This window comes from Perca fluviatilis, chromosome 7, assembly GCF_010015445.1.
Source record: "Perca fluviatilis chromosome 7, GENO_Pfluv_1.0, whole genome shotgun sequence".
Classification (NCBI taxonomy): Eukaryota; Metazoa; Chordata; class Actinopteri; order Perciformes; family Percidae; genus Perca; species Perca fluviatilis.
This window is the reverse complement of record NC_053118.1, coordinates 34,831,074-34,969,388: the sequence shown is the minus strand read 5'-3', so window position 1 is coordinate 34,969,388 and position 138,315 is coordinate 34,831,074. Positions and strand designations below refer to the sequence as shown.

Genomic DNA, 138,315 nt, shown 5'->3' with positions numbered 1-138,315 from the left:
TTGACATTTGTCACATAAAGGAGACACTTCTGGAAAAATTTTGTTCAGTTTACACTTAGAATAATGAAGCCTATGAAGCACTTTAAACTGAATAAGACAATGTCTTGCATTAATGGAACACTTGTGAACCAGTTCAAGACTGCTTTCCCATATTTCGCTAGGGATTTTAAGCGCTAATTCCTCTTCCCAGGCAGATTTAATTTTTTCCATCGAAGGACTTTTCACCTGTTCTAAAGCCTTGTACAGAGAGGAGATACTATTACCATCTCTATGACGCTTTTCCAAGAATGTATCCAGATACATAGGTGTGGCATCTACATAATTAGGAATGTAAGATTTTACAAAGTCTCTAATTTGAAGGAACCTAAAGAAATTATTTGAAGGAATATTATATTCCTTACACAGCTGCTGAAAGGAAGCAAATTTTCCATTCACATATAAATCCCCTATATTTGTACCAAAATTTTTCCAAATATCAAATGTTGTTAAATTGAAGGGGAAGAGATTAGTGAAATAGAAAGACACATTGATGATTTAAAATGTGTTTAACTGCTTCAGATTGAATAGAATTATGTAAGGTTGTTTGTAAATGTAGTTATAGTGGGTATAGGATTAATAGAATATGGACATTCCTCCTGTTCAGCACATCGTCATGGTATCATGGTTTCAGGTTTCGAATAGTAATAAAATGGTAGGGGCCCACCCTACTTTGGGTTTAATAGGTGTTTGATTATGGGTTTGTAGCAAGGAATAATATTTTTTAAAAGATTTGGCAAAAATGGGATCTGTATGTGTGGGAAAAATTTAATTGTTTACACGAATAGTGTTAAATGGATAATTATGTTACAAATTTTTTTTTTATTTATGTAGGCAAGTTAAAAGAGGTGGTAGTATTATACATATTATGCAAAATTTTTGGTTTATAAATAATAGTTATTTATTTTGTTTTTTTGTGGATATTTTCTAGGGTTGTTAATGTTTTTAGTGTTTTATTAGTGTTTCGTAGTTGGAGGTTATTTGTATATAGTAGAGTATAGGTATGTTATGTTTATTTTTTTTATCTTATTTTTTGTATATTATCTATTTTGGGGTTTGTTGGTATATTTTTTGTTTTGAAAATATTCTAGTGTTTGTTATGAGTATATTTGGGGGAGGTGGATTTTTTGTTATAAATTGTTTTAGAAATATCTGTTGAATTTTTTTTTTAATATTGTTTAATTCATATCTTTCTTTTCGTCATTCTGCTTTTTCTTTGGATTATTTTTTTTTATATATTTTTTAAAATTATTTGTTAGTATTGTTTTATTTGTAAGTATGTGTTAATTTTTGTGGTATCTAATTTTTGGGTCGGATATAAGAATGTCTGAGATTATAATTAGGTTGGATGTAGATTTGGGATAGCCTAATTATTTTGTTATGTATTTTGGGTATTGAGGAGGAGGATTTATCAAATAAGGAAACATAATTTGATTTGTTTTGGGTTGAATTTGTTAATTAAAGTACAGATACAAATTACATACTCCTCTTTACTTTTTTTTATATGGATTTTTGTAAGTTCTTGGTAGGTCTGGTTATATACACGTTTTTAAATATATATTTTTCTTACTTTTTTTTCTTCTAAATACTGTTTTGTTGTGGACTTTGACCCTTAGTTTGGAAATATTAGGAGAAAAGTAAAAGCCTTTATTAAATTTTTATGGTGTTTGTTACTTTGCGTCTTCTTTTCACTCTTTGAGGAATACTTCACACGGTTTTCCCAGATCTGTTACTCTAGTAAGTGTCCCGTTACTGGATGCTTTTTTGTGTGACTGGCTGTGTTCTTTGACTGGATGCTGGGGCGGTTGCTGTCACAAGTGTCGCTCTGTGGAACTCTCTGTCCCCTGCGTCCACTTTGACGCTTTCCAACCTTCCGGACTCCCGATTCTTAGATTTTGCCTCTTAGACGCTTCATCGATGCATTTCTCCGTCAATTCTGACACCTCCCGGACAAACTTTTAACTTTGGCTTGTAGTTTGTAACAGACGTGAGGCGTGCGGTGTTCGAGGATGTGAGGTTATACGGTGGTGTTTATAATTAACTGCATTGCATCAACTTCACATCAATTTTCCTCTCCAGTCGCCATTTCTCCTTTCAAGCTCTCTGTAATATCACTTTAACCTTGCCCAGATCCACTCGAGTGATTCAATTGCCAGTAGCACTGGTCGTACTTTGCGGGTGGGCAGGCCTCTCGGCGAAGCGGTCCGCCGAGCTTTCTCCCTCAGCAACATCTTTCTTCCCTTGTTGTTTCTTCGCGGCATTTTACAAGTTGCAACTTATACTGAACTTATGCAACAATATAGAGGTTCGGTATACGACCTTTGTTGTCTTGTTTTACTGAAATTTGAGTGAAAGTCAGCGGAGCTTCAAAAAACACGTCTTACTCCATCCTTAACCCGGAAGTCCCCCCTCATGACTTCTTTTTTTAAACGCAAACTAAGTTCTTGGTCAAACTAACTAAAACCTCCAAATTTTGAAGGCTGTCGCCTCCACAGGAGTTTTCATTTGTTGTCATTTGGGTTCCAGGTATGGTTGGGTTTACATTTTAATCTCCTCTGATTCAGTTTCCGAATTCTGGTTCAAAGTCTTTGGCAATTTATTTGAAAAGTAAAGAAAGTCTATACCGAGTGTAGGGATTGACCGATACTAGCTTTTCATGGCTATACTGACTATTAGTAGTTAATGAAACCGACTTTTGGAACCGATATGCATTTACAGTGAAGAGGAAAGTCATAATTAATAATCTGCAAACTGCCCAATAATCGATAATCAGTCATTGACTGTCTACCAAACCAGGACATCAACGTTAATTGCAACATTTTGGTGACCTAAAAATTCAGCGTTGAGTTGTAATAAAACACCCAATCATACAGAGACCTGTTTGAAGGTTTCAAAACTCAAGGCACACTGTGGTGCTTTTTTTGTTTGAAGTCACCCAACACACCAGCTTTTTTGTCATTCTAGATAGCCGTGGAATCACTTGTGTTTAGCCAACCGTTAATTTGGCTGTGGAGTTAAATGGCCTTGGGTGTGTCCACGGTCCACGTAGAGTCTAAAGATACTATGTTACACAGGCTCTGTAGTCTGCAGACCACTCTACCTCTGTCTCCTTTTAAAAACTCACTTGCCAGTACAGCTGAGCTGATGGTGTGTACAAACTATATCCCAACATAGGGCATACTGCACAGCGAACTCCAAAAACCAGCGATGAAAAAAGTAGGCCTATCTAAATATCTGTGTGAATGCGTGCATATAAACTAAAATGTTATTTATATAGTGCAACCAATGTAAATTATATATTATTAGCAATACATGCATAATCAAAATGTACTTTTAAAAAGGTGTTTGTAGATGACAATGTAAGTTCATTTTAAAATAACCACAAGTAGATTAAGTGTTCATAAACCGCATAATGGCCCAAAAAAGGCCTAAGTGCCACAAAATAACAGACACTAACATCTTTCTTTTCCGACAGTATGTGACAAATTCTAAAAAGTCACAGACTATTTATTTCTTTATAATAGGCATACATAAATCACAATCATACTAGGCTAAATATAGGCTACCATCTGGGCCTGCACGACGGCAGGAAAAAGACGCAGAGATGTAAGACACCGTGTCTCTACCTTACGATGATTTCGGTACACCAAACAAAATAGATTTGCGCTCTGGAGTTCGGCTGATAAACTCTGCCATGAGACCCTGAATATCCAAATCATCCAAAAAGTCTTTGTGGACGTGAAGCAGTGCCATGTGTGAAAGTCTACTCTGAGTGATAGTGCCATTGAGCCAGGTTTTCAGGCTGTGAAGAGCTGAGAAAGACCTTTCGGAGCCAGCAGTAGACAATGGTAAACAGAGGCACAAGTAGATCAGCTTTAACCACCTCGGTGAAGAGCCCTCTTGTTTGTGGATGTAGAGCTGATACACATTGAAGATAAATTAAATCATTTTAAAATTACTAAAATGATCCCTCTCTTCATCCCACACCCCAAACGTGACACACAAAATGTAGTGGAACAGAAACAACAACTAGAGATATTTATAAGCGATCATTTTATTGTCATCGCAGTTTTAAAGCTTCGCCACCAGGCGGTGCTGCAGCCCACTTCCCGCGCCTATGGCTCTGTCTGATTGGGGCCTTTTTGCTGGCCAAAATTAGCATCCCAATTGACGTAATTAATGGATTCACCTTTATAACCAAGCTAAGCTAGCGCTAAAGTAAGCTGATGGCTCCATCCAAATATGGTCCCTTCTGGCGGCAAAAAAAAAACAAGATAACAATTGCCAAAATGTCAAACTCGAGGCTTCCCAAACCAATAAGTGACGTCACTTGGAATGACAAATATGGTGATAGCGAGGTTAACCTTTTCAGCGGCTAAATTAAGTGTTTGTGTCTGAGGTTTGTGATTGCTGCCACTTTAAATATTTCTGCTCAACAAAGATAACTAACTCCCTTCAACTCCCTTTACAACTAGATGTGAACCATTTACCCCCCCCCCCACCCCCTCCCAAACAAACTTAAAATATTGCACAAAAAATGGATAAATCAATACACTGATTTATGGACATATCTTTATTGAATAAATTAAAATACATGTAATTAATTTACAGATAAACCAGTGTATCCCCAACGTAACCAACAGTGTTATTTACAGTTCAGATTTTTAGCTTCTTTGTATAAGCTCGCAGGAAGCAGTTTGGTCTCGTGTTAAATGGACACGCCGGCGGTGCAGTGATTGACCCAGAATTAACCAAACATGTTTTACATGCTTATCTTTGTGAAGGAATTTAACACGTTATTACAGGTTTAGTGCAAGATTGATGATTGTGTGTATATATATATATAATTTTCTTTCATTTCCCTGTCTCTTTAAAATTACGTTTCCATTATACCAATTCTTATTCTCAAATATTTCGAGGGGAACGTATTTCTTTGACACATCACTAATCTGTTTCTATTCAAAATCCACATTCACAGAACTAAAGTTATGTAACAAACATTTTAGCGTTTCTCTCGAAACATAATTGAGAATGCAGTTTACTTGTATGGGAACGTCAATTTTTTTAAGAGACAGGGTTGGCGAATTTTTCCATTGGTCAAAGTGGTTTGTTGTTTCCAAAATAAACACACACACACACACACACTCACACTCTCTCTCTCTTAGCCTGAAGCTCGTAGACAAACTACAAGCATCCTGGAAAAAAAGTCTTTACATCCATGGCTGTCCAACCTATATTTGGGTCTCCAAAAACCCTAAGTTAGATGTAAGTAGGGCCTTTTGTTTAAGAATTAACTATTTCATTTTTAAATATAAACTTATAATTCTACAGTCCGTAATGGTCTGTAGCTTCAGATGTGAATTTTCTTGCTCATCGGTTGGCAGATCAAGCTGTATATGTTGTGCAGTAATTTCTGGGCCTCTGGTTTTCTTGCTTAGACTCACAGCTGTGTTGAGAAACGGATGTGAGAAGTGTATTTGTTCTTTATTTTGGGGCTACCTATAGCAAAAGGCGCCGTACAGATGCATCGTCTTGTTGAGGAATCCAAATGAGCGCACCCCTGGTTCCGGGATGCCCCCACAGTGCTCCCTGGGCTTGCTGATGGGAAACCGTACGCTGCCGTCCTTCAGCCATCCGCCGTCACACTGGTCGTAGTTTTGGAATCGCCAGGCAGAGTAAAGTTGGCCGACCGACGCCAACTCAGCTCCCCGACGTTGGCATGCGTGTTCTGCCTGCTCGAAGGAGAAAGAGCCTGATATGTAGGAGACAGAGCCTGTGAGAGGGGAAAAGATTTATGGAAAACACATCCAGAGAACTTCAGTTTTCGGCTTCTTATCATGTAGGGCGTACTCACACTTGGCCAAGTTGCTTTAAAGTGTGGCCAGGCACGATTGTCCCCCCCTCCCCCGCTGGTCTGCGCTCACACCGCAGTAAAACATTAAGGGCCAGAACACGCTTACGTCATTACATTGCGGGACTCGCTGACCACAATTCCCGTTCATCTGTAAGGTAAGAACCAGATGCGAGCACGTTTTGTGATCACACTGATGCATACCGTGCCTGAGACCAACCAAACCTCGTTTTAGCGTGCCAGGGCATGGTACGGAGTGATCGCACTAGTCAAACGAACTGGACTTTGGGGTCAAACATGCTCGGGAAAGGTTTAAAGGAACACACTGACTTATTGGGACTTTGTCTTATTCACTGTATCCCCCAGAGTTAGACAAGTCCATACATAACCTTCTCATCTCCGTGCGTGTTGTAACTCTGTCTGACGCCCCCACCACTAGCCTAGCTTAGCACAGATCCTGGAAGTAACCGGCTCCATCTAGCCTACTGCTCCCAATAAGTGACAAAATAACGCCAACATGTTCTTGTTTACATGCTGTGATTTGTATAGTCACAGGGTGTACAAATAACAAGGTCACATGAGACACAGCCATCTTCTAACCGTATACATACTGGGAACTATATTCTCAGAAAGGCGGAGTGATATTACTTCAACTCTGAGCGAACTCCAGGCGAACTCTCTGCTCCTCACCACGGGGCTTCTCAGGTGCTACTTCTGCTACTGCTCAAGTAGCAGTAGGCTAGATGGAGCCCGTTACCTCCAGGATCTGGGCTAAGCTAGGCTAGATGGAGCCGGTTACCTCCAGGATCTGGGCTAAGCTAGGCTAGCGATGGGTGTGTCAGACAGAGTTATGACACGCACAGCGATGAATATGTATGGACTTATCTAACTCTGGGGGTTACGGTGAATAAGACAAAGTCCCAATAAGTCGATGTGTTCCTTTGTCTACTGGGCCAAGTGTGAGTACGATCTTAAATGCTAACAAAGTTTTGTTCAAATGGGACAAGTCCAATTTCTTTTGACTGCAGTGGAAGTTTCAAGAGACGGCTAAGTATTTTTAAAGTATTTATAAAACTAACTAAAACACTAAATTCTTCCTCAAAATGTACCTTTGTTATTCATATTTTAATTCTTAGTTTGATTTTTCCTGAGCAACTCTGTCTTGGAAAAACTAAAAATCTCCAATTTGCCTCCAGCTTGTCATGGAACTCGATGGGGGTAGGGATCTTTAACAGGGGGTCCGGGACCCATAGGGGGTCCTCAGAGTCAATGCAGGGGGGCCTCCAAATTATTGTTAATGTAAAAGTCTTAACATGAATCCAACACATTATTAGCAAATATAAATCCCACAAGGCCATCCACAGATACAGATAATCCTAAGGATTCACTGTGCCACATGTACAGTATGTTTACCATTAAACATGATTTATAAAACCATGCCAATAATTATTAGACTATTTTAATAGCTTAATATTCTATGCAAAAAAGGTATGTATAAAGGTTTTAGGCCACCCTACACCTTATCGTAGACCTAGTTTATTATGCAAATTCATTTAATACAATATATGTAGTAGGGGGTCCCTGCTCCATCTCTCTTTCAGTTGAGGGGTCCTTGGCTTAAAAAACGTTGAAGACCCCTGAACTAGACCAAACTTTGATCCAAGCCACTGAAAAATTACCAGATGTCTGCGAGGTGAAGCAGAAAGCGTCAAACCGATCGTTGATTTTATCCTTCGGCCCATAACTGCGGATGCCGGGGAGCAGGTCACCTCCACAGGCCGGCCGCGGATGAATAATGGGGTAATGAACGGTCCCATCACGGAGCCAACCGGCATTGCACCAGTCCAGACCCTCCGTCCACGCTGCGGGAGGAGACATGCTGATTTAGGAGAGCTGATATACCTGCAGACAACATATCGATTGATTGGAAATGGACACTTTGCTTGGTATTTGTACCTCTGAACAGCTGGATGTATGAGGCTAATGTGCCGTCTTGCTCAGCACAAACCTCCTTAGCCTCATGGAAAGTGAATTTGTAGCGGCCATTTTTACTCTGATACGGAAACACCACTCCTGGAAGTAGAAGCCATTTGTCAGCTTTTATGTTTTTACATAACACGTTCTTACTCCCAACTCATCACAGACTGACGCTTGACCCCTTGGCGTCATTTATGGAAAAAATCACAATTGTTTGGTCAATATTGAAATTACAATTATTTAACACTTACTCATTGACTCTTGGAAAGATGTTGCATTTTTTAACTTGAAATACAGTGAAACAGTTAAACAAATCAACAGTGAACACACCTTGAACTGCGAAATTTTTCCTTAATTTCCTTAATTTAGTATTCCCCTTAAAATAAATAATATAAAAAATATATTCAAATGTTGGCTGAGTGAGATTAGCCTTCGGGAGGGGGGAAAGTGCGCATTTCATTAAGAACGCAAGACAAAATGAGAGTTTACTTGCAGAATGTCATGAGCAAAATAATATTTTTTCTTGATTACATTGTTAGGAGCCAAAAATTATCAAAATGTGATTAATTGCACAGCCCTAGCACAGGTAAAAGCACTTAGTTGGGGTTAGGAAAAGATTGTGGATTAAGGGTTAAAGGACGTACACTACTTGACACACGTGACACAAACTCCGGTCTCCTGGGTGAAAGTCCTGTGTTGTTCGACCCATGCACCACCCTAACCTGTCTCCGTATGCAGAGTTTTAGTCTTTAATACTACTCTCTACCGTTGTCGCTTCATGCTGCGTCCTCCTACAGCGCTGTGGTCGAGCTGCTGCTGTGCCCGGCGCGTCCCGTACCGACTCTAAAGGATACCTTTGTGCTTTGACGCTGAGAGCCAGTATGTTGACGAGTTGTGAGCAGTGGTGGAAGAAGTATTCAGATCCTTTACTTAACCCTCATGTTGTCCTGTTGTTCTCAAAACTTCTATATCAGAAATATGGGTTTCTTTTTAACCAAATTATTCAAGAAATTAAGTACAATTGCAAGTACTCGATTACTACTTTCATTGAATTGTGGGTATTGCATTTGTAAAAAATTTTAATGGTTTCAAAACCTGACTAAACTTTGACATACACACGTCTGTGATTCTCCACCAACATACGTTCCTCTAATATTAGTCAACATCAATCACCATTTCAAAATTAGGTATAATCTCCTATAAATGACGAACTAACTAACTAACTAACTAAATAGCATCGAAAATTGCAGAAAAAAATGACAAAAAAACATTGAAAAAAAGTGACAAAAAAAGTGACAAATGTCAGAAAATGTGTCAATACTATATATATATAAAAAAAGAAAACGTGTTAATTTTGACCCAGAAGGACAACAAGTGCATGGTCGACCGGAAGACAACACAAGGGTTAAGTAAAAGTGCTAATACCACATAGTAAAAATACTCTGTTACAAGTAAAAGTCCTGCATGGAAAATGTTACTTAAGTAAAAGTCTGTAAGTATGATCAGGAAAGAGGAATTTAAAGTATTAAAAGGAAAAGTACTCAATGCAGAAAACTCCTCACACAATGACAACAGTTCTGTCAATTAACTGTGTTTAATCAACCAATCATTTCAGCTGGACTTGAAGGCCGTTATATGGGTAATTTAATTTATAATGAAACATTGTATTTTATAAACTACATGTGTTTTGTGTGCAAAATCTTAATTTGTAAAGTAACTGGTCAATTAAGATGTCAGATTAATGCAGTGGAGTAAAAAGTACAATATTTCTCTCTGAAATGTAGCGGAGTAGAAGTAAAAAAGCGGCCTGAAAAGAAAAGACTCAAGTACAAGTACCTCAAATTTGTACTCAAGTACAGTACTTGAGTAAATGTCCTTAGTTACATTCCTCCACAGGTTGCGAGTGAGAACGACTTGTTAAATCCTGTGTACCCTCAGCCCTGATAACATCCATGCCCCTATGTAGGTGTGGGAATATCAAACACACGTTTGACTTTATTTATACCAGCAACACCGGGTGTCAGGAGTGTTTGCATCTGAGTGACTCCCCTCAGACTGAGGTCGCACTGCAAAAGATCACTATCAATATATCAATATACCTGTATCGGATTTAGAAAATTACAAATCAGAATTGCAAAGATCAGATCTGAGTCACATATGAGCAAAATAAATCTCATTTTATACTATCTCTCCCTGTCATTACAGATCCAGTAGTCTCGCATTGCCAGACCTTCCTCCACAGTGCTGCAGAGGAGGGTCTGGCTAGTCCACACAGCATTCCGGGATGGGAGAAAAATGTGCTCTGGTTTATTGGCATTTCTTTAAACCAATCGCAATCATCTTGGGCGGCGCTATGCGCCGGACAGAGCCACGGTGCCTCTGCAAAATAGCCTCGGGAAGGAACTTGTTTTGGTGGAACGTGTGTACGTTCAAACGTTGTTTTAGTCGTGCAAGAGAAAACTCAGATTGAACAGATAGTCTAGCTAGCTGTCTGGATTTACCCTGCAGAGATCTGAGGAGCCGTTAACTATAGTCCTCATAAAGCCACCGGAGTTTAGAACGCCAACATAAAGAAAGCGGAAGGTTACGGAGATCCGGCCGTATAGAAGGACATCTGGCGGAATTTCCAGCGGCACCAGAGCAATCCCAGAAGTGGACCATCGTGGATATAGACTACAGATCCAGCCACTCCCTCCTGCCCTGCAGTAACGTTAGATGCTAAATCGGATCCCATAGACATGACTCGCGGCCCGCCTTATTCTGCCTCTGATTGGCTTACCCTGGTAATCTTACCCTAACCCTAACCAATCCCCACTCCTCATGCCCAAACCTAACTACGTCGACCATTCTTGCAGATCCCATTTAGGATTTCCCTGCAGTGACCGCTTTCCCTTCACCTGACCATCTCCGCCCACTCACTCACCTGCTCCCCATTTCCCTGATTAGTCTCTCAGTATCTATACCAGTCCATCTCCACTTGTGCATTCCTTCAGTTTAACATTTGGAGTAGACATCGGGCTCCTTATTGCTTCAATTACCTTCAATCCTCAAAGTAATGGCAACACTCTCATCCTCGATGCCGTTGACGAGCTCGCAGCGGTACGTGCCGCCATCTTCCAGCTCAAGGCGGCTGAGCTGCAGGGAGGCGTCCATGGTGTGAGCCTTCCGAAGAGAAGCCCGCGGCCCAAGATGGCCGTATGGCTTGAAGGCATGTGCGTTTGATATCATGATAATGTTCTCCCGACCTATGTGTTCTGACTCCAGCTTGGTCCATTTCACTTTGTAATGGCTGGGTTTGGTTCTCAGGATACACGGCAAGGTGGCGTTTTCTCCCCTTCGGGCAACCACCTCGGCGTAAACAGGCGGCTCCAGGAGGTACTTCAGCTTCTTGGGTGCTGCGGGTGAAACAGGATCCATAAGGTGTCAATGCCACCCGATAACATTGTTAACTTACGTCATGCAGTTAATTATTGGGACTTTTCTGAACATGCTGATGCAATGCAATGTCATTATTATTAGGATAAATCTGATCGAGTATGTCAAAAACATGTCACTTTGAGAATTTTTATACACTTAGGCTACATTCACACTGCAAGCCTTAATGCTTAAAGGCAGGGTTGGTCATGTTGAAAAACTGGCAAGATTTGAAAGTAGCATCTCCTCAAGGCTCCGTCTAACGCCTCCCCCTGCCCTCTGTGCTCAGACCCACATACAGACGTGCACGAGCACCGCCATGTACGCAGCTTCAGTCTTTCTTTTCTTTGCCTTTTTAGCAGTGTGGCCGGCAGCAATGGCAATTTTGGCTGAGTTTTTTCCTCCATTCTCCAGTAGATTTGCAGTAACTCCAGCGGCAGCAACACGCTTTGAGCTCAGGCTCGTAAACGGGAGGGGTAGAGCACGCGCAGCCGGGCAAGGAGGCATTTAATTGGTACTTTCCAAGTGGACCGCGAGGTGATGACAGAACTTTTTTGCTCCTTTTTCAGAGCCCATAAGTTATTTATTGCTGTCAGGGTGTAAACACCATTTCACACAATATGTAAAAAAGTGTATACCAACCCTGCCTTTAATTGGTATTTATTGCTCGATAGGATTTCATTTTTTGGCTGTTCACTTGATTTTTTTAAACAATATCAGTTTCCAGTGTAAACTGGTCACATCCTGAATGTCGATCTAGAGTGACGTTAAAGTTGGATTCGGATTGGATATGACAGACGGTTTAGAAATGGGACGCCCCAACTCAGAGTCACTTCCTGTCTCTGTGTCACTTGTGTTTCCCCACTGCCACGCCTTTTTAGGCAATGGGTTCTTATGAACAGGTTCGTATGATATCGTACGAAAAGTTATGCACACTTAAACGTCAGATATCATACTAAAAGGAGACCGCCAGCTGATCACATGACATCAGCTTCAGAGCTCCGTGTTACAGAGCGGCACTTGTTATCTGTTTAAGCCGCTACAGAGCTTTGTGACGCCGGCTACAGACCTCCATCACAGCTCGGTTGTATCAGTGGCAGTTAGTAGTTGTGTTTAGCGTTTAGTGTTTACAGAGCTCTGTGACACCGGCTACGGTGCCCCGTCAGCTCAGCGGTAGTTGGTGGTTCAGTTACCCGAGAATAGGTGACTGTGAGCTGGGTACAGAGCACCGCAAGCTGCCGGTCATTTCGGCCAAGATTACGGTTAAGTTTAGGCAAGAAAAAGTGAGCGTTATGCGGTGACGAAAGTTAAGTTAAGGCACCAAAACGACTAGTTAAGTTTAGGAAAAAGATCGTGGTTTGTATTAAAACAATCCCAAGGAACACGCATTTCCTGGGTGAAAGTCTTTTGTTTTCTGCGGAAAGCGTACTCCACCCATCACCCCGACCAACTACCTATGCGGCCAGCCGCGTTCCTACACAGCAGCAGTCAATGTGGTGCGCACAGCAAAAAAACAAACAAACTTGGAAATCCTACGAATTACAGTGGTTATCTTTTCGTAGCTTTTCGAAACGTATGGGTCACGAGAACAGGCTGCTTTAGGAGACAGGTCCTGAGGTCCTGAGTGTTTTGATTCCAGGGAGAAGTGAACGTGAAACAGATTATGAGCGATTCTTTCGCCCCATAGTCACCAAAGTAAATATTAGAGCCATTTTTTTTAGAAGCCACATATCTCCAGATCATTCTGCCACAAACATTTTTCAGACGGACACATAAGGAGAATTAACTTAGTTTGAGACCTGTTTCTGTCTCAGGAACAAACTCTCACGAGATCTGGCAACACAGAGAAGCTAACGTTGGCTAACGTTCGTGAACGCCCTAACAAAACAGATTTTTCGTAATGGTGAATATGGCTTTTAGCTGTGTAAATATCTAATGTTAGCAAAAGAAAATATTAATAAGTGCAATGCAAATATAGGTTTTCATCCATCCACGCGACGTTCACTACAACTTTCAGACGAGGCTACGCCCATTTAGGAGACAGGAAGCGGGTACCCTTAGATACCATTGGCGCAGCTTGAAATGCGCTATCTTTAGTTATAGAGAATCTTTGGATATGACTGTTCAGACTGAGGTTGCACTGCAAAATATCAGACCTGTATATTAAAGTGGCCCAAATCAGAAATGAAAAGATCAGATCTGAGTAAGACAAAATCGGATTTAGGCCACTTTGGCCAGCAGTCTGAACATTACGTCATAGGCTGAATCCCAAGTCTCTTATTTGATCTCCTCGCTCCTCGGTTGTACCGAAAGTTGTTCTGGCCGTCCTTCGTGAATGCTGTCTCAAAGCTCTTATCCTTGCCCCGATGAGTGAGAAGTGAGGAAGGATCTCTGAGGAGCTATGAGCGAGGAGACACGAGAGCAGCCTTCCCGGAAGACGTGCAGCCGAAAGCCGTTGCTAACTCCGCCCATACAGCTGACAAATTCACGTGGTGCTTCCTCAAGTTCAAGTCTTTATTTTTGCCAAAGCGACGCAAATCGCCTGGAATTCATTTTGGTGTTTTGGATCACACAGGACAATACAAGACAGTATAGGACAAGAATGACAACACATCAGAGGACATATACAAAAAAAAAAAATGATTTAAAAAAAGAGACACATGGGTTCCTACCAATATGTAAATACAATAAATAAACAATAGATCAGACAAAGTGCTAGTGCATTTAGTGACCCTGAGGAGGAGGACGTAGCTGTGTTAGCAGAGCAGATAAGGATTGTCTGTGTGAATTGAGCAACCCGGTCTCATGGCAGTTTGTGATATGGTCACGTTATTGAATCTATTGAGTCGTGGACAGGACAGGAATTTTAAAGCAATGTATTTCAATGGGAAGCATATTTCGTTATCACAGAACGATGACGGTAGCGAGTAGTATTGATAAGGCGAGTGTTGCAGTTCCTTTCCTCGTTATTCTCTTCCTAACCACAACCGTCCCGCTGTGGGGTCATTTCATTTCCCCGTTGTTGTGTGCCCCTGCGCCCGGGGATGGCATACCGCGAGTGGCGGCCTGTCCCGTTGTATAATATACGTCAAAATCGTGACCTGTACATAAATTAATAAATCAAAATAACATGACTATTTCACAACCTGGCGTGAGACCGGGTTGGAATTGAGGGCCCTCACAGCCTGCGGGTAAGTGCTATCGGTGGGACGGACTAAGACACGAAGAAGGGAAGCAAGCAGTGGTGGAGTACATTTACTCAAGTACTGTACTTAAGTACAAATTTGAAGTACTTGTACTTTACTTTTCTTGTCATGCCACTTTCTACTTCTACTCTGCTACATTTCAGAGAGAAATATTGTACTTTTTACTCCACTACATTCATCTGACAGCTTTAGTCACTTTGCACATTAGGATTTTTGCACACAAAACACATGTAGTTTATAAAATGTGATGTTTTATCATAAATGAAACTAGCCAACAATGTAACGGCCTACAAGTCCAGCTGAAATGATTAGACCATTAAACACACAACTGTTTGGATCCTTTCCAGTTTCTTGAATGTGAGAATTGTTCTGCATTGAGTACTTACATACTTTTACTTAAGTAACATTTTCAATGCAGGACTTTTACTTGTAACAGAGTATTTTTTACAGTGTGGTATTAGTACTTTCACTTAAGTAAAGGATCTGAAAACTTCTTCCACCGCTGGAAGCAAGTGAAGGAAACGTGGATGCAATTCAAGAGGTGCTTCTCATGTCGCTTAAATTAGGTCCTCCACTTGCCTCCCTTCCTTGCGTCTTAGTCCCTAGTCCCGAGGAGGGACGGCAGAGACGGCGAGGAAATCATGGGAGGAGAGAAGAAACAAGCAAATGTGTTTTTAGAGGGATGAGACGTCCTTTCCTCTGAAGCGTCACATGAATTTGTCAGCTGTTAGCAACTCCTTCAGCTGCACGGCTCCCGGGAGGGCTGCTCTCGTGGCTCCTCGCCTATAGCTCCTCGATGCTCAGTCCTCGATGCTCACTCCTCGGTCCTCGGGGCAGAAATAAGAGCTCTGAGACGGCCTTCACCGAGGAGGGACTGAACAACTTCCGGTTAAGCAGAGGACCGAGGAGTCGAGGAGCTATCAGATAAGGGGCATGAGATGCAGCTCGGACAAGAGACGTACCGCCTGTAACTCTCCCTGCAGATCCACCCCTCCCTGCTACGGTTGGGCATCATTTGGATTTTAACAATTCTGATTCCAAGTGCGATTCCGGTTCTTATCGATTCTCGATTCCGATTCTTTGAGGGGTTGAGTTGAAACAGGTCACATGCTTATTCCACAAATAAGAGGAAAGTTGTATTTTGATTTAATGGTGGGTTGCAGTTTGACGGGGCTTTTTCAACATTAAATAAAGCCACACTAGAGCTACGCTTACTGTGCTCCAAGGCTGCAACACAACAAGAGCCTGGCCGCTACGGAAACCAAAACTTGCGCATATTAAATTGGGAACCCATGATCAGATTTGAAACCAAATCCTCCAAACGATTCCAATAAAGAAACGATTCAACTGGAATCGTTATTTTTTAAATGATTGCAAGTAGGAATCGGTTCTCGTAATGCCCAATCCTACTCCCTCCTGCCCTGCAGTAACCCCTTCCCCGTCACCTGACCATGTCCACCCACTCACCCACCTGCTCACCATTTCCCTGATTAGTCTCTGACTATACAGTACATACGAGTCCATCTCCACTCTTACCTCTTCATGCCTCCACACACATGGGCGTCAGTTTGGTTTGAAATGTGCTGGGGACAGAGACGCATTCGGAAGTGCATTTTCAGAAGTGCCCGGGTACAATGACGCGTTAATTTTTTTCTCCCTTTCGCACAGGTCATGTTTTAAAAGACGCTGTCTTACTTACTAATGTAAATGAATAAAAATGTATACAAAAATGTGATGATGTCCGACACATTTTATGAAGAAGAAAGCCTTAGGTTTAAAAAAAAAAAAAAGTTGTTGCAGTGCTGTGAACAGAGAAGCGTGTAGCCAGCGCAGCAGCAGAACGGCTGTGTCCGTGCCTGCCCTGTGGGGATTAGAGATTTTTGTGGATTTGTTGGCATCTGTCGCTCAAGAATAATCATTTTTTAAATGTTTTAAACTAAATTGAGCTCAAGGTTTTCAAAAAAGCGGTGGGTACAAAATGACTCACTACGAAATCTGATAGGTACGCGTACCCACCATCCCCACTGAAATCAACGCCTATGTCCACACACCTGGCCCATCGATGCGTGAAGCGTGCAGTTGTGTAGAGTGTCAGTGTCAGAAAAAAACAAGAATTGTCAAATACGAGAAGATTTGGGACCTGCAGACAAGAAGGAAAACCCAAGTGATCACATTCATTACTGTACCTGCCCTGTTGGGGGTATATATAGCTGAGGACCAGGTGAAGCAGCTCGATGTTAATAGAAGAATCACAGCACAGTTCATTATGAAGGGAGTCACTCCTCCAGCTCCTGCAGTTCATAAGAAAACAGAGCCGAGTTCTTACTAAGATTTATATTGGTGCACAAAATAGGGCTGCAACTAACAATTATTTTTATGGTCATATAATAATAATAATCGTTATTTGGTCTCAAAAATTTCAGAAAATGGTCAAAAATATTGATCAGTGTTGCTCAAACATAAAATAGATTTTTCGATTCATCTTTGCAGCTCTAACCAATCACACTTTGCCTTATTTCTCACATACTAGAACAGAAGGATAATGTGACAAACAATCCCAAATTGTACACATTTGTGTAAATTGTAAGTTGCACTTTACTGCAGATTGCATGTCAGCCTGCTGTAAACTGCGTTTACTCTAGGTCTGAAATCAGCAGGTGTTAAAGGAAGAAAAATATAGTTTCAACCTGTGAAGTTGAAAAGACGCAGATGTTCCCTCATCCTCCTCCGTTGTGCAACATGACGACGATGCCTTCAAAGAATTCCTGGGTTATTCCTAACTTTGGAAAGTGGAAGCAACTGTTCATCCCTGTTGGCTCCTCTGTCGGAGCCCTGAATGTTCAGCTGCCATACCCAGTTCATCTCTTTCTCATCCCCCCGCCTCTCCCCTCACTTGGGTCATATGGTCCAGTCGTTTGTCAACAGTGTGTAAACAGGACTCTTGTCCTCTCTTCTCCAGCTGTTGACGATCATTTGAAAGTCTGATGCGGATGCTGTCTTCGTCTCTGATCACTTGTAAACATGCTACATTCCATTTTTGTTGTTGAACAGAGCCTCTCCCGTCTCTTTCGATTGGTATCATACATTTGTATCATAAATTGTTACACTGTGTTTTCCCTCCTAAAGATGTGTGAACCTACCGTGAACCGATCCTTTTGAACAGAGCCTCTCCCATCTGTTTTCATTAGTATCATAAATTTGTATCATAAATTGTTAATTGTTTTCCCTCCTCAAGATTTATCTGCCTGGACCTACCGCGAACCGATCCTCCTTTCCTCTGGAGCATCTTCATCATCTTTCCATCTAATCTCACGTCATCGGGGTAAATGGAGCGATTGTTTGGAAATATAAATCCTTGTGTGTCACGTTAAACCTTTAGAACATTGTGAACTGAACTTTGCTTCGTGTCACTTTGTTCTCCCAGCTCCTTGCTGCTTCCTGAATTAACTCAGGCTATGTTTACATTGCTACTTTTTGGTATTTAAGCGGAGTTTTTTAGCCAAAAGCGAACTCCGTGTTTTTAGCTCCAGTAGAAGAACTAATGTCCGTTTAAACTAACACGCCTGAACCGCACATCTCATTACAATTCTCGTATACTGGGCTTAAACAGGAGGCAGCATGCATACTCCGCCCGTTGCTGGTAGTTGCCATGGTCACATTAGTAACTTAAGGTGTGTGTCCATTGTCAGCGTCATTTCCCCGCTTCCCATTCATTTCTATGGAAGCAGCTGTGCAATGCATTCTGGTAGCGTCACGGGGACTTCAGAGAAGCGGGGCGTCGAGTCGCCCGCTCCTCATTTGCATAAAGTTGAATTCAGCCAACTTTATGCAAATAAGGATAAGGATAAGGAAAGATATTAGGGGACCACTAAGGTCTATATAAAAGAGACTTCAGATACAGTATTAGGGGACCACTAAGGTCTATATAAAAGAGACTTCAGATACAGTATTAGGGGACCACTAAGGTCTATATAAAAGAGACTTCAGATACAGTATTAGGGGACCACTAAGGTCTATATAAAAGAGACTTCAGATACAGTATTAGGGGACCACTAAGGTCTATATAAAAGAGACTTCAGATACAGTATTAGGGGACCACTAAGGTCTATATAAAAGAGACTTCAGATACAGTATTAGGGGACCACTAAGGTCTATATAAAAGAGACTTCAGATACAGTATTAGGGGACCACTAAGGTCTATATAAAAGAGAGACTTCAGATACAGTATTAGGGGACCACTAAGGTCTATATAAAAGAGACTTCAGATACAGTATTAGGGGACCACTAAGGTCTATATAAAAGAGACTTCAGATACAGTAGGGGACCACTAAGGTCTATATAAAAGAGACTTCAGATACAGTATTAGGGGACCACTAAGGTCTATATAAAAGAGACTTCAGATACAGTATTAGGGGACCACTAAGGTCTATATAAAAGAGACTTCAGATACAGTATTAGGGGGCCACTAAGGTCTATATAAAAGAGACTTCAGATACAGTATTAGGGGACCACTAAGGCCTATATAAAAAAGACCTTCAGATACAGTATTAGGGGACCACTAAGGTCTATATAAAAGAGACTTCAGATACAGTATTAGGGGACACTAAAGTCTATAAAAAGAGACTTCAGATACAGTATTAGGGGACCACTAAGGTCTATATAAAAGAGACTTCAGATACAGTATTAGGGGACCACTAAGGTCTATATAAAAGAGACTTCAGATACCGTATTAGGGGACCACTAAGGTCCATATAAAAAGAGACTTCAGATACAGTATTAGGGGACCACTAAGGTCTATATAAAAGAGACTTCAGATACAGTATTAGGGGACCACTAAGGTCTATATAAAAGAGACTTCAGATACAGTATTAGGGGACCACTAAGGTCTATATAAAAGAGACTTCAGATACAGTATTAGGGGACCACTAAGGTCTATATAAAAGAGACTTCAGATACAGTATTAGGGGACCACTAAGGTCTATATAAAAGAGACTTCAGATACAGTATTAGGGGACCACTAAGGTCTATATAAAAGAGACTTCAGATACAGTATTAGGGGACCACTAAGGTCTATATAAAAGAGACTTCAGATACAGTATTAGGGGACCACTAAGGTCTATATAAAAGAGACTTCAGATACAGTATTAGGGGACCACTAAGGTCTATATAAAAGAGACTTCAGATACAGTATTAGGGGACCACTGAGGTCTATATAAAAGCATCCAAAGAGCACCATGTCATGGGACCTTTAAACTGACCGTTGTTGATCTGAAATGAAGACAGATTCCGCAACTGCTTAGCCTATTTCTCGCTTAAAATGTTTTCAAAAACACATTTTGTTGAACTATTTTCCTAAAATACGAGTATTTCGTATTCCGAACAAGCTTCCATTATGGTTGGTTTTGAAAATTGGGAGCAGCCAGCCTCACGTGACGCGATCATCCAATGAGCTGCAGCCGTCGCAGTTGCAGGAGGGTGTGGACTGCTTTTTTTGCTTGGCATTGGTCAGTGAACAGAAACTGGTGGCAAGCTCCTAAACCTAACTGTCCCGTTCTTGTGCCGCATGTCAGTGAAACTTACGTCCCGACCAAGCTCGTCTAAATAGGACGCCAAAGGGCTAGACGCTAAAAGAGACTTTTTGCGTCAGTAACAAATGCCAAAGGCATCTGAAAAGTGTGCCTTTGGTGACTCGACGCCCCGCTTCTCTAAAGTCCCTGTGACGCTACCTAATGTTACCATGGCAACTACCAGCAACAGGCGGACATTCTGCCTCCTGTTTAAGCCCTGTATACGAGAATGTTGATGAGATGTGCGTCGCTTTTTGAAGCGCTGGGAGTGAGAATGGGTTGTTCTGTGTTAACAAACCATCTAACAGTTACGAAAGTTTTAACCCTAGGGGAACAGTTCACAACACTTGATAACTTGTCTTTCCACTTGTCTAACCTTACAATATTTTGTACGGATCAACTTGCTTTAGAGGCTAAATCAAAGGCCATTCATTTGCAACAGATTCCTATTTTAAAATGTTTTTGTTTTGTTTTGTTTTTGACTAATAGAAATGTTAAATTTGCATGCTGGGTACTATATTGGCTCCTGCTGTCAAACAGCATATTGTAGCATGCAGTGCGTACGGTGATGAGCCATCACTGAGCACTGCGGACAACAAGCCTTCCTGTGTATTCTAACCTTTCCCAGAAGGCTGTTGCCAAAGAGGACTATAGTGTGCATTCAGCCATCTTTGTTTGTTGCCTACAGAGCCCTGGGGGCAGTGGGAGAGGAAGCTGTGTCGGCTCTGGTTTCCTCTGCCGCTGTGGCCCGTCGGGCACAAGGGCCGCATTGTTGACGGTCACGGCCTCCACACAGTGACAGCAGGCGGCGGTCACACAAACACCGTTCAATGTGGAAAAAAGATGAAATAATTGGATTGTTCTGTTTTTGCTTGGTTTGCTTCTCCATTGTGCTCTGTCATCAATGGGACTCTGTCTTTCTCACCAATTAGTATTCACCCAAACACCTCTAGGTGAAAACGGCCAACTGTGTCTGTCTATCTATCTATCTATCTATCTATCTATCTATCTATCTATCTATCTATCTATCTATCTATCTATCTATCTATCTATCTATCTATCTATCTATCTGTCTTTCTGTCTGTCTGTCTGTCCACTCTATCTATCTATTCCATCTATCTACCCTATCTATCCACTCTATCTACTCTATCTATCTATTCACTATCCACTCTAATGGTACCTGTCCACTGTGGCGTTTTTTTGACGGCAGGGATCGCCTTGCTTCCCAGCATTGGATGCTTGATGTGTCGCCATTAGCACTTATCAATTTATCTTCAATGACCACTGACAAGCAAAGAAAACAGGCTTCACCCTCCTACAACCGCGATGGCTGCACCTGATTGGATGGCCGCACCGGATTGGACGGCCGCTTCACTCGTGGGCCTGTCTGCTCCTGAATTTCAAAACAGAACAACATGGCGACTCGTTTGGAAACGTTTCCTTATTTTACGAAAAATAGTTTACCGAAATGTGTTTCTGAAAACATTTTATGTGAGAAATATACTGCAGCTGATGAATCTGTCGTCATTTTAGATCGACAACGGGCAGTTTAAAAGATTTTCATGAGTCGAGCTGGATGCCCCTTATTTGCAAGTGTGCAGAAGGTAACCGGGCAACTCGATGACCCGCTTCTTGAAATTTGCCGTGAAGCTATCCAGAATGCATTGCCCGGCTGCTTCCATTGACAATGAATGGGAAGCGTGGAAGATACACTCGCCAGTAGACACATACCATATGTAATCCAACCAGATCTTGCCACGATCTCTCACTGCAAATACAGAAAAAGCAAGCAAACACTGAAACCCTGCAAGGCAATGGCGGAATTTACAGGGGAGATGACAATAATCAATACTGGCTAACAACAACCCCCACAAAAACCTATAATAATTTCATTTACATAAATAAAGACATTTGCATCATAACTTGATGCAGGAAAGGCACACATTGTTGCAGAGAAATTCACCAAAATGCAGGAAATGAAGTATTTGATATGCTCAAAATTTCAATTTTGCTCAGTGTTTCAAGAACAAATTGCACATGTGGGCATGTGTTATCTGCTTGCATGTGTTTTCTTCAGTTGCGGTGTGCTGAGCTCATTGACACACTGTCAGCTTTAGACACTTAATGAACTTTTCTCTGGCACAATCACAGTGAAAGACTTTACATGAGGTGAAACTCAAAATGCAAAACCATCAGAATCTTGTTGCATTGTGAGGTGAACTGGAGACTACAGAGCTGTCGGTGGGGCTTCAGACTTTGTCTCTATAAAACTAAAAGTCTTTAGAATTTGAGAACAACTCCTTTTTAGTGTTCTTTCGGATAACTCGTTCTCTTGGGCTCCAATCTCTTTTTCATATTCTCAATTCTGAACGACAGCTGTTACATTTCCTAGTCGTTTATCAACACCTTTTACTTCATTCTTTTACTATAACTTTCCTCTCTCTTCTCTTTATATAATCAGCACCACACATGTTGGTGAATGAGCAGCACAAACATTGCCCTCTGCTGTATGCAGACTGTATAAGCACTTGTCTTCTAAAGGCTCATAGTTTGAACTGTGGTGTCCCGTTCCATCCTGATTAATCTTTACAAGTAAGGTCAGAAGACGAACATGAGGACGTTGTATCGTGATGCCATCGTCTTTTCTGCAAGAAAGAAAAACCTGTTCAGTAATTTGTGCATGAATATCATGAAGCCAAAGGCACACTGAGCATTTTTTTTAGTAAGATACATTATGTTCTCATCACTCCATCATGTGGAGCCTGTCTTCACCCAGAAAAACAACCATATGGGTCCATTGTTCAAGCAGCTCATAAAGACCGACAATTATTTTTCTTGTCAGGCGGCAAACTTTTGTGACTATAGTAAAAAAAAAATGCAGGACTTTCACTCAGGAGACGTGTCCTGTGTGAAACTTAAAGGTACAGTAGGTAAGACTTATAAAACTAACTTTCTGTCATATTTGCTGAAACTGACCCTATGTTCGAATAGAACTACATGAAACAGGTAATTTAAAAAAAATCCAGCTCCTCTGGCACCACCTACAGTCTATAGTGCGATTTGCAAAAATCCACAGCTCCCTGTTCAGATGCACCAATCAGGGTGGGGGGAGCGGGGAGGGTGTCTGACTGCGTGTCAATCACTGCTCATGCACACACATTCATTCTCCCTTGTGGGGGGAGGGGCTTAGGAGACAGTTTTGGGCTTTAGCAGAAAGGGGGGAGGGACTGAGAAGTTGTCGTTCAAATTGTCCTTGATCTTCGCAATCCTACCTACAGCACCTTTAAGTTAAATGTCATTTTGAAATGAACCACTGTTTTACGGACCTTAGTCTGTGAAACAAAGACATCCGTGACGTCATGTTACGTCCTCATTTTAATAGTTTTAAGTGACTCATTTTAAAGGTTTGGTGTGTAACTTTTTTATACTACTGTAATGAACATCCGTTACATCAGCTCCACACAACTCTCTCTGTATTTCTCAGTATGACTATGTTCAGAAGATTGTGGTGTCCGGTGTCCTCCTTGGCTACTAGCAAGTGTGTGGAGGAGGAGGGGATAGGGTGGTGTGCGATCACCAAAGGCTTGTGTCATGTGGATGCACTGACAGAATTGTTGTCATTACTTAGAATTCCTCATGGGGGAGACAGAAACTACGCACTATAGCTTTAAGCTAATCCATGATGGTGTTTTTGTTGCCTAAACTTAACTAGTTCTGTTTTGCAACTTTAATTACCTGTTTAAAACTGTTAAATAGAATGGTCACATAATCGAAATGCCACTGTGCGGCAGCAAATAGTTGTATGTGTCGTTTTGGGAGTCTTTGGTAATCTACCTGTAATATCTTTTAGGTATGAGGATGTGTTCTCATGTGATAGCTTCAATCCTATGATGCAAAATAGGGCGCCTGGGTAGCTCACCTGGTAGAGCATGCGCCCATATACAGAGGCCCAGTCCTTGACGCAGCGTCATTCCCCCCCTCTCTCTCCCCTCTTTCATGTCTAAAGCTGTCCTATCGAAGGAAGGCCTAAAAAATTCAACAACCATCAAGCCCTAACCTGAATGAGGGGAAAGCCTTGACAGATAATGCTTTTCTTTTAAAGAAACGAGTCATTCCTGAGCTTTTTGTCACTCAGTCTCTCTGTTTGAATGATTTCATCTCCCTCCTGCTTTCCCACTACCTCTGCAGCTGTCATAGGCTCTCAGTAACGTAAAGTATTACAGCCGGCAGGTGAACTCTGTTGGCTCTGCATCGCTCTCTGACACTTAATTTTCATTTGATTGATGGATTTGATGATGGAGGAGATTATTTTTCCACCCTGGCCTAGAAACGCCTCAGGATCCCCCAGTCAGACCTGGTTAATGTGGCGCGGGCAAGGGAAGGATGGGGTCCCTTGCCGGAGCTGTTGCCCCTGCGACCCAACCCTGGATAAACGGATGCCGATGGATGGTGGATTGATGGATTGATGGATGATGGATGATGGATGATGGATGATGGATGATGGATGATGGATGATGGATTTGTTCTTGGTTTTAGGTTACACTCCCGAAGAAGAGAGCGGGGCTAGGAATCACTTGTTGATTCGGATTATTCTTGTTTATCCTGTTGAGGTACTTAATCCAAAGATCTCTTCAAAGCCGCCTTCATTTTCAGCAAATCTATATTGCCATTACCAGCATTTGTCTTTTATTGAAGTGCGGAATGACCGGGCGTCCCTCCCATCCATGATGGCTGATAAGTCCCTCCCATCCATGATGGCTGATAAGTGCGCAGGTCGGGCCTGTCTGCAGCCCCTATCAGTATCAGTTTGCGTGGTGCACTGGTGCGTGACTCTGTTGACGCAAGGCATGACAAGCGGCAAGGTCATGAAGGCGGCCTCATGTGTAAAAGTACTTTCTGAGAACATTTCCACACCCAACGCGCTAACCCCTGGGACATTCTTGACCTTCGTACCGATGTCCCCTCTCCTGTCTTTTGTGCGTAGTGAAGGATTTACCCTCTTTACATTTTAGAAAGCTAAATGTTCTTGACAGCTCTGAGAGGCTCCCTGTGTGACCGAGGGTTACCTGTTATCCCCCCACTATTCATGCTGGTAAATGCGGGTACCTTTGTTAGCTTTGCATACCTCAAACATGTTAGGTTATGTAGTCTAAAAAGAACTGGATTTCACCTTTGACCCTTCGTTATGCATTTAAACAAGGTTCTGCATTTTCCTACAACAGTGGAGCAGATACAGGTATGATTAATTGATACGGTGCAGTTTTTTGTGTTTCCAGAAGAAAATGAAAGTAGCAATTCTGGAGAATTCATTTGTTACTTAATTATTCTCTCTGTTATGAGTCTTTCACCAGGGGCATTCAGGAGTCCTGTCACTTTATGAATGCACATGGCGCTTCCTTAAAGGACCCATATTGTAAAAAGTGAGGTTTCCATGTCTTTGGTGATTATAAAGCAGGTCAAGATGCTATACTGTAAAGATACTGTGAAAGTAAGCATTCCCGTACAATGTAGTTTCATTTTTCTACAACAGTGGAGCAGAGACGTTTTTGTTTTTTGTGCAGCAATTCTGCAGAACTCCTTCGCTATTTCATTATTCTTTCCTTTATGAGTCTTTCACCAGGTGCAACAGCGTGATGAATGCTGGGTAGATAAACTTTGACATTCCATAATGACATTGCGCTTCCTTAAAGGTCCTATATTATAAAAAGTAAAGTTTCCATGTCTTGTGAGTATTAAGCAGGTTGAGGTGCTACAGTATATAAAATAAAAACTGTGAAAGTATCCAAAGCGCTCAATCCACAGAAAAATGCATGCAGCGGGTACGGTTGTGATGTCACGACTAGACATATATAGGTAGAATGTGCGTTAACATTCCCCGGCTGCAATGACAGAGGCTCAGAAAGCGCAGATGCAGAATACCCAAAAATTCAGACTGTGCTTTTTCAGGAAGGGGGCATAAGTAGACATGTTCTGGTAAAAACCCAACTACACCCAACTACCTACTATAAACCATAAGGAATAGCAGAATATGTCCTCTTTAATTGTTTGTGTCTTGTGCGTTGTATGGCAGTTTTACGTCTGCAAAATAAATAAAGTGGGAATGTAGATCCAGGATTCAAATCCTGATCACCTGTGTAGACACACCATCCCCCCCCTTACAAATTCTGTGTGTAAGAGAAAACAGGAGAGCAAACATTTGACCTAATGTCCTTAACATTGAGTGATTTAATGATGAGCCTGAGGCTGTTTAACCACTCACCAGTTGAGTTAGTTTTGTCAACGGCCCATGTGATCGTCACGCAGGTAGATTTAGATCTGAGAGCAGAGACTGGAGAGAGATAAGTCAACACTGTGGTGGCGCCGGCAGGGTTCCGTTTCCTAGTATGCACAAGAAACCTTTCATATAGTCACTCATATTCGCAGAAGAGTCATAAAGAAGGCCAAATACACCACACACAGCAAGCCACACATATTCAATTCAATTTTATAGGAGTTATCTCAGGACACTTTACAGATAAAGTAGGTCTAAACCACAATCTATAATTTACAAAGACCCAACAATTCCAATAATTCCCCCAAGAGCAAGCATTCAGCGCGACAGTGGCGAGGAAAAACTCCCTCTCAGGAAAAAACCTTGTACAGACCCAGGCTCTTGGCAGGCGCTGTCTGACGGTGCCGGTTGGATGTGTGATGAACAGTGGCGATATTAGTCACAATAAAGATAATGGATCAGTGACTAGAAATAGTAGTACACACACATGCAGTACAAACACACATGCACAAAAAAGAAAGGTGGGTGCCATGCAACAAGGACAGGTAAGTTTAGGCACCAAAACGACTTGTCATAGTTCACTGCATTCTCACGAACGGGTGCGTATGATAGTGTACGAATACGTATGCATAACAAATCGTATGATATCCTACGTATTACGGCGACCGCCGACCAGTCACATGGCAGTGAAGTTTAGTGATCGTCACAGTTAAATTTAGCCGACAAAAGGGGACTGTGAGCCGTGTACAGAGCACCGCGAGTCTATGATGTATACTCGAGATCGGTCTTGGTCCGCTTTTTTAAGATCTCGTCTCTCTCTTTACTCTGCCTTGTCTCGGTCTCGGATAAAGAGGACTCTGGATTTTATTTCAAGACCGGTCAAGACAACGACTGCAGGGACATCACTAAACTGCCTGTGCATTATCTCATTTATGTTTTAAAACCTCATGCTTCAAATGCAACCAATAACTTGACTAATTTCTAATTTGAAATGTGTTAACTGTTAACCCCCTCTCCCCGCCACCCCTTAACATGCACTCCCAAGAAACTTCCCAAAAAAGTGAATGCGGCAGACAGGAGAAGAAGCTCTGGCGTTTAGGTTTGGTCTTGGTCTTGACTTGGTCTGAACCTCTCAAAGTCTTGTTCTCGTCTCGGTCTCGATACACTCTGGTCTTGGTGATGACAAAGTTGACCGTCATGCGGCGACAACATTTATGTTCAGGCACCAAAACTACTAGTTAATATCAGAAAAAAAGATTGTGGTTTGGGTTGAAACATTAGTCCCCTTAAGTAGTACTCCGGGAACACCCATTTTCTGGGTGAAAGTCTTGTGTTTTGACCTTGACTTCTTTTTGTGACCCGAACTCTGCGTGCTTGAAAGCCCTGTGTTTTAGGACTCGGCCATCCACCCCAACCTGCTCTCTCATTAGAACAGCTTGCAACAAAACCAGTTTATTAAACTAATTAAAACTGTACCAAGAAAACTAACAGATGTGTCACAATGTCTCACAGAAAACACAGCTCTCTCTCATTGGTAAAATCCAACCCTGGCAACACCAACAACAAGAGAAAACCAAAATTGACCCACAGTGTGTACAGTATTACGGCTGCCTAACACCACAACACAAAACCTCAAAAGGAATTTGTTAAAATGAGAAACTGACTTTTTTATAGTAAAATATGTGAAATGAAATCACTTGCTTTTAGAGAAAGTATCATGTACCTATGGATGAAATGACTTGCTAAGAAAGATGTTTTTGCGTTGCACACATACACATGTTTAAATTGAGCGTGCAGGCCCCCAAAAGGCCCCCATAGTATAGTATAATAGCTCCTCTGTGCATTAGCAAGTTAAGTGTGAAATACCTGTCTCACCTTCCGAATGTATGTTATCTCTGTGACATAACAGGCAGGCTTGGTCTTGCGTTTATCTCGTTTCATCTGGTGCCAAGCCCACTTGTAGCCTCCATGGTGTTACTACTGATGCCTTCCCGCCTCGCCTCTGATTGGGCGATTGTGTTATCAGTGAGGCCCTGGAGCCAGCCTGCACTGATCGAGTGACAAGAAGCAACCATTTCCACAGCCAAAAAAAAAATAAAAAAACTGTGGCACGCACACAAGAGCTTCCCAGATGAGACTCAGGTGACACAAACATGCTCAAACAAAATAAATCAGAGTTCCCATCGGAGTTTTGAAGCCTGGGAAACCAGACAATTCTACAAGCTCGTGTTTTTTTTGTTGTTGCTCTGGCAGATATGTCTGGTCCCCCTCCCGTTCAGACACATCTCCAGCCGAAACTGACCCGAATCACAACCGTTTATCTCAAATGGGGCAACAACTAACAACTTCCAGCAACTTCCAACTTCTAGCTTTTGGCGGGCCCTATGCAAGATGCTGTTTGGGGGCCCCTATTTTAGCTATCTTAGTTAAGAAGAGCGCCATTGAGGCATTTTTGAAAAAGATTTTCTGTTGAAGTACTATTTTCAAATTCTCTCTCTCGTTCAAAGATATGTTGATGCTACACCATCACCGCTCATCTCTGCACGCTGTGGTCTGTTTACATTTGTTCGTTGCTCAGCTCTCTGATTAGTTGTAGGTCTACCCAGTCGCGTCCAGAGGCATTTTGGGCTACGCCCGTTGATAACGCCCCGTGGAAATCAAAAATTAACTGTTCCACTTCCAGACTAACTGGCATTTGCCATTTGGTACATTATATTATATAATATACATATTACATTATTGTATTATTTTCACTGATGAACTAGGGTGTGAGAAGCACTTTAATGTAAATGTTAACGTAAAGAGCTAAACATTTAACTGCCTTAATCCGTAGCAATGTGTCATATTTCCTAAGATGATCCAAGATTGAAATATCGCAACGTTTGGATGGATCGCCGTGAAATTTTATGTTTTGTGTTTTCTTTTCATTTTCATCCCTGACTTAAGCTCTAGCGCCACCATCAAGCCACACTTTTAATTTATCCAATCCAAAACTTTGGTTTTTGACCACATACCCATCAGCCTTAGCTGCACTTTGTGTTTCATTCCAATAACCAAATGTTTAAATGCTAACAAGCTAAATTAAGACTGTTAGCAGCAGGCAAGCAGCTGTGTTTTGGCTTCGAGGTGCCTACAAATACTGAATGACCGCCATTAAATTATATCATTATCATAGCACAGTCATTATATTTGTGCCTGTTCCCCAACTCTTTTTTTCTACTGCTGTGATAATGAATGTTGTTTCTGTAATACTGTCAGGTAGCTGCTTAATCCAGTGGAAAATAAACAGATTTGGACATGGACAATTTAATCTAACTGAGCAGCTTGAATTTACAACAGTTTTGTTTTGATTTATGACAGAGATATGTGGATATATTTCAGTTTTGGCTTAACTATGACTGTTGTGTGCAACACTGTATAATCTTTATATAAAAATATGTTAAGCTGACTGGAATCCCTCATTGGTGCACATTAGTCGGATGTTTAGTGCATTGATCCATCTGCTCAAACATTCTGCTTTGCCCCCACATTTGATTTTGCATATTTTTTTGTTTAAAGTAATGCAAACCAACAAAATCATAATCATTTCTTAAAACTTTTAGAAAATGTAAGTCCCACGTTTTGAAAAATGGAAAGAGCAGAGTAATTGAAAACATTTTCTTGGTGAAAGAGATTTGAGCCTTTAGCTTGATGGAGCTGACTAACCACTAACACAAAGTACAAGGATATCATTGTTGCAACACTTACGGTGCAATTAAAAGTATTTGAGGAATTGTTAAGTAATATCTACAATCTGACATGAATGTCAAAATGACATTTCACATGACACTGAGAGACTTTGTGTTTTTACTAGCAAGAGACTCGACCACACTTCAGGCGCTGTCACGAGTATCTACCGCTGAGTAAACTCTGGAATGACAGCGAGTCTTGGCATCTCTCCGACAGCCAACAATAAAAACCTATCGCCTCTGGAATCACACCAGGGCATCACAAAGTCATCTGGCAGGGGAACGGAACGATCATTTCCAGTGAAGTTGCCAGACTGCACAGGGGAAAAAAGATTATAAAGCGAGCATGAGTCAGTGTATGGTTGCCAACATTTGGAAACAAAATAACTGACATTACAATCATCTTCTGTATCTATGTTTGGTTCAGATTAAATTCATTTACTAGGCTGTCCTACCTCCCCCCCCAAAAAAAACCACATGAATCGTTTATTTGAGCAGAAATTATGACTTATATTTACGTTTGTAGTGGTGGCATTTCTGCATAAAGTGGTAGGTTGGGGTGGTGGTCAAACAAACAGGACTCTCACCCAGGACCCCGGGCTTTGAGTCACGTTTGAAAAATTGAAAAAGTAAACGGTGAGTTTTTTTTTTAAACTTTACGGAACAAACAGAGCTACGTCACGTTCCGTGTCACATGCATAACCGGCAGGAAAATAGCATCTGATTTTAACCAAAACCACGTTCTTTTCCTAAACTTAACGAAGTAGTTGTGCCTAAACCTACTGTAACCAAACTGAGACTGTTTCAATAGGTTAACGGCGTCTTTAAAACTGCAACTGTTACGTTCTCTGGTTTAGATATGAGGAGGTATTTCCTGCCACCACTAGGGGCGCTAATTCAGGAAACGCTCCTGTGGGTCGTATTAAAGTGTAAGAACAAACGACCGGTATTGCCGTCTGGTTTGGAGGACTTGGTGTTATTTTCAACTCTGCCAGCTTCCCAGTGGACCTCCATGACAACCCGCTCTCCCTCCCAAGTCGTAAAATACAGACGCTTGGTCAGTGGCTCTTAGTGTCGGAGACCCACGCATAGATCATCCTTAAGCATCTGTAAAGGCCTTGACACGCCAATCCGACGGCCAGGAACTAGTGGCGACGAAGGCTGACTTTGGCGTCGCCTCACATCGGCCTTCGTCGCCTTTGTCTTGGTCAAAAATTAGCACTGGAACACACCACAGAGAGTACAGCTGACAGCCGGCGCCGACGGTCAAAAAAAAGGCTGACGCGTGGCGACGAAGGCTGATGCGTGGCGACGGTGCAGGACACACCGCATAAACTAAGGTGGCGCCCAACTTGGACCGACGGGCGAAGGTCGCCTTGGTGTGTCAGGGACTTTAGATAACGTAGTATTAAGTGCGACAACGGTAGAGAGTAGTATGAAAGAAGGGAAACCGGCGTAAGAAGGCAAGTTGGGGTGGTGGATGGGTCAAACAACCCAGGTCTCACCCAGGAGACCCGGGTTCGTGTCCCCCACCCATGATCTTTTCGTAAAGCCTAACTGTCGCGTTCTTGTGCCGCATGTCAGTTAAACGTACGTCCCGACCCAGAGCGTCAAAAAGTGACGCAAAGAGTCCCGACCAAGCGCGCCTAAATACGAAGCCAAAGGGCTGGACGCTAAAGGAGACTTTTTGCGTTAATAACAAACGCCAAAGGCACCTGACCAAGCTTCGCTTTTTGACGCGCTGGGAGTGAGAATGTGTTGTCCATGATGGCGACGCCCTGTTTGATTGCTAACATGATTGCGAGTCTTCAACCCTGTTTCCAAAATACTTTCTAACAAGGTTTTATAGTCAATCACTGATGCGAAACAAACTGAGGGGTCAAAGGTCATTGTCTTAATCTGTTTTCCCTGGGAGACTTTTGCCTGAGAAAAGTTCATGTGGTTCAGTGTGTGAACCTCAGGCTGTAACTCTAACTGCCGAGATAGCGACGAGGAACGACAGAAGTTCAGGAGAAAAGACAAGATGAGACTTGTCGGCGTCTATGAAGACGAGAGAGGTCCTTAAGGCTTGGAATTTTAGATTACTGTGAATTATCAATCTAAAAATGTGACATAAACTAATGGGCTTCTCCCAAAAACGACACTACACCTGCATGAATCATTCTCTCTCAGGATTAGAATTAAAGCCAAACCTGTTATTATACTTTATGTAGTACAAATAGACTATTGTATGGTTTATGACATGTCGACGCATGCACTGTAAGATTGACTGACGTTTTTAAGCTTCTGGTCCTGGTAATCTGTGATTGGATTCCTTCAAAGAAGATGATGTGGTAATATTTTCTTTTGTTACATCATTAGTCAACAGGATGACATGTTTAATGTACAATAAAACACATTCTGAAGAACTAAATGCCATTAAAATGATATCAAAATAGCAATGATAAGATTAAACTTAAAATACACCGTCTGGCATCATTTTAATATTTTTCTTATTGTGAACAAATACAAAACAAAGATATGTGTAAACATTCTCAATAGTCTCAGCCCAAAGCCTTTAAGTTCCTAATGTAATTTAAAAAATTAAAAACACACACACACATATATACATATATATATACATTCACTGTTGGTTTTGGTGTTTTCAAGGGAACAATTGGCAATTTGAACAATATAGAACATAGATTTATCCTTTATTAAAAGCGATATGCTCAGAGTTTGTCACATGACATAGTGAAGCAGGATGCTGAGAAGACAGACAGGCTCGTTTTCTGTCACTGCGGAGTTCATGACTTGTCTTCGACACCTGTGGTCTCAAGCATTAATAGTTTAAATTCCCCAAAATCATAACAACATTCCTGCTGCCAGTCAGTTCTTTCACCTTTCTAAAGAAAAGACTGTCTGCTGATGGAGGACTCAGATACAGGTGTAAGTGACATCTCTTTTCAAACTTTACAGAAGGAAAAGAAAGGAACACATATACAGTATCCCTTACTTTAACCCCAGCCCCAGCCTATACTCTAGTAAGCTTATAATATCTAAATCAGTCGTCTCCTAATCGCTAGAGGCTCATCCACACCCGCATCCTTTCTCTATTGTGACTGTAGAAGTCAGAGTAAATGGTCTATGCTATTATGGTTGAGTAAACAGCTTACTGAGGCCAGCAAGTAATTCATTTCATTTCATTTCATTTCATTTCATTTCATTTTATTTATATAGCACAAGTAAACACAACAGAAGTTGACCACTGTGCTTCACATAACAAGAGTCAGATAAGAAAATGGAATAAAACATCCGTCAGACAACAGAAAGACATAAATAAAAAATAAGAATTTAAAGAAATGCACGCTCCAAGAGATAAAACTTTAGTTTGAGTTTAAACTCATATAAGGAGGACAGTGATCTCAAGGAGACGGGGAGGCTATTCCACAGCTTAGGACCAACAACAGCGAAAGCACGGTCCCCTCTTGACTTTAGTCGCGAGCGTGGCTGGGACAGATTATAGTTGCTCGAGGTCCGTAGACACCTACCAGGTACATTCAGATCTAACAGTTCAGATAAATAAGCTGGTGCAAGACCAAGTAATGCGTAAAGGATACCGCAGCCGTTACTCTATCATTTTATTACAATCAATACATTCCCAGAAAAGACCGATAATAACCAACAATAAATGTATCTTCAGTCTTTGTAGTCTTATGTGCCGTAAAACTCTGCTGTTATCCAAAAAAATTATTAAAAGCGCATCAAAGAACCACAAGGTTGCATTAGGTGTCATATTTCTTGGCCAGTGTGTACTGTTTTCGTTGATGACGTTCTTTGTATGTTTAGCAATGACAGCTTATATCAAAGTGTGGCTGCAGCTCTTAGAAATATAAAAATAACTCACTCTCATACGAGAGAGATCTACATTGTGAGCTTGGAACAAGAAAATGTCAAACTTGTCTTCCGGACTTTGGCTCTCTGAAGCTCCTGCAGATTGTTTTTTGTACTAAAGTAAAAATGTCATCTGTGTCCTTGCAGTGTTCTTTTTATAAAAGCTTCATCAAGTCGGTATTTATGACCCGACCACGCTAGCGTTGTCAACAGTCTCCTGTGGTCTGGCTTATTACTGCTTTTGCGTTTATCGTGAAACACGTGCAGAAAGTGCTATATCATAGTGCGTTCCATTTGTACGCAGAGGTCGGAAACGCCCCCTAAACTAGGATTTCCGAGTTGGGAAGTCAGACAACCTCTGAGTACCCCAGGCTCGAAATCCAACATGGCTGCCCCGTGCATCAACAGTGGTGAAAGCTGTAGTAACATACAGTTATTAGCACTTCTGTCTCATTTGTGTCTCACTAAATCAGTTGTACACACAGTCCTGTCCAGCTTCTATCTGTGGACGTGTTGTTACGCTGTTTGTACGCACAAATAACAGTGTAATGCATTGCTAACAATGGCTAACCTGGCTAGAGCTATACCCCACACTGAAAAATCCAACTTGTAAATGGAACGCATTCAACTCGGGTGTGACGTCATTCCCAGCTCCGGCTTCCGAGTTCCGAGGTAAATGGCATCAGTGTCAACATTATCTCACTGCAGGTAATGAACAGTTGCCCGTTGCTCCACCTATACGTAACTTCTCTCTTAGGTTAGGGTGCCAATTCCACACTAAACGATACCTTAAAGGTCCAGTGAATAACGTGTTTAGTTGTTCATTATCAAAATCTGTGTTGCCCGTTCACAAACGTGTCCTTTTTCATGAATATTTACCACCACCATCAATTCCAATTATTCCTTTTGGCTTGAAATTTTACATTTGCATTCGCATGAACTGGGGGTAGACGCTCCATATTCTTGAAATACGTTAGCCGGTAAGGGACATACAGGACATACTGCTCCGGCTTTCGCGTTTCCTCTGTCACATGATAAACTCCCAGGTGCTGCTAACGCTGCTAATGGGTATCGTAGCTTCCCGGGCCCCTGGCAAGTTTGAAGAAGGAAACATGGAGGACCACACATATTCAAAATCCGAACAGGAGTCTTCTTCTTTGCCCAGAAAAACAAAAAGGAGATTGAAAAGAGCAAGAGACCGGCGTCAACAGAAAAAAAGTGTGAAGGCTACCGTAGCTGTAATATGTATTTTGAACTGCGTGGTGCGAGAGAGTTGATTGCGATATATGATCTCAATGCTAGATGGGGGAAATTCCTACACATTGGACCTTTAAAACTTGTTAGTTTGATAATAAAGCTGTGTCGATGTTTGGTTGCACCACGGAGACCTGAGGTTCATCTTACTCTGGTGTAAAGCTTTCAATAACAAAAATGTTGCAGAAAATGTTTTCACTTCCTGTGGCTAATCAGTGTCTTTGAACACTTTAGCTACATAACTGCAAAGAGGCAAAGGGCTAAAAGTAGCCAAAGTTAATCACCAGAAGACCAACCCTTATGTTAGTAGCACGTAAATTAACCATACAATTCCACGACAATCCAATGCTCTTTGAGTGAACCATACGTTCAAAAAGCTACGAAAAGTTAAGCACTGCAATATGTAATTCCTCGATTTTGTTGTTGCTGTATGCACCAATTTGACTGCTGTCTAAGAATGCAGCTGGCTGCTTAGGGAGGAGATCAGGGTGGATGCGTCATAAAACGGGGCGTTTTTAAGCCGCGGAGCAGAGTTCTCTTCCCGGGGAAAACAAATGACTTTAACCCAAGAAACGCATGTTCCTTGGTACTGTTTTAATCCAAACCAAGAACCTTTTTTCTAAACTTAACTAGTCAGTTTGGTGCCTAAACTTAACTTTCATCGCAGCATAATGCTCACATTTTGTCGCCTAACCTTAACCGTAATTTCTGCCGAAACGAAACGAACTCGTTCATGAGAATGGGTTGTACCTAAACAATTTTCCTATCACATTTTGAGGGACCAAGCAGGAAGGTACATGGAGTAACAGGTAGGTTTTGAAAAGGAGGGTTTTATTTAACCAAAAATAACTACATTAAACACCAAAAACAAAGTTCTGGACCCAAAAAAAGGCCAACTAAACAGAACTCAACTAAAGCAATTAACAGGGCCACGTTCAGCCCCGACTAAACGTAGCAACATGTTTTTCTTTTTAAACCGAAGCGGAGGTGCATTAAACACACTGTTTTGTGCGCAAGCACTCTGCCATTTTATTACCAAGAGTTTACATGCATGTCTCTGCTGATTGGGTATCACCTGGGACACATCCAATAAACGAGAGACACACACACACACACACACCAAACGAGAGAAAACACATCAAAGCAGTTGCACACCGTGGAAAAACGGTGAACACCAGTTTGAAATTGAACGTAACCTGACCTGAAACAAAGGGGACATATATACCAGGTTGAACACAAAAGGGTAAACTAACAATAGAACTAGTACTACAAATAACAATCAAAACAAAACAAACCCATATTCCAGAAAATACAAACCTTACTCAACATTAACCAAAACAGAATGACTTAATATAACATTAATCAAGTAGAAAAATCATCCAAAGAAAGAATAAAGGTCCCCCATGACACGGCGAGTAGTGGTAGTGTCCAATTAGGCCAACTCCCCTATAAAGCAGCTCTTTCTCCTTCTGCCACCGTTTTGCTCAACCAACTTTGGAACCCTCTCTAACCACGGACCCTCAAAATGGTGAGCTCAGAAGAAATCCAAGTTATAAAAAGCGAACTGACTAAACACAAGTAACTTAATGTGCGCGCTGCAACTTAATACAAATATATGCATGTGAAAAACCACGTGTCCTTTTAAATTGTTTGTAGGTAATACATGTTTGAAAGGACAGCATGTGTGTGTACAACGCGTCTGAGAAATGAAACCAACCAATCCTGAGGGGGGAAAAACAAATAAGCAAAGCAAATGTGAGCGCAAGAGGTGCCTACTATTTTAAGCTGGCTGTGTGGCCATGCATGCAGGCAGCCGTAATCCTGTACTCTACGCACTGTGCTTACAATTAGTTTTCTGGGACACGTGCAACGCATCTAATGATGCGTAAATGCGCACAGGAGCAGCAGCGGACTGCAGCTCCGTTCTGCTCTGTCTGCACAGTACTAGTAGTTGTGATGGACATGAATATTGCGGTCATGTGGCTTATCCCGTTTTGATCTTATTCGGGATATGTTTACATGGCACACAGATGAATCAGGATGTTCATATCTCCGTACAGGCTCGCTGACAGCTGGCTGCTCTGAGCGCATCCACCTTTATCTCTCACAAAACGCTTCAGTAAAATATTTTCGTGACCTGGCCATTATGATATGATAAAGATACGCTAGCGCTCTCATACACTAAATATTATAAGAACAGCTGATTACTAGCGCAGTAAATTGGTGGGCGGTTTTTGTGCATACTATGAAAAAGAATCCCGGGATGACACACAGTGATGGGTTATATTTATTTATAAGGTGAGCTAAAGCACTTTACACTAGTCCACCTTAAGTTGTGTAGCAGTGGGGAGGGCCTGAAAGTGTCCCTGCATTATTCATGGGGGAGGCAGGTCTATTACAGTAGGTGTGACCCAACAAAAACAAATGTAAGACCAGCTCTATGTGTGTCTGAGCTTGTTCCACACTCACACACACCAGCCTCCTGTCTCTGCACCGAGGACATCCCGGGGTGTGTGTGTGTGTGTGAGAGAGAGAGAGAGAGAGAGAGAGAGAGAGAGAGAGAGAGAGAGAGAGAGACGGACAGAGTGTCTAACTTCTCTGTTCTGGATCCTTTATTCCCCCTTTGTCTCTCAAGGTCGAGCCTCAGCCAGCCTCTCCTCGTCTCAACGGGGAGGAAGACATGACGGGCGCAGAGACCAACATGCGGCTGAAGCTGCCGATCATCTGCTTCATCCTGGAGATCATCCTCATCATCCTGTTCGGTGTTCTGGTGCAGTACGATTACGAGGTGGACGCCAGGGAGTGGCACAACAAGCTCAACCCTGGGAACAAGAGCCACTCTGAGCACAATGGCCATCCCGAGTCCAACAGCCACTCCGAGTCCAAGGTCCACTCCAACTATGACAACGACTTCTACTACCGCTACCCAAGTGAGTAGACGTCTAGAGGTGCAGGGTCAGAGGTTTCAGTGAGGTTCAGGGGACAGGATGCTTTGATTCCCAATCTGTGACTTTAATATGAATTTTTAAGTGTGATCAGGGTATTAAAGCACTTCACGCACATTGCATTTTCTTGTAAAATACTAAAAAGGCATTAACTAATCACAGTACAACTAATCTATCAATGTGTCCTTTACTTTATTGTGTTTTTTTTGGGAGAAAAGACATTGGGTAATTCCATTTGGTGAAGTCTGCATCGATGCAGGCTCATGGAAAGTGTGTACTCAAACCCTCACACCCTTTGAAATTCGACATTGGGACAACCCTAAGCCCTTACGAATTTCGCGAGAACGCGCACCAAAGTCCGTGAGCGTGAGAGTCCGGACTTTGGGATTGAGCCAGTGATTACAATCCCACTGATGCCGTTCCACCTCTATACCTTTTCAGGAACAGGATCATAACCAAGCCAAGAAATGTTGAAATAAATCTTGGAAAGTCAACATTTTCTTTCTTTTTTTTTCCAGTTTCTGTTGATTATGCAGCTTTTAGCCTCTAGTGCAAAAGCCACGATTTTAAACAATAATGGTCAAAGTCTTTAAATATAATCCCAACATCATGATCATGATTTAAGTTGTGATTAAAAAACAAAAAACAGCTTAAAGTTGTTAAATCTGGGAGGGGTGGTAACTTTTATTCCACCTGAAGCTTGAACTTTTGGCAATCTTAAGCAGTAGAACCAAATACTATAGTCCGTTTTTGTCTTTTTGGAGGGAACCTTTTCCTGTTTAATCTTTGAACATTGAAGAATAATCACATTTTACTGTAGCTTTTGTCTTATAATGCCTAAATTCTCTCACACTAACATGATGCTTTCCTCTCTTACACGCTCCCTGTGATTTTTACTGTAAGTATGCCCTTCTTATTGCATGCATGCCGCAACTCATTTACATATTCAGGATATATACATTTTCGTCGGGGAGGGTAATGTTGTGTTCTGTGTGAAGCGATGAGAAGCTGCTGAGCTCTCTGGTTTCCCTAATTGGGATGCGCCCCGTTCTTTCTGAGTGAACATTTTCTAGAGATGACTTCCAGTCCGCTGCCGTCCCATGGAGGCAGATCCATTGATCGTTAATTTCACGTTTTTTATGGATTGATGGTGTAGGAAAAAAAAACCTTTATTCCCTCACAGGCTAGAGGGGAAACATTGGGCGCTGATTACAGGCGGTAAAATGCTCATTACAGCTTGGATGAAATACATTTTCTCTCCATTTAAAACTTACTGCACACAAAGTTGTTTTCCGCGTTGATGTGAATGGATTACTGAATGGGCCTCACAGGCCTAGGCACCCGTTACCTGGGCGCCTCTCTCTCTCAGGTGTGTGGGGTGGCGTCCCGGGGCAGAGCAGACAATGCGGAGAATCTGGAGAGAGACGGAGGTCCTCTTCTTACTTAACATTGTTTAAATCTCCAACATGCAACCCCTTCGCCCTGCAGGCAGCTAACTGTCACTCACTGAACTGGTCACCTGAAAGTAAAGGATACAACCTCAGGCTGAACAACCTGCAGCGACATGAAGCTGGGCTCAGTTCACAATGTTCCAAAGGTGTTAATTACACAAAAGGATGTATGTGTATGTGTACTCTACATGATGTGAGAGTAGATGGATAAGAAAGGGGCTCTAGAGGAAAGGATTGGTTCAAGGTTGGTTCTGCAGAAAACCGAACAGTGTAACAATTTGTGATACAAATTCATGATACAATTCAAAACGGATGAGCGAGGATTTGTTCATAGTTTTCACAGAATGGAATGTAATGGATTCCAAACATTCAGTATTAATTTTCATCATTTTCAGATTCATCGTTTCCCATAATAACAATCTTCTCAGGTTGAAAGGATTTAGATGCATGAAGAATTAATCAAGACATTACTGGGGAACAATAAGGGAATGAATAAAAGCTGCACAAAAGGATTCAAATCCTTCACAAAAAATATATTTTTTCTAAATGTTTTGAAGACCATGTGGGAAATGGATGATGTTAGTAATTTATCTTAACTATTTTCGTAACTATTTTACAAAAGTGCAATCAAAATCCCACAAGAGCCGAAGTATCCACTTCTAAAACCAACACAAGACTGTCATCTGACATTGGCACGGAGACATGACTCCTACTGACACACATTGTTTCCGTCATGCGTGTTATGGCAGCTAGAAACACTGTAGGAGCCCGGAAACTAGAAATTCAGGTTCACAAACCTCCATGCATGACCTGATTTGTTAGATACTAGTCATTTGAATGGCGTGCGTGGGTGTGTCCATTGTTAAACGGACCGTAGCCCGACGTGCACCTCAAACAGTGCAACAACTGTGATACCCCTTCTCCATAAACAGCATGAAATCAAGGAGAGGGTTAACTTTTCCTAGGGGAGACACTTTGTTTCTCATTCTATGCCCCCAGAATCGGTACTCGTTCCGGAACTAATCCCTGTCACTCTCTACCCCACACACCCCAGCGTAAAAACACGCCAGCCCTGCTATTCTCAAAGATATCCGCTAGGACGTCGCAGACACCGGCGCACAAGTATAAACCTCAGCGCACTTACGTAGGCTACGGCGTAAGCGCAGCGTGGAGCCTCCATACAACCATAAATCCGCCTTTTAGGCAAGCAAACTACTGTCAAGGTCAGCTAGACCATGGTCAGGATCAAAAGCAGCCAATATTGATGGTTGGTAGAGCACAGGATGAGACCTGCAGTTGCTTGCGTCAAAGTCCAACGTTTAACCTACCCAACTGTCCACTTCAGCCCGTTTCCTAACATGTTTTCATATAACAAACCACAATTCTGCTGTTACTCCGGACAGACAAAGTCCTTATCTGCCCGGTCAAAAGATGATAAACGTACTGGAAGTTAGTAGGTCAACGGCTTCAGACAATCTGTAATCGGACACCCTAACTGTCACCGGAGCAGACACAGAAGTGCACTTTCATGTTTCAGTGCTGTTTACACAACCTCCATCCTCCATCCTTACTGCACGCTTGGAATAAACCGTACAATAAACAGGCAAGTTCACACTCTCCAGGTTATCGGGCAAACTTGTTGGTGGTTTCAATGAATTGTGTGTCCTATACGTTCCTGTGAGATAAAGATGTTTTGTCAACTGGAAATATGCCTCACAAGTCTCATGTGCAGCAGATCACCTGAAGTAAAACAGAGGTCACACAACAACCTATGGGAGCGTTTTCCAGGGGAGGACCGTCTTAATTGTACTGTGGGGTAGTTCAAAATCAGGGACACAAATTTCATAACCTTACTTCCTGCTTTGCTCCCGCAATAATTATAAGAGGCCATTAGAGGACGCCGCCACTTTAAACGTTAATATGAGACGTAATTGCCGATTTAAACAAACTACCTATAGGAGCGTTTTTCAAGGGGGTCTCAATTGAATAGTGGGGTAGTTATATTTATTTTTTTACAAATTTAAGTTACATTTCATCTTAGCCTGTTTAATCAGAATAACAAAATATATTCTACCTCTTTGCCAGAGTGGCATCCAGCAATGCTGATATTTTCATATTTGTTGACTTTTTAATAACCTAACCCCCAAGGCTGTCTTTTTAAAAAAGAGACCCAACTAAGAAATTCTTTAGCACAGATTTAATCAATTTTACTATCCCATGATAGTCAAAATGAGCTTAAATACAACAATCTCATTTTGTTGAAATTCCTGGCCTGAAAATGGTCAAATTTAATGAGAACATCAGCAGTTATTAGTTTAGCTTCATCACAACTCAAATGACAGAGACTCTAATTCTGCCAAGCATTCATGTCATTGCTTTGATTGTATGGGGTCCTCTGGGATATCAGTGCGTGTATCTGGGCCAAAATGCCAACGGGGACACTGGCAACACCTCCGGCCGGCCATGCCAATGAACGGTCACCATGGTGACAGCAGCCACGGCACAGTGCAATATTGTTTGTGGTAGTTTGGGACAAATAAGGAGCGTTAGAAAGCAGTGCTCACAAACTGTTCTAACCAAGACAATGAGGTTGGAAGTGGACATCAGTTTGCACTTTGAGTCATTTACATGGTGGACCAGCTATATTTTGGCAGTAGACTCGGACGATAATTTCTTTAAGGAATGAGTTTCTAAACATGTGCCAACCAATGCCAAAAATTATCTGGTTCCAGCTTCTCAAATGAGATGATTTCCTGCTTGAAAATACTTCAAAGTAGTGAGCCTATAATTGAGCCTTGTGGACCTCCGCTTGTGTAATTAATTTTTCACTCCTATTTCATTTCATGTTTTTGGTCAACATACTCTCAGCCCTTTTGCCTTTTGGGTCCATTTTGCCTCTTCACTACATGAAACAAACACAACTAACAAAGAATTGGTCCCTCTGACTTATGAACTCCATATTCTCAGCTAGTGTTCTCTACGTTGTGCAGGTTTCCAGGATGTGCACGTGATGATCTTCATCGGTTTTGGCTTCCTCATGACCTTCCTGCAGCGCTACGGCTTCAGCAGCGTAGGCTTCAACTTCCTGATCGCAGCCTTCTCTCTGCAGTGGGCTACGCTCATGCAGGGCTTCTTCCATGGAATGCATGGAGGCAAGATCCACATCGGGGTGGAGAGGTATATAATCATACTGTACATGTATGAATGCCCACACACCACTGACACATACTATACAAACAATATGTTGACCATGCAAAAATCTGTAAACTACCTGGTTTTAAGTGGTCTTACATTTTAGAGCAGGTCTGCAAACATCCTGAGACATGTTGGAAAGTCCACAAAGGCACAAACCAGTTACACTCTCTTTTTATACATGCAACTTCAAAAATGGCCATCGAGTTGAAGCGAAAACTTCTGACAGAACATTATACATTTTATTTTGTCCATGCCCTACTTACTACCTACTGTAGTAATGTGTTCATCAAACTTGGTTTCTTTCAGTATGATTAATGCTGATTTCTGCACCGGCGCTGTGCTCATCTCATTTGGAGCTGTTTTGGGGAAAACCAGCCCTGTCCAGCTGCTGGTCATGGCGATATTTGAGGTTACACTGTTTTCAGTCAACGAGTTCATCCTGCTGACCGTTCTGGGGGTGAGTTGCAAAAAACACATACTGTAGCAGTAATTGGCTAAATATCTCCATGTGATGTCTGTTGTGTGATCTGCAGTGCAAAACAGCACAGTCGGCAAGAATTAATTAACAGCAAAGATTAGAAAAAGAAAACACACTCGCTGTTCATAAAATATCATTTTTTCAGCAAATATTGTGGCGATCTTTGTTTCAGGCCAAGGATGCCGGAGGCTCCATGACCATCCACACGTTTGGAGCCTACTTTGGCCTTATGGTGACCCGAATCCTTTACCGGCCCAACCTGGATAAGAGTAAACACAAAAACTGCTCAGTCTACCATTCTGACCTGTTCGCTATGATCGGTAAGTCTACAAACGCTTTCCAGAAGATTGTTTTTCAGTTTTAAGAGCAACTACTCCCAGGTTAAAAATTCTGCTTGTGTTGCAATCGAGTGGTTGCTTCATGCTCTGTCCAACCGTTGTAGTTGAGCAATTCAAAACATACAACTGCATGTTTACATCACAGATGGGTGCCGTGGGTGCGGTTTGTCATCTCCATGTCCCTCTCTCCCTGTCGCCGCTGTCCATTGCTCCGTCCTCTGCCTGTCCCGTCTCCCCTTTGCTTTCCTCCCGAGTTGGGGAAGGCATAGTCCGATGGGCACACTGTGTACCAGGCCCTTCTCTCATTTGTCATTAACACTCCTCCCAATTTACGCGGCATGGTTACGTGCACTGATGCCATTTACACACTGCAGTGAGCGATGTACTCTTATTTGCATGGAGTGAAAGGTAGGGTCAGGTGTGGTACATCATGGGGGGTGGGGGGATGGTGTAATTTGTGTTGGGTCAGAGCCATCTGCTAGTGATGGGGTGCCGAGACTGAGAGCTACATGGAAAAATACGCACCAAACAAGCCACTTTGAAATGTTGCCGTTTTCATGAATACAAAAGTTGGGTGATCCCACCCCCTAGACTAAAAAACATTGGGTGACCCTCCCCTCATCACACAATAAAAAGACACGACCCTCCCCTATTTTCCTCCGGTTGTCCATTCCATTAATACCGAATGGTCCCTTACATTGGTTTTGTTTGATACCAAACAGAAGTGTGGACCAGAGTCATGGGATTTGACCTCAAGTCAGACTTGTCTCATTAATCTGATGACTCAACTCAAACTGAATTTGACTTTGTATTAACACCAATGATTCACGACTGCTGGGATTTTTTTGTCCACTCAAATCCTTTAGATGAAGGGTTAAGTTACTTAAGAGTGTGTGGCAATTAAGTCTTATTTTCAAGACAACAGATACATTGCATATCAATCCGTAAACAGCCAACCACATTGTGTTAGCTGCAGGGAAGGGCGAGTTTGTCTAGCCCAGGAACCAGACGAATCTGCAAGCTCATGTTTCATTGGCTCTGGCAGATACGTCTGGCCCCCCTCACATTCAGACAGATTTCCAGCTGGCCAGGCCCCGGTTGGACCAGTCTCAACCGCTTATCTCACATAGGGCGGGTTTAAGATGATGACTGACAGAAGAGCGTCATGCTGACTGAACGTAGTTACCGAATATTACTGGCACTACTCATGAACCTCAGATCAACTGTCAAAGGGCGATGCTGATCACATATGAATCAAAAGTCTGTGACTGTTCTGCCTATTTCTCTGAAATGTTTTCAGAAACCCATTTTAGATTACTGTTTTTTTGTTAAGTATGTGACCAGTTAGCCATTTGTTTCAAAAACGGACCAAGCCAACTTGCATGTGGTGTTCAGACCTACCTCGCTCCGTTGCTCTGATTTGTTGTAGGTCACGTTTCGCTGCACTGTGTGGTTGTAGGTCACGTTTCGTCCGGAGGTGCAGGTGCGCGTAATGACTTGTTTAGCACACAAACAAAGTTTAGCCCTCTGACTTGACTTACGACTTGTTGGTCTTGTTTTGTTACTTGAAAAACAATGAATTTGTAACATCTCTGATCCCAAATACAAGTACAAAGAGTACTGGGAAATGGGGCTGGATCTCATCCCCTTTTTAACTGGGATTTACCTCAATTTAAGTCCTGATGTCGTCATCCAAACTTGAATGTAAAACACAAGCTGGCTTATTAATCAGCAGCATGTGCTCCTTTCAGAGACAGCCGGACTTGTCAATATTAGATCGGTTCTCCTCATTTATAGTTAGATAAACCAACTGAATGCTGTCCTAACCGCTGTGCTTCTCAGGTACCATCTACCTGTGGATGTTCTGGCCCAGCTTTAACTCTGCCGTCACGGCTCATGGAGACGACCAGCACCGCACAGCCCTGAACACCTACTACTCCCTGGCAGCCTGCACTCTGTCCACATACGGCATGTCCGCCCTCACAGCACACGACGGCAAGCTGGACATGGTGAGGACACACGATTATGATTTCAACAAGTCCTCCAAACTTTACGACGATATGAGACGTTTGTTCCTACCCTCTAATGCGACCCACAGGAGTGTTTCATTAATTATGCCCCTAGTGGTGGCGGGAGTTCAACCTCATATCTAAACAAGAGAATGTAACGGTTGCAGTTTTGAACGTAAAGGTTGAGATTTTAAATGAGTTTTAAACTGGTCGCAGTTAGGTTTAGGCACAACCTGGGTACCAGTAGTGTTCTGGGCGGTTTTGATCACCTGGTGCAGAGGTTCATGATATCAGCTTGTTTTTCTCTTCCTGTACTTCATCCTATTATCACTGGGTCTTTGGCACAGAAAAGCTACGAGTGTTTGTTGTACTCTCCTATCTGGGATTTCTAGAGGAGTTCCAAAGTGCAACGTACTTGGACTTTTCAACTTATGTGCAGCATGCAAGATTTAATGTGACATTGCAAAAATATTTGAAGTTGGCTGATGATAATATTTTCTTCACTCGGTGACCTTTAAGCCACAGTGATCTAGTTTGTCTTTAATTGTTGGGGTTTTAAGATTTATTTATTTAGATTGGGACAATGTACATTAATCATAATTTCTGTAAATGCGCCAGTGTTATCCAGATGGTTAATTTTCAGCTGTAGTCCTAGTTACGTGGTGGGAGGAAACCGGAGCACCCGGAGGAAACTCATGCAAACACGGGGGGAGAACATGCAAACTCTTCCTGGACCGGGGATCAAACTCTTCCTGGACCGGGGATCAAACTCTGCCCAGACCGGGGATCGAGCCTACTTGCTGTGAGGCAGAAGTGCTAACCCCTGAGCCACCTTGTGGCTTTTAAACTGCTAGAGTCGGCCTGTAACCGGGGCCATTGTCAGGACTTTAGGTCACAAGTCCAATTCTCTTAATGCATCCCGCCCGGAGACCATAAAAAGTCTCCACATCTTTTAAATTAGATTTTATTTTTTCCATACTGTTTTTATAAGCGTTCACTCCAACAAGTTCTCCAAACCATACGTCAATGCAGGTTGTTTATTTCTCCCTCTAATACGACCAGGCTTCAAAATTAACATTTTCGTCTACCAGCCAAATGGCTAATGAATGTTCAAATATTACCAGCCATTCAATAGATTACCATTGGTTTTTTTGGCTGGTGAGTGAAGCAAATCTACCAGCCACTTGCATATTTCACCAGCATTTGGCTGGTAAACGGTGCTAATTTAGAACCCTGAATACGACCCACAGGAGAGTTTCATAAATAAGCGTGGCCCCGAGCCGTGGCAGGAAATATGACCCAAAGGAGTGTTTTCCATCCTCGTTTGTAAACCAGATAACGGTCGCGGTTTTAAACGTCCTATTTATTTAAAGTATTTTTTGTTGTTGTTGTGTCCATATATTGAGGTAAAAAAAAAGTTGTTATATCACAAAATTCCAAGGAAAACTAACCAGGAACTCAATATGCTCAATAATTCCAGGTGCAGGGCTGTAAGTTTTAGTGTATTTTATGCTTAATTAAAAGACATTAAACATGTAGCAGATGAAGTCTTACCCTTGTGCTTCTCTTTAGGTCCACATCCAAAATGCTGCCCTGGCCGGCGGAGTCGCAGCAGGAACAGCTGGTGAAATGATGCTGACGCCGGTCGGCTCCATGATCGTTGGTTTCTTGGCCGGCATCATCTCTGTTCTGGGCTACAAGTACCTCTCAGTAAGGATGATTCAGCATTTTATGATTAAGTCAGCGATGATACTGACACATAGCGGCAGATCTTGTGGGGGAGGGGGGAAAGGACTTTGAATGGTTCATTTTCAGCTAATAGGTAAAAAAAAAAAAAAGATTCTATTAGTGTCTCAATTGTTTCTGCTGTCGGATATCTGTGCAGCAACAGGGCAATTCAAAGTGCCTCTGCGTTTAGGGAGCGGACTGTGTTCAGCAGATCCATAAAGTCCAGTTTCAGCAATTCAGACTGTAGTCATACATTTCATTACCGCTGCAATCCAACACGATCTGCTGTACCACTCACTGCCTCGAAAATGTAATGTTTCCACTGAGAGCCACCTTTACAAAAAATATTAGTGTTCATGAAACCGTTGGATAGGGCTGTGCAATTAATCGAAATTTAATCGTGATTATGGTTTTGGGTCCCAATGATCACAAAAACAGAATAATCTAGAGAAACAATTATTTAGCTCATTACGTTTTGCAAGTAAACTCTTATTTTCTCTTGTGTTCTGAATGAAAAAATAGTTTAAATAGGAAAAGTATTGAGGCAAATTTTTTTCACTGTTTTTTTAAGTTCAATAATTACATCTTTCCAGAAGTCAACGAGTAATCGTGTCAAATTATCGTGATTTCAATATTGACCGAAATAATCGTGATTATATTTTTTTTCCATAATCGAGCAGCCCTACAGTTGGAGCTGCAAAGATGAATTGATCAGTTCTCAACTTTGAAGTTAATCGCCAACTTCTTTGATAATAGATTATTCGGTTTGAGTCATTTTGTCCTATATTCTCTGATTGCAGCTTTGTTAAATGTGAATATTGTTCTAGTTTCTTCTCTCCTCTGACAGTAAACTGAATATCTTTTGAGTTGTGAACAAAACAAGACATTTCAGGACGTCATCTTGGCCTTTTGGGAAACACTGATCCACATTTTTCACCATTTTCTGACATTTTAGAGACCAAACAACTAAGCCATTGACTGAGAAAATAATCCACTGATTAATCGACAATGAAAATAATCTTTAGTTGCAGCCCTGATAACGGATAAGTGTGTAAAAATGAAAGGGATTTTAGGCTGTGATGTTCCTCCTCCAGTTTTATCCACAACAGTCACACATAATCTGCACTGTCTCTTCTTCTTCTTACAGCCCATCCTGGAGGAAAAACTCAAGGTCCAAGACACCTGCGGGGTTCACAACCTGCACGGCATGCCCGGCGTCCTGGGCGCTATTGTGGGAGCGGTGACTGCAGCCGTGGCAACTACTGACATTTATGGAAAGGGGTAAACATTTAATATGCGCCGTCTCATTCGCTTGAATGGGAAAGTATGTCCAAACTTTTGACTCGTACTGTATCTAAACCAGAGAACGTAGTGGTTTTAAACACACTAACGGTCACAGTTTGGGCACGTTAAGGCACAAAAACTACTTGGTAAAGTTTAGGAAAAGATTGTGGTTTTGGGCTAAAATCACTTACATGTGAAGCTGAGCCGGATGTAGCGGTTTCTTCCGGAAAGTTACCACTACTACTTTATCACCTTACTTCCTGCTTTGCTCCCGTCATAATTACTACGGCCACAAGAGGGCCCCATCACTATTGTGAATATAAGGTGTAATTGCTGCTTGAACAAACAACTTACATGGCCGTTATCTCCACATTATCCCACTCACAATTTTGTTGTATGATTCCATGTACAATGACAATGATGTTTGTGTGCATGTCTGTGTGTGTGTGTGTGTGTGTGTGGGTGTCGGTCTGTGTGTCGGTCTGTCTGTGTGTACTTAGGGTATATGAATGCAAAAGCCGAACATTGTTTAAAATCAACCATCGATGTTCAGTAAAACTCTGCTTTCGGCTCAGTGTCACCTCAAGTCTCTGCTTTGGCTGCACACTGTGTGCATTTTCTCTTAGGAGTTACAAATGATATTAGCCCTCGGGCATGTGTACCGTGAGAATCCGTAACTACTGTTTACAGCAGTGGTTAGTCTCGCATTTCAACATTTTTCAGTTTGAGTTAGATAATTTCTGAGAGTTTTACCGCAGGAGTTTTCTCAGTTGCAGATAATATCGCTTTGACATCGTTGACAGATGGCTGCTTTCTTCAGGCTGCTCTCACATTCCTCCTTTAGTGCAAAGTCAACATGCAAGGACCTGCTAAAAAACCCTAAATATGTAGTGTCAGTGCAGGCTGTTCTCATGAACCATTCATATATCACCAAGAAAAGCAATGCACTGCAATTCATCTGTATTCCACGTTTTTATTACTTTATGCACCACATTGACTGCCACTGTATAACTTGCTCAGGGCCGCGTTGGGAGGAAGTGGGGGCGGATCGGTGGGTCCTAAAACACAGGGCTTTTTAAGCAGGGGAGCGGAGTTCGTGCCTTAGAAATTAAGGGCAAAACGCATGACTTTCACCCAGGAAATGTGTGTTCGTGTCCCGGGAGTACTACTTAAGGGGACCGGTGTTTTAATCCAAACCACAATTACTTTTCTAACATTAACTGGTCATTTTGGTGACCCATGGCGATCACCTTTTTGTTGGCTAAACTTAACTGTAAAGACCTTAACTTCAGAGGTGGGAGTAAGTCACACGTGCAAGTCAACAAGCGAGTCTCGTGTCGCTGTGATGAGACTTGAGCAAGGCTAACGCTAGCGATGTTTATGCTAATAGCCTTGACGGTCTCCCCTCTTGTTGCACATGCGCATGACATACGTCACGACCAAACGTTAGCGATTGGTTATGGCAGATCCAGAGTGGCTGTGGGCAGATCCAATAGTTTTAAACTTCAGAGTACCCGCCTTGAAGGAAGTTAACACTTGTCAATGGAGTGAGGCCAGAGTCTCTGGACAAATGAAATGGACCAGGGTCTGGTAGGACCAGGCTACAATAAATCAACCAATCATTTGAAAAAACAAAACAAATGTTACTTTGTATTACATTAATAAAAATTCAAGTAATCTGTCAAGTCTCAAGTCTTGAATTCCAAGTCGAGTCTTTTATCAATGCAAGTCTCAAGTCCTCAAATTTGCGACTGTAGTCAGAGTCAAGTCGTGCGATTCGAGTCCCCCACCTCTGCTAAGCTTAACTGTCATGTGACCAGATGGCGTAATTTCGTAGGACATCCTGCAAATTGTAGTGCAATAAGTTTTCGTTCATGACAATGCGTTGATCAGTGTTATGTAAAGTCAAGTTAGTTACTATGTTTTCAATTTGTTATCGGAGTTTAAACCCTAACCCTTGCCAGACTAATCCCTGTCCATATATTTCTGAGATGTATGTCCATATATTCCCTCTTCTGTGTTTCAGTATGGAAGACGTGTTCCCGGATGTGGCAAAAGGAAACATCACAGCGTCTTACCAGGGTGTCCGTCAGGCCATTTCCCTCGCTGTCACCCTTGGCATGGCCCTGGTGGGAGGGCTTATCGTCGGTATGTGTCACATCTTCATTTATAGTTATCCTGATAAAGAACTCTCAGACTGGACATTTGAACAACATAGAGTAAAAACAACACCGCATTGATTCAGAAACAAAAGATAAGATGTAAAATCTGGGCTTTGATTATGGTTAGGGGTTTATTAGAGGTCTTGTTTCAAAATAACAGCTGTTTAAAAAGCACCTCAGTAACTGGATTTCAATGTGAATCATGACACCACATTGACATACAATCCCTGAAACACTGCTAAAATAACTCCTTTTAAATAATATTTAGCCTTTAATAAACTTTGACGTCTACATGAATCAGCACTTGCTGGGAAGATTCATTGAAAGAATTATTTTTGTAATTGATTTATTGTGTAATGAGCATGAAGGGTGCTACTTTTTCAGCTGGCAGGATTCTGTCTTTTGAAAACTCTTTTCATTGTGTTTTGTTGAAGCTCTAATCCGCTCATTCTTTGCCGTACGTTCTCCAAACGGAGGTCATTATAGGAAAATATGAAATACCAAGTTGTCTTCTCTCGCACAGGTTTCCTTTTGAAGCTTCCCATCTACGGAGCTCCTCCTGACACAATCTGCTTTGAGGACAACATCTACTGGGAGGTGAGTTCCACGCAACCAGATGTTAACCCTTTATTTTACCCGTCTGTAGTTTCTGAAACATTTTCCTGCTAATTCTCAAGAAGTTGAGTAGAAGGCAACACACACACATCCCCCTCGAAGATCCTTTCTAAAGTTAAAAAGAAAATTCCCGAGCACACTTTTCCACGTCTGCATTGGTTTTAATTTTCTTTTTTATTTGGATGTTTTCAAGACATTCCATGGAACAAGTTTTGTAATTTGGCTATAATTACAGAGAGACAGTGTTCAGTTAGTACACGTCCAATTAAGTCTTTTTTTTTAAGTAATTAAAAACATCAACTAAAGAGTCTTTAGTCCGAGCGCAGAAAGGTCAGCTGAACATGCAATAATGTGACTACAGATAAGCCCAATACAACACAGGCGACTGTCAATGGAGAATAAACCCCAGTAATATTTATTTGGGTTTAAATTGAACCATTCTGTCAAGGAAATTAAAATGTTCCCTATAATTGGTTCCAAATGATCTAGCTCTGTCCTGGAAATGAAGTAGGGACTCATGCAATTCTTATTGGTGACGTTTTATTTCCTAATAGTTCCCCAATAGTTTCCTGCAAAGAGGCCTGTAATGGTGTAGCCTTTACCTAATTATTGGGGAAAATATGGACTGTGTTCAATTGGTGCATTCCCAATTAATAAATTCCAATTAAATGGGAACAATCAAGTCACTGCAGATCAGCTGAAAATGCAAAAAATGTGACATTTTTCTACAGGCAAGACCATACATACCATTCAATAGCTATAGATAGATATAGATATCTAGATAGAGAAAAAACTTTCCAATAATCCGCATCATGAATTATTTAATTCGGTTGAAATGTTAGGAAACTTGTGTTATGAAATAAAGAGCTATAAAATAAAACGTCACCTTCGAGACATTTTGCAATTTAGCCTGTTATTTAGGTGACACTGACTTTTAAACACCACAAAGAAAGTTTCCAGTTTCCTAAGTTCTCCATATACAGTAGCTTGCATAAGTTTACACACCCATGCTAAAGTTGACTAAAAAGAGGAATACAAAAAATCTTTTGGAAATTGAACTTAATGCCTCAATTTAACAAATTAGGAAAAATCCAACCTTTAAGGACACCAATTTTCTTTGTGATTGACTAATGTATCGTAAATAAATAAATGTTCTTCCTTAAAATACAGGGGGCATAAGTCAGTACACCCCAATGTTAAATTCCCAGAGATTGGCATGGGGTACTTTCAATAAGATCATCTCTCAATGCAAATCAAACCAGCAATTAGGCTAACTGAAAGAAAACCATGCCAGTCTCTAGGTATGGTGAAGGGTATGTGATGATGTGGGGGTATGGTGAAGGGTATGTGATGATGTGGGGGTATGGTGAAGGGTATGTGATGATGTGGGGGTATGGTGAAGGGTATGTGATGATGTGGGGGTATGGTGAAGGGGTATGTGATGATGTGGGGGGTATGGTGAAGGGTATGTGATGATGTGGGGGTATGGTGAAGGGTATGTGATGATGTGGGGGTATGGTGAAGGGTATGTGATGATGTGGGGGTATGGTGAAGGGTATGTGATGATGTGGGGGTATGGTGAAGGGTATGTGATGATGTGGGGGATATGGTGAAGGGTATGTGATGATGTGGGGGGTATGGTGAAGGGTAGGTGATGATGTGGGGGGGCTATTTTAATTCCAAAGGCCAAGGGAACTTTATCAGGATGCATAGTATCCTGGATCCATGAAATAACTGGCCTTTAAAAATAAGAAAATCTGCCTGCCTATATGGGAATTTAACGTAGGGGTGTGTGTACTTATGCCCCCTGTATTTTAAGGAAGAACATTTATTTACGATACATTATTCATTCACAAATAAAATTGGTGTCCTTAAAATTAAGGCATTAAGATCAATTTCCAAAAGATGGTTTGTTTTATTCATCTTTTTAGTCAACTTTAGCATGGGTGTGTAAACGTATGCAAGCCACTGTATGGAGAATAAACTTCAATAATAAATGATGATTTAATATGTATCTGGGTTTAAAAGAGGCAGGTCTTTCAAGGAAATTCCTTTTTTTTTTTATCAAATTACGTAGGTCCTTATGTATTGTTTTAAAATGGAACATTTAAACAAATGAACCTTCACCGTCAAGACATTTTTTAATTTACCGTGTTATTTTGGTGACACCGTGGCTTTTTAAACGCCACAAAAATGAAGTAGGTGAAGCATCTTATCCAGTTAAGTCCTCCCAATGTGGCGTTAAATGTGTCGACCACCAGATGGCGCCGTCGCACTGAGAGTCAGCGACTCCGTGACTGGTGCTGATGAGACGGTGCTGCTGTCTGACCACCAGGTGGAGACACTTTACCACCACATGATGTCACCAACAACCATTCGGTCATCACAGGCCGTAAACATAAAACGTATACACAAATAATTAAAAATAATACATGAAAGTAATAAGTTAAACAAACTAATTAAAAAGATACTTAAGTAAAGAAGTGACAGACTTTCAAACTACATTGATGATCATGACAGCAGGAGTTCTGCAAAGTTTCAACGTGGAATAGTTTAGGACATGGTGTTGATTTGGAAAACGTTGCTTTGCGGATATGGAACTTACCTAATAAAATAAAGAGATTTACAATATTACATAAATTCCTATCTTTACATTCAGAATATGTCCCTCCTGGGTGATGTCACACCTTTTCACGTCATTTAAATTTCCCCACAATGCAACACACACACACACACACATCTGTGTCTTATTATTCTTTTTTTTATTATTTTTTTTTTTTTGTTTTTTTGGGCTTTTTTTGAATTTTTTGAAGGAAATATATTGTGTGATTTATTGTTGTATTGTTTATTTAATCGGCATCATAATTAGGCAAAAATACCCCCCAGTAATGAGCAAGTCTACTTTTACAATTAAAAACATTGCTCAACATTATATCGTTTGACGCTTTAACTGTTAATTCATAAAAAAGTTAATCATTAAAGATAAATGAAGTACACTGAGCTAATAATTTCGTAACCCCTTGAAATGTTTTTTTTTCCATGTTTACTACTACCTCTCTTTTTAATAAAAACAATAAAAATAAATACTGGATTGATCCTCTGCTTGCATAATAAGTAATTCTTTGCTGCAGTTTTTCATCCTTAAAAAAAATCTTTTTAATATGCATCTGAACAAAGGACAAATGCACAATACTGTACATGCAGCAGCTACTAATGGGCACCTCGAAAAGCGACAGGACTGTATTCAGTCTGGAAGATGGAGGGATGTTTGAGGGCAGATGGGGTCGTAAAAGTCTAGAAACTCAATTATGTCGGTCTCTGTCTTCCGGTCTGTCTCAGGTGCCTGGGGACGAGGAGGAGGACCATCAGGATAAGGCCACTGTGAGGATGACGGAGACTGAGAGGCTCAACGCTTAGACGCACACATAGTATCTTACACACACACAGACAGTATGTTACACAGACAGTATGTTACACACACACAGTATGTTACACACAGACAGTATCTTACACACACGCACATGCAGGTCAGGGTGACGGGGATGTTGATGAATTTGCTTGTTTTGTTTCACTCAGTGTGTGTGTGTGCGTGTGTGTACACACACACACACACACACTCACTCTGAGGTTTTAACATCCTAGCACTCGTTTGTAAAAAAAAAAAAAAAAAAAAAAAAAAAAAAAAATACTAATTCAGCAGCATTGTGTTAATTTCTTCTTCTGCCACATGTCTGTTTATGTGTAAAACTTAAAAAAAAAGAAATAAAATGTAAAACCTCCCTTCCAGTATAGGGATGATGTGTCATTGACAGCTTTGGCCACTAGATGTCGATGGAGAGCTGCGTCGCTCTGTGCTACACGCCTGCGAGTGAAAAGACTGCATTGGGAAGGGATGGGTCTATTTGTTGAAAGATGCTGTCTAATTGTCCCCTAAACCAGACCGAGACACGGTTGCAGAATCAAATTTATTTTTTTTGATATATATATATCAGTTTTATCTTCTGGATTTGAAGTGATTACATTTTTCATCTTAGTGATTAATTACAATAGAAATGTCGTGGTCGGTTCAGTTATGTCGCTTTTGCATTATTTCTAAATGCCTAAATCAGATGGCTCGCATGATGAAAAAAATGAAACGGATGAAGTGTTTGAAACACAAAATTGGATTTTTTGGGAAAAATAAATTTATTGTCATTTGGCATTAAAGGGACTATTAAATTATGATGACTGATAAATGAAAGACAGCCGGTCAGAGATCATCATAGAGCACAGTATTGATAGATTCATGTGTTGTTTTTCTCCTTTGGAAGTGTTACGGTTACTGTTCAGGGATTTATAATGAAGTCATTTTATAAAATGTGAGACAGAGGCAAGTGCAATCAAGTCTCTGCTGGTTATGATGAAGGCCAGTCATTATTAGTTTCTTCTTCTTAAAGGCTTAATGACTGCGTAGCAATCACGGCAGAAGGGGTTAATGCCTCAAATCCAGATGGGGGTTTGTCTCTCACTGCGTAATTTACAGTTTCACTTTCGGGATCAAACAGGCGACGAAAGCGGGTGTCCTTGTTAGATATGGTCTCCTCAGGGCCTCCGTATGAGGGCTGATTAATGCCGAGGATGAGGAGGAAGAAAAAGAAGGGGGAAAAAATGCATCAACCAACCATTCACTTGAATGGATCTACCTGGAACTAGAACACTTGCCAGACTCCTTTGTCATTTTTAACCTCTCAGGACACGGGAGTTGCTGCTCTACCGCTGCCTCCATCGGTTAGTTTGCGTTATTGTGTGACTTTGGTTTTATAAAGGGTTGGTTCGAATTCACCAAAGTTGCACAATAAAGCAAACTAAGCGACGGAGGCAGCAACTCTTGTGTTTCTGCGAGGTAAAACGACTTGTTTTTGTCAAAGGAGTCTGGTGGCTTTGAAGAGAGCGGAGAGAACCGCTTCAGTTCCTCGTCGTGAAGGGCCGTCTGACGAAGCAACTTTTAAGAGACATGGAACTACACTTAAGGAGTTATTCCATCACGACTGACAGCAACTGACCAATGTCACAGATAACCAGCAACATTTTCTTTTGACAGGCAGTTTTTGTCCCATTGAGTCCCCATTGAGAATAATCATCATCCATAAATCCCACTCACAGTGAATCCAACACATTCTCACTCTCCCCTCATTGTGTAAAATACGGACGCTTGGTTCATGTGCGTTTGGAGTTTGTTATTCACGCTAAAAGTCTCCTTTAGCAACGGGACTCTTGGCGTCTCTTTTGCCGCTCTGGGTCGGGACGTACTGGACAACGTGCAGCACAAGAACGGGACAGTTAGGCCTCCCGCACGCTGCCTGGGTGGCGTTTCTGTTGCCTGTCGGCTGCGTGGCGTTTTCTGCATTTATGTCAAAACCTAGACTTTCAAACCTCAAAATGTCATTTATTAAATGCATTTGTGTCAAAATGACAAACCTCTTTTCCTATATTCTATTTTGCCTGGAAACGCTTCCAACACGCTTGCGTGTCGCGTGAAAAAATAGGCGTCGGTCCTATTTCTAGCAGGCACGCGTTTTCGTGAGACGTGCGTGTCACGCGAGCATTGAGCAAGCTCTAACCTGTTAACATGGAGCCGAAATATAAACGGACACGCTCACGCCACGCAGCCAGTGTGCAGGAGTCCTTACGTTTAGGAAAATCGTGGGTGGGGTTATAAAATGTAGTTTTCTGTGACGCACGGGACAAGAACAGGACACGAATCCCCGGTCTCCTGGGTGGAAGTCCTGCGCTGTTTGACCCATCCACCACCCCGACCAACCTCCTTACGGTCTTTCACACCACTCGCTACCGTTGTCGCTCTTCATACTAGGTCGTCTTACAAGCTCCGTGGTCGCGCCGCTGCTCTGCCTGGTGCGTCCCATACACACGCTAAATGGTGGTTTTTTAGCGTCTGTATCGGACGCCAAGAGCCACGGCCCATGCGGGTTGGGAGTGAGCGGGTTGGGTAAATCGCATGGAAAAGAAAATCCGGTAACACTTTACTTGAAGGTATCTACATAAGAGTGACATGACACTGTCATGTCACATTAACCCTAACTCTAACCATAACTTGTCATGACAAAACAAGTGACACTAAAAGAAGCGTTATGTCATAAACGTTTTTGGCTTGTTTATGACACGTGTCGTGTCACTTTTATGTCGATACGTTCAAGTGTAACCCAAAATCCTTTTTTAAATTGAAATCTTGTCTCCCAGTCATGAAAGTCAGACTTTTTCTTCAGCACTAAAATTAAAGTTGTCTGCTCCCATGGTTACAGAGGAAACATTAAATGCAAACTTAATTCAGAGCCGCAGTTACTTTGCCGACTCCGTGGCAGCATTAAACTTAATAGGAACTGTGTTGCCAAACCTCAATTCATATTCATTTTCATATTCAGAAAGGAAGAAAAAAAAAACTAGAATGGAAAATCAATATTATCTTTATCTTCACCAAAGTAATAAATGAACTTAAATCACTGACATACTCCACACATAATGGGAAGCATTTAAAGTGTTCTCAATCCTGTGCTGAGAACTGAAAATGTTGCTTATTTTTATTTATTTTTTTATAACCCAATCATGTCTATCTCAGCTTATAAAACTGCATGTTTTTTGCCATTTCTCATCTTGTGTTCTATTAACATCTGTTTAACATTGGTAAGCAAGCTATTAGCATACTTTAATGATGTCCTTCCTGTTTGCCTACCTCTCAGTGGCATTAATCGCCCCTCATATAGAGGGCCCCATGCAGGCTGCAGGGGCCTCTTCTGAAACACACACACGCACACACACATTTTAGTGATAGTATCTCGGCGTGAACAGGCGCCGCAGTCTTTTCCCAGGAACGAGAAGACAGGTGGACAGCTGTTTACTGAATAGGCGCTCGCACTGAAGAGCTTAATTGAGCTTCATAGGGCTAATTAAAATGCAGAGAAAAAAAAAATAATCATGATTATGGTAATTATTCTTTTGTCTAATGTGTCTTCCGGAGATGTGCTGTGTTTGGCATCATACCTGCAATATGTTGGAGGCTCTGAATAAGGGAAAAAAATCTATCTTTTTGCAAGTGTGTACCACAGCTATCATTACACTAGATGAAATGCTAATTGTTTTAATTTCTATTGCTTAAGATGTATTCTGCAACGGGCTGGTTTAATGACTGCATAATAACGTCTAATTAAAGGCTGCAGAACAAATCGTCTTTGAGTTTGACCTGAATTCTTCACACAGGGAAGTGTTTAGAACAAGTTTAATGTATACAAACCGAGAAAAAGACTCAAATCCAAAGGTTGCACTGTAACGTGTTCAATCTTAAAGCAAAAAAGAGGGACAGACTAGATATCGAACACTGAGGTCATGTCCTAAACCTTTATTTCGGGGATATTTTTTTTTCAATCTGTCACTATGTGTAACTTCCAATCTTTGGGGAAATCAGGTGTGGAAACAATCGTTTAGTTTATTGTAAGGATCCCCATTAGCTGACATCAAGACGACCAGCTAGTCTTTCTGGGGTCCAAAGCAACATTTAATCAGACAATGTTAAGACATTTCATGACACATACAGAAAAGAAAAACAAACTATAACAAATATATAAAACAAAAATAACAAGGAAACAACCAGAAAAAAAAACCCAAGAAAATAATTTATCTAAAAAAAACTAAATTACATTACGTTAACTGCTACGATATTGATCAGTGACTACATCAACTTTTATTTTGAAATCTAGGCTTCAGTTCCAGTTTTGTCGTATCTTTTTGTCATATTTCATTGCGATACTTTTGAGTTTTTATTGTCTTTCTTTGCGTGTGGCTCAAAGAAAATCTTAAATTGGATTCATAAAATAAAAATGAACGGTGACTAATACACAGTACTTCAACATCAACATGTATGTGCATATTTTGTTAAGCATTTACATTGAAAGAATTATACCATTTCACTTCAGGAATATGTGTGAAATAATAGCAATATATATTTTTTTGTATTAAGAGAAACTTCTCATCAAACAAAACCCTGAATATCCTCCCAGTTTTTTGTAAAATCCAGCCTATGACCCTGCTTGATTACTGTAATTATACATGACTGCCCACTTTCCTTCAGTAGAATATGACAAGTAAATCCAATGTGCTCTTGACTGTATCACCTTACTTCTTCTTTTCATGTGGCCCTCGAGCAAGGCACGGCATGGGAATGGTGCTGATGAGCGCCTCGGGCTACACGGGCTTGTACTAAGCAGCTGTAGCCTCCTGTGGCTCAGCCTCCAGCTTGTATGTGATTGTTGTCCGTAACACGGCTCTGGAGGGGAACATAATGGGTTAATAGGCTCCCTCAGGATCTCCCCGGGCCCCTCTGGGAGCCCTCAGCCTGCGCGCAGCCCCGCGGAGGCCGCAATGGGCCGAGACCGTAAGGATCCCACACACTGACGGGACGTCCAAGCCTGATTAGATTCATACCTTTTTTTTTTTTAAATCTTATTTTTTTTTGTCACTTTATGTGGAGATGATTGTGATCAATGTCGGCTCAACCCAAGTAGATTATTACCTTTAAGTTTAATCATGAAAGGCACCCTAGAATCACCGTTAAACCAAAAGTTCATTAACTAGATGTGGTGTCATTCTTACTATTTGTTGCAGAAAATAGGGCCATCACTTACTGTATACGGGCATTAATGTTAGTAATAGTGCAGTTTAGTAGTCAACAACGTCCGAGCCTGATTAGATTCATACAAAAGAAATTATCTTTTTTTCAGTATATGTGGAGATGATTATGATCTATGTAGGCTCAATCAGAGTGCTTTCTTACCATTAAGTTTAAACCCAAAAATAACCCTAGAATCACTGTGAAACCAAAAGTTCATGTGGTGACATTCTTACTATTTGTTGCAGAAAATAGGGCCATCACTTACTGTATGTTAAGATATATCAAAATGTTTTTTTTTTTTGTAGCAGTAAATGTGATACACGTATGGATGTAGTGTGAAGGACATTAACAAATAGTGTAGTTTAGTAGTCAACAACATCCGAGCCTGATATAAAAGAAAAAATCATCTTTTTGTCACTGACGTGGTGTAATTCTTACTATTTATTTCAGAAAATAGGGCCATCACTTACTGTATGTTAAGCTATATCGAAATGTTGTTTTGTAGAAGTAAATGTGGTGATACACGCATGGATGGAGTGTGAATGGCATTAACAAATAGTGTAATTTAGTAGTCAACAACTTTCGAGCCTGATTAGATTCATACTCAAAAAATCATCTTTTTGGCAGTATATGTGGAGATGATTATGATCTATGTGGGCTCAATCAGAGTGGTTTCTTACCATTAAGTTTAAACACAAAAATAACCCTAGAATCACTGTAACACCGAAAGTTCATTAGATGTGGGGCCATCACTTACTGTATATTAAGATATATCAAAATGTTGTTTTGTAAAGGTAAATGTGGTGATACATGCATGGATGGAGTGTGAAGGGCATTAACAAATAGTGTAGTTTAGGAGTCATCAACTACTCCCCCAAACGTCGACAAATAGTCGTACATATCGCGGGATGCAATCTCGCCAATAAACGTGAATGTCTGCAGATTTCGGAATGAGCTTACATGAGACAGATGGCAAAGTGTAAAGAAAATAGGCTGTAAACATTGCAAACAGAAATTCATAACTTAGCCTACTCACCCCCAATGAAACACCATAATAAAAGTGCACAACTAGAAATAATATCCAACGTCTGTGTGTCCCAGATAAACGGACAGTTACCTTACCTGCTACAGGCTACAGTCCTCATGTCCGCTCCATGTCTGCTGCTTTACCGCCTTGCACTGCAGTGTATGAAGTCCCACAGAACAACTGGGACTTGTTGACTTGTTAGTAGTTCTGATGGTCGAGTATTTGAATAGTCGACTATTCTGTGAAACCCCTAGTAGTGTGTGTAAAAACCCTCCCATGATAAAAGTATAGCGTAAACTTTATGTACTTTTGAGAACATATACTTCGTACCTTAACATCTCTGCCTTCCTGAGATACTCTTCTGATTGCATAATTATTCCATGTGCTTATGTTTTTGCTGAGACACATTCTCAGTGGAAATTGCACTCCAAGTCGAACTATCAACCCTTTTGGTGGTGCATCTGGAAGCGCACACTCATCAGAGTTAATTTAACACTCGTTATAGTTTTCCAACGTTCGTCCCCCAAACGCTGTATCAACTCTGCAATCAACACTCGTCAACTCTGAATTATCGTCACGGAAAAAAATATGGAAATGTTGCTTTCTTGTTTGAGCTTCACGGGGAGCAGCAATGTGCAGAAAACAGAACTTGAGATGTTGCATAGAGACTTGGAGCGAAAAATTGTTGGGGTTCTGGCTGTCAGATTTTGGTCAGTTTTATTCGTTTAGCTCCAGATTATAACCCGTGGGCCCTTCGCCACTGGGTTTCATAGGTTGTACCTTATTGTCTATAAAGCAAAAAAAGAGTGACAAAAATTCATCCCACCTGAATTACAGATTAGATATCAACACTGAGGTAATGTCCTCTTTATTTTGAGGATATGGATGGGTTTTTGTTGTTGTTTTTGCAATATGTCCCTGTCTGCAACTTTCAAATTTCTGGGAAATCAGGTGCATTTCAAGGCTGCGATTGTCAGATTTTAGTCAGTTTTATGCTTTTAGTTCCAGATCATAACCCGGGACAGAGCTGTGATCGTGGGCCCTTCGCCACTGGGGCTGTACCTTACTGTCTTTTATTCAATCTTAAAGCAAAACAGGGTGACACAAATTCCTCCCACCTGACTACAGATTAGGTATCCAACACTGAGGTAATGTCCTCTTTATCTTTGGGAATATAGATGTTTTTTTTGTAATCTATTCCTGCGTGTAACTTTCATCTTTCTGGGAAATCAGATGCATTTCGTGGTTCCGGGCCATCAGATTTCAGTCTGTTGTGTTCTTTATTAGTCCAGTAGTTCCAGATTGTATCCCGGAACAGAGCTGTGGTCGTAGCCCATTCGTCTCTACTCTGGAAGCAGCAGCGACCCGCTGAGAGGTTGTGACTGATGCCAGTTAAGCAACGATGATGATGGAGCAGGGGCGTCAATGGGGGTGCTGACTAAACGCAGGAAGTTGTTCAGCTGGAGAGGGTTTCAGCCACTTGACTGAGGGGAAATTGCCTTCAGTGCTCTACGAGTGCTTGGGAGTGCTTCACTTGAATTTCCTCCCTGGAAAATGGCTAGCCGCGTGAATGCCAAATCAACAAAAGTAGCGGCAGTGTTTATTTCGGGGCCTCTTTCATTACCCGCCTGTGTTCAACAAATCCCGCGTGTGAAAGCGGAGTGCGACCTGCCACATCCGGACCTCCCCTCATGTCCTGCGTGAACCAATCATTTCATTTATTCTCTTTTGCACATGACTTTTAGCTTGTCGAACACACCGTTGTATACGGAGAAGTGTAGAAAATGAATTTCAAGAGGTTTTGAATTTCTTCTGCAGTGGGCAAATCACATTTACATAATGTGTGTGTGAGTTAGCTTTCTACTGTATATCTTTGTTGATGCTGTTACCCAATTAGGCTCACAGGGACTGTACGGAAATTATTAGGGAAGCAGTGGGTGTGAAAAAAAAGGGGGAGTTTAATGTATAGAAATTTCTTGGCGAAGCGGTGGAGAGTCTTTTGAATTTTTGATACCTCTGATTTCAATTTTAATTCTGTCTCCTCTTGAGCAGCAAGGAGCTGAGAAACTATTGTTCTGTCGCCATTTCAGTTTAGAATAGCAACACATTTGGGCGCCTGGATGGCTCAGTTGGTAGAGCGGGCGCCCATTTACTGTATAGAAGTTTACTCCTCGACGCAGCGGGCCCGGGTTCGGCTCCGACCTGCGGCCCTCTGCTGCATGTCATTCCCCCCCCCCTCTCTCCCCTTTCATGTCTTCAGCTGTCCTGTCAAAATAAAGGCCGAAAATGCCCCAAAAAATAATCTCAAAGAAAAGCACTGCATTTAAAAATCAATTCATGCACTTTTAGCGTTTAAGATTAAACACGTTGAGTTAACACCGTTGTATTTTGAGATATTAGGAAGTATGGTGTTGTATTTTAAATTTTTAAAGTGAGCCATAAGGTTGAGCTGCCCCCCCCCCGCACCATAAGTATTTTGATACAATCAAAGAAAATTATAATTTGTTTAATAAATTAGGTGCAAAAAATTTACGCCTCAAAGATTTCAGATTAAATGCACAACAAAATATGGAAATATGGAGAGCTGTGATCGTGGGCCCTTCGCCACTGGGGCTGTACCTTACTGTCTTTTATTCAATCTTAAAGCAAAACAGAGTGACACAAATTCCTCCCACTTGACTACAGATTAGATATCGAAATTATAATTTGTTTAATAAACTAGGTGGACAAATGTGTTGGGGGAAAAAAAGCAAAAGTTAAAGCCTCATTTTATCACAAATCCAAAGAAACATTAAGTCAACTTCTGCCACTTTCTTCTTTAATAAGCGGCTTTTCCTCAGACCTCATTCTGCGGGTCTCTATTACTTTAATTCCTTGAGGTCATTATATCATTGATGCGCCTTGCTGTAATTCACACTTCTCTTTATCCTTCCTCAAACTGCATACTGGGCCTTTAATTCTGCCTAAAATGACTATGCAAACCCACAATGTAAGACCCTTAGATAGAACAAAAAAGCTTTTGCAATTAGGGAGATGTAAAGAAATCATATTCATGCACCAGCTGAGTCACAACTGTGACAGGGAAGGATCACATTTAGGGCAGAATGGGGGCAGCCTCTAATCCCAGAGTTCCTGCGAGGTCCCCTGGCTTAGCACCCGGCGCTAACAAGGCCTCCCACCGGACCCATTACAAGAGGAAAAACCAACAAAGGCAGTTATTACACACTCCTTATGAAAGACACCAGGGGTGAGAGGGGGCAAGCTGGACACCACGGGAACAAAAGAGCACTGACCGAGCACTCCCCCCACCCCCCTTCCCTCACACCCTAACCTCCACCCTGAATACCCCCACCAACCCGCCCGCCCGCCTACTCCTGCAAGCCAGCCACTTCCACCGCACGCATGCCTCCGAGCTGCAGGCATTGTGGAGGTGCGTGACTCCAGGGGGGAGAGCAGAGGTCTGGAGAGGTCGGGGGCTTCATGGCCTGTTAATTGAGTGAGCCCATTGAGGGAGCATGTGGCTCAGCAGGGCCTCACCGGGGGCCGAGGCAATGCTGCGAAGGCAGGGGAGCGGCTAGGAAGTCACGCTAGGCTAGCTGGGAGAAGGGAGAGACAGAGAAAAAACTAAACAAAGTTATACTAAGTTGAAGCAACACATTTTTGAGTCTTTTGAAGAGAAAGAAAAGCCTTCCCGGTCTCATACATTCTTTAAATCGTCCGCATCCTGCATCTTTATGTAGTATTCATGATCCAAACGAGATGACCGAGAGAGAGAGAGAGAGAGAGAGAGAGACCCCCCCAGTTATATATAATCAGGGTTACATCGCATGTCCTTAAATTGCATCCCTGTTTCCGTCACTCGCTTCCCTTCCTCGCGTCTTAGTCCGTCCCACCGAGGAAGCACGGGGAGAGACGCGAGGAAATCGCGCGAGGTGATAGGAAACGAGGAAATGTGTTTTCGAGGGACGAGACGTCCTTTGCTCTGAAGCGCCACGTGAATTCGTCCGTCTGTATCGGCGGAGTTCCAATCGCACGGCTCCCGGGATGGGAAGGCTGCTCTCGTGTATCCTCGCTCATAGCTCCTCAAAGATCCCTCCTCCATCCTCTATCCTCTATCCTCCATCCTCCATCCTCGGGGCAGGAATAAGAGCTTTGAGACGGCCGATCACGAAGGAAGGCCAGGACAACTTCTGGTTTCAAGAGATATGAGAAACCGCCCATGTCAACACACCATTCTGCATGTCCTCTTTCATGGCCATTTTTAAGAGGAGGCTTAACGGAGACAGCGGATGTGCAGAAAAGCACACCGCGACGAGCCTGATTCATGTCAGAGAGGATTGCTGAAGCTCTGTAACCCCTGCCAGTGTTACCTTCCCCTCTCTGAGCTCTGATATCGAACCTGTGACCAATCACAGTCCTGTCTGAATTCACTCAGCAGACATCGCACGGCCTCATACCGGACGAGTCCTCTCTCGACTCCATCACACGCGACGCACGAAGCGCACTGACAACAGCGACAGATCAGACTTCCGGAGGGGGCGGTAATCATTGCCAACTGTGGGAAATTCTCCCGAATCTGATGAGGACTCAACATGCCCCCCCCCGAAATCAGTCAGAGGTTGTTTGGAGTGGATCAGTGCTGAATGGAGACACAAGGCACACAAAATTATGATTTAATTCAACTGTTCAGACCGCCATATTCAGACGCTGAGCCCTCGCTATCTTTCGTTTGAAAAGGTCCCCAAGGGGAATCGATGGGGGGAAAAGCACCCCGTTCCCCCCTTCTTCTCTCACTCCCCTCACGCCGCACATTACCTCATTCTCATCAGCCGGAAAAAAAAGACCGAAAAGAAAGCTACTGATAAAAGACAGGGAGAAAAGAAAACCCAGAATCCAACGCAATCGAAAGAGAAAGAGACGGCGAGAGGGGAAAATGATGGGGGTGGGAGGGGGGGGCATGCGTTAATTAACGAGCGACTAATCTCATCCAAAATATTAATCGGGTCACGGATGTGAGGAAGAGAGGGATGAAAAGAGGGGAGAGGAAAAAGGGAGAAAAGAGGAATGTTACATGATGTCTCTGGGTACGCCGATGGGAATTTTGTCCCTGTCTTTTCCCCATAACCCCTCCTAACCTCTCCCATTCTCCTCGGCTCTCCGATCACAAACCCTCTTTGTGGCTCTCCCCAAAAAAAAAAAAACGACAAAAAAAAAAAACCTTTATCGGATGCCAATTTGCATAAAGGCAACAAGCAACAACACTTTTTTCTCTCTCTCTCTCTCTCTCCTGTGGGATAGGACAGCGGCAGCAGCTCCTCCCCTTAGCAATGGCACTGCAATTCGTCTTGTTTTTCAGACACACACGCATACACACACACGCGCGCGCACATGCGCACACACGCAGGAGCATACGTGCAGGTCAGGGTGACGATGATGTTGATGAATGTGCTTGTTTTATGATTCCCTCAGAGCACATACTGTATGTTTGTGTACGCCTCGCACACACATGTCGCATACACACACACACACACACACACACACACACACGCAGTCATTGCTCATGCATGCTGCACACACACACACACACACACACGCACACACACACGGCTCCCTTTTGAGCGTAATTAAAACAGGAGGTGCTCACACAATACGCTTTTGTCTTAGCTGATGGCGAGGAGAGGCGGGGCGAGGGGCCGCCGCATATTAATAAGGAGGCTCTGGTGTGAAAGCCAATCAGGCGTGTTAAACAGATGACATACTGGGAAAAAAATATGGCACTACTTTCTTGCTGCTCTCCCACGGTGGCGCATGGAGACAAGCGGTGCACGCCGCCACTTCTTCCGGCCATGGCACGCTGCCAGTCGTTTGGAAAATTATCAGCAGGCGCTGCTGGGGATGAATTAGGGGCCTGAACAATGCAGGAGGCTACGCAGCAGGGAGACGCGAGGCGGCCGACGGCACCAACGTCCACAACAGTAGGTGGCGACGTCGAGTCGAGCACGCTCAGACCTGCACAGCAGCCCCTTTTTTTTAATTTTTTTTTTTTTTTTTATTTCTTCCTGTAATCCTCAGAGCGTGCATTCAAACCATGCCGTGGCGTAATGAAATGAGTGTAATCGGAAAGGTGTGTTGTGGGTTTTCGGATGAAGCCTTTTCACAGCCAACAATGAAGAGAAGACGAGATGTCACCTGGAAAAGCATGGCGCCAGGAAACCGACTTCTCAGAACGAATGAAAGCAATATCCATCACGCACAATGACACCACGTCTCTATTGAGCGCCCGGGCTGCCAGCGCACGGTATTTCCCTGACAACAAAAAAACCGTTAGCCCAGATTTAACGTCACATGTTGGTTCCGAACCGGACACATCTGTTTGGTTATCAATAACGACGGCAGCGTTTGGCATGCCGGCAGCTCCCCCTTCTTTTTCTCCCATTCACAACTCCGTTAAAGGAGAACAATTCAGGGGTTATAAATTAGCGAAAGGGGAGCGAGCCAGGGAGAGGCTGACAGGCTGTACAGTGGCTGAGGGAGACCTCCAGCACCCTGCCACCGTTTTTTTATTTTTTTTTTATATATATCCTCCTGGGCCACCCAGCTTCACTGACGTGGGCGATCCCAACCTCCGTTTCTTTGTTTTTCCTGCTCAATTTCCCCTTTCTCATGGGTTTCTTTTCTGTGCGCTCTGTGTTTGGCTGCGAGGTTTGTACCCCATTTCCTTCACATCCTTTTTTTTTTTTTTTTTTTTTGGGCCTCCTACAGTACACGCCAATTGAATTTGTCTTATTCGGTTAATCTCTCCTGCTCTTTCTCGGCCTTTCTTTTCACTGTGGCCAATCCCAACCTATCCCTTCCTCTTTGCTTTCCCCCTCTCTGCCAACTCACCCTCTGTCGTTTTCACCCTCCCTTTCTCATTCTCACCAACCCCCCTCACACCCCCCCCCCCTTCCTCGGCTCTACCCATTGCTCTCTGCCATTTCCCCGTTAAAGGGGCACTTTGCTGCTCCTGTCTTTCGATCTCCGCTGTTGGCACTCAGTTCTGAGCGGCCGGCCCAGTGTGTGCCGAGGGGAAGCTGTGTGTGAGCAAACGGGTGCCCACGCCTGCCCCCGGCGCCACAAAGGAGCCTTTCTTCGCCCATCAATGGCTTCCATTAACGCCCCGCTCTCTGCCTCTGGAGGGGATGTCAGGCTTCCCGAGATGGCACACAGAGACGGCCATTAGAGGCAGGAAGCCGGGGGCAGGGGCAGGGGCATCATGGGAGAGCTGCCAGGGCAGAGAAGGGAGGAGGACAAAGAGGGCATGAGGCGGCGTTTTGTGTTCTGAACTCTGCCCTGTGCATATACAGACACAAACTCCCAAAAGGACACATTTATTCTCTCACCCACAAGAGAGGGTGTGTGTGTGTGTGTGTGTGTGTGTGTGTGTGTGTGTGTGTGTGTGTGTGTGTGTGTGTGTGTGTGCGTGCGTGCATGCATGCCAGGGTTTAGCCACTGCAGGCTTTTAAAAGGTGATACAAATACTTTAGGGTTGAATTTATATACATTTTTACATTATATAATTGTTGAATAGTTGATCTGAAATCTGTACAACGGTCTTGGTTCTATTTTTTGTTTAAATTAATTTAAATTCAAAATACTTGTTAGTAGGATCATTGTTGGTTTTAGGCTTTTCGTGCCATTTGTTGACAATTTAAAAAAAGAAATTCTTTATCAATCTTTATCAATATTTTTTAAATACAGGATTTCCAGCCTAAAACTGCTTCAGCTCTCACCTTTCTGTAGACAAACATGGCTCAATATTTCTATATATAAATATCGGATATGAGCAAATTTAAAAGGCCATTATCATTGCGAAGACAGACAGTTACTGTAAAGAGAACAAGATAAACACTTGCTGACAGGCAAATACAGTATATGTGTTTGCAAGCACCAAGGGCTCAGATGCACACACACAAACACACACACACACACCAATCAGAAGCCTCTTGGCAGTGTGTTTAGCCATGGCTCCTGGTGCAACCCTGCCGTTTCTTTGACTGCTCTTTTAAAAATAAAAGACTTTCTAAGGATTTCCGGGGCATTTGTCCGTATCTTGGTCTTGTTGGAGTGCTGACGCTGTTGTGGGCCTGTGTTGCCCATTAAGATGGCAGACGAGGATCATAGCTACAATTTTCTTTTAGTACGGAGCCCTCAAGGTCTTGCTGTTTTATGAACATGTGAAAACATCTTTCCCTGCAGTGGGATCATTCCAATCTGTTTCCAAATGAACTTGATGTGAGATTTTCTTCAGAGCAGCACGTCTTTTATTTGACAGAAGACAGGATAAGGCACACTTCTGCAAGGTACAAAGAGAATGTCACTTAATTTCAAAATTGTTGATTGGTGTGGGAAATTATCCCACTGCACTGGCAGAGGTTATTTTAAGAGAAGAAGGCATTTTTAGAAAGACAAACAAGACACAAAAAAAACATTTGATAAGACTCTTGCAGTGAATGCACAGGGAGGTCTGAGCATAACACAAGCTCGAAAGACACGCGTCGACGCTGTAGAGCAGCATCGAGGTGAAAAGAAAACACAGTTGCAGCACGAGGGCAGTCTCCCCACTCTTCCTGTGGGCGGGGAGGAGAGCTATCTAGTCAGAGCGAGATCACAGCGGTGTGGGAGGCGTTAGATGTGAAAGGAGGCCGGTCGGCCTTCTCAAGACCTTCTGAGGAAGACGCCACGGGACGGTTTAAAGGGAGGGTCCGCTCTGTAGGGGGCGGCGTGCTGTGAGAGCAGGTGGGGTGGCGAAAAAGAGATGGGGGAGTGTGTGTGCAGATCAGAGGGGTGTGTGCGAGCCGGGGACGGCCCGCGTCCACTGATCTAATGACGGGCCGACTTCAGAGCGACGCTGGCTCCCTTTGCACAGCGCCAATTAACTCGGAGGGTGGGGACAGTTGATGGACAAGTCTATTATTAGCATGTGAGGAGTGCCGCAGTGCCTCAAAGAAACCAAAGAAAGGAAAGTCTTGAAGGAAGTGGCGAATGCAAAGTGAATGCACGTGATATGCTTCATTTGCCCAATTGTGGCCGTATTGCTTTCTTCTTCCACTCACTTACTCCCTCCCAACACCACCACCACGTCTTCTCATGAGCATAGAACACAACAAACTCTGCAAATGATGTAATTTGTGGCTCTGCAGAGTGTGTCCCCTCGCTGCTGCCGTACTCAATTATACCAACTGTGGGAAAGAGAAAAAGAAAAGTACACCCCTTCTTTCAAAAGGCACATATCAAAGCTACGTCGGATGCTTAAATCCTTCCAGCTGAGCAGTGCCCTGCTCACCGCCTCTTCCCGTTCATCCCACCTGTCATTGTTATCAAGCAGCATGGGTTCGCTCGTTGATTGGGCTCCATTTCAAACACGTTCCTCATGTCCACCAATGAGCTTGTTCAAGGACAATCAGTGAACGGCAAAAACAGTGTTTCCACCCAATCTCCCATCACATCGTTCTCCTGCTTACATTTCGCTTCAATTATGATCTTCAAGTTGTCTAGAACTTTAAGATTTAAGATATATTTATTTGATTAGTACAATGCAAATTAATCAACATTTCTTTATATGCGCCAGTGTTAGCCAGATGGCTAATTTTCAACCGTAGTCCTAGTTACCTAGTATGCATTTCTTTATGGTGGGAGGAAACCGGAGCACCCGGAGGAAACCCACGCAAACACTGGGCGAACATGCAAACTCCACACAGAAAGACTCTGCCCAGACCGGTGATCGAGCCAACTTGCTGTGAGGTAAATCCCTTTCTCGTTCAGTCATTCATCACTACCTTGATCCTTTACTCTGTGGTGATCACTAAACTGAGATGTCAGATGGCAATGAATCATCGTTGTGTCCCATGATGATTAGTTACATATCTAATGATAAGCTTTGGAGTCTCTGGTTCTGAGCTAGAAAGTAAGAGCACTATACTTTTTGTTTGGATGTTAGACAATGAATAAAAAACCCAAATGAAATGAAGGAATAACTTTAAGGGTAGAAAGTCCATGAGGAAGATGGTGTGATACGACAGAAAGCTCCAAAGACTTACTAATGGACCTTGTGATGATATGTTTGTGTGTTTCCAAGGCCCTGAATTAATTGTCAATCTCAACATTTAAGCCAACATAGGAAAAAGTCTTTAAAGTGATCAGTAAAAAAAATTGACATTTCCATTTCGGTATGCAATTTTTAAGTATCACAAATATATTTCTAGACAATTCCGAGTAGGGACAAAGTCGAGGTGGATGGATGGGTCAAACAAATACTGGACTTTAAGCCAGGAGGCTTTATGTCCCGTGTGAAACCAAAAGTCAACATTGACTTATTTTAACTTAAGTAGGCTACGTAACGTTTAATCCAAACCGTGATCTTTTCCTAAACCTAACCAAGTAGTTTTGTTTCAATGTGCAAGGATAACTATGTGTTTAAAAGTGTGACCGTTTCACAACGTAGGCCTGTCGCTGGTATGATATGACGTTTTTCCATTACATGGTACCTGCTCGACTCGCCTCGACTCGACGCACTGTGCGTCCATTTTCCATTGCAGATTTTAGTACCGCCTCAGCGTGGCTGGTCATCATAGCGCCGCTGCCGTGACCTAACGTGACACACACACAGAACGTCGAAGGTGTGTTGTTGTTGCCACAGCCAGAAGAAAAAATTTGATTCAAATGAAGCTGGAGGCAGCAAAAAAAAAACACAGCTGGCTAAACTATTTAAAAATGGCGGGTTTGTTCGGGAAACCCCCGTCTGTCGCTTTCACATCACCTTTTGGTATCGCCTCAGCTCGCTTGGAACCTCGACTGAGGTGGTACTAAAAAAAAGTACCTGTTAGCTGGTACCAGGTACTTTTCATAATGGAAAACCATAAAAGGCGAGTGGAGCAGGTGCCATGTAATGGAAAAGCGCCAATAGGCTCACATTGCCAGACCTTCCTCCACAGCGCTGCAGAGGAGGGTCTGGCGAGTCCACACAGCATTCCGGGATGGGAGAAAAACGTGCTCTGGTTTATTGGCATTCCTTTAAACCAATCACAATCGTCTTGGGCGGTGCTAAGCGCCGAACGGAGCCACGGTGCCTCTGCAAAATAGCCTCGGGAAGGAACTTGTTTTGGTGGAACGTGTACGTTCAAAGGTTGTTTTAGTCGTGCAACAGAAAACTCCGATTGGACAGATAGTCTAGCTAGCTGTCTGGATTTACCCTGCAGAGATCTGAGGAGCAGGTCGCCATCACATTCTCACTCCCATCGCGTCAAAAAGATGCTCCACTCTGGTGTTTGTTATTGACGCAAAAAGTCTCCTTTAGCGTCATATCTAGATGCGTTTGGTCGGGACTCTTGGCATCACTTTTTGACACTCTGGGTCGGGACGTACGCTTAACATGCGGCACGAGAACGGGTCAATTAGCTTTAGGGAAATCGTGGGTGGGGTTACAAAATGTACATTTCCGTTGGACAAGAACGTGGCTCGAACTCCGGTCTCCTGGGTGAAAGTCCTGTGTTGCTTGACCCATCCACCACCCCAACCAACCTCCTTTCACGGTCTTTCATACTACTCGCTACCGCTGTCGCTCCTAAAGGGTGATTTTTGCGTTGTAAATTTAAGACATCCGGTGGAATTTCCGGCGGCACCGGAGCAATCCTGGAAGTGGAACGTCGTAGATACAGACAACTGGTAGGAGGACGTGCAATCCGGGAGAAAAACGTTTCCCTCAAGACGTATTTGAGAATGCAGTGTTGGTAGCATGTTGCATCAAAGATAAGCTGTTTGAAAATGAAGCTACTGTCAACCAAAAGCGGCTCAGAACAAGCGTCTTCTCTATTGGTTTTCTCTGTAAATGCGGTATGTGAACAGGTGTTTGTCCAGCCGTATAGGAACCCTGCGAGAGCAGATCTCCCGTGATCGAGACGATCAACTGAAACATGTATTGCTTTGCCGCGAAAGCCAATCAGGAGACGAGCAACTTCAAAAGAGTCAATTAATTCTCCTTTTTTTAATCAGGCCTTAATCTTAATGCCTGCTCAGCACTATATGGACGTTGATTTAACATATGCGGGGATTCAGACGCTGAAAATTAAATGCTAATAAGAATATAATCAAGAAGAATGGAAGGCTAATATAAAGATTCACACTGACTGCTGAGTGTTACAGCGTTAAATGAGGGCGTCAAAACCGTACAGTTGCAATATGGAGACATGAAAAGGATTTTACAATATTATGCTGTTTTAACTTAAATATGCACTTTTGACTTCGTTCAAGTTTTCCTTAATAAAGGTATATTGAATTACAGTGGATTTCCCCACCAAAAAACATGATAAAAAAAGAAAAAGTGCCCACTTGAATTAATAGTATTGCTAATGGAGATAATAAATGGGATGGTGTCTTCTATAGCTTGTTTCCTACTGATGGATTTAAGTAAGCAGAACATGTTTGATGAATAATGCATGTTTCTCCTTTGACTGACAGGGCTGATTTCAATCTTACAGTATAAAAGAAGATCCTTTACTTCAGTAAAAGTACTAATACCACGCTGTAAAAAGTCTTGCATTGAAAATGTTACTTAAGTAAAAGTATGTAAGGATCATCAGGAAAAATGTACCTAAAGTATTAAAAGTGAAGGTACTCAATGCAGAAAAATCCTCCCATTGTAGAAAGTGGAGACAATCCAAACAGTTGTGTGTTTAATGGTCTAATCATCTCAGCTGGACTAGTATTTCTATATTTCTTTGGGTAGTTTAACTTATAATAAAACATCATATTTTATAACATGTGTTTTGTGTGCAAAAATCTTCATCTTCAATCTTCATTTGTAAAGTAACTTACAGTTTGTTTCCGATTGCTAAACAACAGTGGGCTCAACTGGCGCTACGTGTGCAAAACTCTAACCACGGTCTGCGCAGCAGCAGTTCATGTGGACCAGACTCTGGTTCGTTTTTTCATAGCTTGAACGCAGGTTTCAAAACTCAACAATAGCAACAACCGCAACCAATCACGTCCTCTTTCTCTCTCTCGGCTGCCTAAACCTCCGTTTGTCTCAGTTTACATGCAAACGTGCAAAATCTTCCTAGAGAGTGCCCTGAGCTTAGAGCTATCTTCCGTAAACAACTGGCTGATTGACAATATGCTGTCATTACACTTTGGTAAGACAGAGGCCATCTTGTTTGGTTCAAAATACAGATTGAACAGATGCTCGGAATTTAGGGTCATTTTGAATAATGTTATGGTCAGTGCAAAAACGTCAGTAAAATACCTGGGGTGCATACTAGAAAACAACATGGATGGCAGGAATATGGCCAACAAGGTTTTGAGTAAAGTCACGGGGCTCACAAAGTTTTAGCCAGAAATTCAAAATTTTTAGAAAGGTCAACAATGATCATCTTAGCCAATGCCTTAATTTTAAACCACTTTGAATTTGCATGTACCTCCTGGTTTGAAGGCCTAATAAACCGACTCAAAGGGAGGCTACAAACAGCACAGAATAAATTAATACGAGTAATCCTGAACTTGGGCCATAGGTCTCACATAGGTAGGTCACAATTTGTTGAGCTCAACTGGCTCCCTGTAGAGTCTCGTGTTAATATGTTAAGACTGACCATGATTCAGAAAATATTTTTTGGTAGTGTCCCAACTTTTTTGTCGTGTCTTATAACTAAGGTAAAGGACACACACAATATTAATACTCGTGGCAGCATATCTGACCTGTGTCCTTATAAATTTAAGACAGTGTTAGGGAAAGGAACTTTTGCCTATATAGGGGCAGTTCAGTGGAACAAGTTAGATGGTCATATGAAAGTCATTTCCAGCCTGAACTCTTAAAAAGAGCATCAAGGTCTGGTTATTAGAGAAGGTTGCGGAATAGATTAAAGGGCAAGTTACTATTTTTATTTATTTAAGAAAAATGTTTTTATGTTATGTCATTGAGTATCTTGTCTTGTCTTGATGTTGTGTGTTGAGGACCACAATGGAAATAAGTCTTGGACTTTATTGTGTTTTTATCCTCGATTGTATTTGATGTCCTTTTATCATGTGTAAGGCATTCTTGTTACAATTAAATAAATCAAATCAAATCAAAATTCGTATTTTCGGGATTCTGATTGGCTAACGTGGGCTTGAGCTTCTCGTTACACTGCCACCTACAGGTTTGGCATGCTTGTGACTGCATTGACGGCATATATACACGGGCACGTGTAAATGAACACTTTTCTGAAAACTGACAGCTGTGCATGATGTTATTTTTGAAAACGGAGAGGTTGAAATGTCCATTTATGAAAATAGCCGGCCACGTAGCATGAGTAGGAAAAGCCCAGCTGAAATTGATAACCTTAACGATGGCTCAGTTCCATCAAGTGTCCCAGTAAGCTATATCAGTGAGTCAGCATGCACAATACCAGGACCTCTCCTAAGTGGAATGCAGCCATCATTAATGGTTTAATACCAGGACCTCTCCTAAGTGGAATGCAGCCATCAGTAATGGTTTAATACCAGGACCTCTCCTAAGTGGAATGCAGCCATCAGTAATGGTTTAATACCAGGACCTCTCCTAAGTGGAATGCAGCCATCAGTAATGGGTTTGAATCCACCTGTCCTTCTCCTACTATGACATTTCAACATGTCTGCCGTGAAAAAGGGTCTATAGAGGAGCTGTTCTCCGCCTGGAGGTGGAAAGTGTTTGGTCACCACCACCATTTGGTGACCAAATGTCTCTTTTGGAAAACCATGCGTGCCGGATGTGGGGACACGAGTCCAGAGGACTGCCAGGGATGGATAAGACACTCCAGAAGGTTCTCCCCCCCCCCCGCCCCAGGTTGCATGGCAAGCGAGAACATTAGATGTGATGTTGATTAAAAACCTGTGGCCTGATGCTAGAGAGAGGCAGGATTAGCCCCTCAATTATTTGTTAGAATTACAGTATGCACTTTTAGTTTCTACCTCTTTTCTCTCGTTACTGTAATTCCGTAAATTACTACAGACAAAATAAAAAAAAATGTATGTATCTATTGAAGCAAACTGATCATTTTCATTTACCTAACCCATTTACATAAATCATGTGCAAGAATGTCACTCTTTTCTTGGAAGAAAATATTGCTTTTTATGAAGTCACTCAAATTGTTCAAACTGTATTTCTGTATTGGTGTTTGATGCTATAGTGTTTATACTCTGTGTGTTCTGAGTGACAGTGCGTGTTGTCCCAGTGAGGATTGATCTGAGCAGGGGTGTCGGACTTGGGGAGGGAAAAAGGAGACTGAATACCCAGGGCCCTCGTGTGAGGAGGGCCACAAAAAGATGCTAGAATGGATAGCTGTGGATGCGAGGAGGAGCCCATAGAAAATGCCTTTCTACAGGGCCCAGAATGTTGTGCTACGCCCCCTGGAGTGTTTTCTGAGACGTGTGTTAAGACTTGTGTTGCTTGGAATGAATTTTGCAGGTGATATGAAATGTTTAGCTCAGGGGACTAGAGTCTGTGTGGTTAGAGTTTTGACCATGTGGCTCCAGTTGTGCCCACTGCCGTTTAGCAATCGGAGGGGAAAAAAAGATGTCAGATGAATTTAGTGGAGTAAAAAGTACAATATTTCTCTCTGAAATGTTGCGGAGTAGAAGTAGAAAGTGGCAGGAAAAGAAAATCCTCAAGTACAAGTACCTCAACAATTATACTTAAGTAGCCTAGAGTACTTGTGTAAATGTACGTAGTTACCACTGGCCAGGAGCCTCTATAGGTTCAATGTTTTCGCCTTGATACTACTTGTAGGATCACATCTATTCATTCGTGAATGTAAACGTATCAGGATGTTCACAAAGCGCTGCATCAGGGCATCAGAATTTTTTTTTTTTATCTAGAAAAAAAGTTTAATCATCAATTTTGTGTGTCCCCCCAGGCCCAATATTATACTGCAGGAGCATTAAAGTACTAATGATTCATTATGTGTGAGTGTCGAGGAAAATCTGGGATTATTATTTGGGATTTTTCGTCCCCCTTGCAGGGCAGAAACATGCTTGTATAAGAGAGGGCAAATCACATGTGCAGCTTATCTGGGAAATGGCTTCTCCTTTATGTGAAGAAGAGATTTCTCTGTTGTTCAGAAGGTATGTGTATCTGTGTGCTGCTCTTTCCTCCCATCACTGGAGGAGGTGGAGGGCGGATTAGAGGGAGGCTAATCTCTCCTCCTCCTCCCTTTCTCTTTCTCTTTCTCTTTCTCTTTCTCTTTCTCTTTCTCTTTCTCTTTCTCGTTCCTTCAGTCCGGCAGCCTCCGTGCCTGCAGCTGCCAGGTTGCTGTTCCACTTCTCCGCGGCGGCTTTTATTCATGAGCCAGAAGAAGAAGAAGAAGAAGAAGAGGGGACGAGAGTGAGGGGGGGGGGGGGAACAAGCGAAATGAAAATGGCAGCTGTTTGTTTACGCGTTCCCACGACTCCATGCCAATTAGGCATCGTCATTCCGTCAGCCGCTTGTCTTCCCTGATTAGACACCCCTCAGCAGACAAGGGGGGGGAGGGGGAGAACTAGAGAGAGAGAGAGGGAGAGAGGGAGAGAGAGAGAGAGAGATGGAGAGGGAGACAGAGAGACAAAGAGAGAGAGGGAAAGGGAAACACACTTTAGAGGCTGCATAAGTAGTATGAGATATACTGTATATATAATTAATATAAATTGTATTTTTATGCTTTGGCAACATTGTCATTAAAACTTCGATGCCAATAAAGCCCTTAGAATTGAATTGAAATCGACAGAGACAGAGAGATAGGGAGAGAGAGACATAGAGAGAGAGAGAGAGAGAGAAGAGAGAGAGAGAGAGAGAGAGAGAGAGAAATTGCAGCTAAATATGTATCTGCCAACCTGAGGGACTCCCCACTATCAGATCCCGACATTACACATTGGTTTAGGATTGTACAGTCATTATATTGTACAGAACTGTTAAGTATTATATTGTGTTATGTAATTGTTTTGTAATGTGTGTTGTATAACTATCAGTGCAGTATAGAATCTATGTGACACCTACTGTATTATTTAATATGTGATATGTAGTATATATGCATTTTCTTCAAACTGCTTTGGCAACATGTTTTCTTTCATGTCAATAAAGGAAATTGAATTGAAAAAAATTAATTGAGAGAGAGAGAGAGAGAGAGAGAGAGAGGGAGAGGGAGTCAGTGAGACAGAGAGAGGAAGAGAGAGACAGAGAGTGAGAGAGAGCAGACAGAGAGAGAGAGAGAGAGAGAGAGAGAGAAAGAGGCCCGCGCAGCGCCACAAACGAAGGCCTGCTTCTACTTTTTTACATCATTTTAATACACTTTTAGGGTCATTTCATCCCTTTCCATCATTTATAATCTAGATGATGAATTAGACCATATTTTGCATGAACTATCTGGAGACGTCGCAGGCTTTTTCTGACACGTTATAGGCTATTTTTTTTTGCAGGTGATTTTTATCCGCTCCTCGGTGATAACATGGAACCAAATGCACACCGTTTCTACCCTAACGGTAAAGGATTGCATCATGTTTTATTTTCATGATATATGACGATTCAAGACAATCCCACACAACATGGACAAATCAATCATTATTTAGTGTCAAACTTGAATTATATATTTTTTCAAGGTGGAGGATATGAGCTGCGTAGTTGAGACTGCAAGGCTAACCTTAAACCGTTTTGGTGGAGAAAAAAAAAAGGGATGAAAAATGTTTACAAAAAGCAAAGATTTAACAAGCAGATTTTGACAGAAAAATAAGAGTTTCAGTTATGGATTTATAATAAACTCTCTGCTCCTTTATTCAAGTTAAAATAGCTGATCCTGAAACCGTTATGAAAAAGGGTTGAATGTCGCCTTAAACAACATAGAAAAATACAAAAACGACTGAATTGCATCCATTTTTGGAAAAAATAACTTTATGAAAAAAATAAAAAAAATCATATTTCCCAAACTACAACTTTTAACAGGCGAATAATATGAATGACGTAATCATTTGGAAGCGCGTGGGTAAGGTTAAAAAAAAAAAAAAAAAACAGAAAGAAAAGACGTTGGGTTTTCTCAGAAAAGACGTTTCTCAGAATTATTATTTTTTTTGACAATTACTGGGATCGAAAAAAAAACGAGATTTAGTAGATTTAGATTTGAAGTTGTAGGCCTATTTGAACCAGAGATCTGCAGGTTTGAGTCCATTAGCAGCGGATTTGGTGTGTGTGTGTGTGTGTGTGTGTGTGTGTGTGTGTGTGTGTGTGTGTGTGTGTGTGTGTGTGTGTGTGTGTGTGTGTGTGTGTGTGTGTGTGTGTGTGTGTGTGTTCCTGCTCATTAAAGCGTTACTCCACGCTTTAAATGGCAACAATAAAACTGTGATGACTCACCACAAATATATATAAGAATAGGATTTTGAACCCGCGGCGCTGTCGTATGATTGCAGGAGTTCTGTTGGACCTGGGGATGTTCTGCTGCACAGGCCGACCCGCTCTTATTATAATAACAATAACAGTTTGACATCTAAAAAGTCAAAATAAACATGAAGATTTAAATCCTTCTGAATGTTGCGCTGTCATGAAACCAGAAGACGTGACGCTGCATAACGACATGACGCAGCATTTTTATTTTTTTTATTTTTAAATCCCCGCTGTGCTTTCACAGATAAAAAGGGATGATAGCAGCAGCAGGTGCATGCACGTGGCTGCATGAGGCCTGCTACTACAAGAATATTATGGAATATTTCTGGTAAAAAAAATGTTTTCATATGCAACGATGAAAGAAAGACGTGAAGATGAAAGGAACGTTTTTATATGGGGAAAATGTCTTGGCTGTAAAACCATTATTATTATTTTTACATTATTGTTAGGCCTACCTTATTATTGTGAGGTGTACAAGTTAATTCATATAGGCCTATTTGAGTTAATTAACTAAAAATAGTTTTGTCAATGTTTATATACAGTTACATATTTGTGTTTGCACAGCTATCATTTACATTTTTCATTCTTTACATCAGCAGTTATGAATCTATACCTGTGTGGTTTTCCCATAACAGTCTATGGGTTTTCCTGCCCCCCCCCCCCTGGTTCACCTCCAACCCATTGGGCTAGAGTGCTGTCAATCTGACAATATTTTTTTTGTTAAGATTATTTTTTGGGGCTATATATGGCCTTTAATCAATAGGATAGCTTGAAGACAGGAAAGGGGAGATTGAGGGGCGCCCCTCAATCTGACAAATTTGATTCCCATTGGCTCAGAGTACTGTCACTTTGCTGCCTGTTCTGCCAGTCGCTGCCTTACTTTACACACACATTGTATGGCAACTGTGTACTCTGTTAAAATTTTGAGGCCACTTTAGATGCAGAAACATGTTGAACTCACTGTAGAGCACTCGTTGCTGTAAGAAATAAATTGTGTATTGCACTTTATTTCTGTTCTGGTTCCTATTATCTGAAAACTGTGTACAGCGAGGTGTTCTTTGTTGAAGTTAGAGGCAGGTTTACCGTAGGTGTACTGCACTTTGTTTTCATAAAGTTCTGTGAAAATAAATCTTCCCAGCCCTTGTCACATGACCTATTAATGTTTCCATGATCCAATTTTATTTTTTTGCCTTAAGGGCACATAGAAAATGTGTATTGTATTTGGATACACAATTTGTTGAAATAAAAACAAGTGAAATAAATAATGAATGTGATGTGTTTTAATTAGCAAAATTACATTTTGTTGATCTATCCAATATTTCCTATATTTCTTTTTTTTAAAGATTGTTTTGGGGCATTTTAGGCCTTTATTTATAGGACCGCTGAAGACATGAAAGAGGAGAGAGACAGAGAGAGAGAGAGAGGGAATGACATGCTGCAAATGGCCGCAGTTTGGAGTCGAGGAGTAAACCTCTGTATATGGGCGCGCGCTCTACCAGGTGAGCTACCCATGCGCCCGTCTTTCCTATATTTCTAAGCAGATTTTCTAGGCTGTATTCTGATTACCCCCGAACTGATTATTGGTCTCCCCAGTGCCACCCCAGTTAAAAAAAATCCTGGAAACGCCCCTGTTGCAGGTGTGTGTTTGTAGCATTTGCACTCCAGGCCAGTAGGAGGCAATAACACAGTCCTGGGGGGTCCTTATTATTAGTTGAGCAGAAGCAGCAGCTGGTTGGTGGTTTGTCTCATTGTCTGGACAGTTCGGACAAACTCAAACATGATGGCGAGATAAAGAAAATGCTGCAGAGTCAAACTTCAACACGGCAGAGGCCATCTTTAGCTTCAGGTCAGTGTTTGTCATGTGCTGTGTGACTAACGGGATTCAGTAGCATCATGCTAGTTAGCTGTTAGCTTTTGACAGTTTGTTGCCACCATGGGCGTAGATTTCGGAGGCGGGGGGGTTGTGGGCCCCCCCAATATTCAGAAGAGGTAGATTTGTCCCCCCTCAAAAAATATGAAAGACAACCCACTCCCCCAAAAAAGGTAAAATACATTCATGGGGCTCAAAACATGTACGGAAAACTAGGGGGGTATAGAACACAACAGAAGCATGGTAAATTAACCCTTGTGTTGTCTTCCCGTCAACAATGCAACTTTTTTTTCTGGGTCCAAATTTAAAATTAAAACTATATATATATATATATATATATATATATATATATATATATATATATATATATATAGTTTTTTTTTTTTTCTTACGTTTTGGTCGTCTTTTTCAACACTTTTGTTGCTTTTCCCTGTTTTTGTCACTTTCTTTCGACGTTTTTGTCACTTCTCCCCAAGTCCGAAATTTTTGTCACTTTTTTTTTCCAACATTCTTTTACCAATTTTATTAAACTGTCATCAATGCTACAAAAATGTAATAAAACACCCACATTCAATGAAAGTAGTGAACTGATCACTGATTTAACTTGTGAAGAGCGTTCTATGGAACCATCTACGTTACCTTTGAAATTTGGTTAAAAGAAACCCCAAATTCTGATATTGAAACGTTTTGAAAATGGGTGTACGTCGTGGCGTTAAGCCTTGCTCACAGCCCCTCAATGCACCTGATCAGCACTGTCATGTGATTGTTTTTGATCTATATTCTGGCTTTATTTCAATATTTTAATTGATTTGCAGTTCCTCTGGAGTCGCGTCTGTTCCCAACCGTGTCTCTTTCATCCAGCGGAGACGCCTTCAGACGAACTCACCTGGAGTCCCAGTGAGTATTCATGACACCAGCCAGTGGACATCTCAGACGTCCTAAATAACAGGGGTGGAGAAAAAAAAGTGGATTTCTTTTTTTTTTTTGCAACAATTTTTAAAATCGGTTCTTTTCCCTAGAATCAATATTTTTTTTTAATTAATTAAAAGAAAAATCGCAATACTTAATAATATGCAATCGCAATACTTCTAGAATCGCAATAAATGAAAATGGCAATACAAATCAAATGCACCCATGTATCGTGAAGGAATCAAATCAGGACAAAAAGCATATGGTCCCAGCCCTGATTAATAAACATTCCTGTGCTGAGGCCTGAGCTGCTTCCATCCATCCAGCCAGACAGCAAGACAGGCCGTCTGCAAACATAATGCTTCATGTCTGCATGTGGAGGTCTCTCTCTCTCTCTCTCTCTCTCTCTCTCTCTCTCTCTCTCTCTCTCTCTCTCTGTCTCTCTCTCTCTCTCTCTCTGGGCCCCTCAGAAGAAAGTATAGGAGGGTCTGTAGGCTCGTTGCCTCTCAGACAGGCCTGATCCTGAGGCAGCCAGCCGGCTACAAAAGTGTGTGTGTGTGTGTGTGTGTGTGTGTGTGTGTGTGTGTGTATGTATATGTGTGTAAGGCTGCGATCAACCACCTCCTGTCGTTAAAAACGTTGATGCTCAGCCCAGCTCAGCGAAAAAGCCCGACGCTAGTGTCTCTGCTAGTTTAAGACCGACAAAGTTGTCAATTTCCTGTCCGGCGCCCACATCGTTTAAATAGCAAATGCACCCGCGCCCATCTGTGCGCCCATGGGCGTGCTGGTCTTACACGGAGGTGTGTTCAGGTGCATTCGTGGCGTATTGCTATCTTGAGGCAGCGGCAGGTGATCGTGCCATTGACCAACAAAAACCTGGTCTAAAGTCCATAACGCAGCATTTCATTGTTATTTTAACACCAGCTTCACCCAGAGCCGGCCCGAGGCATAAGCGAACTAAGCGGTTGCTTGGGGCCCCCTGGCCACTAGGGGGGGGCACCCCCAGACCCTCAGACCCCCAGACCCCCCCCTCGCCATTTGCATCCACTTTTGCACAAATAGAATAGGTGGGGAGTGTCGTTATGCATCTGTGCCCCGGGGGGACAGTAGTTCATAAACCGTCACTGTATTAATACATAACCTCACTGTATTCATTTATAATGTAACATTATAGCGTGACATTTGTGTCAATAATCGTCAAGCACAGGTGACTCTGCGTGGTGGGAGGGGGGGCCCCCAAATCAAATTCTGCTTAGGGCCCCCAAAAGGCTTCACCTCGCGGAGTTTTGGTGGCATAGTGCACGTGCCGTATATGATCTGCTCGCGCGCTTTCACTTCACGCGCGAGCAGATCAGTTTCTTCTCCTGAACATCTCTCCTTCCTGCTTAGCCAATCCGCCATCATAATAGCAATGCGCCAAGGTACAAACGCGAGTGGCTTTTAAAAGGAAACTCTGATTGGTTTAATCCATGTTACTCCAAAACACACACACCTATGATTAATTACGACACCAAGTACAACCCTTTTGAACCATGGGCCTGGCACACGGACCCTTTTTTCCGCCGTTAAACTTGCAAAAGTGGATTTGGACACGCCCTAAACACACCTGCACCAGGCGCTTCACGCCGTGCGCTTAGATGGTTAAAATAGGGCCCTTAGAGTTATGTTTTTTTATTGTTTTTGTGAAATATCTGTATTGACTGCATGATCATATCGGCGTATTATTTACTGCCATGCGAGCCACAAGTTAAAGCTTGGCGAGCCGCGCAATGGGTAACGCTGCTATAAAGCATTGCCGTGCCAAATCCACAAGCTACTGGTTCTCTCTGTGTTTTACTGTGAGTCATTGGCGTTATGGCTTTGGTCATTCTAACTAGGGCTGCACGATATGAGGAAAATGTCAAATTGCGATTATTTTGACTGATGTTGCGATTGCGATATGATTCACGATATTGGAGGGAATGATTCCATTTTTTGGATCATCATTCTCATTTTCATTGAAACACAAATAAAAATGTACTACAGTCATGTAGTGTGATTTTTGCAAGGATCTGTACCAAACGAAGATGTTTTCCTTTAGTCCAGGGGTGTCAAACTCATTTTCCCAGAGGGCTACACTGGAAAAATAGAATCACACCAAGGGCCAGACATGTATAAAGTTCATTGACGTGCTTTTGTCACTTTTTTTTTTAAACATTTTGGTAGCTTTTTTCCTAATTTTTGTTGCGACTTTTTTGTGGCTTTCTCAGACATTTGTCACCTTTTTGTAAATTTGTTGCTTTTTCCGACATTTTTGTACACTTTTTGTCACATTTTTGTTCACATGAAGCCCTACGAAAGTCACCAAAAGAGTTCCTTGAATAGCCTGAATATGAAAATTCTCTCTCTCTGCAGCTTCTGGGGAAATTTCTGAGTCTCAGAGTCGGCAAATCTGCCATATTCTGCTTTGAATGTCAGGTAATTGCAGTTTAAATATCACTTTCCTGTGTTTCTGGTTTTGCGCACAACTAGGCGGGCCCAAATGTATTGTGAACCCAAATTGATATACGGGCCAGATCTAAATCTGCAGCGGGCCGGATTTGGCCCGCGGGCCTTGAGTTTGACACATGTGCTTTAGTCTGTAGGATAGGATTTGTAGGCCGGGACATCTCTGCAGCACCACAGTACTTCATTCAGAATGGTTAGACACATATTTTGCCTTTAACAGATATGGCGCCCACCCCCCTGCGATTTGGATATTGAACTAGTCCATATTGCGATTTCGATAAAATTGCGATTAATTGTGCAGCCCTACTTTCTAACCTGGATAAAGGAATCAAACTGAGCTGAAAACACTCCAGGAGAATACACTGGTAGCAGGGTTTCCCTCCAGTGTTTTGCTGGCCTGGTGGCCTAAGCCACTGGGAACTATTAATGTGTTTTTAGGACTTTTTTTAAACTACAGTTACAGCGGGGCGGCTCGGTTGGAAACTTAAACGTAGATATATTATTTTAAAATCCAGTTAGCCATTAGCACTGACTTAATGTAGGACCCTATGGAATCTGTTTTACAGCTTTTTTTTTATTCTCAATTTCGTGATTTCTTCCATGATTTTGTAATTACAGAAACTATTAGCCTCTACGTTAATGCTGCCATCAGTCTGTGATTTGCCCCTTGCCACTGGGCTAAACAACTTTTCTGGGGGAAATCATGGATAGATAGGTTGAATTAAAGGCTTTTGTTGATTCAGATATCTCATTCACATGTAGCTGTGATTCATAGTATGGGTGTCTATCCAATCAGGTCGTTTAATAGTGAAGTCAATTCCCATACACCCCCCTAGTGCCCCCAAAAAACGCACACCGTCACACACGCTCCCACACTCTTAACCAGACAGGCTGGAGGACTCTGTCTCTGCAGCTTTTCTTCGCCGCCCTCCATCCGTCTGCACCCCCTTTTCATGTCTGAGTTTTAATGAAGAGAGGGGGACCCATGGAAGAAAGGGGGGGTGGGGGGGACCCTGAGACCGCCAGGCCCGTAGACTTTGCATGATTGTATATCTGTGTGTGTGTGTGTGTGTCTGGCTTTTGGAGGCTTAATCCCATAGAGTTGCAATGGGTTGAGAAACGTATGGGGCATATTACGGGTGCGTCGCATTGACGGCCGCATCAATGGTGTCCTCTGTCTTACCATCAAAGCCTGGGAACGTCTTTGTGTGCGCTGCTGTTACCATATGGTAATCGCCGCGTCTGCTTTCAACACCATAGTGGTTTTGATTACAACAATGTTGTTTTTCAGTTTTTTAGTGCCCACAGATGTGCGATTTGCTTTTAATGAAGACTCTTATTATCATAAAGACAATAAAGTGGTGAGGGAGTTTGAGAGCAGCGGAGACGGATGTTTTATCAATAGTTGGTTTTAGATTTTGCAGAGGTTTGCAGGACGAACTGCAGCAGCAACCGTGCTTTGCTAATTAGTGTTGACGAACTGACCGAAGAGCCGGTTAATTAACCCGACTCGTGCCACTTCTGCTACTGTGTGTGTAGTGATCTAGCTCATTAGCGCCTCCACTGGAGTGGTGGTGGTAGAATCAGTCGGGAAATGGGCTACCTAGACCGCGCACCAGGCTACTGAACGAGACCGAATGTAACCGTGCAAACAGCCGCTCGAGTCTAATGTAATCAAGCGGTGTCTTGGTTCTCGGCAAGTTTGAGTTATTAACCAAGCCTTGTTTCTGTTGCATCTTAGATGATTGTGTTCATGGCAATTCACACATTATCGATTGGTAGTTACGCTAAGTTAAATGTTAGAGAAGTGAATGTTGCTACGTGATAGTTAGACTGTCACGAGGAGACCACGCACCAGGCTACCGAATGTAACCGTGGCCAGTGCGTTAGTCTAGTGTCGGTCAGTATGAGTGTGTAAATAATGTCGAGACCGAATGTCTAATCAAGCGGTGTCTTGGTTCCTGGCAGGGGAAGTAAATGCGCAATCACGTCTATGGCGAATAGCTATATCTAACATGGGGTACAGGTTGGCAAATATCATCTAGACATGCATCGTTGATTAATTTGATGTCGACCCTGCATCAGATCCCAGTCATTGAATGTGTGTGTGGCACAGGGTCATGCAGCCTTAAATAGCTGTAAATCCTAAAAGAATTTGACTAGTCCAGATTTGAATGCAATGTTTTAACATCCCGTGGCGCGTGGTTAGATTACAATCCTAAAAATACACTGAATATTTAAAATGTATGGCATGAAAATAATCAGATTTGGGCAGATATCATCGACTTCACAAAAATCCACACTAAGCTAGCTAACTCTGAAAGAGTACACTGTAAAATCATGTGCATCCACATTCTTTACCGAAAGCCTCTTATACAGTAATCCCTTTTTTCCCCTGATCGTAATGATAACCTACTGTATGTTTGTACAGCCAAAATCACAATTTTGTAGTTCTCATTGACTACGTTTACATGCACACTAATATTCCACTATTATTCAGAATATGACAATATTTCGAATTTGATACCTGTCATGTAAACAGCATATTTGGTTTAGATATTCAGAATTAGGCCTTTTGGAATTTAGAATTTTTCCGGTTAAGAGGTGAGATATATGCCGGTATTATTCAGGTTTTTTAAACTATGACAGTGGGCTTGTTTGGAAACTTAGACGTACAATAATCATTGTTTTAAAACTATTGGGTGGGCTCTACATTAATACTGCCATCAGTCTGTGATTGGCCCAAGCCAAATATTGTCATATTCTGAATAATAGTGGAATACTAGTGTGCATATAAACTTTAAAGCAACACTATGTAACTTTTAGCTGCAGCTGTAGTTCCAATGAGACAACCTGTAGGGGGACCGAAGCGGGAAAAGTTACATAGTTTTGCTTTAAAGTACATCTTGCAAACCCCTGCAAAATCTAAAACCAACTATTGATACATTTTCCGGTTAAGACATGTGGGATAGGTTGGTATAATTCGGAATTTAGGAGCATTCTTTGGATATGTAGGCTACTGTATGCAGCATACAGACATGTACAGTTGTACACAAACCAAGCAGCAAACAGTTTCAGGAAGTTGTTTGAAGGAATAAAAGAGGGAGGCTGTGTTCCAACAAGTCCGCCATCGCTGGAAAACTTTGGATCAATAAATCCTATTTTGACGTCTTCATGTAAACAAGAATATTAGTGGAATATTCATTTTCATTAGCCATGTAGACAGCTTAGTATGAATATTGTCTTTTTTCGAGAATAAGGGGAAAAAAGGGCATATTTTCTACATGTACAGATAGGCATTGACACATTTTTATGTTGTGTTGTCAGTAAAATTAAACTACCTGACAATATAACGGCCTACAAGTCCAGCTGAAATGATTTGACCATCAAACACTTAGTTGATTGACAGAACTGTTCAAAATAGCACCACAGCAAAGACTGTAACGTTCACTATACAGGCGGGCGCCATCTTGGGAGAACAGTCATGAACAGTCGAACGACGAACGCCGTGCAACCAGTAACCAGTAACATAGCTCAAGCACGGTGTTCGTGGTTCGACTGGTCATGACTGTTTTCCCAAGATGGTGCCTGCCTGTATACATGAACGGTACTGTCTTTATTAAAACTATCTTTTTAATAAAGTTACAACTTACAAAGTTCTCAATGCTTCGGTTTACATGTAGGGACCCTCATTATGCGACCGTTGAAGCATGGTGCTATTTTGAGCCTTGTTAGTGGTGTAAAAATAGCGATTTACCCTCTGCCCCGAAGGCTAGCGTTAGAAGCTAATCACCGGTTTGCGCTAGCTTGTTTCAAGCTAGAGACACGTTCGATTAGCATGAAAACAGTTGACTCTGTACACATATGTTATTAACCCCTAGGTTAATTTTGCACCAGAATTGTCCTTTAAGTAAAGGATCTGGATACTTCCTCCACCGCTGACTGGTAATATCCACAAGTTTTGACAATAGAAACGCAAAACTTACCGTTGTAATGTGTGACGAACTGAGCTGGACCGAAGCGGACTGCTTGGTGGAAACGAGGCTGCAGTCTGAGATGGAGGTCTGACGTTATGGCGAAGGTTCAGTAGGTCAGCTGGAGGCCGGGTCTGCCCTGAGTGTGTCCCTAATCACCGACACTTACTCCTGATTGCCCATTGTCCGGGACGAGGCTGGAGCTGGCTGTAGGAGGTCATCAAGATGCTCCGTCCTCAGCCTTCCTCTTTCCCAGGGGGACAGTCAGTCACACATGTAGAGGTCAAGTGACGAGCTGCAACTTCCTCTTCCTGCCCTAATCTGGAAGCTTTGATTCACAGCAGCCAACCCCCCCCCCCTCCCATTTGCCCATTAGCTCATTAGCTCGGCGAGGTCAGAGAGTATCTGTGCCAGCCTTGACCTGTCCTGCTGTTAGTCCTGAGGTCCAGGCTGTTTTTTGATCATGCACAACAACAAAATACATGCTATAGGAACAAGAGTTGAGTTTATAGCACTAGCTATAAACTCTATATGCTGCGCATCAGTTACGGGCTTTGTATTGTAACTATTTTTGCTTGTATGGTCCCTGTTAAATAAACAAATAAATAAATAGCATGGATATATTGCCACTTGGCCAGCCATGCCAAAACACTTATTTATGAACTTCAATATTAAATGGGAAATTATCTCAAAATGAAATAGCACAACAAGGTGTCAACATAAAACGCAGCGCTTGAGCTCACTTCCCGGTGAAAAAACAAAATACTTCTTTTAAGATCATTTTTTTGACAGATATCAGGATCGGAAAAACCTCCCATACTGCCTAAAATGCTGGTATCGGTGTCAGAAAGTACGGGAGTTAATGCACCAATCAGAAGAAAATATACGTTAAAGTAGTTTATTTGTGTTCCATGGCGTTCAATGTTTGTTTTTATTCATGTTTCACAAAAGGTTCAACCTGAGCCAGACCATACAACAAAGATATATAAATCATAACACGTCCATGCAGGGAGAGAAGTATACAGCTGTTAAAACGTAATACATCAAATGACACACACTGGTATCGGATCAGTACTCGGTATCAGCCGATACTCAAGTTCAGGTATCGGAATCGGTAACGGGAAGCAAAAGATGGCATTGGACCATCAATAGTAGAGTGCGGATCGGGCTGCATTTTTCTGTCCGAGCCCGGCCCGCGTCCGACAGGCATTAAGATATTTATGTCCGAGCCCGACACTGTTGAAATCTTGTTTTTTTTCTCATACTAATGACACATGTACGTTTGTTTGTGTGGAAAGCTTTTATTAAGCAGCTGTAGGAAGGCATTCGGAAATATCAACAGATGAGCGCATCAGCGCACCCGGGGCAACAAGCGCCCGTTAACACAGGCACGCACCTACATAATAAGCTTATTTAAATTTAAAATGTTCAATTCAATCCTTATCGCGCTGATGTGACCTAGCCCGACCCGAACATCATTTCTAAATATCCGTCCGAACCCGGCCCGGCCCGTTCACATCTTGGGCACTGCCAAGGTGCTCTTGAGCAAGGCACCGACCCCCCCCCCCATCCCCCCCACCCCAACTCCTTAGGGCGCCTGTCCAGCATTCGCAGCCCACTCACTCTGACATCTCTCCTTTTCATTTTACACTCTTAACAAAAAGAGTGTAAAATTGTAATCTACCCACACAATAAAAAGTTTAAATTATTATAATTAAATACAATTACAATGTACATGATTGCAAAAAAAAATTAAAAAATACCGAAACAAGTGATGTTTTGAATATGAAGAACGTTTTGAACAATACAGGAGATTAATTATTTCCTTTACATAAATGAGGATATTTGCGTCATAAATTGGGCAGGTAATATAGAGTTTGACGCTCGAAATGTCATCTGGGGGAGGATCCCCCATTAATAATGTGTCTCCGTGAATCCTGCGCCCCTTGGGATCATCTCTACTTTGTTCTACCCACCCACCCACCACCCCAACCTGCTTCCTTACACAGACATTGGCGCTCTTATACTTGGTCGCCTCATTTCCTGCTATGCTCCCATCATAATTATTAATAATGAGTTCATAGGAGTCGTATTTGCTCAAACCGACGACCTATGTGAGCGAGGCGTGACACGCTGCCTCTCGGCATCATGCGCGTCCAACAGACAAAACTTCTAACGTTTGATTCGAATGAAATCACAGACTGCAGAGCACTTTGTGTTTTATCGCTTTGTAAAGAACAATGCACTTGCCAACCTATTCACTTATATTTTCCACAGAGGGAAAAGCTCCTCCGTGGGCTTCACAGTCACTCTTTTTCTTCAGTTTTATCTTATCGCTAGGCAACCACGTGCAACAATTCAGCCGTACGAGCCACTTGAGGATTTTTTTTTTTTTCTTCTGTTCAACAAACACTTTGTGGACTCTCCAAATCCGGATAAACAGCTCGACTCTCGAGAACAAAAAGCGATGAAAGCGCCTGTAATGAGCTGCATTTAGGAGTTCAACTCCCATCAAAACTACTCTTTCTCTCTTTCTTCAGCCTTTTGGTTGTGCCTCATTCTATCATACGTATGTGATCACTTTTGGGACACGATATTCGCTGCATGTCTCGTTTGGTTTCTGACCTTCCACCTCATTACTCTCTGTTTAAGTATAAAGTTCTTGTAAAGTTGATCTAGAAACTGAAGCTTTTAACATGCAAATAGATTTGAGGGGATTTGGAAACTGTGCACCGGCAGGATGGAGCCATTCGATGCAGCAATATTTTACTGCCACCTTCAAAAGGGATTTTTAAAATGCCATTATTCAAATTTCAGCTTTTTGACTTTAAAGTGCTCACAGGAGATGTTTGGTTCCCTATAACACTAATGCGTAACCCCTAACCAATGAAAATGCCCCTTTGCCGTGGCACACAAGCTAATGCAGAGGGAATGGTTTAATAGTAGAGCTACAATTGATATTGTAACTTTTATATTTTGTTTCCTTTCATCTGAGAAATGCATCTGATCATTTCAAACAGTCTGGGTCTTTTGCTTCATTTCGGCGTTGGCAATTTCTCCGGCAGCTCAGACTCGAGCTGATGAAATGGGTTTCGAGGTTAATTTCTGTTAGCCTGGCTCCGCCCTCCTACGTACTGCCGTTCAATTTTCATTTTCCTTCAGTAGCCTACTCCGTCCGGGTTTGCGGTATATTCGCGGGTTTTCTTCCGGTCAAATATTTACCGGTCCAATCAGTGAACAGAGGGACTGGCTAAGAACCATGACGTTGAGGTTCGGTAACCTTCGGTCAGTTCCGAAATGGCGGCGGAGAAAGATGCGAGCGAAGCTTCACGGTCTATGGCGCGAAGCCGTTCGGTCCGTTGTGGCAACGCCGCCAAATATCCAGAAGTGAGTTGCTTTAAGAATGTTTCCCACATCACACATCTGACTCGAAATGATTTTGCTCGCATGAAGTCCCATCACCTGCCAAAGATTAAAGCTATTCAATGGTGTGGCTGGAGAGAAAGTAGTGGAGGAAATGTGTGTGAAAATGCAACACACACACACACACACACACACACACACACACACACACACACACACACACGCACGCACACACTTCTGTGTACATCCTCCCTCCTTTCTTCCATATGCCCTTCTTTGCAATCTCTGTCTCTCTCAAGCACACGTACGCACACACACACACACACACACACACACACACACACACACACACACACACACACACACACACACACACGCGTGGGCTGAGCTGTGGTGTAATCCAATCAGAGCTCCTGAATGAAAGAAGGAGGAGGCGGGCATGTGGATTAAGGTGTACAACAGCTAACCTTATGGGATCAAATAAATTGCCACCGTCGCTCTCAGCAACAGGGCCATCGCTCCGGAGGCCACAGGGCCCCTCTGTGGCCCCGGGCTGCCTTTCTGAAAAAACTAAAGCAATTAATTAGAGATTTGGCTGTGGCAGCTATTAAAGAAAGACATATTCAGTTTTTTTAGATCACCAACTGATGTTTTCCAAGAGTTATGAGTGATTTAATTAGCTTCTTGTAGTGATTTACACAGAATGCCGGTCCAACCCAGTCTCACGGCAGTTCGTCAAATGGTCACGTTATTTAATCTATTGATTCGTGTTCACGGGGACGTTTTTGTCGGGTTTTTTTCGTGGTGGCCAGCACGAAAATGTAAACTAATGTATTTAAATGGGAAGCATATGTCGCGGTCACAGCACGACTACGGTAGCGAGTAGTATGAAAATCTGCGTAAGGAGGCTGGTTGGGGTGGTGGTTGGGTCAAACAATTCGGGACTTTTACCCCGGAGGCCGGGGATCGCGTCCCGCGTGTGGCGTTTTTGTTTCCCCGTTAACCGTCCCGTTACTGTCGCGCGTCCCCCGCGGCCGTGTCCTGGCGTGTGAGGCGTCCTCACACGTGGTGTGACGTTTGCTTTTACGTATAGACCATTTTGTGCTGGCCGCCACGGGAAAAAAAAAAGAGAAAAACGTCCCTGTGAACACGAATCAATAGATTAAAAATAACGTGGCCATTTCACGAACTGCCGTGAGACCGTTGGCTGGTCAACATCCTCCAGAATAGTCGGTTGTTTGCAGTTTTTTTGTCTGTGATGCAACTTGGCAGTTAATAACACAGAAAGGCATCAAAGGGTAGTCTGTCGTCCAAGGAAATTAGAACCCTTATTTAATGGAAATATAGCTCGAATTTGACCATAAAAATGCCTGCCCATATGAGAACAGAGCGCCACCGTTTTGATTTTCAAACTCAAAAACAGCCTTCTCACACACACACACACAAAAAAAAAAGACAGAATCCATGCAACAAAGGGGACGGAGTGTCAAAATGGCCTAAACGTGTAGGTCAGCGGTGCTCCGTCCCGGCCGGGAGGCTGCAGAGCCCCGCTGCTTTTCGTTCCAAACCTCTAATTAGAGACTGATTCACACCCGGGCCAGCAGGTGAATGCAATTAACTGTAATTAGCTGGGCCGACCGAAAGCCAGCAGCACTGTGGCCGCAGAGCTGCAGAGCTGCAGGTGTCTGTGGACAGAGCGGTGGCGATAGCATGGCGTGTTTGTCTAGAGAAGAAAGGAAAAACTGTGCCACCATCAAAGAGGACACACTTCTCATGCTGCACACTGGCTGCGTGGCGTTTCCTGTGTCTTTGCACACCAGAAACTGTCTGACGCGGCGCCTTGTCTGGACACATGGATGTTTCCCATTTCCCCTGCACTCAAGAAGTAGTATACTTCATGTTAAACAGAAATATATACTGATCTGATTACAGCAAAGACAGCGTCGGCAGTATTGATGGCAAATTAGGCTACAGAATATTTCGTTCTGTATTGACAGGTGCAATATTTGAAAATCAATAATTACATTTATATCTGCATTTATGTCAAAACCTAGAGACTTTCAAACATCAACATGTCATTTATTGAATGTATTCATGTCTAAATGACATATAAACATCTTTTCCTATATTCTATTTTGCCTGGAAACGCTTCCAACACGCTTGCGTGTCGTGTGAAAAATAGGCGTCGGTCCTATTTCTAGCAGGCACGCGTTTTCGGCGCGGCCACGCCTGAGACGTGCGTGTCACGCAGGCAGTGTGTAAGCTCTAACCTGTTAACATGGGAGCCGAAATAAAAACGGACACGCCACGCAGCTGACACGCTCGCGCCACGCTCGCGCCACGCTCGCGCCACGCTCGCGCCACACAGGCAGTGTGCAGAAGGCCTAAACTTGTTGTCGGTGCAGAAACAGCTCTCTCTGAGCGCGTACAGCACACCTACACCTCCCTGTAGGATTTTTTTAGTTGTTTTGGTGGCAAATGGTTTGATTCAGAGGGAGTAACGCCAAAAAACTTGACATTTACAGCTGACTCCTTTCAGTGGTGTCAAACTCAATTTCACAAAGGGCCAGCCACATATAGTTTATTGACATGCTTTTATTTAATCAAAAAGGTTTGCATGTCTCATATAGTACAATTACATTTTTACAACAACCTGTTTCACAGGCCTCAATATGCAAACTCATAATGGCAAATCTGCCAAATTCTGCCTGGGAGGGTTGCGTAATTGCAGTTTGAATAAAGTTTCCCGTCTTTTTGGTTTGGCGCACAACTAGGGGCGGCTGTGGCTAAGTGGTAGAGAGGTCGCCTGCCAATCGGAAGGTTGGTGGTTCGATCCCTGGCCCTGCAGTTCCATGCCGAAGTGTCCTTGGGCAAGACACTGAACCCCGAGTTGCCCCCGATGCTGCGCCATCGGAGTGTAAATGTGTGTGAGTGTGTATCTGATGAGCAGGTGGCACCTTGTACGGCAGCCTCGGCCACAGTGTGTGAATGTGTGTGAATGGTGAATTGTTCCTGTACTATGTTAAAGCGCTTTGAGTAGTCGTTAAGACTAGAAAAGCGCTATATAAAAACAGTCCATTTACATTTACTAGTTGGGGCCAAAGTGTATTGTTAACCTAAGGACGGTTACACACTGCACGCGTCGCGCGAGCGTGGCGTGTCCGTTTATATTTCGAACCGCCCCTGAGGCGCGTGCGTGCTAGAAATAGAACCGACGCCTATTTTTCAAGCGAGGTGCGAGCGTGTTGGAAGCCTTTCCAGCCAAAATAGAATAGGAAAATAGGAAAATATGTCATTTAGACACGAATGCATATTAATAAATGACATATTGATGTTTGAAAGTCTAGGTTTTGACATTAATGTAGATATTAATGTAATACAAAATTTCAAAGAAAAGATTTTCAAATATTTCACTTGTCATACGGAATGAAATATTCTGTAACATATTTTGCAGTCAATACTGCCGACGTTGTCTTGCTGTAATCAAATCAGTAGGCTCTATATAAATGGTAGGATAGGCTACGATATATAAATGGTAGGATAGGCTACGATAATGGTAGGATAGGCTACGATATATAAATGGTAGGATAGGCTACGATATATAAATGGTAGGATAGGCTATGATATATAAATGGTAGGATAGGCTATGATATATAAATGGTAGGATAGGCTATGATATATAAATGGTAGGATAGGCTACGATATATAAATGGTAGGATAGGCTACGATATATAAATGGTAGGATAGGCTACGATATATAAATGGTAGGATAGGCTACGATATATAAATGGTAGGATAGGCTACGATATATAAATGGTAGGATAGGCTACGATATATAAATGGTAGGATAGGCTACGATATATAAATGGTAGGATAGGCTATGATATATAAATGGTAGGATAGGCTACGATATATAAATGGTAGGATAGGCTATGATATATAAATGGTAGGATAGGCTACGATATATAAATGGTAGGATAGGCTACGATATATAAATGGTAGGATAGGCTACGATATATAAATGGTAGGATAGGCTACGATAACAACGTAGTGTGTTCTGAGTGACGGTCCATCATCAGATAGGCTATATAGGCTCTTTACAGCTACACTAAGTTGTTATAAACAGACAGCCCACTTACCCATTTATCAGAGTTTGAATCTGTCGGCGCTATGTCGCGAGATCAGCCCTCCCTGTTACCTAGCAGCAGTGCCGCGTCAGACACGCTTCTGGTATGTAGGACACAGAAAAATCCACGCAGCTGAGACGCAACAGAAACGCCACGCTCGCGCGACGCGTGCAGTGTGTAACCGGCCTAAGTTGATATGCAGGCCGGGTCAAAGTTTGTGAGAGGCCGGATTTGGCCCGCGGGCCTTGACTTTGACACGTGCGCCTTCGATCACTGACCCATCAGCTACATGTACATGGTGTCTTTTATTCCGGTAATAGTCAGAGTAACGGCGCAATCTGAAGGAAAATACATTCTCCTCTTTTAAATGCAGGACTCACAGTTTCTGATAAAACTGTCGCCCTGGGAGGACGTTAAGTGCTCCGTCGTACTCTGTGACCTGATTAGGAATTTCGTCTGTATTGCCAAAAAAAAGTGGGGAATGGTAACAGCAATAACAAAAATATGTTTAGAAAAAGATCATGGTTTGGGTTAACATAAACACATTTGTTACGTGACTTAAGTAGGTTGCGTACAGTATGTAACTTTATTTAAAAGTTGACATTTGGTTACACATGGGACGCAAACAGCTGTCTCCTGTGTTTTTCGACCCTCTTCCCTAAACACACACACAGTAGCAATATAAGTAAAAGGTATTTCATGCATATCATTTTTTATATAATGTGCACACATTACACAACAGAACCAGTCTTCATAAATTACAGGAGGCACTCAGACAGCACCACTCTAACGCCCATAACAATTAGCACTGATTGTGTATTTCCTGCCATTCAATCACTTCTCTTTGTTTTTCTACAAAAAAATGGTTTATTTAGACACAGAGAGAGAGAGAGAGAGAGAGAGAGAGAAACCACATAAACCTATTCTGGTACAACCTCTGATGAGCATAATATGAGCACTTAAAATTTTGCGTTTTTACAGTTAAAGTTTAGTATCTTTACAGTTGAGAGAGAGAGAGAGAGAGAGAGAGCATATCTTGGCTTAATGATGTGGTTTTGTGGCCTGTTTCGCCGCTGGGCCACTAAAGTGGATGTGTAGTAATATGAAGCATAATGCTAATCCTGCACTTCTCACATCTCCCATAAATTAATGTGTGTGTGTGTGTGTGTGTGTGTGTGTGTGTGTGTGTGCGTGTGCGCACGCGCGTTGGCACTGTGTCGAGTACAAGGTGAAGAGAGAAAGGAGAGAGAGCAGCGAATGCAGATACACACAGGAAAAAAATAAATAAAAATAAAACGTGTTCAGGAAACGCACACACACACATAGCCAGTTGCCAAGGCAACCAGGAGCTAGCATGAAAGCTGTAAGGAGAGGTGGAGCATGGCACCAGTCTGACAAGCAACTGCCACCTTGTGTGTGTGTGTGTGTGTGTGTGTGTGTGTGTGTGTGTGTGTGTGTGTGTCTGTGTGTGTGAAGGTGATGCAGTAATGTGTGTTTTTGTGCATATGCCTGTGTTGACCCATAATGAGACAGGGGAGGCGGGGGGATGGCGACATTAGCAGCCAGAAAGAGTAAATAACAAAAGACGCTGTGTCCATTAACCATCTTTTTCTTTCCCGTTGCACTTCGCTATTTAAATTGCATAATTAGATGTCACAATATGGCTGGAAAACATTGTCACCCCCACCTACACCCCCCCCCCCCCTGTGAGTTTACATATAGCCTATAGTGTATACCTTATAAAATCAAAGTCAAGGCCACTACATGTCTTGCTCAGATCCGTGTAGGGAGGAGGTCGGTGGTGGATGAGTGGTTCGTGAAACACGGGGCAGAGAGAGCGGTTCGAGTCCCGGGGAAAACACAAGACTTTCACCCAAGAAATGCTTGTTCGTGTCCCGGGAGTGCTTTAATCCAAACCACAATCTCTTTTTTTTTTTTTTTTCAACAGCTAACCTGGAGCTACGCAATTTGACTGAACAGAACTGAACTGAAGAACATGAACATCTTGCGCGGCGATGGGTTGATGACCACATGAATCCCAACTCAAAGTCCAAGACGTTTTTGAAGAGGGTTGAATCACACTAGCTGCCTCTTTATGGACCAGCCTCCCGTCCTTTTTTTGACACCACCTTCCCCTGGGTGGCCTTTGTTCAACTCTCGGGGTTGAGTCCAAGGAAGCGCCTAAAATGTAATAACAGAGGAAGCCTGTAAGATCTCAGGTGTGGTGGGTTAGGGTTATTTGCACTTAATACAGAACCACATCACATTTACTAAATAAACATTCAAATATGTTTTCTCATGAAAATGACCTCTGTGTCTTATAATCATGAGAATATATATTACATAACTTGTAGAAGTTATTCTATAATAATGAGCAACTAAATATCATTACAACAGACACGTTGTTAACATTATGACAGCATTTGAGTTGTTTACTTCAAATTCATTTTGAACCATTAGGTTCAAGCAGTGTTAATCAGACAGCTTTTTGGTCTTTGGTCTTACTAAAGTACAAACATAAAAATACCAACAACAATGCCATTCTTCAATTATTTTAGAACGGTATTTGCATCTAAAATAAATATAATATAAATAATGTTCTGACCTCAAATGATAATGCCATATACATTAACCAAAGGTACCAATGGATCCCAATTAGTCACATCGAGGAAGAAATAAAAGCAAATTAAACAACTGGTACGACACTGGTAACAGGGTTTAGCTAGCCTACTAGCTAACGATAACGTGGCTACAAAACATTAGGGTGCATGCTTGAAAAAAACAACAACCAGTTAATACAATGCAAATTCAACCCACAATAACAAATCAGGGTCCAGCTGGATTTGATAGGAACACATTTACCTTGTTAAATTACCTTTAGGAGCAGTACGGCTGAGGATGTGCCATGTGTAGTATGTGAGTAGGCGATGCGCATCATCAACTTCACAATCGGGGCAAAAGTTCTCTAATTTCTCTCTTTCTCTTCTTATTTTTTTTGTACTTCTTTGTATTAAATCTGCTTGCTGTTTGGTTTGTTCTCGTTTGGCTATGTCAGTGGATTGCTTACCGCTGTTCTGTGTTTGCCTGTTCCTGTTTTTGGGGTTCCTACCTGCTCCTGGTTTTTTGTATTTTGCCTGTTCCAGTTTTTGGATTTTGCCATTACACCTTTGAACACTACACTGCCTGCTGCCTCTGCAATTGGGTCCACCACATTCTCTGGAAGACCGTAACAGTGTAACATTATATTTTTCCGATTACTCTCTTCATGAAGTGGTGTGGACTTGATGCCACATGATTTTTAAAGAGCTGTGGGCGGACTCAACCTGGCTACTGAAAAAGAAAAAAGTACTGTAGTATACCGTAAAATTGCACAGTAGCTTGCTGTTAATATTTTGTTCCTCAAATGCCTCAATATTTACAGTATTCCACTGTATTTAGGAAAAATTACTGTAAGAAAAATCCTGTATTTCTACGGTAGTTTGTTACAGTGAACGTATCCCTAAATATTAAGTGATAAACCTTCAGAGCTCTGGTTTTCTCACCAAAGGAACATTTGCTCCTTTGCAGGCTCAGAAAATTCACCAAAACCGGAATGTAATTAAAATATAGTCGTACCCTTTAGAAAACACAGATCGGTCAGACTAAAGAGATGTCTGTGTTTCGGTATTTGTGTAAATTAAACATTTTATCCGTACAAGAGTTTCACCAAGCAGCGGTATGCTTCATATAGTGTCCTATTGTATTAAAAAATACTGATTTAGATTTACTAAAAGACATTCTCCCAGTCTTGCCGCTGCCTCCACCCCTGGTTGTCAGTCGCTGGTTTGAACAGATTTCAAGCTTCAGTTCAGATAAATAAATCTCCACACTGAGGCGTCCCGCAGGTTTCGGGGTGTGAGGCCAGCAGGCTGAGGGGTCAGGGGTGGGCTTGTGGGCATGTTGTGGTTTGTCTAGTCCGTTTGAGGGCAACAAAAAGCAGTGAGGACACAGATTTCCTACCCATTGACCTTCCATTGTGCAGAGGTTTGAGAGGCGATGGGGGTCAGTTTGATGTCATGTTTTATGGGGTGACAAGTGGTGGTCTGTCGACCTCTGACCTCTGCCTGGTCACAGAAAAGAAAACAAACATATGCTCTTTTTCAATGGACTCTAAATCACCAGGGACCACTTGAGGTGTCCCAGTTCATTAAATGGATTTGAACTTTTGCTCTGTGGTCAACATTAGTCAGCACTAACACACTCTAACACAGTTAAAGTCACACCCCTACCACACTGGAGCACCGAGCCGGGAGAAACCCAGCTCAGTGTGCACCACGTTTCTGACCCTGCTTCCAAATCTGGGTTTAACCAGTCTGACTCTGCCTTGTTTTAGTTTGAAAGGATACTTTTTGGTTACCATAGTGAACATATAGTTACTATAACTATAATATAGATACTGGTGGACATAAATTCTGCTCCTCTTGATCACAAAAACCCGGCATCAACTTTTCACACATTGAAATTATATAAACTGTCTGTACTCTAGTCTAAAACCAGGCTGTTTGTAACCATTTGTACATATAGCTACGAAAAGTAATGCACTGTAATTCACAGGGATGCACCAAATCCGGATGTTCAAGGTGTTTACTTACCATTCAATGCAGTGGGCTGTGAGAAAGGGAAAATGGAACTCGTGAGCGGAAAAAGTGTAGAAGGAAGAATCCAATTGGTGCTGGCCTTATTAACACAGTCAGCATTGATTTGGTGCTTTGCAGGTCAAAAGACATCCAGGTTTAAAAACCAGGCTAAACTCATTGGACAAGTGAGCTTGAATAAATATCAAATCCTCGATTGGGTCCCATCTACCCTGGAAATAGAGTTCTCGCGAGAGCACAATTTGAATTTGCTCAGCGAGTCACTCTGGCATTGAGAAATGATGCTCATTAACTATGCCCTTGTAGCCGGGCTGCACCAATCACATCGGTGTATCTGATATAGGCGGGCCAGAGGCAAACTAAACAGATGACGACAGTTTAATCTACCAGTTAGCTCCGCTGGTAGCTAAGCGTATGGGGCTCTGGATACGTCACCCCGTGTATTGTTGTGATTGGTCGTAGTGTTATCCAATTGCGAGCAGTGAGATTTTCAAAAGCATGCTTGGTGGCCGCCCCTCAATTTGGGCCATTTTCATTTCTCAATGCCAGACCTTTAATCTTTCGGATTTGGGTCTGGATTTCCAGGCTAGGTCCCATCCACCACGTTGAATTTACCCGTTACAAAAATCATAACACAGAATCACCATTAATCAAGCGCGGACGTGCAGGGGGATACAGCTGTACACCTGTATCTTGTGATGTGAAATTGTATTTTAAGTGGGTCGAGGCTGTGTTCGTCGTCCCATGTCATGCTCAGTGTTGAGTGTGTGTGTGTGTGTGTGGGGGGGTGAGGGCAGAAAGTGACTCTTTTTGTTTTGTCGGCTCGTTTCGTGCTGTGCGTATTCTAGAAAGCCGTTTTCATTCTCATTTGTCCACAGCCTGACCGCAGCATCACTTCTCGGCAGCCGTGAGTCATACAGTATGTGATGACACACGACATCTTTCAAGGTTGTAGCAGATTACATGTCCTCCTTCCATGCTCAATTGTTTTGGCATCCTCATGTAGCCTTTGACACGAGAGACAGGCAGAAATAATGGATTTAATTGACTTTAAAAATCTCATCAGATCTTTGTTCTGCATATCCAGCAGAATCTTCTTTTCAATGCTCACACTCTGGCTATATTTAAGACGGCTAAATATACCTCCCCTACGCAATCACACTTGTGGGGGTTTATCTGCAAAGTGTTTCATGTGTTGCATGTGTGTGTGTGTTCAGTTATGCCCTGCATTATCTGCAGTTTCTGTGATGTATTTTCACCTCCAATCTCCAGGCTTTAAATCCTCTGCCAGAATGTTAAGCTACTCAGGTTGGTAAAGTCTCATTAAGAGCATTTAGTCAAGTCAACTTTATTGTCAATTTCTCATTTCTGCAATATGTACCAGACATAAAGGGGAATCGAAAATATGTTTCTCTCTGACCCACGGTGCAAGATGTACAGGTACAAGTATAAAGATAAAAGACAAAGAGTATATACAATAAAGAAGATACAAAAGACAAGTAATATATACAATATAATAAATCAATTTTGAATAGTGCAGAAGTAAGGCAAACCAAACTGTATAGAAAACTGGAGAAATTGAAAATGTGCAACATAAAGGAAAAATACTGGTAAATCCCCTCACACATTCTTAGATCCTTTTCAAAGGACAAATTAATATACAAAAACATAAGCAAGACAACAGGACATGGAGTCCTAAAGTGCTCAGAATTTAATCTCCTTCTCGAAAGCTCCACAACAGTAACAAGTAAGTGGATCCAGAAAAACAACCCCATAGGTCGTTTGTTCAAGCAGGAATTACCGCTCATGTTTAGGTTTAAAGTGGTGGCGCCCTCTAGTGGCCATAGCAATTATTATTGGAGCAAAGCAGGAAGTAAGGTGACGAAGTATAAGAGCGCCAAATTCCTCTTAAGTTGGGACAGTGGATGGGTCAAACAAACACAGGAGACCAGAGCTTGTGTCCTTTTTGAAATTAAGTTAGCGTGTGTTTTTTTTTAACTTTACTGAACAAACGGAACTATGTTACGTTCTGGGTCACGTTCTGTGACATGTTCTGGGTCACGTTCTGCTACACTTTCTGGGTCATGTTCTGGACACGTTCTAGGTCACGTTCTGGGTCCCATTCTGGACATTTTCTAGTTCACGTTCTGCAACACATTCTGGGTCCCATTCTGGACATTTTCTAGTTCACGTTCTGCAACACGTTCTGGGTCCCATTCTGGACACTTTCTAGTTCACGTTCTGCAACACATTCTGGGTCACATTCTGGGACACGTTCTGGGACATGTTCTGGACACATTCTGGACACATTCTGGGACACGTTCTGGGACATGTTCTGGGACATGTTCTGGGACATGTTCTGGGTCACGTTCTGCTACACTTTCTGGGTCAAGTTCTGTGACACGTTCTGGGTCAATGCGTAGTGCCGCATGTAAAATTGTAAATAAGTAATAACGTAAAAGAGGCAGTGTTCTATCATCTCACAGCCTTTAAACACATTCATCTGTTACTCCAACTGGACATCCTGGATCATTCACAAGTTCAAAATCTCGCACGTTGGTCCATGAGAGCCAAACCCAGATGCACCTCAACCCTACTAGTTGCTTTTACCTTTTGCCTCTGTGTGGCCCTGACATCTGAGACAATGGGCAGTTTGTGTGTAGCTTCACATTTAATGTCGGGGAGGAAAACGGACACATGGGGGTGGCGGTTGTTGTTGCAAATGAAAGTATGAGTACTGGGAGGGTGTGGCGCGGCTGTTAAAATGCAGACACTGACAGTCGCCTTGAACTTGAACCCCCCCCCCCCTTGAGGCCCCCTTGACCTCAGCTCTTTTCCCGTGCTCCTCTCTGCCCTCGGCGGCGGCGGCCTTTGTTGAGCTGTCGGCATTAACTCTTCGCGCCCCCGCTCTCACAACCTCCTCCTTCAACACTCTCTCCTCCATCTTCCCCCGCGGGGGCAGGCCTCCTCTTCTGCTTCTTCTTCTTCAGCCACTTCCTCTGTGCATGTGGCTGATTTTCGGGGTACACCCATCTGGTCTGTGGAAACCGCCCCAGTGGGGAATTTAGTTTTTCCCACAATGCTAATCTGGCCCAAGGGGGGTTCATTCCCACATTCTGGGATCCTGGGATTTATTCTTTTGTTTTTTGAAGGGAGATTCTCTGCTGGATTCCTGTCATCCCGCGCTAAGTAAAACTAGTTGCAACCTCTGGAGTCTGTTGTAGGATTATGAGATATCTATCTATCTATCTATCTATCTATCTATCTATCTATCTATATATATATATAACATATGAACCATTCGTACTTGTAGCTACGAAAAGTAAAGCACTGTAATTTGTGTGTATTTCACGAATTTATTGCGGTCAGCACCACACTGACTGCAGTGTTGTTATGTAACCAAGTGCCAATACTTTGTTACTGTACTTAAAGGAATACGCCACCGTTTGTTGAAATAGGGTTATTCACCGTCTCCTCTATATTTATATAGGTGGGCAAACGCCCACCTATATTTTTGTCTCAGTGCATGCATTGTCTTAGTCCGGCTGCCCCACCGCTAGCTTAGCTTAGCGCAGTGAATGGAATCCTATGTTGCCGGTTAGCACGTCATGAGTAACAGTGACCCAACAACAACAAAAACAAAACCTAATTGCAATGCAGATTAAGACTAGACAATTTCCTAGGCAGATATTGACTTGGGACTATATTGGGTGGATGTAGGCTACAGCCGAAGCATTGATCCATCCTGCAGTTCTCGACTTTTTTTCCAGTGCGATAAAGTCAACTGGAAAAAACGCTGAACGGACCCAATAAACAGCTGTCCACAGAGTAAGTGATTATTGTAAACGTGACGCATGGTTATTTTACGGGATAGATCGACCCTTATTAGACCTGTACTCACACAGAGTTGCTGCGTGATATCTAAGTGCCCGAGTAGCAGTGCTTCGGCTGTAGCCTACTTCCACCCAATATAGTCCCAGGAACAGAAACAGAAACTACGCACTATAGTTTTAACATGATCGTAGAAGGTGCAATATGTAGCTAAAAAACAACAATCGCAAATTGACTCATCATTGCAATTCATTTCCCGAATTGCCGTGCATACATTTCCCCAGAATGTGGGAATGAAACCCCCTTGGGTCAGGTTAGCATTGTGGGAAAAACTAAATTCCCCAAACTGAGGTGGTACCCATTCATGGGGCGCCTGGGTAGCTCACCTGGTAGAGCGTGCGCCCATATACAGAGGCTCAGTCCTCTACACAGTGGCCTTGGGTTCGGTTTTTTTATGGGGGAATTCACTGAAAAAACGCAACCAGATCATAAAGCTGTTGAACCCTCTCTCCAACATTTGAACCATCACCCAACTGCACCAATAAACGTGTACTGGAACTCTGAATGCTTCTGTGTTATTTGATTTTACAAGACTGTAAACCCACATTTAGCTTCATCGCCCCCCATTTGCCCCGGTTTATAGGATTTTGTCCCTCAGTTAGGCCCTGTACTCGCCTTTCCCAGGAGCTTTGCCCTGATTGTGTCTTCCACCATTATCGTTGTTTTTATTTTTTGAGAGATTTGTCGCCAAAATTAGGACCTGTCACTGATCAAATACGCATTTGGCTCTCAAAGGAGACGCGTTTACATTTTTTTATTCAGTCAAAACACTTCCACGGTGCGAACAACAGCCTGGATGCTTGCAGGGGAGAGGAGGAAGCGGAGGAGGAGAAGGAGCCGAGTGATTTAATCTGCTAATTTTTCTCAGGTCTTTTGGCTGTTGACAGGCAAGTGTAATGGTCCTTCAAGTAATGGAATCAGCCACTCAAGCAACACACACACACACACACACGCATACAAACTCGCTCACACACGCATGCACGCACATTCACCCGCTGAAAGCACGCCTGCTTTGCATATGAATGACATCACCGTAAAGTTTTTCTGGGGAGGTTTTTGACGGTTGGGGAGGACGGAGGGGGGGACGAGGTGGAGAGGAGCGCTCTGAAAAGGACAAACATTAGTCAAATCACTTCCCGCTTCAGTCACCCGCCCCGGCTAAACTACTTGACATTCCACAACAGGGCTCTCTCGCCTTCAAGGAAAAGCATCCTCAGTGATCCGGACGTCCAACTCATCAGGCCCGAGCTGCAAGTTTTTGCTAACCTCTCCGAGTATTTCTCCTTCAGTACACAAATACATAAGCTCCAAGAAATTGGTTCTGGGTGTGAGTGGATTTTGAGCAATATAGTGTTATCGTCAAAGCTACATGCCACCTGTACAAATGACAAAACTTGAATTTGAAGGATCTTCGCTGTCAGTATCTCATTTTGGGGGATTTTCTTTTTTTAACTTAAAGCCATAGTGTGTGGATTCTGGCGCCCCCATAAGGAATTCTAAGTAATGACAACACTGTCTGCGCATCCACATGATACAAGCCTTCCGTGATCGCGCACCTCCCCCAACCCTCCTCCATGCAATTGCTAGTAGCCAAGGAGGACACGGAGGATTACAAAAACATGATGGACTCTTCAGAAGAGGTCATTATCTTCACTCGAGCTTCTGCGCGGGAAAGTCGACGGACGCCACAATCTTCTGAACATTGTCACACTGAGAAATCCAGAGAGAGTTGTGTGGAGCTGATAGTCTTAATTAGCTTTGTAGCAACTCGTTTGGCAACGGCTTGAATGTAATGCATGTTCATTAATATCAAAAAGTTGCGCACTAAAGCTTTAACCCTCTGAGGACGAAAGACTCACCTGCGCATCCAAACGATGTTTCACAAAATTCCCACTCAAAAAGCGATATCACAAAATTTCATTTCAGACATTTATTTACTATTTGAATCATATATAACCCTAAGACTTTGGTCGATTCATTTCAAGCACCGAAACAACCCGTACAACACATCATAAGTTAAGGATTGTTTTCAAAAGAGACTTAAGGATATTCTAAAAGCCAACATCAACGTTTCAGCTTTAGCGTCAAATTATCTCTTTACACATCACTCTGGGTGAGATTTGGGTCTCACTATACGGAAAGCTGAGTTTGTTCTGAACATTTTGATATGACACACATGGGGATCAGTTATATGCAGATACCTTAAAAAGTTCAATTTAAGAAGCTGTGTGAAAATGCCCTTAGGGTTAAGTTAGGGGACTGGAGGTCTTCAAGCAGCTAGGAAACAAGATTTAAACTGTAAAGCAATTATTTTGAAGTGTCAAGTTTGTCCATTGACAAAAGTTTAATCATGAAAATACTTCTGCGTCACGTTCTACCACACGTTCTGGGACACGTTCTGGACACGGTCTGGGACATGTTCTGGGACACGTTCTGGGACACGTTCTGGACACGGTCTGGGTCACGTTCTGGGACACGTTCTGGATACGGTCTGGGACATGTTCTGGGACATGTTCTGCGACACGTTCTGGACACGGTCTGGGACACGGTCTGGGTCACGTTCTGGACACGGTCTGGGACACGTTCTGGGACACGTTCTGGACACGGTCTGGGACACGTTCTGGGACACGTTCTGGACACGGTCTGGGACACGTTCTGGGACACGTTCTGGACATGGTCTGGGACATGTTCTGGGACATGTTCTGCGACACGTTCTGGACACGGTCTGGGACATGTTCTGGGACACGTTCTGGGACATGTTCTGGGACACGTTCTGGGACACGTTCTGGACACGGTCTGGGACATGTTCTGGGACACGTTCTGGGACATGTTCTGGGACACGTTCTGGGACACGTTCTGGACACGGTCTGGGACATGTTCTGGGACATGTTCTGCGACACGTTCTGGGTCACGTTCTGCTACACTTTCTGGATCAAGTTCTGTGACACGTTCTGGGTCACGTTCTGCGGCATGTGCGTAACCAGATGTACTTGGACGTGAATTAACGTACAGTACGTGCAGTGTTCTATCATCTCACAGCCTTTAAACACATTCATCTGTTACTCCAACTGGACATCCTGGATCATTCACAAGTTCAAAATCTCGCACGTTGGTCCATGAGAGCCAAACCCAGTTGCACCTCAACCCTACTAGTTGCTTTTACCTTTTGCCTCTGTGTGGCCCTGACATCTGAGACAATGGGCAGTTTGTGTGTAGCTTCACATTTAATGTCGGGGAGGAAAACGGACACATGGGGGTGGCGGTTGTTGTTGCAAATGAAAGTATGAGTACTGGGAGGGTGTGGCGCGGCTGTTAAAATGCAGACACTGACAGTCGCCTTGAACTTGAAGGCATCTTTTCTATGTGTTTTAGCTCTACATGCAACTTCACATCAAATGTTCTGGCAGTTTTTAATGCCAATGTCATGTGTCCAGGAAGCACTGATCTGATCAAACGTGTCTCTTAAAAATCTGGTTTCTTTGCATTTTATACATCCATATAACATATAATATTCACACGCAACAAGGTCCACTATACCTAGACTTGTCAAATCTGGATCTGATTTTTTTTTTTTTTTATTAAAATTTAAACCAGAAGCACCAATTAAACTACACTACATTACCAATAAAAGTCCTGCATCAAACATTCTTATTAAGTACGAAAAGTACGTATCGGTAAAAGTAATTATACAGAATACAACAAAACAATGTCATATTATTATTTATTTTGTTTCATGCATCAATGTAGAGCGTATTTTTACCTACTTTCACAACTGCTGGGTGGTTTAATCTAGAATAATCTATAATGATCACATGCTTTGTATATGAAATGATAATCTGCAGAGTGAGTTGTAACCACGGTGTGCAGAAAATGCAATATTTCACTCAGAGATGTACCGTAGCAGAGAAGTATAAAGCTGCATAAAAAAATTGGAAATACAGATACCTTGAAATTCTAAACACATTCTGTACATACACTGTGTAACTTTCCATGACTGGTTGAACTGGTTACATGTGACTGTAACTCGAATGTAGATTTCTCCAAAACTTTGCATTGTTTAACCAAATTTACTGGTTTTGGCAAAAATGTTCACGTGCAAATCATTGACTCAATACTTATTGACTGGGATCAAATCCATTTCCTGTACGGCTCTCTGTTTGGCTACCAAGGAGCCATCCACACGGAGACGCTTTTTGGTATAAACGCACATGTTTTGCATCGTTTTGGCCGATCGTCCGTACGAATCCTGTAAACGCACTGCCTGAAGACGCACTTTTTTGAAACCTGGTCCCAGGGTGAAAAAATTCGAAAAGGGCACCCTTGTGTCTTCGTTTGGACGGCGAAGCCGCATACTTGCGTATCGATGATGTCATCGCCACACCCCTCAACCTCTAGCCTTCGACCTCTTATCCCGCGACGACGTCTCATAACAACAACAAAAATGGCGGCCTACATGCTTGTGTTCCTGCTGGAGAAGATATTGAGCCTATTAGGGTTACTAGGGCTGTTTGGTTTCTTCTTCTACTGTCTGTACACAGCACGCAAGCTTTATGAGCATGCTCCACCTCTTCTTCTCCAGTTTTGGTGAATTTCTGTAGCAGAAACAGCACCACCTATAGGCCTGGAATATGAAGTAGCGTGTTGAGTCATTTACAAGTGGATCAGTTTGGACGCAAACATTCTTGAAACGATGCCAGGGAAGACGGGGGGGGGGAGATCGTTTTGGTACGTGTGGACATGGCCTAAGATATTTCCAGATCTATCTTCTCTACTGGGAATTAAAGCAGCAACATTCCCTGAAAAAGCATACAAGGCGTACAAAGCTCAATACAGGGTGGCAAGTAAACCAATAAGTGGTGACAGGAGACATTTTATTCATTTTCCCAAGCTGTAGGATAACACCTGAATGCACCGCGCTGTCAGACTATTCATTTCTCTTCTTTCAGCCTCATTAGCAACTGATAATAATGTAATTTCAGCAAAAAGTGAAGCAGTTTCCTGCAAGTATTGTCTGATGTAAGTGGAGCAGTCAAAATGATTCCAAATGGAATCGTGTGTGAGCAACCAAAAGCACAACTTTAACCGGGTCACTGGCGCATTTTGTGTGTACAAGGGGCCAAAATGCGGCACTCCATCAACGTCGTCGCTGCGAGTATCGGGTATCTGGAAAGTCTTGATAATCTTCTCCCAAGACAATCCAGCTCAGCACGCACGCACACGCACGCACGCACGCCTCTTTATTCATCATCCATATTTCTTGCATTTGGAACGTTTCACAGGACGACGTACCCTTCAAAGCATCTGAAGCCATTTTGTCTTTGCTCAGTGAACAGAATTGCCGGGCAGCACCGCTGGGAGGCAGCTAACAAAAGGTGGACAGATCTGGACGCGCGCCCACTTTTTTTTTTCTTTTTCTTTTTGGCACTGACCACGTTCGGATCCAAAGACACACAAACACACACACATCCTCTGTCCTAGCGACCGGTTGCAAACACGTTTCCCTCCAAAATCACACAGAATGGCCTACTAGGGGTGCATTCCTGCATACCAATGACGATTCTGAGGAACTTGTGAAAGGAGCAGCACCCGAGTTCTTAGACCTTGGACGTGCACCAAAAACCCACTTTGGAGTTAAACCCCACGACCCCACCCTTCGACGCCACCACCGGCTCTCGTGCATTTGTCCATCATATCGTTGCGGCTAAAAGTGCGGCCTTTCCAATTTCTCTTTTTCACGGATCCAATCTGATCCAAGCGATGTTAATGTCACCGCGGCGCCATCTTGGAATCCCATCCCTTCAGTCTCAGGATGGGATGTAGCGGACAGCCATTTTGTGCTTCATGTCAAACGGTAGCCACACCCTATACGTCCTGTGACAGGACAGAAACTGTCCTTTTTTTTTTAGGATGCTCAACAAATCAAGCCCAGCGGTGGCCGGAGGTTTTATTTTCTTCTTTTCCTCCGTCAGAGACCTGCCAAACCTTTGAGCGCAAACCGCCATAACTTAGACCCGACACGGGTGCAAACGACAGCCCGTTTGTACGCCGTCACTCCGGCTTGCACTGGTGTGCTTAACATTGACACTCAGTTCATTAAGGCCTATAATGCTTGGCTAATGCAACTCGCCTCTTGGCAGCATGACAAGAACTGTGAATCAGATTATGAGGGGGCCATATAACGCCGCCAAGAAACACTGCGGGGCGAGAGGGGGGGAAGTTGTCACAATGCACCGCCGCTCGCTCTCTGGATGTTAACGCCGGGGACATAATGTAATTGCAGCCCGCCCTGGTTAATAAGGGCACTGTAATATTTGCATGGAGCTGCTGTTTATGTGTACCGCGGCTCATTTCGACACGCAGCGCAGCTGTAAACAAGAGGAGAGCGGCTTGTAAAGCTTTCGCCGCTTACGCATCGAGGATGCAGACACCCGAGGGGGTGCGTTGTGTCGGAGCTGCATTACAACAACAAAAAACCTCTTTCATTGAATTACACGAGACTTCATAAAAAGGGAGGTGGGGGAATGAATGAACAGAGCTGCTTGATCAACCTGTACTGTAAAGGGTTACATTTCATTTGTTTTACAGTGGGATTGCCCCTCTTTTACATGACAATGCTAATGAATTGTGTGGGCTCCCCCCCCCCCACCCATATGTCGGTTTTGGCGCGTTTCCCATGTGTGATGTCAGAAAGCAAATCACGCAATCACGGGAAGCGTCCTTTGTTTTACTGCCGTTTGGAATAACAGCAGGTTAATGGCATGTGTGCTGATGCACATTGGCTTTTTACTCCTCTATACGACCAAGGCCAGGGTTTTCACTGGTTACTACAGAGAGCATCTCTGCACCGACTGATCCATTAAACAGGACTAGTTAGCCCTCCTGGTTTCCTCGGGGCGAGTTTGACCCGTTTTCAAAGTTTTCTAGATCAGAAATATGGGGGGGTTTTTATAACAAAATTGCCCCAAAAATAACATGGGTGGTTTCATAAAACGCTCTTCACAAGTACAATTGAAATGTTTAAAAAAAAAGTCAAAACAAATAAAAAAAAAAAGTGACAAAAGCGTCAAAAACGTTGCCTCGAAAACAGCTACAGAAATGTTTTAAAAAAGGCGACAAAAGTCAAATAATTGGGCGCCCGGTTAGCTCACCTGTTAGAGCGGGCGCCCATATATAGAGGTTTACTCCTCGACGCAGCGGGCCATGGGTTCTACTCCCATCTGCGGCCCTCTCTCTCTCTCTCTCTCTCTCTCTCTCTCTCTCTCTCCCCTTTTAAGTCTAAGCTGTTCTATTAAAAAAAAAAAAAAAGGCCTAAAAATCCCCCCAAAAAATAATCTATGAAAAAAAGAAGTCAAATGTTGAAAACAGCATTGAAAAATGTGTTGAAAAAATGTCAAAAAGTGTTTTATTTTCAAGCGTTAGGGGTTCAGGTGGCTCCCTGTGGTTTTAACAATAAGTTCTATGGAGATGAATAACATTTTTTACCTTTTTAAATTTCATTTATTATTGTTGTGGGCCAAAAGTGATTCTTACAGTCTCCATTTAGGCTACACAACATTTCACTCATAAAATTGGCAACAAACATCACCTAGTAATGAGTGCTCTTTTAGACACATCAGTAATGTTTATAGGCCAATTTAGACTTAAATAGACAGATTTCTTTTCATTTTGTTGTGCCAAAAAACGGCTCTTTTGATAGGAAATGTGGTTGACCCCTCACTCCTCCTCACTTGCAGTTTGATGCCAAACACTCTAGGAAATAAACCCACATCCCTGATGGTGTTGTGAAAACGGTTTGATCCCAGGGAGCTCATCTTTTCATTTTGGCTGTAAACGTTACGTTGGGACTGAATAGCAGTTGATTTCTCTGTAGACGTGACTGCCGCAATAAGAAAAAAAAAAAAAGGCAACACATTTAGGGAGAGCTGCCAGCCGCTGAGTAAATTTAGATTCAGACTGAAGAATCTTCAATCTGCGCCCCGCCTCCCTTGATAGACACATATTTAGATTGATGCAATTCGCTGAGTTGCATCGCTGAAGATTTGAACGAGCTCTCCATTAATCGCCAGAGGATCACCACTTAATAACACAAAGATCAAATCAACAACCCCAAAAAAACAAACATGCACAACAGCCATTTTTTTTTTCTCCATTGTTTTCAATGTAAACCTTTTTATTACTACTACTAACACAGTTTTCCATACAAAGGCACATGCGGTGAACACTCATCACAGCGATTTAGATTGCATAACACAAACATTGCTGCTTGTATAAAACAATACGCCAATAAGCTGAATAGATAGCTTTGATCTGCATTTAAGGGGGGGAAAAAAAACAACAGATTTAGTGCAAGCACAATTTAATCATTTTAGACCACAATTCATGGTTTTCATGCCTCTGGACTGATATCAGAGGAGTGACTTATTTTTTATTTTTTTTTTGCTTAAGATTAAAAACATAATTTCAAGCTTATCCAGGCAGATGAGTAATTGTCTCGAGCACTGGGATGTGCATGATTATCAAAAGAATACATTTTCTAAATTAGAACCAAGATAGTCTCCTCTCGAATCAATCGCAAAAGCACTGCATAGACGCAAGCTTGTTTAAAGTAATATTTAAAAGATTTGCATAGATTATCAATCGTAATAAAAAAATTGCCACTTCCCGAAAATTAATATAGAATGAATTAGGCTGCGATAGTACTTGCTTTATTACGTTTGGGCACGTGTGTGCGTGTGTGTGCGCGTGTGCGTGCGTGTGTTAATGTCAAGGACAGGAAATTAAGGCGGTGTTTGAAGCCAATGTATTTATCATGTCTCACCCAAACGACAGATCGTTACAGCGACGCAGGTAACTGAACCAAGCTGCTGCGTTCCAGACAGCGCCGGGGGAAGGTTTTAATAGCGCGGCGTGTTCTGTACACTCGCCGCCATGAGCCCTGGCTCTGCCACTTCCTGCTGATCAAACACGCTCCTGCCATCAGGAATATCAAACGTGCGGTCGCCCGTTTACTCAGACTGTGGCTCACGGCTGCGAATCAAAGTCTGTTAAGGCTGCGAATATGAGCTCCAAAATGCATGTGAAACTGAGCTGTATTGTGTCATTTGTCACGCACTCACTCACACACACACACACACACACTCACTGACTGTCATTTCTGTAGCAGTATATTAACAAACCGGGAGAAAGTAGGCTCCTTTTTATAAAACCATTTCTCTTCATGATGTCTGAAGGAATATCTGTAAAACTGGTAGCCCAAAAATAAAAATCCCAATGATGAAAGGAGATCCAAGACCAAAAATAAAATGAAATAAAAGATAAAACAGTTGCATAGAGTATAAAGACGACAGCTCATTCCTTCGCCATTGTGTCAGCCGACACACGGAGCCGTCCAATCGCAGTGCAGTATTTATTCACTGCTGCCGTGGGTCTCACATTCACGTGTCTCCGAGTCCTAGCAACTATATAACAAAAACAGGAATCAAACAAAACGTGGGCTACAACTCATTCAAATGAACCTACGAGTCAAGCCTATGGTCAGTTGAAGCCACACCACATCGCTTCATGTCTTAAGTGATATTCTTCACATGGAGGATAGAACACATAAGGAGGAGAATTACAAAATCAAGTGCCACACCCTCGAGAGTCACAACATTTACGGGACCAGTTTGTCCGCACCGGAAAAGCTGCTGATCTTCTGTCTGAGCCTTTCGTTTCCCACAGCCGTGGACGTTTTTTTTTTTTTTTCGCTCAGTCCCGCTTGGGTCAAATAACGCGTCGAGGTACGAACGGCGCGGCGATGTCCCAAAGTCACGGCGGGAAGCGCGTGCAGACGTCGGCGCCGTCGCCGTTTCAGTCCTGGCGGAAAGACGGCAAACGGAGGAGAAGCTGCTGTCCCTCCTCTTCGTCCGCTCTGGCCGTTTCGGATCCCCCTTGGGCACGCCGACAAATCATCCACCTGCAAAAAGAGAGAAAGATGACATTAAGATACGTCTGAGGCCGATCATGTGAATGTCAAAACAATTAGTGGACCGTTACGTGCCAATTCAGGTGTAATAAAAGAAGCCTTGTTCTTTTTAAAACATGAAAAATAAGTTACAGAGGGTGTGGGGGGGGAGGGGGGGGGGGGGCATTCCTGGCGTCCTAAATCTGGCCGAGGTAAGCGCAGTGCCGTGCACCAGCTTGAAGGGGATTGGGGCTGAGGTTGAAAGGGCCTTAACGGGAGCCTGGTACGCTACGAGCTGCTAATACAAAGAGGAAGCATGTGACGCGCCCTAAGCTAGGCTGAGTTGGACTTCAGAAGGAAATCGAACACCCCCCCCACCTTTTCTCCGTTCCATTCTCCAAGCGGCTCAGACAAGCGACTTAAAACCCCGACTGGCGGGTCACCGAGTGCAGCGTGAACCGATAACGCGCCCCCAGTCCAGCTCAGCGGCAGGAGTCAACAACCATCGCGCTAATTAGCATCGCCTGAGCTATTAGCCAGCATCACGTTAAGACTTGGCATTTTAGCACCACGCCGGTTGTTCAGAGCAGGGAGGGAAGGAGGGAGGGAGGGAGGGAGGGAGGGAAGGAGTGGCTAACAGAGGAGGGTTGTGGTGTAAAAGGCAGTTTTGGGTATTGGTGTCGCTTTGAGTTATTGGCATCCTGGTCTTGTTTTGTTGAGAGGACTACAGTGAATAAGCTTGTTAATGGTAAATTTACAGCCCCAGCATGTGGCCTAATAAAACCAGGGGATAGAGGGGATGATGAGAATGATTGCGATTTGTGTGTGTGTGTGTGTGTGTGTGTGTGTGTGTGTGTGGTGGGGTGGGGTGGGAGGGGAGGGGAGGGTGTAGTTAGAGAAAGGGAGAGAGAAAAGTGGAAGGCGCCGGTAATTAAGAGTCTAAAAAGAGTGTGAGAGAGGCGCACACCGCTCAAAGCAAACTTCGAGCCTGGATTCCTCACTTTTTATTTATGCGCCCCGACTCAACCCCCTTTCCCCCCCCCCACCCCACATCCCTCTTCACTCTCTCCCTCGCTCTTTCCCCTGTCTCTCTCTCTTGCTGAATGAATAGCTATCACGGTGCTACGGTGTCCCATCTAGCAACACCCCCCCTCGTCATGCTCCAGCCCTTTCTCTAACACCCCCACCACCACCACTCCCCCCTTAGCACGGCTCTGAATAGGGAGCAGAATTGAGCAAACAGTCAGGCTGTCAGCTCAATAGGAGGTCTGGCCGTGAACTTGAAGTCCTTCCCAGGCCCCCCAGCCTCACATTAGGGTGGGAGGGGTGGTGGTGTTTTGGGGGAGGGGGGGAGGGGGGTGCAGCCAGACTTTTTTTGGGGGGCCCCTACGTGCCAGTGTTGTGGGGAGGGACCCCTGCCACAGAGGTTCCCAAGGCTGGTGCTCTTGCTGGAGCAATGGGGGCAGGGTGCCCCAGCTGCCTGCTAACCCTCCCCTCCCTCTGCAGCTCTCAGTCTGGGCAGGAGGGGTGCTGATGATGGGGTTGGTGCAGACGGGACAGTGTCTGCTCCCCTTTTGCCAAAGCACCCCTAGACCCTCTCTCACACACACACACACGCACACACACGGATGCACAGATCCAGACACAAGCTGCCGGGGCCGTGCCCACCCCCTCACCTCGGGCCGGCTCCCAGCCCTCCCAGGCTTCTCATCATCTCATTAGCCAACGCCAGCCACTCCACTGTCTACTGTTTGCATTGTTTTGGGCTCTGCATAATTTACACAGTAAATTGAGAACGGCCCCGGCCCCCTTTGCTCAATCTACCACCTGTTTACGGAGGCCCGGGCGTGATTAGTGCACGTTTGGGTTTGACACAGTTACCGAAAGCACTTATCGGGGAAAGCCAAGCGACGCCTACACGCTTTTAAAGGCTGCATCGGTCCAAAAAATATAAGGGCAGAACGCTTGGCATGACCTAATTAGAGAACTGCTATCACTCAAGGTTTAGTCTGTGTAGATATTGGAAATCAATGTTGAAATTTGAGGAGAAAGGTTTCAGTGGAAACTTTGGCCAATTGATCCCGTATACGCTGAGTCACCTCGGACCTTCCATAACGAGACGCAAACGGTCTCCCTTTCTCCCACCTTGACCCGACAGCCATCTTCTCCGTTAGCCCTTTTGGACTGGCACCCTACTGTAAGTTAGCATTAGCATTGTCTCTGACCTCCACACCACACACACAAACAAAGGGGTGAGAGGGAGGGGGGGGGTGGCTCTCTCTGTCGCGAGGACAATGGCGTGCATTGTTTACCGGCTGCCTTACCTAATCAAGCCCAGCCAATGCTAATTGGTGTTTTTTCGGTTTAAGCGGTTTTCAAAGTTGGGAGCTCCCTGGGTTTGGAATAATGCTGCACTATAACGAGCTCGCTCACGGAGAACAATACTCGACTTGTCTGAGCACCGACTGCCCTTCAACACTCGCCACTCGCACAAAGAGAGGCTTTCCAGTGCTGAGACTCTGCCCATCGAGGTCCCACTTTCTTCACCCTCTCGTCTCTATTATTTCTCTCTCTCTCTCTCTCTCTCTCTCGCTCTCTCTCCGTCTGTCTGCCTGTCTCTCTCCCCTGCTTTGTGTTGGTTTTGTTGTATGCTGCAGTGTCCCTGTGTGAGAATGTGAATAGCGGTCCATGGATATCATCGCTTTCTCCCCGACGATGTGCCCACCTTGACATTTCTTCTGACCTCATTCGAGTAGGGAGGAAGAAAAAAGCCGAAGAGTTTTTTTTATATATATATATATATATATATATATATTTATACAGTACAGGCCAAAAGTTTGGACACACCTTCTCATTCAATGCGTTTCCTTTTTATTTTCATGACTATTTACATTGTAGATTCTCACTGAAGGCATCAAAACTATGAATGAACACATATGGAATTATGTACTTAAAAGTGTGAAATAACTGAAAACATGTCTTATATTTTAGATTCTTCAAAGTAGCCACCCTTTGCTTTTTTTATTAATAAGCAACATTTCACTAATTAACCCTGACAAAGCACACCTGTGAAGGTAAAACCATTTCAGGTGACTACCTCATGAAGCTCATTGAGAGAACACCAAGGGTTTGCAGAGTTATCAAAAAAAGCAAAGGGTGGCTACTTTGAAGAATCTAAAATATAAGACATGTTTTCAGTTATTTCACACTTTTTTGTTAAGTACATAATTCCATATGTGTTCATTCATAGTTTTGATGCCTTCAGTGAGAATCTACAATGTAAATAGTCATGAAAATAAAGAAACACATTGAATGAGAAGGTGTGTCCAAACTTTTGGCCTGTACTGTATATATAATGACTCTGAAAAGTCTGAACTCTGTCACAGCACACTGCAAATACATAAACTAACTCGAGCTGCAAAGATTCTTGAAAATCGATTAGTTCTCAACTATCAAATTAACCACTAACTATTGTGATGATCGAATAATCCGTTTGAGTCCTTTTCAAGAAAGAACCTCTCTGATTCCAGCTTGTTAAATGTGATTTTTTTTTAGTTCTAGTAAACTGAACATCTTCTTCTTTTATCTAATCTTTGATTGTGGACAAAACAAGACATTTGAGGAGGACATCTTGGGCTTTTTGGGAAATACTGAGCTGACTTTTTAGAGACCGAGCAACTGATCCATTAATTGAGAAAATAATCGACGGATTAATCGACGGTGCAAATGATCGTTAGTTGCAGCCGTTAAACCATACCACACTTTTTTAATGTTTAATGTCTGCGGGTCAAATTATGCTCAACCGTGTGGAGTCATGAAACCGTGCCTCTGTTTTTCTCCAGGAGGCACGGCTTGCATCGTGTCTCCAAAATGGCAGCCACCGCACGCCGCCGCCATGTCGGGGCGCGCATGTGAGGATGGCACGAGAATTCCCAAACGAGAAAGAAAACATGGCGCTTCCAAGAGGACAGATGCCCACTGAAAGCCTCCTGAGAGAGAGAGAGAGAGGCATTGAGAGCCGAGTGATTTAATGGGAACGCACATACAAAACACGCTCCGCCCACAAGCGCCCACCCTCCCCTCCGCCCATCAGCACATCTCGTGAATCGTGCAATTAACAAACATAACCGAGGTGATTAAAAAAACGGAGGCTATTGCCCGCGTGAAAAGGAAGAGCGAGGGTAACGGGGGAGGTGGGAGAGGAGAGGATGGAGAGTCGCGGGGTGGGGTGGGGTGGGAGGGGGGGAGGTGGCGCCGATGGAAAGATGCAGCATGGCGGGCGCAGTGGTGTTTGGCTTGTTACCTGCACCGACTGGTCTTCCCCACTTCCATTTCATGCCAGCGTTGCTCTAAGATGGTGGCGCGGGGCTGCGTCTCGCTGTACAGGAAAAAGGGGGCAGTCGGCTGAGGATGGAGCGGAGGAGGAAGGGAGGAGGATTAGGAGGAGGAGGGAAGAGGCGATGCAGAGGAGGGCGAGGAGAGAGGCAGGGCAGAATCAACAGCAACCCCTCCTCCTCCTTCTTCTCTGTTTTTCAGTCTCCTTTTTTGCCAGCTTCCCTTCAGTGGTGGTGTGGTTGGTAGCCTGCACAGAATAAACGGGTAAAGGGGGGGAAAAAAAATCAGAAGGGGGCAACAGGGACAATTTGAAGAACGTGGTTCCATCCGTCAAAACGCACACAGTTCACGGAAGCCTACGGAAATCCGAGCCATGCGCGCACACAAACGCGCGTATACACGCACATCCACCTTTTCATGTCTGTTCTCATGGTACAGTCTGCCCCTGAGCATGCAAATGACTTTCATTATGCAAATGCATGCAAATCAGATCCAACCATCTGAGAATCAAGGGTGGGAAAGAGAAGAAAAAACTCGACACAGAGATTGAATGAAAGAATGAAAAGAGGAAAAATAGGGGGACAAGAGAGAAAAACCCTTTGAGTGGCAGGAGGCGGTAAGTTAGGTAAATGCTCTGTGGAAAACAACGGTAGCCCAATTGGACAAACACGATTACCTTCTTCCATTGTGTCTACGACGTACATTTTTAAATTTCACTCGCTGCACCCTGGCCATTTATCAGGATCCCAGGTCTGTTATGTGACGTCTCTGCCTTTTGTAGCAACAGCTTTCCCGAATGTAAACACCACGTTACTTAAATTCAAGAACGCCGACGAGGCGCTGCGTTCCTGTCGCCGCGCCGCTTTACCCAATCGGACAGCTGCTGTTAAGCATCGGAGGAAATAACGCTGCATTTTCAGCATCTTTGGAATTGTCAACAGCTGTTCGGCACCGTTGACACTCACCAATTAAGCTTACTTAACGGACGTAAATCCTGCTGTAGTGTTAGCGTGCGTTCCTTTTAGCTGATGACTCAAAGCCTGCGCTCTCAACTCAAGTAGTCTCCGACTGCAGCCATTCTCACAAAAGGATGCTCTGTATTTGTACGTGCAAATACCAGTATGAAAAAAATAATAAGCAGCACTAGCTTAAAGCAAGTCATTAGGTGGCTGAATGTGGATCACTGTGGATATCGGATGAAATAGGGGGTTGTTTTGTCTTTTTCCAAAAAATCCTTTCCTTCAATCACTCACACCTGTCCACGCAAACCCCCGCGAGTCTCAAACCAAAGTAGCGCACTGTAGCCAGCTTGCTAAGTTTAATATTCACTAGCAGGTGGAGGCTGTGTATCTCGCAGGTTTAGCCGCATAGTTCGTGAACCCTTCCATTCAAAGAAATCAACAAAGAAAGCTGACTAATCGGGGAACTGAGCACGCTGTCTGATTTAGCTAATACTCGGCAGAAAGGATCCTCCATTAGCCAGCGGAGGAGGGAGCCAGCTTTTGTCTCTGGGTGTCAGTAGGGGAAGGCAACGTCTGAAATTGGAATAAGGTGGTTAAAAACAGGGGTGACTTGGAGTGTGAGAGAGTTTGGGGGGGTGGGTGAGCAGGGGGGGGGGAGGAATACAGGGGTGGGGTACTGCTGAATGGTGGCAAACCTCTCCTAATTGGCACTTGACATTTTTTTTGCCATTGGCGGTGGAGTGGGCCAGCTTTCAAGCCCTCTCCGGGTCCTTGTTGGAAAAGTGCCTTATGCAAATATGGCGAATGGGCTCTATTGTGAAGCCTCTGATATTAACAGCTCACGCAACAATGAAATTGTGTGCTTACTCTGGACTCGTAGGTGTGTGAGAGAGAGCGAGACAATGGCAGCGGGAGCAGCTTCAGTCTGAACAGACCCTTCATCGGATGCTTTGCCAAGTCATTTTAACCAGAATGGGCTTTTTTTTTCCCGAGGACTGAGGCTCTCGGTAAAAGGCTTTATTAACGACTGAAACAAACAAATGCGCACACTGTTCTGCTCTGGCTCTGAGAGTGTCTGTTTATACTGCCGCTGAATGGCTCGATTGATTGTGGTTGGAAATACTGAAGGTATGGGTAGAAAAGGCTTCACTCGTTCTCTTTGAAAGACATTTCCCCTCTTAAAACATCACTGTCTCAGTTCCAAGTGTGAAAATGTATTCATGCTTCAGTGCTGTGCCGCACTCCCTCTGATATTTCTTTCTTCCTCTTTGGGCCCGCATTGTTTACCCTTAACTCGCTCCCTTGGGTGAGCACAGCTCCAGATCTAAAGATATCTGCAGAATCCCTTTGGAGAAAACTTGGCAAAGCACCGGAGAAATGTGGCAAAACTGGGCTACGTTTTTCAAAAGCAGTGGGAAAAAAAAAAAAAAAATGATAAGAGGCCAGTGCTCGACAGCTAGGCCAAACACACTCTCGACTAAAACTTCTCAGTCGACGAGGTCTGAGGCGCTCTTGTCGTCTTGAGAAAAACAACGCAAATTTCATCTCTATCTCCACACAACTCAAAACCAACAGGGAGGCAAACAGAGCAACGGGTCAGACAACAGCAGTCACCCCCCCCCCCCCCGCCCCCCTCCCCCCGTGTGGTCCCGAGCATGGTCAAAGTACACCTGTTACTGCCAAGTTGCCAAACTAAATCTCCTTTGTCTGGGGCGGCCCATTGACTTCTGCAACTGCTTCAGCTACATTCATTTCTCCGCGAGCGTATGAGGGTGGAGGGAATGCTGACGTTGTAGAAAATAACAGTCCTCTGGCCTTCTGCTCGGGCCCAACAGCGAAGCCATTTTCCAAACCCTGTTGGTGTTTTTCGTCAAGAGAAAGAGGAGCGGAGAAAAGGGGGCAAGAATCACTGGGTCTTATTCAGAAAACTGTCTGGCTGCTCGGACCCGGCGGGGGTGAAAGGGAGGCATAGGGGCGCATTGTCCCTCAGTGACAAGTGGACTAGCTCTATTGACTGTAAAGTCTACTGGTGGGGGGGCAAGTAGGACCCGACCACAATGGCTGTTTTTCTATTTGACACTTGGAGTCTAAATCTGCTTACCTAGTTCATGAAAAGCTAAGACAAACCCACCACCACCCTCCTCCTCTTCTTCTTTCCTCTCCCTGCTTTCTCTCCTTCTCCACCCGTTCCTCTTTGCGCTCTCTTTCTATTTCAGACGCTGCCATGGGACACAGAAAAAGGGAGGGAGAGCGAGAGCAAAGGCCCTAAGGTGGTTTGTAGAAACTCTCCCATCTCCGTGCCATTTTCATGGCGGCAGAAGCTTAGACAGTCTCTGCTCCGGGGTCCCCAGTGTGAAGTGCTAGTGATATAACTGTGCCACACACGGAGCCAGTACAAAGCATTTGCACCATGACATGCGTCTCCCAGGGCACTGCTTAGGGTATAAACACAATCTGTCCAAGACTTCAGTTCCCATTTAGCTCCGGCACTGTAACTGACACCAAAAGGAAGCAAAAGGAGGCAACTATTAGCTTTACACTGCTCAAAACGTGCCTGCCACGTAGTTGCATTTTACATTCATGAAGGCACAGACATGAAACCAGGGCTGCAACTAACGATTACTTTCATTGCCGATTAATGGACACATTTCTTTGGTCTACAAACTGTCAGAAAATGGTGAAAAATGTGGATCGGTGTTTCCTAAAAGCCCAAGAAGATATTCAGTTTACTGTCCCAGAGGAGTAAAAACACTAGAAAGTATTCACATCTAACAAGCTGGAATCAGAGATTTTGTTAACTTTTTTACAAATGACTCCAACTTATTAATCGATAATCAAAATAGTTGCAGATTCATTGAATAGTTGACAATGAATCGAAAGATCTTTGCAGCTCTACATGCAAGTGCCCGGATATTAGTCAGGAACAATCTTTAATCTGTCATTTACAGCAACGGATCAAAGCCATGGCGCACTCACAAGTCTACCCTGTAATAGAAACAGGTCGGCAGTGACGGTAGCAGCACAATAGAGAGGGAACCAGGTACTACTTTGCCATCCAAGAAGGTGACATCTTCGGCTGTCACTTCCTGTCAAGGCCCTCGTTCCTCTCTCTTGCTAGCTGAGCCCAGAGCTCAAATGTCACACTCAGCACCTGCAATGCAGCAGGCAGGCAGGCACAACTGCAGGGCTTGAAGAGATTGACATTGCGAGGTGAGGTAGAGGTATTTTCACTTTGGCCCTGCACAACTGTTTTGAATTTGTACCATGTCAAGCTGAATATATCCAAACTCCAGGGCGATGTTTTAGCTGAGCCGTGTTGAGACAGCAAAGCGCCGTGTGGAATATGTATTACAATTGGAGTTCACTGCTAGTCTTGTAGCTCCGAAGCCTTGAGACCTCGGGAACAGTCCTCGGCGGCCTCTCTCAGCAGGAGCGACCCTCTACCTTTGATGGGCAGAAAAGAAATCACACCTTCAATCAGCCATCAGAGGCGTTGAGGTTGAAGATCTGATTGACCAATTACTCCTCACCATGAGCCCAGGCAAAGAACCTTAAGGCTCAGATTGTTCTCCGTCTCTCGCTCGCGGATCTCGTCACTGGGGACACTTTCTGCTTGATTGCCCCTGGACCACTCCCCCCACGGAGCCTTGCGCATGCACACACACACACACACACACACACTCAGCAGCAGCATTCAGCGAGATCCCATCAGGCCTTTCCACATGGTAGCCCCTCATGCAATGGAGGCTTTGCCACGGCCCATTCACAACCAAGCCAACTGTCACGTCAAATCAAACAACGGGCCAGGACCCCAAATCAAACATCTTTTCATGCCAAAGGGAGAAAGGAGTAGGTGGGAAGGAGAAAAACGGCTAACTTAACAAAACTGGTCTCAAACAAATTCTTGTCCGTTCGCTTAGGTGCCGGCGGGGAGTTGTGGAGGCCGGATTAACTCGGAGGGAGCATTCTTAACTCACACAATCCCGTCCAAGACGAGAACATATGTATAATTCATAGCACCGTATGCAGCTCCTATGATATAAAAGGCCCACATTCTTCTCACATTGCGTGTTCTCTTGAAGCCAAAGACGCAAACAGCCAAGGCTGAAATTCATGGAGCCAAGTGAATACAGCATTGACCAAACTGGCTAGCAAACTGATTAGCTAACAGCGACTTGTTAAACGACTTGTCAAAGTCCACCGTGTGTGTGGGTCTTTTTCAGCGAGCCCGTCACTCCCGGGCCATGTGATACTATGGCTAAGCCCCTGCATGCAGCCCCACACACAAGGATCATGGGGCTTATTAGATTAAAAGTGATCCTGTTGCACCAACCGTACTGCTATGGATCACCGCCACCGGCCGCAGGGAGCTGTGCAGAATGTGTACGGCAATAATCCATTTATTTCTACATTCCTACCAGATGAATTGTTGATGGACCGAAAACCACAAATACGGACAGTAAAGTTAGGTTTATCTAAAGGCCACGTGGACCGACATGCACTCACGCACACGTATAATCACGCAGCCTACCTTTTGCTGCGTTCCGCCCCACGTCTCCTTTTAAACGTCGTCCGTCTTCTTCTCTGGTGTTGCAGTTCTTGTTCTTGCAGTCTGTTCTTTTTTTTTTTGAGGGTGGCCCGTTTGGGGTCTTGATGCCTTTTCAGGAGTGTAATGGGATTCTTGTTACTTTCGGTTATCTAGCTTTATGAAGAATGTACATCACTCATACAGCTAGATAACCAAAGATAACAACCAACCCCTAAGGCTACCCATCCTCTCAAGCCGCAGGCAAAGGGACATGGCCCAAGTTCTGGCCTGTAAGCAAAGGAAAAAAGTTCTTGATAAAAAAAAAAAAAAACATAACATGTCTACATCTCTTTGATTTGACATGATTTCAATGATCACAGACTAACTTGGGAAGGTGTTAAAATGGAACGTCATAAAAAGAGCAGAGTCTGGAAATCCGAGAGCAGTTGATGCCACCTCTGAACAAAGACGTTACTCTTCTGGTTTAGGGCCTTTTTTTTCCCCTCACTCAACCTACGGCGGCTCTTAAATGTCCTGACCCTTCATTTTGTGACGACACCAAGTGGCCCCCCTCACCCCCGCCTCAAACCGCCTCGGCCAATTGGAAACCTTCCTTTGTGCGCAGAACGCTTTGATTGGCCATGCCTTTGTATCAAAAACTTCCCAAAGTCAAACAATCAGCGAGAGGAGGCACCAATACAAAAAAAAATTATAATTATGCAAGTCGCCGAACCAGTTCAAACCGGCTATGGCGCCAACCTTCCCTTCTCCGACCCAGCGCCCATCCCTATGGCGCATCCGCCTCACCCGCTGACTGGCTCCATAGGAGGGTGATGGCTTCAAACACCGCCCCCCGCCTCGGCCCAAATGCATTTTTAAATTGAAAGATCCCGGCTGTTTGACTACAAAAGAAACGGGTTTGTCTTCATTTACATTATCTGATGCCAGAGCAGTTGGCCCACGCTCGAGGTTGGCGTCAAAGCGAAGACAGAGGGGGGTTCAAGACATACATACATACACCCGTTACACATGCACTGACAGTGATGTAATACAAATGCACACACACTCGGACGTATCAGAGCGTAATGCACATGTCCTTTCTCAACCAAATATGTCCATATATATAACCCATAACTTAAAGCACAATAAACACATCAACGGGTATACACAATGCTGTAGCACACACACACACACACACACACACTCCTCTCACACGCCGTGCTGGCACATGGCACAAGGCCCCATTCTAATTAAAGCTGCTCTGTGTGCCCAGATCCCTGCTGTGGCAGGCTCCTCCCCCACCAACACCACTGCCAACTAAAGCTCTTCTGACTGAAAGCAGAGAGAGATGGAGAGATACAGAGAGAGAGAGAGAGAGAGAGAGAGAGAGAGAGAGAGAGAGAGAGAGAGTGACAGAGGGGGGCGAGGCACAGAATATTCTCGCCCTCCATCACACACGCCCATACCCTGAACACTCGAACTACACGACTTGACTGGCAACATGCAGCCGTTAGCAGAGACAGCTACATCCCTGTTAGCAAACAACCAATCCCACGGGCATTGTTCTCTCCCTCCAGGTTACAATAAACACCTCGTCTTTTTCTTCTGCTCTCTGAATCAATGTAGTTTTTAATTATTTTTTTTTTAAACCTGTTTTGTTGCCGTTCAGAAGGCTGACGTCTTAACACGGAGCTTGGTCAACGTGCTTTGTTTCAATCCACAAGGACAAAGTGAGGCCCTTTTTTTTTGAGAGCAGAAGCATGCTTCAGCTCCCAGAATGCTAAACTGCACTGGAACACACACACACACACACACACACACACACACATGCAGCTAACGTGTGAACTTACACGTTTAGATACATAATTACAGACAATATCAGATAAGAACCCAGGCTTATGAACGCAGTCACACACACAGATTAGTGCAGTCACACACACACACAAACACACAAAACACACACACACACACACACACACGTTTTCTTCATAAATATCTTCCTCTGTCAGATTTGAATTGTAGTTCAGATAATTCATATTCTTTTGCAAAAGACAATTTTTTTCAAAAACATGTTCTAATAAAAATGACCTAATTGCATAATGTTTTTGGTATCATTATAATGTTACAGTTTTTTAAGGTGCATTATTAACCTACAACATTTTGAAAATTCAATTACTTACAATACAATTTCGTTTTTTATATGCTGTTTTAAAAAACACACATTATTCTCGTTGGTGTTTTAAACTCCTCAGTAATTCACCACAATATTATTTTGCATGGGAATGATGCAATATTATTACGATTTTTTTTTAATGCTGGGAGCATTATGGCTTTTTTTAGATCAGATATAGTTTCACGATTTCCAAGCTGGATACAGAGGAAGATAATTCTATGCAGATTGCATTTATTTCCCCATTATCATTAATAGCCCCTTCATTAACACTGGCTTATTCCTGGCTGCACTGCTGTTATATCATTCGAATAAATTGATACAATTTCAATATTTGTCTTCTGGGTTTATAACCCCACATTGTTCGCTTTTCACGATGCTTTTCACCCGAGGAATCATCCACGCTGCGAGTTCAGAAAATGAAGCTTGTGGAGATTTGAAAGTGTGAAGTTGAAAACCAAAAGACCCTCTCAGCTACAGAAAAGACTTTCCCATTTAAAAAAAATAAAAAAATAAAAAAACAGCCGAGCTCCAGCTTCTTTCTCTCCGCCATTTAAACAACCCTCATCAGTCCGTGCCATTGGCCAAGACGTGCATGACGTCAACAAATCCGGCGCCTCTAATTGGAAATAATTCTTGCGAAGGTGCAGAGCGACCGTAGATTAATTAGCAAGAAATTGATCCTATTATAAAGTCTCATTTGGTTCTCGTCTCGTTGAAGCCACATGGTGAAACATTCCATATTGTGTCACACACAGGTTGAATTCTCAGCTCGAATGCCGCATTTTGAGGCAACAAAGGCAATTACGCACGAGTTTAACGCACAGCATGAAGTGTTTTACGCACACGCCAGAGCGATATCTGAAGGTGGATAGGTGTATTTCTGGAATGAGCAGAGTGGAAGAGGCACACTGAGGGTGAAGATGTAGGCCTGTTGGCAGACACACTGTAGGTCTGAACACACACACACACACACACACACACACACCGACACGCACATTAAGTGTTACACAGTAGTGTGGCGCTGATTAGCTGAAAATGACGATTTTTAGAAATCGCAAAATACATTTTCAACACGTCCTGTACTGAAACTAAAGCCACTGAGCATATTGTGCGAATTTTACAAAAAATAATGGCATTATATTTGGCTGTGGCTGCTTTTCTTATATTCCTCTTTAAATCTTTGAACTTTGCATTATAGAAACCATCTTTTTTAACCCAATACACACTAATCTACTAAAAGAAATATTGCTTAACAACGACATACATCTGACTATATACCATCATACTGTAATCTGTTATTTCTTTAAATATAAACTATATTATTCCCTTAAAACTTCCCAAAATATCCGAGTGGAATACGGAAGCCCGTGTGTGATGTGAGTAACATATTACCTACAGTAAGCCACGTGTTGTGAGGCCGCTGAGTGTCTCTCCAGGGATCCCTGGAAAAAAAAGAAGAAAAAAAAAGAGACGTTCATTTTATTCTTCAGATGGACTGTACAGCACGGAGGATCCCAATTATAGCCCCAATTTAACATGCAGCTAACGTTCAAACAGAAAAGGTAATCAGCAAACTGCGTTGTAATGCTCCAACAAGGACAAGTATCATTTTATAAAAGCTGATGGGCGTTAAAATGTGCAGACTCAGCCGCGTGATATTCTTACTGCATTATGAATTATTGTGCTAAAGTCGAGGATTGTCACGATAACATAATGCAACCTGCCGTAACATAAAGGGATACTAAAATCGTGCACTGCAATGACACACACAACTTTGTCTGTGTCTGTGTGTGTGTGAGTGTGAGAGAGTGTGTGTTGTGTGCTGCAAGTAGTTCAATAAATGAATACATTAAAAAAACATAAAATTGTCTAACTTACATTTTTAGCAAACTAAATTACACATTTCCAGTTTTACTATAATTATTTTTTTCCTCCAGATTCCCCCTCTGCCTCTCCTCGTGCATTGACCTCTGCATGCATGCACATTAATGCTCTCATGTTCGTCGTGTGAAGCGTTGCATAATCGCAGTTTTTTAATTATTTTTTTTTTCTTGATGCTTGAACCCCTCAAAAGCTCCACACACAGGCACCGTTTTCTCTGTGTCCGGTGGGGGGCGCGCACACGTGTTCTCGGCACTGGCCTCATACATACACTCGGTGCACACGTGTGGACTGGATATTTGGCCTTGTGATCCCTTTATCCGCCAGCTATGGGTGTGAACGCCACCACTTTGTTTTATTACGAATTCATTGCAGGCCTGTGTGCTGGTAATCCTCCAATCTGAGCCACACGGCCGCACACAGTCCTTTATTTTTTATTTTTTTTAGAGCCATATGTTGCTGCCACAGCGAGCAGAGCTATAGAAAAGCGGCCCTGCTAAGTGCCTTGGAGGTGTGTGTGTGTGTGTGTGTGTGTGTGTGTGTGTGTGTGTGTGTGTGTGTGTGTGTGTGTGTGTGTGTGTGTGTGTGTGTGTGTGTGTGTGTGAGAGAGAGAGAGAAATGGAATCAGTGCTGGAAGCGCCGTTTGGCCTTTGTGGCTCCCTGTGAATGGCGCATATGAAGTCTGTGCATGTGTGCACAATGCGTCATTGAGGCTGTGAAAACAGGAGTTCTTCTGCCTCAAAGCAGAGCCAACCCGGTCTAATTACAAGCGGCTCTCTCGCTGATCCGTTTCATCATCTCAGCACGGCAGAGTGTGCAGGTTTGATTCTGCATGCTCTGTTTCTGTGACCTTTCCCTGATGGACCTGCATGGGCACTATACCCCCACACACACACACACACACCCCTCACACACTCACTGTAAGAAACATTGAATAAAAGACAACAATCTGCATATTTTGGGCTGAGCAATATGTATCCCCCCTTACTATTCGCTGCCAACAGCTGCCGTTCTGCATGGAATATGAAACATCACCTCCTGCTTTACACTCATCAGAGCACAAAGACAGAAAAAAACGAGACAGAAATCGTATATATATATATATATATATATATATATATATATATATATATATATATATATATATATATATATATATATATATAGAATATATCAAATTTAGAGCTGAAGACCTGCTGCCCAACCACTCATCGCCCACACATCGCCTGCTGTTGCCACATCCAGACTACCGAGACTACACACACACACACACACGCACGCACCGTGCTCCGTTATGTGTGCAGGTTGGCGACGTACTGTACGGTTAAGGCCACACGGCTCGGCATGCAAACGCGTTTTTTTTTTAAAGCCGATATTCCGCACCTGCCTTCGCATCACCATCACCCCCCCTCCCCCCATTGAGGAAAAATAAAAGAAGAAAAACACATCTTATAATCGTTATACTCACGCCGTCGTCTGCGAGTCGCCGCGGCGTCCGCTCTCCAAAAAAAAGAAGAAGAGCCGAGCGAGGGAGCGAGCAGCTGGGGAGATGGAGAGCGACTGAGCCTCCGGAGGCTGGAGCGCTCAGTCTTCATGGCTGCGGCTGGCTGTGACGTCTCTCTGGCTCCATCCATTCAGCTTCCCTCGGACGGGTTTTCCCCCCTCTGCTTTATTATCATCCCCATTATTTCCCGCGGAGCTGGATCTCGCCTCCCCCCCCCCACCCCCCCCCCCCTTCTCGCTCTCTCTCTCTCTCTCTCTCTCTCTCTCTCTCCTGCCCGCGCAGTCCTTCGCGCTCGCCATCCCTCTCGTCAGATGCAATATGAACTTAAAACATGCCTGCTCTAAAAACATATACTGCCACCAAGGCCCTCCCCTTTATGACACGATGCAGGTCTGTTTTTTTTTTGTCTCCACCCTTTTGAAAAATGAAAGCAGACGTGGTCGTGAATAAGCACGGATGCTCAAGTTCTCCCCTCTCATGTAGCCTATCAGCATCCTGAGAACTAATCTGAATCTAAATCCATGTTGCACTTCTTTTGGGTTGGATTGCATATTTGAGACTTAACCAAACACAGAATTGTGAAAATATTGGCTTCCACACCCTCATACAGCATACAAATCTGATGGCCAGATTCATAGTTATGTCCATAATTACGCACAAGTGCATGGGCACCATACTGGACTCCTCACGCAGCATCCTCTGTGCTGCCTCTATTGTAGCCATGTTAGGGAGTTTCACTTATCAAGTGTGGCGTTTTAAGCCCTGTTTTTTTCTTTTTTCTTTTTTTTTTAGCCCATGTGGGATTATATATATATAAAAAAAAAAGTTTCGTGTAATCTTGTCTGGCTACTAGTATTCGTTTGACACAAAGCCCCCGGGCGGAGACTGCGGCCTCCGCTCATGCGCCTGGATCAAGTGCACACATCCACTATTCTCATTGTCTGCGTCTTTGATACAGAGGAGTCCAGGAATGTGAGCAGAGTGGAAGAGGGGTTGCAGGACCGTGCAAATCAGCTTTTTACTGTCACCGGCGAGCCTAGAGCCCGCAGACAAGAGCCAAGAATAAGGGGGTCTGGGTCACTTGATTATCATAATAATCACATCGCGGGGATAAAAATCTCCTTTGAATAAATTACTGCTTCAATAGGAGGCGCGACTGCCAAAGAGACAACTTTGTCAGCCCCCAGTTTGTTGTCGGGGAGGTGGGGGCGGGGCTCTCTCTTGCCTTCCACAATGTCCCGGGCTCCTTCTTTTCTTTCTCTCCAAATTTTGGACGCTTTCCTGGAGTTCAAACTCTAAATACGGCTACTGTTTCTCTCCTCCTCCCCTCCCCTCCCTCTCTCTCTCTCACTCTCTCTCTCTCTCTCTCTCTCTCTCTCTCTCTCTCTCTCTCTCTCTCTCTCTCTCTCTCTCTCTCTCTCCTCTCCCTCGCCGATGCCTGGATACCGAGTCCGGTCAGGCAGGCAGACAGGCGGGCAGGCCTCGAAGCTCCTCTTGGGAAAAGCGGAGTGGTTGGTGCATGGTGGCTCTAATGGGGCTAAGGACTGGACACAATAGGCTGGGTGCACCATCCAGCAAACCCCCCCTCCACAAACCTCCCCCCGCCCCCCCCATCTCCCCCAATGATCCCTCTGTCTCTTATTCCGTCGGCCTGCATGGGAACCCGGGCACCGAGGTGGACCAGGGGGCCGCTTTGCATTGCGGGGGCACATCCCAAGTTCATTAGCACCCATCAGGCCATTCCTACAGCTAGGGCTTGGCGGTTAAACACCCCCCCATCTCACCAACACTACCACCCCCATCTCTCCATCTAGTCTACTCTGCACAGGCCTGAGTTCCAGATCCAGCTCATTGTCCCTGAATGCAACTGAATGAGTTTGCAGGGTGGACATGTTTAAGATGCTGCATGATGTGACTGCAACTACAACTATGCATTTAGGATATAACAATGACAGCAGAAACATAACTCATAATGTTGTTATGAATAGAACCTGTAGCTTGATAATGCTTGATTACTACAACTACAGCTATAACTTAAATGCCAATACAACTACAACTTCAATTGTATTATTATTATTATTATTATTATTATTATTATTATTATTATTATTATTATTATTTGTCTTATATATATCTATTATATCTTAATATATATATATATTTTTTCCCAGATGCATTCTCAATTATTTCCCATGATTGACATGTTTAAGATGCAGAATGATGCGACTGCAACTAGAACTATGCATTTAGTACAGTAATTATAACTGTTACAAATATAACCTGTAGCTTGATTATGACTGCAACTACACCCATAACTTTAAGGACAATATAAGAAAAATGTTATTATATATTAGTGGCCTATAGTTGTGAGCAGATTATAGCAACCAGAGACGTTTTCACATCCTATACTCAAGTCATATTAGAAATACAGCCATGTCAAAATACATACGCTTTTATAAGTAAAGGTTCTGTGGATCTGTGTTCAAATTGAACTTTTTAAATTTAAGTGTTAGTAACAGCCCCCTTTCTTTGTCACATCGGATGATTTCCTGTGTGTGTGTGTGTGTGTGTGTGTGTGTGTAAGTGTGTGTGTGTGTGTGTGTGTGTGTGTGTGTGTGTGTGTGTGTGTGTGTGTGTGTGTGTGTGTGTGTGTGTGTGAGATGTCATAGTTTTTTCTTCAGTTAAAACAGGTGGGTACTTATATAATATCATTTAGGCCTAGAAATGTGGGTCATCATAAATATTTCTCTTTTTGTTATGATTTTATAAACATGGCACATACATATTTGTCCCTGCAAATAAAAAAAATGTGGGAGACTCAATGCATTCAAATGTACAGCGATAAACCGCTCATACACATTGCAGATATGCAAGTCTATATTGAAGAAATTAAAAAGATTGTGCAATATTCTACATACATGTGAAATTCTATAGACGTGATGTCATCATTTGCTTGTGATTTAAGGTGGTGAAGTGAACTGCGGTGTCACTTTATTAGGAATCTCAGCATCAGAGTGTGTGTGTGTGTGTGTGTGTGTGTGTGTGTGTGTGTGTGTGTGCCTGCCTGTAAATCATTGATTTAACCCTCATGATATGGCCCTAATATCTGCAACCTTCTACTTTTACCTAGATAAAAATTAACACTTTTACTCCACTACATTTCCCCTGAGTGTCTTAGTGACTCGTTACTACGAAATAAAATCAGAAGAAATTTGTTACACTGGGGGTGGCCTCTAGCTCACCCAGTTCGCCCACCCCCCACATTGGCGGAGCCCTGCAGTGGCGCGGGTTCGAATCCGACCCGCTGCCCTTTGCTGCGTGCCATCCCCCATCTCTCTCCCCCTTTCACGCCTATCCACTGTCACTTGTAATAAAGGGAAAAAGCCCCCCAAAAAATGATCTTAAAAAAGTTACACTGGAAAACAGCAGGCTTGGTGAATCATTGCTCCTAGATTGCCAAAATAATGCACGCTCCATTCCAGTTGGTGACCTAATGCCTGTTGCAATGCCAAGCGGCAAAAAACCCACCATAGACCAAAACTAAAGAAGAAGAAGAGGAGGAAGCATAATGACTGATAGCGTCATGGAAACACCTGGTGCAGGCTCTGCCGCCATGGTAACAGACGATGACCACCCCGACGACAATGGTGATGAAGATACCGTTACACATCTTTGGCCATAAAGTTAATAATCAAATTATAATTTTTTTTTTTTTTACTGTTAATTCTAATCCTTAAGTACATTTAATATCAGAGCATTACTTTTGATACTTAAGTACAGTAAATATCAGATACTTTAAGACTAATAGGTGACTTTAACTTTATCCTTGCACTGCTATCGGTTTTGTTTATATTACTATGTCTACATTATTCTCTTATATTGTCCATATTTAATGCTGGTCTCTAGACTTTATCCTTGCACTGCTATAATTTTTATATTCTTATATTACTATATTGTCCATATTTAATGCTGGTCTCTAGACTTTAGACTTGCACTATTGGACTTATTTGCACCATACCACCGTGACACCCCCTCTCATAGAGCACCTTACCATACAGACTGAACCACAGGGTCAGTCCCTGCCCTGTCACTGCAAGCCTCCCATGCTTATAAATCCCTCAGTACATTCATGTGTACTTTTTTATTTAGTATCTTTTATTTTATTGTCCATATTATTCATGTGGATTTATTATTTTATCATCCTGTTTATGATGCATGTGTATGTTGTGTGTGATGTCTCTAAGCTACTGGGACCTTGAATTTCCCCTTGGGAATAAAGTATCTATCTATCTATCTATCTATCTATCTATCTATCTATCTATCTATCTATCTATCTATCTATCTATCTATCTATCTATCTATCTCTATCTATCTATCTCTCTATCTATCTCTCTATCTACAGTAAACAGACTCCGGGTTGTGTGGAAGTTCTTTGGGCTGCCAGCTGGATCACAAACACTTTGAACGTCACATGCATAGTGCAGACAAAAAGAATCGCATCGTTTTGCAGTTTTAAGTGATTCTAGTTTCATTAAGCTGAAGAGAAAAAGAAAAAGAAAACGTAAACACATGCACTGCACTGACACCAAGATCCTGTCCTGTACCTCAAAGTATTTCTTTAGTACGCGCCTGACGATGTCAAGAAATCCCAAACCGGCAACGACACTAAGTGCAGGCTCTAAAAAGACAACCAATTCTCAGCAATTACAGCTGCGTTCCAGTGTTCAACGAGGAGCTGTTGGATCTGGTTGGATTAGATTGGCAGGTGTTCTTGTTATTTTGGCCACCCTCCATAAGAGACATCTTTCTCGTGGAGGGTGCATGAGAAGGGGGGAACAAACCGTGGAAAAGATGAATAACTGATTTTAGTTCGAATTTAGTTGTTGTGTTTGTCCCTTTACTGTGGTTATACACTCCCCCCGCACTGTGTGTGTGTGTGTGTGTGTGTGTGTGTGTGTGTGTGTGTGTGTGTGTGTGTGTGTGTGTGTGTCTTTGTGTGTGTGTCTTTGTGTGTGGCATGTCTTTATATGAGTGTGTGTGTGCTGTCTGTCCGTGTGTGTGTGTGTGTATGTGTGTGTGCCATGTGTGTCTGCCCGTGTGTGTGTGTGTGTGTGCCATGTGTGTCTGCCCGTGTGTGTGTGTGTGTGTGTGTTGTAAGTGTGTGTGTCCGTGTGTTTGTAGCGCTGTGTGCGGTTGTAAGGTGTGTGTGTGTGTGTGTGTCTGTCCGTGTGTGTGTGCCGTGTGTGTGTGCCGTCCGTATGTGTGTGTGTGTGTGTGTGTCTGTCCGTACGCGTGTGTGTGTGCGTGTGTGTGTGTGTGCGTGTGTGTGTGTGTGTGTGAGTGCTTTATCTGTGTTTTTTGCCCCCCAAAAAAAATTGGGAGGCACTGGTTAGGGGTTAGGGTTAGGGTTAGGGTTAGGAGCAGTCGAGGGCATAAAAACACCATCGAGCCTATGAGTGTGTGAGTCAGATGTTTGTTGGGTGACCACACAGATGTGTTCTATGTTTGGGTTTGGAATGATTTTTTTTGGAGCAGACGATGCGAGAACATTTTCTGTGTGAACAGACAATAACGTTTGATCTCATGTCTACCAAAAGACACAAGTGACAGCAGCTTCCTGGCTCACATTTGCAGATTCTTGTTTGGTTTACATTTGTATCTCAGATTGCATCTTTGAAGGAGGTTGCACACACACACACACACACACACACACACACACACACACACACACACACACACACACACTGACTGCACTGGACCTGTTGAGTTCAACTGCTGACCAGCATGTCAAACACTTTAATGAATGAGAAAGAAAAAGAAAAAGACCCGGGCAACAGTGCAGAGACGGAAATCAGAAAGCAGAAAATGTTTCAAATCTCAGAACAGCTTTTCTTCTCGTTTTCTTTGCTGGTTTGTTGTGTAAGTTGCTCCCCCAGTATCCTAAATTTCAATGTCTTCTTAAGACCATTAACTCCAGTTCAGATAGAGCAGATGAGAAGAGATGGCCCTTGAAAAATCAAACCTATTGAAAATGGTGTTGGTTGGAATAACAACATTTGTAAACTGTCTTGTGAGTTTTTTGGGGGGGGGGGGGGGGAATAACTGTGCCATAGAATCGATCTGATCTGTTGCAACTATGAGTTGGATTTTGAACTGCTCCCCCAGCAATAAGTACCTTTTCATGGCACTTTCCTATTTTGTAATCCGTAGTCTCCAGACTCTGTGGAATATGTACAGAATTTAAACGACAGAAAAAGAATTTTGCAAAATTGTGTCTTGAATTTTGTTTTTGTTTCATTGACTTTAAAATAAAACACTAGGGCTGGGCTATATATTGACATTATGTCGATATGGCGATATGAGGCTAGATATTGTCTTACATTTATATATTGTGATATGGTCAGTGTTGTCTTTCCCTGGTTTTAAAGGCTAGGCACAGTAAAGTGGGGTCATTTTCCGACCTTACCAGCCTTACTAGCTGTTCTACTATTTGCCTTTACCCACTTACAGTAGTCATTAATCGACATTTCTGACCATTATTTATCAAAAATCTCATTGTGTAAATAGGATTTTGTTAAAGCGACCCTACAATATCGTCGCAATGTCAACATCGAGGTATTTGGTCAAGAACATCGTGATATTTGAATTTCTCCATATCGCCGAGCACCTACAGTCAATCCACAATGTTTCCAACACAAGAACGGAAATACAATCTATTTTCATACAAATTTCCAAAGAGGTCGGGTTCTTAAGCAACCGCCTCTTTTCAGACAACATGGCACAAACTGCCTGATGATACCTGAGAAATATCTACACTTCCTCCATCTTTGGTTAACCGGAAGATTCTGTGTTGTGTTGAGGATTTGAACCCTGAACCCTGCGCTCACTGTGATCCTTATACGAAGACATGTAACATCCTAGTATAAGATCCCAGTATAACATCCCAGTATTATATCCCAGTATAACATCCTAGTATAACATCCTAGTATAACATCCCAGTATTATATCCCAGTATAACATCCTAGTATAAGATCCCAGTATAACATCCCAGTATTATATCCCAGTATTATATCCCAGTATAACATCCTAGTATAACATCCTAGTATAACATCCCAGTATAACATCCCAGTATTATATCCCAGTATAACATCCTAGTATAACATCCCAGTATTATATCCCAGTATTATATCCCAGTATAACATCCTAGTATAACATCCCAGTATTATATCCCAGTATAACATCCTAGTATAACATCCCAGTATTATATCCCAGTATTATATCCCAGTATAACATCCTAGTATAACATCCCAGTATTATATCCCAGTATTATATCCCAGTATAACATCCTAGTATAACATCCCAGTATTATATCCCAGTATAACATCCCAGTATTATATCCCAGTATTATATCCCAGTATAACATCCTAGTATTACATCCCAGTGTAACATCCTAATATTACATCCCAGTATCACATACCAATATTACATCATAGTGTAACATCCTAGTATAACATCCCAGTATAACATCCAAATATTACATCCCAGTTTAACATCCCAGTATAATATCCCAGTATTACATCCCAGTATTACATCCTAGTATAACATCCCAGTATATCATCCCAGTGTCACATCCCAGTATAACATCCTAGTATTACATCCAGTAAAACGTCCCAGTATTATATCCCAGTATTATATCCCAGTATTATATCCCAGTGTTACATCCCAGTGTTACATCCTAGTATAACAATCCAGTATTATATCCCAGTATTATATCCCAGTGTTACATCCCAGTGTTACATCCCAGTATAATATCCCAGTGTAACATCCCAGTAAAACGTCCCAGTATTACATCCCAGTGTAACATCCCAGTAAAATGTCCCAGTATTACATCCCAGTGTAACATCCCAGTAAAATGTCCCAGTATTACATCCCAGTGTTACATCCCAGTGTAACATCCCAGTAAAACGTCCCAGTATTACATCCCAGTGTAACATCCCAGTAAAATGTCCCAGTATTACATCCCAGTGTTACATCCCAGTATAACATCCCAGTATTACATCCCAGTATAACATCCCAGTATTACATCCCAGTATTACATCCCAGTATTCCCAGTGCACCAGTGTCAGAGAGAGAGACGTGCTCTGCAACCAAAAGCTCTGGATCTTTTGTCCCTTAAAATCTGCCCTTATTGTTGGAGCGCTGTGGGGGCCAAACAGCCTCCTTGTGCCAAACCAGACAGAAAACACCCCCCACACACACACACACACACACACAC

The 138,315-nt window shown here is 42.9% G+C and overlaps 2 protein-coding genes and 2 long non-coding RNA genes across 9 annotated transcripts; 2 read left to right on the top strand and 2 right to left on the bottom strand.

The window, feature by feature from the left end:
• Window positions 1-4,590: 4,590 nt before the first annotated feature.
• On the bottom strand, window positions 4,591-17,337 carry hapln2 (hyaluronan and proteoglycan link protein 2). 3 transcript variants are annotated; one of them, XM_039807294.1, is made up of 7 exons: window positions 17,172-17,337; window positions 16,671-16,775; window positions 10,903-11,259; window positions 7,844-7,960; window positions 7,567-7,749; window positions 5,536-5,809; window positions 4,591-4,774 (listed from the first exon to the last, which is right to left on the bottom strand). In XM_039807294.1, exons 1-7 carry the CDS (start codon window positions 17,203-17,205, stop codon window positions 4,693-4,695), a joined length of 1,152 nt encoding a protein of 383 aa, XP_039663228.1. In that variant the 5' UTR covers window positions 17,206-17,337; the 3' UTR covers window positions 4,591-4,692. The 3 variants fall into 3 exon arrangements, with proteins under 3 accessions (XP_039663228.1, XP_039663226.1, XP_039663227.1); XM_039807292.1 differs by lacking the exon at window positions 4,591-4,774 and having other exon boundaries at window positions 5,255-5,809; XM_039807293.1 differs by lacking the exon at window positions 4,591-4,774 and having other exon boundaries at window positions 5,533-5,809; window positions 7,567-7,766.
• A 19,266-nt stretch (window positions 17,338-36,603) lies between these two features.
• Window positions 36,604-55,068, top strand: rhbg (Rh family B glycoprotein). Of its 2 annotated transcripts, none has more exons than XM_039806234.1 (11): window positions 36,604-36,705; window positions 37,813-38,107; window positions 42,564-42,750; window positions 43,075-43,225; window positions 43,419-43,566; window positions 45,427-45,593; window positions 47,166-47,303; window positions 48,469-48,602; window positions 50,632-50,753; window positions 51,291-51,364; window positions 54,722-55,068. In XM_039806234.1, exons 1-11 carry the CDS (start codon window positions 36,703-36,705, stop codon window positions 54,797-54,799), a joined length of 1,497 nt encoding a protein of 498 aa, XP_039662168.1. In that variant the 5' UTR covers window positions 36,604-36,702; the 3' UTR covers window positions 54,800-55,068. The 2 variants fall into 2 exon arrangements, with proteins under 2 accessions (XP_039662168.1, XP_039662169.1); XM_039806235.1 differs by lacking the exon at window positions 36,604-36,705 and adding an exon at window positions 37,670-37,686.
• Window positions 55,069-81,191: 26,123 nt separating this feature from the next.
• On the top strand, window positions 81,192-100,002 carry LOC120562743. The gene is made up of 3 exons (XR_005639817.1): window positions 81,192-81,305; window positions 82,145-82,226; window positions 98,138-100,002. It is a non-coding gene; the product is annotated as an uncharacterized LOC120562743 (long non-coding RNA).
• A 12,861-nt stretch (window positions 100,003-112,863) lies between these two features.
• LOC120562567 lies at window positions 112,864-130,229 on the bottom strand. Of its 3 annotated transcripts, none has more exons than XR_005639791.1 (5): window positions 130,005-130,229; window positions 128,048-128,097; window positions 124,486-124,770; window positions 118,961-119,239; window positions 112,864-114,669 (listed from the first exon to the last, which is right to left on the bottom strand). It is a non-coding gene; the product is annotated as an uncharacterized LOC120562567 (long non-coding RNA). The 3 variants fall into 3 exon arrangements; XR_005639792.1 differs by having other exon boundaries at window positions 128,052-128,097; XR_005639793.1 differs by lacking the exons at window positions 128,048-128,097; window positions 130,005-130,229 and adding an exon at window positions 124,869-124,883.
• Window positions 130,230-138,315: the final 8,086 nt, after the last annotated feature.

What these genes read in the sequence shown, in the direction of transcription:
- hapln2 (XM_039807294.1), bottom strand. Translation starts at nt 17,205, where the DNA reads ATGAGGGAACATCTGCGTCTTTTCAACTTCACAG. An exon ending in GCGTCTTTTCAACTTCACAG is followed by an intron (nt 16,776 to 17,171) that starts GTTGAAACTATA and finishes TATGAACTGCAG; the next exon opens with GAGCTGGAGGAGTGACTCCC. An exon ending in TACGGCGCCTTTTGCTATAG is followed by an intron (nt 4,775 to 5,535) that starts GTAGCCCCAAAA and finishes TAATTCTGGGTC; the next exon opens with AATCACTGCACCGCCGGCGT.
- rhbg (XM_039806234.1), top strand. An exon ending in ACGACGGCAAGCTGGACATG is followed by an intron (nt 45,594 to 47,165) that starts GTGAGGACACAC and finishes GCTTCTCTTTAG; the next exon opens with GTCCACATCCAAAATGCTGC. An exon ending in GGTGGGAGGGCTTATCGTCG is followed by an intron (nt 50,754 to 51,290) that starts GTATGTGTCACA and finishes TCTCTCGCACAG; the next exon opens with GTTTCCTTTTGAAGCTTCCC.